At 44.3% G+C, this 144,179-nt stretch overlaps 3 protein-coding genes, 1 long non-coding RNA gene and 1 pseudogene across 7 annotated transcripts; 4 read left to right on the top strand and 1 right to left on the bottom strand.

Annotated features, from left to right (window-relative positions):
• Nucleotides 1-29,042: 29,042 nt before the first annotated feature.
• On the top strand, nt 29,043-45,276 carry LOC129382481 (uncharacterized). 2 transcript variants are annotated; one of them, XM_055066504.1, is made up of 4 exons: nt 29,043-29,678; nt 30,801-30,991; nt 42,800-42,881; nt 45,166-45,276. In XM_055066504.1, exons 1-4 carry the CDS (start codon nt 29,633-29,635, stop codon nt 45,171-45,173), a joined length of 327 nt encoding a protein of 108 aa, XP_054922479.1. In that variant the 5' UTR covers nt 29,043-29,632; the 3' UTR covers nt 45,174-45,276. The 2 variants fall into 2 exon arrangements, with proteins under 2 accessions (XP_054922479.1, XP_054922480.1); XM_055066505.1 differs by lacking the exons at nt 42,800-42,881; nt 45,166-45,276 and adding exons at nt 31,822-31,903; nt 33,428-33,517.
• Nucleotides 45,277-61,343: 16,067 nt separating this feature from the next.
• On the top strand, nt 61,344-64,921 carry LOC126522614 (uncharacterized). 2 transcript variants are annotated; one of them, XR_008610457.2, is made up of 4 exons: nt 61,344-62,333; nt 63,263-63,336; nt 64,057-64,138; nt 64,820-64,921. It is a non-coding gene; the product is annotated as an uncharacterized lncRNA (long non-coding RNA). The 2 variants fall into 2 exon arrangements; XR_007597473.3 differs by lacking the exon at nt 61,344-62,333 and having other exon boundaries at nt 62,343-63,336.
• A 5,710-nt stretch (nt 64,922-70,631) lies between these two features.
• Nucleotides 70,632-75,526, bottom strand: LOC126522613 (hexokinase-1 pseudogene; annotated as a pseudogene).
• A 398-nt stretch (nt 75,527-75,924) lies between these two features.
• Nucleotides 75,925-126,144, top strand: LOC126522612 (uncharacterized). 2 transcript variants are annotated; one of them, XR_008610556.1, is made up of 4 exons: nt 75,925-76,121; nt 118,332-118,600; nt 123,577-123,658; nt 125,612-126,144. XR_008610556.1 is itself a non-coding variant. In XM_050171385.3 (4 exons), the coding sequence occupies exons 1-4, from the start codon at nt 97,134-97,136 to the stop codon at nt 125,620-125,622; spliced, it is 402 nt and encodes a 133-aa protein (XP_050027342.1). In that variant the 5' UTR covers nt 96,975-97,133; the 3' UTR covers nt 125,623-126,144. The 2 variants fall into 2 exon arrangements, 1 of the variants encoding a protein (XP_050027342.1); XM_050171385.3 differs by lacking the exon at nt 75,925-76,121 and adding an exon at nt 96,975-97,173.
• An 8,140-nt stretch (nt 126,145-134,284) lies between these two features.
• Nucleotides 134,285-140,616, top strand: LOC126523067 (uncharacterized). The gene is made up of 4 exons (XM_055066503.1): nt 134,285-134,391; nt 134,963-139,790; nt 140,300-140,366; nt 140,485-140,616. Exons 1-3 carry the CDS (start codon nt 134,346-134,348, stop codon nt 140,319-140,321), a joined length of 4,896 nt encoding a protein of 1,631 aa, XP_054922478.1. The 5' UTR covers nt 134,285-134,345; the 3' UTR covers nt 140,322-140,366; nt 140,485-140,616.
• Nucleotides 140,617-144,179: the final 3,563 nt, after the last annotated feature.

Here is a 144,179-nt window from a genome sequence, read left to right as displayed (position 1 = left end):
TCCTCCTCGATTCTCCTCGCCCGCTGGCTGCGCACGACACGCTTTTTCTCCTGGGCTCGCGCGGACGGGCCGCAGCATTATATGGAGGCGTGTAATTTTAGGCCAATTGCGTGCCCCAGTGGTGTTGAATATCTTGAGAACTGCTGATAACAGCATCAATAATGCAGACGTCAATGTTTATGAAGAGGGTGGTACTTTCCTAAAGCCATATGAACGGGGTATACTGATGTAAAAGGAGCTTTGAGGCGAGTTTTATACTCCAAACAATTCTTCAGCCACATGATGAGATGCTTTACTTAGCCCGTCTGATCTAGTATTGCTTGCGGCACATCCGTTTGTGTGTGGCTTATTAAGCGAAAGCCTTAGATCTCTGTTTCAAGGTCGCGTCATGAGCTACAGACAATATCACGTGACCGAAGAAATGCCGGAAGTGAACGAAAGCATGTGCAACCGTGTAAAGAGATGATTACTGATTAGCAAAGTTAAGTAATGATTGATTGGTGATTGGATTACGATGAATTAAGGAGGATTAAGGAGAATTAGGGTGAATGAAGGTGAATTAGGTGCATTATAGAGGTTTGGTGGATTAGGGAGGATTAAAGTGAATGAAGGGGTGCAGCGGTGGCGTAGAAGTAGAGCATCCGCCTCGCGCGCAAGAGGACCATGGTTCGAATCCCGGTGCCGCGCAATTTTCCACCGGATTTTAACAAATATTTAAAAATCCGGGTGTTGATAAAGATGCATAAACAGGCCTGGAGCGTGGCCTGATCCGGTGACCAGAACCGGTAACGCACTCTCTCAACAGAGCAGGATTGGCCACCCTGGTGCAGCACTTGGCCACAACCTCCAAAATGAATACAACAATTAAACCCCGGCCCTCTGTCGCCATTAAGTGCGAAGCAAATGACCACAGCGGCGGTCAGACCTGCGACGCAGCAGAGGGTGCTAAGAATCCCTAGTTCCGGACAGGCCGCCATTTGAATCTTAACCTGGCACCGTTTAACGCTAGAACGTTATGTATTGAGGTGAGTCCAGCAGGGCTATTGGAGGAATTAGAGGGCAGTAAATGGGATATAATAGGGCTCAGTGAAGTTGGGAGGAGGAAAGAAGCAGATACAGCGCTAAAGAGTGGGCACGTCCTGTGCTACCGGGGCTTAGCGGAGAGAAGAAAACTAGGAGTCGCATTCCTGATTAATAAGAATATAGCTGCTAACATGCAGGAATTCTATAGCATTAACGAGAGGGTGGCAGGTCTTGTTGTGAAACTTAATAAGAGGTACAAATTGAAGGTCGTACAGGTCTGCGCCCCTACATCCAATCATGATGACCAGGAAGTCGAAAGCTTCTGTGAAGACGTGGAATCGGCGATGGCTAAAGTCAAAACAAAATACACTATACTGATGGGCGACTTCAATGCCAGGGTAGGCAAGAAACAGGCTGGAGACAAGTCAGTAGGGGAATATGGCATAGGCTCTAGAAATAGCAGGGGAGAGTTATTAGTAGAGTTTGCAGAACAGAATAATATGCGACTAATTAATACCTTCTTCCGCAAGCGGGATAGCTGCAAATGGACGTGGAGGAGCCCGAATGACGAGACAAGAAATGAAATAGACCTTGTACTTTGGGCTAACCCTGGCTTCATACAAGATGTGGACGTCTTCGACAAGATGCGCTGCAGTGACCATAGGATGGTAAGAACTCCAATTAGCCTAGACTTGAGGAGGGAACGGACGAAACCGGTACATGAGAAGCCGATCAATGAGTTAGCGGTAAGAGGGAAACTAGAGGAATTCCGCATCAAGGTACACAACAGGTATTCGGCTTTAACTCAGGAAGAGGACCTTAGTGCTCAAGATATGAACGACAATCTTATGGGCATCATTAAGAAGTGTGCAGTAGAAGTCAGCGGCAACTCCTTTAGACAGGAAGCCAGTAAGCTATCGCAGGAAACGAAAGATGTCATCAAGAAACGCCAACGTATGCAAGCCTCTAACCCTACAGCTAGAATAGAAGTGGCAGAACTTTCCAAGTTGACCCACAAGCGTAAAACAGTTGACATAAGGAGGTATAATATGGATAGAATTGAACATGCCCCGAGGAAGCCTAAAAGCAGTGAAGAAGAAACTAGGAATAGGGAAGAATCGCATGTATGCGTTAAGAGACAAAGCCGGCAATATCATTACTAATATGGATGACATAGGTCAAGTGGCTGAGGAGTTCTATAGAGATTTATACAGTACCTGTGGCACCCACGACGATAATGGCAGAGAGAATAGTCAAGAGGAATGTGAAATCCAACAAGTAACGCCAGAAGAAGTAAAGAAAGCCTTAGGAGTTACGCAAAAGGGGAAGGCTGCTGGGGAGGATCAGGTAACAAAAAATTTGTTGAAGGATGGTGGGCAGATAGTTCTAGAAAAACTGGCAACCCTGTACACGCAATGCCTGATGTCTTCGAGCGTACCGGAATCTTGGAATAAAACTAACATAATCCTAATCCATAAGAAAGCGGACGCCAAAGACTTGAAAAATTAGAGACCAATCAGCTTACTGCCCGTTGCCTACAAAGTATTTACTAAGCTAATTGCAAATAGAATCAGGAACACCTTGGACTTCTGTCAACCAAAGGACCAGGCAGGATTCCGCAAAGGCTACCCAACTATAGACCATATTCACACTATCAATCAGGTGATAGAGAAATGTGCGGAATATAACCAACCCTTATATATAGCTTTCATTGATTGCGAAAAAGCGTTTGATTCAGTCGAAAGCTCAGCAGTCATAGAGGCATTACGGAATGAAGGTGTAGACGAGCCGTATGTAAAAATACTGAAAGATATCTTTAGCGGCTCCACAGCCTCCGTAGTCCCCCACCAAGAAAGCAGCAAAATCCCAATAAAGAAAGGCGTCAGGCAGGGAGATACGATCTCTACAATGCTATTCACAGCTTGTTTACAGGAGGTATTCAGAGACCTGGATCGGGAAGAATTGGGCAAAAGAGTTAATCGAGAATACCTTAGTCACTTGCGATTCGCTGATGATATTGCCTTGCTTAGTAACTAAGGGAACTAATTGCAATGCATGCTCACTGACCTGGAGAGGCAAAGCAAAAGGGTGGGTCTAAAAATTAATCTACAGAAAACTAAAGTAATGTTTAACAGTCTAGGAAGAGAACAGCCGCTTAAAATAGCTAGCGAGACACTGAAAGTGGTAAGGGAATACCTCTACTTAGGGCAGGTAGTGACGGCGGATCCGGATCATGAGACTGAAATAATTAGAAGAATAAGAATGGGCTGGGGTGCGTTTGGCAGGCACACTGAGATAATGTACAGCAGGTCGCCATTATCCCTCAAGAGAAAACTGTATAACAGCTGTGTCCTACCTGTACTCACGTACGGCGCAGAAACCTGGAGGCTTACGAAAAGGGTTCTACTTAAATTGAGGACGACGCAACGAGCTATGGAAAGCAGAATGATGGGTGTAACTTCAAGGGATAAGAAAAGAGCAGGCTTGGTGAGGGAACAAACGCGAGTTGCTGACATCTTAGTTGAAAAAGAAATGGGGGCATGGGCAGGACATGTTATGAGGAGGGAACATATCTGATGGTCAATTAGGGTTACCGACTGGATTCCAAGGGAAGGGAAGCGTAGCAGGAGGCGGCAGAAAGTTAAGTGTGTGGATGAGATTAAGAAGTTTGCAGGGACAAGATGGCCATAATTAGTACATGACCGGGGTAGTTGGAGAAGTATGGAAGAGGCCTTTTTCTGCAGTGGGCGTAACCAGGCTGATGATGATGAAAGTGAATGAAGCATTCGGGTGGAATAGGGAGAATTAGGGTCATTAAGGAGGATTATGGTAGATTAACGTCGAAGGGGAATTAGGGTGAATGAAGGTGAGTTAAGGTGCATTAAGGATGACTGTGTTGGATTCGGGTGAAATAAAGCGAGTGAAGGAGGATTAGGGCCGATTAGAGAGGAGTAACGCGCATGAAGGGAGATTAGGTAGGGCTAAAGTCGATGAATGTGTATTAGCGCATATTCGAGGAGTATTATTGTGGATTAGTCTGCATTAAAGCGATTGAGAGATGATTAGGGTGGATTAAGGAGGATTAATGTGAATTAGGGAGGATTAGGGTGCTTTAAGATCGATGAAGGAGGATGAATGTGGTTTATGGTGAATTGTGATGGATTAGGGTACGTTAAGCGTTAATGCCGATTAAGGTGGATAGAGGATTAGCAAGGAATAAAATCTATTAAACTAGGCTTTAGAACCTTAATCCTTCTCCATCAACCCCAATCCCCCTGATTCACCCTAATCGGTCTTAATTCTCCTTCGTCAAGCCTATTTTACGTCTACTTTATCCACCTTAATCCTCTTTCATACACCTTAATCCTTATTCATGCATCTTTTTCTACCTTAATTCTGCTTAATACATCCTTATCCACTGTAAAAAACGTTTATCCACATTAATCTACCCTGATCCATCCCAATCAGTCTGAATCCTTCTTTATCAATACTAACAGACCTGAATCCTCCTTCATCAACCCAATCGAATTTATTACTCCTTCATCCACCTTAATAGTCCCTAATCTTTCTTCATGCACCGTAATTTACCCCAGTGGCTCTTAATACACCTTCATCCACCCTAACTCACCCTAATCGATCCTAATCCACCTTAATGCCCCTTCATCCACCTTGATCCTCTTTCATTCACCTTAATCCTTATTCATGCACCTTATTCCGCCTCAATCCCACTTAATACAATCTAATCCAGCTTAATCTTCCCTAATTCACGTTAATTCAATCGCTAATGAATCATTAGTTACTTTGCTAATCATTCTCTTATACAGGGGTGGACATGCTTTGGGTCGCCTCTGGCCTTTCCTTGGTCACGTGATATTTTCTGTTCAGAGCGCCGCCTAGAAACTGAGATCTAAAGGTTTTCGCCTTAAAACTTAAACGCAATGTGGACTAGCTAGCGCCCGTCGCTTGCAATACCACGGTTGAATTGGCACTAATTTTTTTAGGGCTTGCATTCATTGTATCTGACTGACGCACAGATCGACGTAAGGCAGAAATAATAGCTCCTCTACAAGCCGCTGTTTCAATTTTCAATAAAACAGGCAGCGGATCCTAACAATCGCGAAACGTGCGATCGAGATGCCGTATCTTCGCACATAATTGTTCACAGCAGAAAGCAGAATGTATAGTGCTGCGTTTCCCACTGAATAACAGCAGTTGGTGACGTGCCAAGTGATGGAGCCGCGGCAGAATATTAAGCATACTGAGGACAACCGCATTTTTATGGAACGTACAAATTGCCGCAACAAAAACGCTTGTGAGCAGGCCGGAAGAATGAAGAAATGCAGCATTACGGGATGCTTTGCTACGAGCAATAAGAAAGACGCCTCACACGCAAACACCCCTTTTGCTTGCGGGAGCAAAGTTCTTTCGGCTAATGTTATGCAGCCACTGCTTCCTACGCAAGCCGTCACGCTTTCCTTGTGGTATCACAAAAGAAAAGCATAACCACCTTCAGACTTGTTACTGCAGTTATATGCGCAACAGCACGGCGTAGCGCTAGCGCATAGAGCAGGAAACACAGCGTACAACGTTCGCTACGCCGAGCTAAAGCGCCGAGCCAGCCGTGCTCAGGAGGAAAATGGCGCGGACGAAAAAGAAAAACGTACGCAAAACGCAATATCCGCGCGTTTCCAGGTGCAACGGCAGGGAGACAAATCGTCGTGCAGAAAACCGGGGGCAAAACTAGCTGTCGCGTGGGGACGCGCAAGGGGCGAGGAGGAAGTGAGGAGGTCGCGCGGCGGCGGCAGAGTTGAAAGAGTGGCGGTGCTTTCAAATTATCAAGGTACTTTAGCGGCGGCCGCTGTGAACCGCGCCCACGCGTCACCTACGTGCGCTGGCAGTGTGGGCAACATTAGCACAATAGAGGGAGTTTTAATAAGCTGCACCAAATTTTTAAAATTGCCTTTGGCAGATAGCACAATTCTAATCCTTGAGCTCAACTGTTCAATCAAGCTGTCTTCACATCTGTTAAGAAATCAAAATACTTAATTAAATTATTAACATAATTGCGCTAATTACATTCTTAAGTGTTAACAAAACGGCCACTATTTCAATCTACGAATTATAGGCGGTGAGTTCGCAAGGCGTATCCACTTGGAACAATTTTACGGGACAGCACCAGTTCTGCGATAATTTTCAGCGTGTCCGTAGAAAAGCATTTTTATTCCAGCTACTTTAGTGCTTCAATGCGTAAAACAAGCAGTTTCCTCGAAAAGTGACTGGAACATCAGTGCATTTCATCGGACACTTTGAAAATAAACATATTGAAACTGGCGCAGTACTGGCACCTATACTTTTCTGGAAGCAAGAGAGATCCCTTGCAGTGGCTTCATTCGCACTTGGATAAAGTTTGATGTTTTTTGACCGAAATTATGCTTAACTGTTTTTTTTTATTTAGACGCAACATTGAACAAAGCAAGTTTCAATCTTTATAGGCACAAACACACTCCGGTATAGGGTAGCTAACGCGTTGTTTTAGATCATTTTTATTTTTGTTGTTCTTTTTGGGTTTTTTTATTTGCAACCCGTCGCGAGGAGCCTCAGCTGCATGCCTTCGTGAGCGAGCAATGGTGGCGCCCAGCGAAGCATGGACGCAACGGACGGATTAATAGTTTTTCTTGACCTCACTTCTTTCGTTGCTTCCACAGCGTTGACGGCTTTCTATGGAATGGAGTACAGGTTTCTGCGAATATACAAAACTTCGAATACAAATGCAGTAGTCTCGATCCGAAAATACCCTTTTGGAAATTGTCGAATATTCGTTTGTGCTGACAACCGAGTTTCTGAGCAACCATATGGAGGAGGTCACTTGTGCACAATATTTACCAGCCGTATAAAAGCATGTCGCTTCTTCTTCGCCAATCTCCATATGTGTGGATTACATGGAAATGAGGCGCGGCCCGGTAATACTGACCTTTGCTACCCTTTCAATGGGCGCTACACACTCTACCACATACATTTGGGACAAACCGGCATTTTCTTTTCTTTGTTACTTCCAGTGTCATCGCGCACCAGATTGGAGCGTAGCGTATAACGGTGTACACGCATCAAATAACCTAAACAAGCCTTTGTTGCCGAACATGCCTCGTGAAACCTTTTATTTGCCTTCTTTTTTTTAGAAACTGGAAATTCTTGTTATTGTATTCCATACTGGAGGTGCTTTTTCTCAGACACTCGTATTCGCGATCTGATTTTAAAAAAAATTAATATTCTAACACCAATATCAATTCCTATTGTTTTGCCCGGGGGATTATAAATGGAAACGAGGGAAAGAGAGGACACGTCGAAGCAGCGCACCATGTGCCGCGTTCTCCTGCAACTACACTTCGTAAGATAACCACCTTTATCTGCATGCCTGCTCTCGCGATACAGCATTAAACATAATTGATCTCTTTCAAAGATATCTTGATTTCTGTCTCTCGCATGCAAGAAAGACAATGTCTTCCACCTCCTCACAAAACGCGCATGCGCGTGCGCCACGCGAGGGCAACGTAATGTTTACTGTGCTTAACCGGTTCGCGAATCGTCTAAAATTTTTATGTATCGCAACCGGAACTAAGCCGGAATGAAATCGGAACGAGCTGAACCCGAAGCCGTGCCGAACCATTGTTTTCTTGGTGCGACACCCTAGTTATACGACCAGAAATGCATGGCTCTACTAGTTCGTATACCATGTATACCAGAAAAAGAAACCAAAATGGAGTTTACCTCCTACAGTTTAGGTACAAGGTGCACTATTACATAATGCATTTTAACTGATTTACGACGCCCACAACATGGTATGTGTATTTCAAAGGAAGTATAACTTTAAAGACCGTCTAATTTAAACATTGCGCTACGTGATATTGCTCGCTTGTGCAACTGGCTACTATTGTAGACATTTTCGATTTATCTACATAAGTACGATTTGACTTCAGCAGAAAGCAAATACAGCAAGGAAACCTTGCGCGAATAGTCGGCGGCCTTTAATGCACAAGCACATTTATTTAGTAGTGATTACCAACTTATGATTTATTTTACTACAATGTCGAGTGCTCATGACCATTTTTAATGCAATTTCTGAGGCAGCCCAACAGTGGCGCCTTCGTGACTTACGGCCATCAAGTCCAACACCCTTTCAGGCTCTTACGCAACGAGTGAAATCGCCCGACTAAACCGGAACTGCACTGACTGCCCTTCGACAAGACGAAACAACCTCTCCATAAAAATAAAATTTGAAGGTTACTGACTGAATCCCCCTCTTGCGAAAGGTTGAATGCAACATTACGATTACGCAATAGTCAGCTAGCAGAACAATCAATATTTTTTTACATGCGTAAAATGACAGCTAATAAACAAATCAATATATCTTCACGTGTCCTTCAGTACATGAATTGCGCATCAGAATGTCCAGCGAGAGAGAGAAGCACAAGGTTGCGGGCGTTTTTATGTGCTACGCGCCGCGAACGCTCTGGTCGCATCGTAAACGATGCATTTAATGCCACACTACACGTGCGTGCGCATACGCACTTCCCGCCTCCTCGCGAAGCGTGCCTTAGAAGACAGCAGGTTAGACACAGCTTAACGCTCGCGATAGCCTATTTGCGTACAAGGTTAGATAAGACTAGCTGGTCAAAAGACGCCACTTGGCAAGTCGCCTGGAAGCGATCTGAGGTTGTGATAGCGCGCTACAAGTGTCCTGGCATGAATTCCGGCTCGGCCGGAATCACAGCGTCTTGGCCGGAGAGAGCTGATCAACAAATATTTGCAGTTCAATCTTCAATCGCCACTCATCAACAGGCACCAAGAACGCAACTAACGCAACTATGAAGAGAATTAAGGGGACATTGGTCGGTGTTCTCCTCTAAGCAGGTATGTTCCGCAGACATTGCTTGTTAAGGACTGTGGCAGGTCGCATGTTGCTCCTTCTCAGCTTCCTTCTCTTTGTGTGCGCTTTGCAAGTATACAAGTTCAAGATGCCATAACCAGCAGAAATCGCTTATACCCCGCAGCATTGCTAAGGTTCACCGCCTTCTTTGCGAGAAATACCCAACATAGGCACACGCAACAGCACTGCTTGCCATTTGGACCCACATTTATAAAATAAACATTAGCTCCAAATAGTGACACGCTTCAATGAAAATTCTCGATAAAGACTGGCGGCAAAACGCCTGCTTCAGCTGGTGCAATTCTGCCAGTGGAAGCCAGGTTATAAGGATGTGAGCATATACATATGCAGGCCATAACATTAAAACCACCGCTTGAAATACGCGTAGTAGATCGGTCGAGTGAGGTAAAAAAGAAGTTAGATGGTACGGTGATTTTCGTTTTCTTTTTCCGTAACCTTAGTCTGGCGGATTCGTTATAGTAAGTGATGATAAGACATTCGTCTGCCTGTATACATGAAAATCTATAGAAACAGCTGAAGTGATTAGATCACAACGAAATGACCAAGATCTAGGCCCTATAGTTGGTGTAATTCTACAATGCGAAAAACACCGCAAAAGCGTTTTTCGTCTTCTAATTCTCGCGCTACCTTTTCCAAGCTGCTTTTCACATTATGTAACTGCGACGGACAAGCCTACTGGAAGCTGAGCAAATGAAAACACCCGAGCCAACCTTAACTGCAACGAAGAGAGGCGATGCGAATTGGCTGAAAATGACAGACTGATGGACCAGTTACTATTGCACTATGTGACACGCACCAAAAGCGGGGGCAATCAAGCCAACGAAAGACACGAAAACACTGCGCTTGCTTCGTCTGTGTCTGTTTTCTTTGTCGTCTCGAGTGTCCCGCTTTTGTCACACGCACCCTAATGCACCAATTGCTTCGAGAAGGTCTACAGCTGAAGCCTGTACGCATCGGTGCGATGTATAAAGAAAATAACGTTCGGAGCTGCATCCGCAACTGAAGAAACAAAAAGTTGGATTGCCAGCAGCCTTTTCTAAGCGTATGTCCACATTGCAGGTCTCTTGGGTGAATTCCTTGCCCTCGTAGTATACAGCGCGCGCGAAATGGCTTTCAAAGCCAACTCGGCGCTCCTAACAGAGGCTCGGCATTGTCCAGAGAGACCGCTTCCTCCAACGCCGGGCTGCCGACCGGGCACATCTCCAAGTAGACTGGGCAGACACCCACTCCCTGTGGAACGTGTGGCCCAAACTGGAGGAGGTGGCTCATTTCGCCGTCCTGTTCGTGGCGAGTTCTGTGCTGTAAGTGGGCTCTGTCTTGTAAATGAAGGAGAAATAAAGAAGCGTAATATGAAAGCTCCGCTACCGTGTGTACACGTGCTACTAACGCTAATAATGTGATGGGTGACATCAGTGTTCCTGTGCTAGGGTACAAATTACTAAAGTTATTTTGTTCAGCGTAAAGCTTTTCTGTGGAAAGCGTTGGTTACTTCCTGACATTTCCGACATGGACGGCTAGCAGATGGATCAAAGGTACTGACAGATGTCCTGAAAACGCAAAAAATAAGAAAGAGAAAAAAAAACAGCGTAATGTAATCCTCTGTACGCATCAGTGCAGGACAGAAATTGCAATATTCATCTGTTGCTTCTGTGCACGCAAAGTGAGATCAGAAAAAAAATAATGAGGTTTAACGTCCCAAGACCACTTTCTGATTATGAGCACGCCGTAGTGGGGGGACTCCGGAAATTTAGACTACCTGAGCTTCTTTATCGTCCACCTAAATCTAAGTAAGCGGGTGTTTTTGTTGGCGCTCAGGAAAATGCGGCCGCCGAGGCCAGGATTCAAACTCGCGACCTCGTGTTTAGCCGCGCGCGCGCGCGCACACACACACACACACACACACACACACGCACACGCAAACACGCACGCAAACACGCACACGCACGCAAACACGCACACGCACGCGCACACACACGCACGCGCGCACACGCACGTGCGCACACCACACACACACACACACACACACACACACACGCGCACGCAAACACGCACGCAAACACGCACACGCACGCGCACACACACGCACGCGCGCACACGCACGTGCGCACACCACACACACACACACACACACACGCGCACACACGCACACGCACACGCGCACGCGCGCACACACACACACACACACGCACACGCAAACACGCAAACACGCACGCAAACACGCACACGCACGCAAACACGCACACGCACGCGCACACACACGCACGCGCGCACACGCACGTGCGCACACCACACACACACACACGCGCGCACACACGCACACGCACACGCGCACGCGCACACACACACGCACACACACACGCACACGCAAACACGCAAACACGCACGCAAACACGCACACGCACGCAAACAAGCACACGCACGCGCACACACACACGCACACACGCGCACACGCGCACACGCACATGCACACACACGCACACACACGCACACACGCACGCATGCACGCATGCACGCACGCACGTATGCACGCATACATACATACATATTAGACTGCGGCATTCTAATAAATTTTGTATTCTGTCGAATGCTACGGTGTATGCCCACAGACAGCGAAATAAGCCCCTCATCGGAAGTGAGCTTGAGAACTTACTTGGAACACTATCGCTGCGCGCTTCGAGTAATTTAGCGCGGTATATAGCTGGCAGAGTGTTATCTTTGTTCATGCTCACTTTTTAAAAGTGGGATATTATCATACAACATAATCTTCTTGTTTTAGAGCTTAAGGCATTACGCACAGTTTTACTTCACATTAGAAGCACACTGTAACGCACACCTGTGAAACATTTTCGCTGGAACATTGATAATACGGAGCATTCTTTCCCAAATGAGTATTAACAGCTTTTGGTTCAGTAACCATATTTTCGTGCGAACCACGAAAACGCATTTTCGATGAGATTAAAATGATTACTCCAATAGATACTGTTTCCGTACTGATTTGGTTGAATGGGAATGCGAGAAATTAGGACTATAAATATTGGGCCCACAAGAGCAGCCCCACAAGAAAAACCTAGAGGCAGGAAAAAGAATGAGACGCAGGAGTAACATCTGCAGAACCACACGCCCAATTTCACACATGTTGCTCGAACGCGTAGGTCACTGGCACTCCTACGCGCAAAATGTAGTCATTTTTGCTAATCATTCATTTACTATTGCCAAAGGATATTGGCAGTGAGCTATTGTATGCGAAGATTAACATTTCACTATTTGCGCCACAGATAGTATACCTGCCGGGGATAGCATACTTAAGTGATATAGCCTAACCGCTATGTATTATAGCTGATGCCGTGCTTGGCGTATAGAATTTCAATGATACCGTAGAGTAGACGATTATCACTTATACTATGTTTCCCGTACTTCGTGTTGCAGGCGGACACACAGTAAGTTATAGAGGTGTACTCGCTACAACTAATGTCGCTGTAGCGTTATCAGCTCGCATACGTTAAGATACATATATATATATATATATATATATATATATATATATATATATATATATATATATATACACACACACATTCTGGGCTGCTGCCAGCGCTTAGAGGCTAAGCCTATACTGCATTTTGAGGGTAGAAAAGGGTAGCTTTTACCGCGAACTCCTCTGTTATCATGGGCATGTCTATGATGCTCAAATCGCTTTGTCTTTATTAAACTACCAGCATTTTTCTGTAAAGTATGAGTACAAAACGCACTGAAATGTTAGTTTAGCTACTCTACATTGCGCATGACATGAAAAAATTTGGAGTTGTGTTCATTTTCCCATGCGCTGAGCAAACATCACAGCTCCAAGAAACATCTACAGTAATTACTCCCTTTATTCTTTGGCCCTATCATTAGGATATGTAAGACATCATAATAAAATCAGTAAAGATGTATGCAAGCAGCCTGTACATCTCGATGTTGTATATGCATGGTATGCCAAGTCTAAAATGTCAGAGACGGCGCGTTTACATGGAGCCGCTTCCAAATTTAAGAAAACAAATGGAGATTGTGGCACCTCATTCATACCTATTTTATGAGATAGTTTTTCTTTAAATTACATGCAGGGTCGATCGTGTGTATCGTGGTGGTAAGCGCTGCGTATCCCAACAAGCAAAATGCGCCAAGACCTCCTGGCCACGGAACCGACGATGTGAGTACAACGACAAGGAAGAATGCTTGTGCGTTTTCACTCTAAGAGTTCCCTGGTTTCTTCTTACAAGTGTTCTCGTACACAACCGCCGCTAGAAATTCATGATTGATAAAAAAAAGGTTCATTTGAAGAACTGCACTATATCGAAATAGAGTGTATCAATTACTTGTATTTAGCTTATCCGTTTTTATCCGGATAGGACGATTGTCTCAACATTTCCTCGGCATTATACCGACTCGATTTACTTGCGCTACTACTTACCTGTGTTACATGTGTTTAAACAGCTCGTTATTCTTTAGCAGTTCATTCACCCGCAAATAGTGCATGAAGCTCTTCTGCTGTATTTATCATCTACTAAGGCACATCGGCACGACAGCATTCATCATTCGGCTCCTGAGGGCTTTAAAGGAACACTACAGGAAAATATTAAGTCAAGCTAAAGTGAGACATCGGTGCCTGATAACGTCTAAGGCGTCAGTATTTTTTGGGCACTGCGTTTTAGTAATCAACAAATTAAGGTAAATGCAGGAGATGGTTAGGCACTCCCGCGGGACATTCAACCACCAGCCTGATGACGAAGGCAGTCCTCGTCATAGTTCTGCCACTAGCCCTATCAGAGTCAATGACGTAAACGTACACTGTAAACGAAAATAAACCCACCTGGGAGTTTTTAACAGGTGATGTGCCCTAAAACATCCCCTCCTGAAATATTTACTCCGATGTATCGGAGCAAAACAGCGCCATTCTCTCGTTTCACTCCGCTGGCTAGCTGCGGGAGTATTAAGGCGACATGACGCGATTTTACTCCGCTTCAAAATCTCGTTCTCCCGTGAAACTCCGACAGGGAGTTTTAAAAAACTCCCCTCCGCCGAAACTGGTTGGTCACGTGGCGCTTCCCATGAGGCTGTGCGCCTTGCCAGCGACCGGGCGCGTTCGGCGGAGCCGGCAGTGCTTATGGCTGACGGTTTGTTTACATCTGTGATGTGTCGTTCCGTGACAGCGTTTCGTCAATTTGTTTCCAGTATTTCCTTCCAGAAAGTGTTATAGGCATGCCTGAAGCTCACTGTAGCTCAGCTTCAAGTACGTTAGCTCTGATCACTTTGCTGACAACGATGAATGCAAGAGCAACGTTTTCAAGTGCGGAAAAAGGCTTAGGTATACCTCGAAGCTGCTCACTGGCTCGTGATGTCGGCTCAGGTTCTGACTGTGTTTTCGTGCTGCGTGACCCAGGCTTGTGTTCTTCAGTACGTGAAATGCGACTTGGATATCCTTGTGAATACATGGTGACAATGTCCGGTGTAATGTTTGAAAGGACCGCGCAGCAGTGGCAACAGCAGCCACTGTTCGAGCGACGACATCCATGCTAGTCGCGCACGAATGGCGTACCCCAAGTTCGTTGCGGTGCTGTGTTGCCAGTGAGAAAGACCGGAGTGCAAGCAACTGTTTTTATGTATCTGTGAACGGATATCCTCGCCCGAAGAAAAAACGGTAGGACCTAAGTATGCGTACTGTAAATAATGCTTCTTATTGAGCGATGTGAATCGAATTGTTAACGCGCATATAGGTCTTGGTCACGTCGTTGCTTCCGATATTGCATTAACATTACGCTCTATCCGAGACACTTATTTAGACGCATGCCTGCTGGCTCCGAATTTAAGGATTCACTCGACAGATCAGCAATGTTGCTCCTTTTCACAACCGAGAGAGATTGCTTGGACGCAGAGCAAGTAGTGCGGTGTATAAGATGTATGACTGCGCATTTTTTGGTGTTACGTCGGCTGCTGCGGGTCATGCTCACACGTAATAATTTCTTGCTACGCTACCACTATATCGCAAAAATTTAATTTTGCTATGAAGCACACGCACTTACATTTTACTTGCTTACTGTAACTAACGCACTACTTTCTGGCCGCGAACGCCGGCAGTGTGCGAAGTCGCTTCAGCACTCGCAGAATGGCATGATAATTTTGAAAAATTACGCCATTAATTTTTTTTCTCTCACTATTCTGAATTAACAGTTTTGTGTTGATTAAGGTATTCTGTTAATTTCAGCGAGGCAGATCTCGTATGAACGAGCATGTGAGTCGTAATTCTGAAAACAGCACAGCTGCTCCCTAGGCGGTTTCGAGGCACACAGTATCGTGGCTATATATACTGGCACCGTTGCTTCTCGAGTATCGCGTGTACGTAGGATGTCTTTCAAATTTCTGCATTGGGTATTTCTGAAATGTTTATGTATGTCATGATATATGTGCTTTCATTGACTTCTTTCGTCGAATTTGACGCGGTCTCGTGTGCGTATTTCGAAATTTGACCAGCAGCCTCTGCATGTAAAGATGTTCACGCAAACTCACGCGATGCCTCTTTTTATACTCCCGTTGCACCTCGAAAAAACTCCGCCCATTGCAAAGCAAAAAATAAAGAAAAGGCAGAAAAATAAGCTCCTATAATTCCACGCAAAAATTCCGCTCGCACGGAGTAAAAATTCTACTCCGATCAGACGGAGCATAATAAACTCCGAACCGGGGGGTCGCTAGAGGACAAGCGTTCTACTCCCACCTCGGAGTTATTTCCGTTTACAGTGTACGGAGCCGCGAACAAGTCCAAAATGGTCGAAGCCGTATATTTACGGCGCCGTCTGCATACATTTGAAAAGCGCGCCAATTTCCAAACTTTTTATTTCCTGGCATGTGCTACCACTACGCGGGAATAAAGCGAACTTATGTCTCGCGCCTCCTCCTCTCGGTTTTCGTTGCATGGTTTGTTTGCTCCGTCGCGTCTGCATACTACCGCTCGCGCATTGGCGCGCGCGCGCGGGCGGGCAGCGGTTACCTTAAGTTTCGTTCCGCGGGCGGTTTCGGCTTCTTGCGCCCGCAAAACTGATGGCTTTCTCGTTACTTATGGCTCAAAGGGCGACCGCCTGTTTTTCGCTCGTTTGTTGCTCACCGGGGTGCGCATACGCGAGGAATGCCGCCGGTGCATACGTTATCCTCTTTCTTTCTTTCTTTTTTTTTTTTTTTTGAGACTCGTGAGAACTAATTGTGTCTGGTTGGCGATAAGATGAAGATCGGCGGAAGTTTTCACACGTTTTGCTTTTCTGACAGGCACACAAGCACACAGTTTTCTTGAATGCGCTCGGCTGCGCAATTCGGTTCCGCAGTGGAGGTAAATATTAGTGTAAGGGCAGGAACATTTGACTCTTGCGGAACATTCTCGTTTGCGCATTTTCTAAGCCTTTGAAGTGTGTGTATAACAACGCATCAAATCTTTAATTCTTATAAGTGTATTTCCTTTTTTCATTGCTGTTATTCGTGAATAAACAGTACATATGCACCAGCGCAATATATTTCTTTTTCTCACATTACCGTCACCGTAAAAACATTACGCTCAATGTTTTTTCGGAATAGGTCCTTCTGAAGAATTTAAATCTGCGAATAAAAAAAATCGACCCCGGGCGGTCGCTTATGGCGAAAAAAATTCCCCTGCAAGGGCTAGACTAGTAAACCAGTCGTAATAGAAACGTCATTGTATTGCATTGTTGCATGAAAGAAAATGCTACTTGTCCAGCTCTGTGTGCTATTTACAAAAAAAAAAGAAATCTCATTCCCGTTATTTCTTAGCCACGACGTGGGCGGTCGACCGGTTTCGTTTCCTCCATTCTGCTCCGCCCGCGCTTTCGCGTTCCGATAGTTTCGTTATCGCGTAGTGCTGTGCTGGTTTCGCTGCCTGGCGAAACTCGGCACAAACTGCAAATAGCGGAGAATTCCACGTCCACGTGATCCTGCGGGATTCCTGAACAGTTCACGCCACTTGACTAAGAGTGGCGAATGCAACGCTCTGTCTTGGCTCGGTTTCTCGATGGCCACGCGTTTCCGTTTCGCCAAGAAAACCGCAGCGCCATCTGTCGTGCACCGGTTTACGCAGCAATGGCGCTAAAGGGCGTTGATGTCGTATGAAACGCCACCGCTCACCACTAAGAGGCGGGTGATTTGAATTGCGCTAAACGTAAGCGGACCCTTCAGACGCAATGCTCGCGTAAGCTACGCAATTTCTTGGTACGACACAAGCGCCGCGAAGTTTCCGGATGCGTATTTTAGCAGTCCACGTTGACTTAGCATTTTCTTTTAGTGTCCCTCTAAATTTTACTGCATCCTTTCCATTCCTGCCTGGTTACACGACGCTCGAATGTTGTAGATAACCGGAAACAAAAGTTGCCAGCCCCCCTCCCCCTGCCCCCAATTCTAATGTTTCTTATTCTTATTTATTTACCACTTACTACGGACCGAATACGGTCCAAGCAGGAGAGACAGCGTACAAAAAGGACAAAAAGATTGGACCTTGAAAAAAAAAAAAAACGCCTGCCTATTGAAAAAAAGACACTAAATATGGTCGATGCCTGCTCACACAAAACTGAACAAGATATTGCACGCATAAGAAAAAGTCGTAAAAGAAGAGAAGCAACGAGCAACGTTAACAATATAGCACATCACAGGCTGTGCATTCCGACGGTCCAAATCACTCCTCAGGGGCAAGGAGGAGAAAATTAGGCAGCGGTGCATTCCGGTCTGTATTGTATTTGGGAAAAATGAATACTTATAAACATTCGTAAGAAAAAATAGGCTCAATAAAGTGTTGATGCCTAAGACGAGATCCTTCAACTTATTGTTTGGTTTTGTATTTTTGGGGATCAATGCATAGTTTCGAAAAATATACGCGGCTAACTTACTTCTAGCAATGCCTGCTGCGTTCCTTTAGGCATTGCATCTTTGCATCCTGCAACATAGCAGATGGAGAGACCCGGCGTTTAAAGCGGTTATATATCGAACGAGCCGCGAATCTCTGAAAATTTTCTCTTTTTTCTATGTCTACCTTTGTGTGAGGATCCGCCACAATACTTGCGTACTCTAGAGAAGCTCTTACTATGGCTTTGTACGCCTCGTTTCTTAGTTTGTTTGATCTTCTTCATAATTTGTGTTTTAGGAGGCCTAATTTTTTCCGAGTTGAAGAGCATATATATACGTTATGAGTGTGCGTGGTCCATTTAAGCCACGACGTACTCGTAATACAAAAATACTTGTATTCCTCTACTTGTTCGATCATGTTACCATTTATGTTATACGAAAACACCAGTTAGTTTGTTTCTTTTATTAGTTAGACACATCTATCCTGCTTTTTCAAAATTAATAATCCTACCCCACTTAGCACACCATTCTGCCAGTAACTTTAGATTCGCGTTCAACTCATGTTGGTCAGGAAAATAACCGATGGTTTTAAATATGGCACAGTCGTCAGCAAACAATTTAGCTGAAACAGCTGATTTGACAGACTCTACCATATCATTCATATAGATGTTAAACAAGACCGGTCCTATCACAAATCCTTGGGGTAGTCCCGACTAAACATCTAAATTTCCAGAGCACGATCCGTCTATATCTACACATTGTTTTCTATTAGTCCAGTAAGATATAACCCAGTTAATTATTTCAGAAGATATGCCAATTACAAAAACTAAATCAATCTATCAAGCCTCTATCTTTAGTGACCTTACCACTCAGGCATTTCCTGTTAACATAATAGGCGGTGTCCGAATCTACGCTGCAGTGACATCTGCTTCTGGATGACAAAACTGGGCCTCAAAAGATATGCTTTAGCTGACTGCAAGCGCCGGAAGCTATTGTGAGAGTCAGAAACAAGTCGTAGACGCCTTGTTTTCTACACCACGTATACTTTCCGCAACATTATGCGACAACCAGATTTACCAACCGTAAGTTGCGATTTTGGTAAAACATTTTCTTTTTCTTGATGCGCAGGTATCCGAAATTTCCAGCCAGGAAAATCTCACTGGATGAACGCTAGCCTGAGCGTGTCAGTTCGTTCAGAGAGAGAACGTGCGCGCAGGAAGAGTTGGACGACCTGCTACATCAAAAAAGTGGCCTTTTTAATACAGCTCGGTATTGAATTTGCGCTACTAGCCAAATTAAAACGTCTGTTCCAGGTAATTCAAACTCTTTTGCAACTGCAAGTAAACTGTTCAGAAGGTGTGAAAAGAAATCATGCACAAAAGCGAGTGTAAATAACGTTCCTAAGTTACCGATTCAGGCAAAAGAGTGGCATTGAGTCCATAAATTAAAAAGAAAATGTATCTGCGGGTACGTAGACACTTCACTAGCCGCCCCATTTTGCAGGAAACGAAGAAAATAGGCGGTAAAAATCGGAAGGCTCGTCAAGGTGATGACAAAGTGCTGATAAAAGTTATGCAAAGTCATGATAGATGAGAGTAGTCAAGGCAACGAGTTAGTAATTTACCGCATGGAACCCGGAGGTGCTGTCAAATGGATTTATACCACTCTGAGAGATAAAACTAACAACATGAGAAAAAAATGAGCTCTCAAGCTGACTCGAGGAAGGCAGGCACACATGACGCTCGCTAGCGTTCTAACGATAACATTGAGTGCGTTCTCTGATATGCCCGAGTGCGGAGAGGTAACACAATTTAAAGCAACAACAAATAATGCATGAGAGAGCCGTTTTATTGCTGTAGATAAACCATATCGTATTTCAACACTGTCGCTATTTCGTCAGATGCTGATGAGTGAAACAGAAGAGGCGTCTGGTACAAAGCATATGTCTGGTGGTACAAACTTAAAAGAAAACACAACTATGGTGATGCCACAATTTCGGCTGCGGCCATATATTGTTGCGTTTGGTGTAATAGCCGAGATATAGCACTTTAACAATTCAGGACCCTTATTAAAATAATAATAATAATGAAGACTTTAGCGTAGTTGCACCACGCAGGGGCTTCGCTTAGTCGATCGCACTCACATTCCACTGGTGTTATTGGAGCCTGAACGCAGGCCAACGATGATGCTCTTTCTTGTTTCCGTCCGAATGTGTGACTGCGTGCTATCAAGGCATTGAAATTCGAATGTTTTCCGGGAACACTACCCGAATCGAGAAATCGCTTGGGGCCAATTGTCATAATCACAAAACGAACGGATTTCAGATGTCAAGCTTTTAAGTATGGTGCTTTGTATCACTAAAAGAACTGAAACATTTGCGATGCATTGCTTAATATTAGGTTTAAGGCTTAGCAGCACGCCGCTTGAAGTAAATTGGTTAGCCCTGCTCTCCGTAGTAAACGATCATATAAAGCCAACAGTCAACGAAGCCGAGGAAAGCTTATGGGTAATTAGCTGCAGTTAAAACTGAAATGAAGGAAATTGTATAGAAAAAGAGAGAGGAAACTGCACTAAAAATAATTTGTTGGCAGGGGGCCGGACCCACAACGTACGCTTTAAATATTTAATGTTCAACTATTTGTGGTATAGCAACGCTCCTAACTCCATCCACTAACTTGTCTAGCCCTGGGAGCGTCAGCCAGCGCCACTCTGAACCATGGCGGGCGCATGCGGAATAGCTTTTTTATTCTCCAATGGCGTCCCGTAACGCGTAATGTTAACACTACGTGCTCGAATCCCAGCGGTGAGAAGTGACGTTTTCGTTCACCATCATTTCTTTTTTTTTTGTTATTTTCTGCGTTTCCATTTACACCGCAGCTGAATATCCCTACGCTCTGTTTCCCCTCTCATTATCCGTGCTAAGGTGACTTATATGATTGCTTTTTATTAGAAAATGTTTATGTCTTTTTCTCCATGTCCCCATGACTAAGGAAATTGCAAAAACAAGCTGAATTTCTATACGTAGACACTGTGTGCAAAGGAAATAAGACTACATCTGTGAAGATGGATCTTACTAAAAAATAGCCTAAGTGTTCACACGCCACGATTCCGGCGTATCTTTGGTTTCTCATAAGCGCGTTTTTTTGCCGCAAAGTTCCCAGTGCCCACATGTTTACCAGCAAGCAAAGTGATAGCGTTTTCTGAGCTTCAAACAGCGCTGGAAGTTAGGTTATTCGGCAAGTTTGCCTCCATAACACAATGAAACATCTATCAACGACAGTCTTTGATGACGCTATGTGTGTCGCGACCAAAACTAGAAACAATGTGCCCAATTTTGTGCAGAAGAGGATGTTGGGCAGTGTTTTTGTTCATGCCACATCGCGAGATGCCGCTATCGCGGTAGCTGCGTCCAGCCAGGCGATATCACAGAAGCTTCAGCATACGCATGTGTATGTATGCTGTCGTATATTTTTAACGAGTTACCACGAAATGCTTGCACGGAAGGTTGATAGATGCAGAGTCTGATCTTATGGCAGGTTGTGACGTCAAACAGCACTTGAGAAACTGCCATTGTCTCATAGATAAGTATGTAAGCGAAGATATGAGCTATTGCTAGTGTCAAAGATGCGTTGACGTGAACAAAGGAAGTGCTTGCTGAACAGCGCGAAAATAAATAAATAAATAAATAAAGAAAGAAAGAAAGAAAGAAAGAAGGAAAGATAGAAAGAAAGAAAAAAGGAAAGAAAGAAAGTAATTAGAGAGTCAGACATTCGAGGACAAACATGAAAGGATAGTGTACGCAAAGTGTTTAAAATGGTTTCACACCAGGTATGTCTCAAAAACTACCGCAAGGTAAGCCACTTATCTCCAAGCGTACAACATGATTCAGCCATGATGGACACGACTCCGTAACGACGCCTTGAAAGCTGTGGTGAATAACACAGGAAAACAAAAAGAAAAGGACGTGGAGAATATAATGCTCTTTAACTGAAATTGTATAGTTACGCGTTAGCACTGGCTATTGCTCATCAAGACAACGAATGAAAGCTCACTTTAATGTTGTAGAAGAGGTTACAAACGGCTACCGTATCATCATTTTACCTAATTTTAGTTTTCGACCATCACTTGCGGCCACCTCCCAGTCAAGCGATATGAGCAACGGAGTAGCGAAACGTTCGCCATCCGCAAGAAATAAATATCACTTCTTGCAAAAATGCAAGTGTGCATCGCTTTACGTGATCACTGAGCGTAAATGTCATTGTTGGCGGCCTTGATTTTAATGGAGTTTCAAAATGAAAGAAATGTTCTAAACACCTACTTTTATTTTCGTATGCATAAATCAAATATGTACTAACATATGGCAGAAATGTTTGAGCGCTTAAGGACCACGATAGAGGAAGACGTCATGATGAAAATACGCTTACCGACAACTAAGGAAAAATTGGACTAGCATGGAAAGCAGACAATGTAATATTGCGGACGAACGCATAAGAAGGAAATACAACTAAAATTAATTGATACACCAGCTGCACAAGAAAAAACAACAGAACCTTGAAAAAGACAACACTGCAGGTGCACCTGATACTTCAACAGGAAAGCATTGCGGATGAGAAAACTGAAAACTTGAACTCTTGATGTTTATTTCCTTACAACAGGCGCTGCACAAAAGTATTTCTTTATTCGTACATATGCAAGCACTTATGTCTCTGTGTTCAATTTCACCTTGCGTATCTGCAATGGTTACGTTATTATACGCACTCACAACTCCATCAATACAATTGTACCATCAAATTATTTCGAGAAAACCGGTCCTGTCTATATTCTCTCCATCGCAAAATGACGAAAAGTATAAAGTCCTGTCCATGGCCCAGCATTTCTAGCGAGTCTGTTTTGAGCCACTGAAGCACCACAGGACTCCCCGATCAATAATTTGATACGTCGTTCGAATGGACCATACATGCATTATAAACTCCAAGCTTCGATTTTTGCTTCGCCAGTTTCTCCAAACGCCGCTGTGAAGAACTTGGCCTTGGTACTAGGTCTGAAGTTGATGTCGGCAGGCGAGTTTCACCTGAAAGGTTAGGGTGGTCGGCCACTGAAGCAAGTGAAGAATAGACTTGTTTTTTACTTAGTAATCAAAGAGATGTCTTCGTTTTTTAAAGACAGCTAATTATAGAACTGTGCTGAAGAAAGGCTACATTCATCCGCATATTGCAAATGACATTTCAGTCTGCGGGAGTGCTGTTCAAAGAGCTGAGGAGTAGTTTTGGAAGATGTTGCACAGACTGTTTAGTTTGTAGCGTGAAATACAATTATATATATATATATATATATATATATATATATATATATATATATATATATATATTAATGGGTGTGTGTGTGTGTGTGTGTGTGTGTGTGTGCATGCGCGTGTGCGTGTGTGCGTGTGCGTGTGTGCTTGTGTGCGTGTGTGTGTGTGTCTGTGTGCGTGTGTGTGTGTGTGTGTGTGTGTCGCTGTTCGTAAAACCTCGAGATACGGCAAATATATTGGGCACATTACCTCCGATTCGGAAAGGCTTCCGTTGAACTTGCCTATGGAACAGAGGGTCTTAATACGACAATTTACTAACAATGTATTTGTTCAGCAGCGATTCCTGGGAGGAGGAGGAGGATTTTCACGATGCTGTGGCGGGCGCAGGTGTGGCATAAGTTTACAACCGTTCCTTTATACGACAGCAAATGTGGTGTCCCACTCGCATAAGTGTTTGCACATGTAGGAATAGGAAAATTAAACCTAAGCTACAGAATACTTGACTTACACCTTACGACGATTTCCGTTACACACCTTTCAGTAGCACTTTTGAGCCGCTCTGCTACAGAAAAGCGTTGCTAACACTAATAATTTGATGAGCTGTCATTTGGGGATTTATAATACTACGGTACAATTTAGCAATGCACTTTTGTTCAACATATAAGCCTCCTCTTGAAAGCGCAAGTTATTTCATGACTTCAGGCAGTATGGATGGTTAGCATATATAGGGGCTGACTGGTATCCCGAAATTTTGAAAGGCTGCCATGGAACGGCCATTATCTTGACACATAACGAGGGAGTGGGGAGGGGCTAATAATTAAAAGACTCGTCTTGTCCGTCTGGTCGAGGACCTTCGCAGGTTACTTCAGTCTCACGTTCCTTATTCTGTAAGAAAAAAAACCGACTCTTCCTTTTTGGTTTTTTGACAAAAGCATTGCGACAAAAATATTTGTTGTGAAGAATGGTCGACGTTACGCTTATAATCATGAATGCGCTGCATCCCGCAAATGGCACAGACAACTGATTTTGAACACTATAGGTGCGAGCTGGCTGTAGTTCTAGGCAGTGTAAGAGCTATATGGAAATTTATTGCGAATATTCACAATTTGACTAGCTTGTCTATTTGATACTCATTAATTAGTTATGTGAATTTTTGTGTTAGTTTGATGGATTATTCTTAGGTTAACAGTTTTGTTTTCAATGTAAAGGACGCTTTCGCACCATTTGTGAAATATTTTTCCCGCATATTCCAGCTTTTATTGGGATAGCATATATGGACACTCAAGGCACATTTCCGTCGTCGGCGTCGCCGTTATGTTCCACATAAAGTCCAAGTATGATAACACTGTGGCAGGCGCGTACCCAGGATTTTTTTTCTGGGGGGGGGGGGCAACCCAATGTAACTTTTCTATGCAAATGAGGGAGGTTATCTTTACTAATAAAAATGTGAATAATGTCCACCGTTGGCCATAAAGAAGCGCAAACCCGCAAAAGAGAAATGAACTAAGGTGTATCTCACAGGTACGCCTGTGAGATACACCCCTCCGTTACTTGGCAAACAAGGAACCACATCATTGACTCGCGCAGGAAAGAAGCGCAGGAAGAACACTGCCAAGAACAAGAAAACAAGCGAAGGTGTAAAATAAATATCTGTAGTTGCGTTTTTCTGAATTAGCTCTGAAATAATTGTAGAGAAATATACATTTGCGAAACAATTATAGTCCTTTTCGATCCATCCTTTACTGCTCTACCTAGTTACGTGCCAAAAGCGACTCGTATTGTTATTTGGGAAGTTGCGTAAAGATGCGTAGCCGCCAGTCCCACACAACCGCGTTGAGCACAGGACGCTGCGGTTCTAGCCGTACTGCGCCCACTGCGGAAGGTTAGAAAAACACCAAAATAAGCAAAGTAGTTAACTATCTTCGTCAGTCGGCTCAACTTGTAACTGTAAACGCGTCATTCAAAACATACGGAATTATTCTTTACTTCTGGTGGCGTATTCTCTACTTCCTTTTTAAATAAAAGGTGTTGATGCATAAATATTTTCACAAACAACGGTTAAATTTGTTAATTTTAGTTTTTCCTTCCTGTTTGACTGTTTCTTCGTCTTTTTCCCTTAGCAGATCGCTTCATTTCTCAACTCCTTGCGACTCTTGTTTCCAATTGCCATTTTTGCACGAAAAGTGTCGTACACACATACAGATATATATATATATATATATATATATATATATATATATATATATATATATATATATATATATATATATATATATATATATATATAGGAATATAGGAAGGCAGGGATGTTAACCAGTCAAGAGTCTGGTTGGCTACCCGCTGGGAGAAGGGGAAGAGAGAGAAGGGAGAGAGAAGGTGTAGGAGACGTGTACGGACAGTACTTTAGTTAAAGCCGCTCGCGCAAACCACACGTTCTGAGAGAGCACAAAAGTGCCTTCCCTGCCTTCTGAACTGGTGATTGGTGAGGACGATGCTGTAATACTGTCTGTTCACTGAGTGCACGATCTTCTAATTTCCTCAATCTGTTGGTCAAAGATTGTCTTTGTGCTTGAAATTGAGGACAACGGCACAATAAGTGGACAATGTTCTCCTCACATCCTCAAATATCACATGGAGGACTGTCAGCCATTGCAATTAGTGTTGAGTAGGCATTCGTGAAGGCAACTCCAAGCCACTTCGACCCAGAAGAGATGCTCTGCATTGGTAAAGACCAGCCAGAGGTCTGAGTTGCAGTGACGTGTTTAGTCTGTGCAGTCTTCTGCACCTTGTATCTGCGGTATCCCACTCTGCTAAGGAGATCGTACGTGCTAGAATGCGAAGTTGTCTCTCAGCGTCGGTTCTTGAGAGAGGAATGGGTACGCAGCAGTCTAGTTGGTTTGGCGTCCGAGCTGCCTTATCTGCGTCATCATTTCCTATGATACCGCAATGACCTGGTATCCATTGAAAAGAGATATCATGGCCTTTTTTCTCTTACGTGTCGGACAAGTTCCACGATTTCGCACGTGAGCTGATCGTGAGTTTCATGTCGGAAAAATGACTCAGCCCACACTTTACGTTTTTCATAAAGCAAGCCTTTATGATTACGTAGGCAATTAGGAAGTAGTGTTTAATGAAAGCAAAAATGGAGCGTTAGGAACAATTAAGAAGTAATTTCGCATACCCAGGAGTCTTCGGAGAGTGCGCTAGATTGCGATTCAGCTGAAAAAGTGGGTCTTCCTGAGCGACATAGTAAATTTTTGATGTGTTATGCCAATACTATAACCACGGCAATGAAATTTATTGTAATTTTACTCCGACTCTATCTTTATTGAGTACATTTGCCAATTCTGAAATATTTTAGAACTATTCAAAAATACTCATTCCTACGAACAGTCACTTTTCAATGCAATGACCGAACCGACTAGGTGAATATTTGTTTCATTATTGGAATCGGAGCATTCAGACATCCCCGTTAAATATCGGTTAGAAAGAGGGAGATAGAATGCACAAGTGATAAGATAGCTCGACATAAGTAGAGAAATCTCAGCCGCTGATTCTTGCTATGTAACAATGTTAAAATCCAAATCATTATGGCTTATATTGCTGAATACTAGGGGACTGAAGTAGTTACGTTTACCTTTTCTTCGTTCAGCAGCCTTACAAGCTCCTGGCACTCTGTGTTAAACGTGCTATGGCTGACAAATTATTTTTTTAAGGTTACAAGGTGTAATTCATCTTTCCTTGTGACTTGCGTAGCGTAGCTATTAAAACTCCAGTGCAAATATGTGAATATGTGAATATGTGCAAATACTTGACAGGTATAGTGTGCTTATGTTCTTTTTTAAACAGTTCCTATCATTATTTGAACTATTGTTTTGTAAACAAACAGATTGTGATCTGTACCTTTTCCCAAAGAAATAGAGGGAAATTTCATTTTTCAAATTAGTTTTTTTCTCACGCTACTAACCCAGTAAAATATTCCTGTTCAGTGTTCTCTTCAAGCTGTTGCGATATGTAACATATACGTCGTACTTCTTTTGCTAGCAGCGAGCTAGCACCTCATGTCTGCCGTGACCAGCCCACAAGCGACTTGCGCTTATGCGGGAACGATAGGTGTAATAAATTGTGAGCTGCTGAAATAAAGATGTATGTATGTATGTATGTATGTATGTATGTGTGTATGTATGTGTGTGTGTGTGTGTGTGTATGTGTGTGTGTGTGTGTGTGTGTGTGTATGTATGTATGTATGTATGTATGTATGTATGTATGTATGTATGCATGTATGTATGTATGTATGCATGCATGCATGCATGCATGTATGTATGTATGTATGTATGTATGTATGTATGTATGTGTTAAGATAGACGAAAAGGAGTCGCAGCGATTATTTTCTCTTTTATTATATATCTTTGATATTTGTACAGTGCCTAGAAGATATTTTTTTTCTTGATGTGCTGTTCGGTCAGAGTATATGTATCTGCATGTCCACGTAAAGCAATGCAGGCTTATTAGTTGAGGCAGTGAGCATGCAAATACATTTTAGCAGCAAAAGAAGTATTGTTACTACTGATACATACAGACTGTTTTGTTGTATGTGCGAAGTCAGCAGCAGGCAGCGCTTTGTGTCTACTAAAGGCAGAATCAAGTTCCGTTTGCAAATAAGTTGTGTGCATTGGAGATTATGGCCTAGCGCTTCCACAGTAGAACAGATAGCAGAACTCCAAAGAAGTGCCGGATGTCGCACAAACTTTCGTTGTACGTTGCATCGTTAGACAGTGCTAGACATAGAGCACTAACTAAACAGTGAAAGATATATTCAAAAACGGCAGAGATAATGAATGTGGGGCGAGTTGAAAATAAAAAAAAGATTATGCGGTCTTACGGGCCAAAACCACGATCTATTTATGAGGCACGCCATTAGTCGAAGACTCCACAGATTTTGACCACCTGGGATTCTTTAATGTGAACTTAAATCTAAGTACACAGGTGTTCTCGCATTTCGCCTCCATCGAAATGCAGCTGTCGTGGCCGCGATTCGATCACGCGACAGGCGAGATTAAAATAATCTACCCAGCAGTGAAGTAATTCCTAACGACAAGCTAGCAGCAACCCTTCCTTGCGAGAAATGTTAAGTTCAAATATGATGGAATCGTCGAAATGTAAATAAATTCTTCCCTAGATTAGTAGCTTTAAGGAATGCTGCAGCAATAACAAACGAATGTAAGTTTGCTAATTATGATAATTTCTTCATATCCCAGCTATGTTCTCAAAAGGCACGCGTCTGAGGGAAAGTTCATTACTGAAATATGAAACAACAACTTATATTTGGTGGCTCCGAGGAAAAGACTAAGAATGTAGGAACACCAAGTACGATATAACTTCCGTACCGTAATCATGGTTGAAGGAATGGACACCTCAAATAAGTCCGTCGTTATTGAGGCACTCATGTACACAACGTTGTATGCCCACTTCAATGCAAATAAATTTAAAGCACAACAAGATTGACATGTATCTTATTCAAACATTATGCTAAATATTATTCCTCGCGTTCGTAACGAGGTGCCATTTGGACATTTTCGATTTACTTGAGCGATTAGCATTTGACACCGGCAGCAAAGAAACTGTTTCTGCGAATATGACCCATAGACCTTCCTTTCGTCGTGCAATAAAACCAAGTGAACGTCTGGTATTGTTGGGTAATTTACCAGCTTCTTATTTATTCTAGTAAAATATCGAGGGCTGATAGATATTCTCATTGCATTGCCTGCAGCAGTTCAATGGTGCAGCCTTCACGACTTAAGGCGTTCAAATCTTACACCTTTTCACAATGCTACGCTTCGAGAAGATTTGCCGGACTAGACTGCGCTGCGTTTAATGCGCTTTGACCAGACGAAAGGGCTTTTCAAAAAACAAAAAAAAGATCGGTGGTCACTGACTGGAGCTGTCTCTTACCCAGAGTTTAAATGCAACATCACAACTGTGCAATAGCGAGCTAGCAGGCTAATTACCATCTTTAAGCGACTGACAGCCAGATGACTAATCGATACAGCTTCACGTGTCCTTGAGTACGGGATCTGCGGGTCAGTGCGTCCAACGACAGAAACAAGCACAAGGTTGTGGACGTTTCTAGCCGGCACGTGCCGCGCTAACGGTGGTCGAATCGCAAATGATCCGGTCAATGCCACACTGCGTGTGCGCGCATGCTTACTTCCTCCCTCCGTGCGAAGCGCGCCTTAGAAGACCGCCACTTACGCACCACTCCGCGCTCCCGCCTGCCTGCTTACGCACAAGGCTGTAGGTGAGACGAGTTGCTCTAAAGATGCCGCTTAGCAGGGCGCCTGGAGCGGTGCGAGGATGTGATCGCGCGCTGCAAGCGTCCCTGTCTGAATTCCGGCAGCCTCAATAAAAGCGTCTTGGGGAGGACTGACCGCCGCACATTTGCCCTTGTAGTCTTCGATCGCCACTCGCCTGCAGGCACGGAGAACGTAACTAGCGCAACTATGAAAAAAATTACCCTGACACTGGTCGCTGTGCTTCTCTCAGCAGGTACGTTACGCATCCCCTTGAACTGCGGCGCATTGCTTGTTCCTCCTTCTCTGCCTTGCACTGTTTGTTTTGTGCGCGCTTTGCAAGTACGTCTTCCAATGCTGTAACAATAAGTACACTCCACCTTGTGTCCTGCAGCACTGCAAAGGTTCACCACCACCCTTTCGAGGCACACACAACATTGGTGGGACGCTGAGTCACCGCTTTCTATTCCCATTCCCACTTCTAAAGTAAAAAATGCGCTGCAATTAGGAGCATGGTTAAGTGAAAATCCCCTATAACTATAGACAAGAAAAATATAGCTAGCTCAAGTGGTGCAATTCAGCCAGGCTAAGGTTGCCACTACATATGTAAGTGAGCCATAACAATAAAACGGGTGTTGGAAGAATGCGTGGTAGAAAGGCGAGTCAGGTAAAAAAATTACATGGCACAGTGATTTGTTTTTTTTTTGTGTGCCGATGACTTCACAATAGGTGCTTCCGTGTGGCAGGTGGAGACATCCGCCCCTTATATATATGAAAGTCTGTAGAAAAAGCAGAATGGCTTGGATCACAGTGAACATGATGACTGAGAGCTTCACTAGTTGGTGCGATTTCAAATGTTGAAAAACACGGCAAACCTTTTTCTCGTCTTCTCATTTTTCACCGCATTCTTCGTGGTGTTTTCCACATTAGTAATTACGATAGAGAAGCCTAATGAAAGCCGAGAAAATGGAAACACTCGATAAGATTTAACTGCAACGAATAGAAAGATGTGAAATGACTCAAATAGACTCATGGTCTAGTATCTATGGCACTGCGTGACATCTACCACATGCGGCGCGCCACCAAGGCGACAGAACAGCCAGAAAGACTGCGCTTTCTTTCTCTATGCCTGTCTTCTGTGTACCGTTTGCGTTACACATAACGGAGTAAACTATTTGCTATGAGAGGTCTGCACCTTAAGCCCACACGCACGTTCATTATATAAAGAAAATAAAGCTCGGATGTGCCTCTTCCACTTACAGAACATTAAGTTAGATGATGTGTGTCTTTCATAAGTGTTAGCCCACTTTGAAGGCTTTTCTGTTGAATAATTGTCCTCGTAACATAGCGCGGGAATTCACTATAAAGTTCTCCTCAGTGCTGCTAACGGAAGCTCAGCGTCAGCCTGGGAGACCTCTTCCTCCAAATGTGGGCCGACCAGGCCTGCTTCCTGGAAGGCCGGGCACATTTCCAAGTAGACCGGGGGGACAAGGATTCCCTGGCAGACCTGGGGTCCGACCCGGAGGAGGTGGTTCATTTCCACGTCCTGGTGGCGGCCAGAACTGTGGTGTAAGTGCACTCGTCTTGTAACTTCAGGAGAAACAGAGAGCATGATAGGAAACTACCGCTACGCTGTACAAAGGTGGTACCTACACTAATATCGTAATTTTCATAACGGCATATTTGCGTTACGGTGGACATTACCAATGCCATTTTGTGCTTTGTAACACATGTCCTGAGACAGTGAAAGGCAGCAGAATGGTCCTTTTTTATGCATCACTGCGGGAAAGAAAAGACCATCTGGCTCTTCAGTGCCCAATATATGAGATGGAAAAATAAGCGCTTCCATACGCTTCCCAGCCGGCATGCTGTTCTCTTTCTGGAGGAAGGGAATACATTTTTTTTACAGCAACCTTCTGAAAAGCATTGTGGGAATAATCTTGAAGTACATGCCCACAGAGTGTGAGACGAGCCCCTGATTACAAGTGTCATTGACAGCTTCTCTTTGGAACACCACTGCTTTGCGTTTGCCGCATATTGTATACTGCATAAGGCAGTATACAATATGTATACTGGTGTCAAAATGGTGTCATCTGTGCTTGCGTCCATTTTTCCACACACTCGACAAAGATCGACATTCCAAAGAACAGTGACAATAAATACTCCAAATTATAGTTGAACGCTTCCATTGGAGCGATTAAAAGATAATATCCAACTCGATAACGAGGTATCTAATGGGGACCAGCCTGGAGATTGCTATATTTAATTGGTGTTGCAATTTTAGACTGTCAAAGTTGGCGCATTTACGCGGAGCCACTTTCAAACTCAAAGAAAACAAATGTGGATTGCGATGCCTCATTCACGTTCATTCTAAGACTTTATTTTTGTCTCACGTGCAGGGCCGTGTGTGCCGTCCTGGTCAGCGCTGCGTTCCTCAACAAGTACAGTGCGTCAGAGCCCCTTCCCCACCGATCTATCGATGTGAGTATAACGCGAAGCCAAAACTTTGCGCGTTTCGACTATGATAGTTCACTGGGTTCTTTTGATATGTATTGTTGCATGAAACCGCCGCTTCCAATGTATGACTCATAAAAGAGGTCATGCGAGGGAAAGCACGATATTAAAACACCTGATATCAATGTTTGCTTTTGATGCAAGAGTATCAAGTCATCCATAGAAAAAAAAAGTCAGTGTTTGTGGCAGCAAGACGTTACCTAAATTCCTGTTGGCTTCGATCTACGTTTTGTGCGTGCCTCGATGGAGCAGGGAGGGCGAAAGGGCCCACCTGCTGACGTGCTGGTGCTCCAGGTGTTGCGTGAGGGGAGAGGGTATCGCCGCGACGCTACGTTACCCTCACTCTCGGAGGCCTTTGTTATCCACTCGTTCCATGTCGGCGTAATCTCTCGCCTGTGTTCTAACTTCTCCTCGATAATAGGATAAAAACAGTATATATTCCAAAGGAAAAACGTAGGTGGTAGTGAGTTTTGAACTTCCGACCCCACGCTCAGAGGCCGAATGTCTTACCCCTTGGGCTACACCAGCGCCTTCTAGATAGCAGGCCTGTGCGCTCTGCTTTGTGGCATCATGCTACTTGGGCGAAAATTTCGATTGGTAAGCGCGGCGTGACCAACGCGGTGATGTCCGAATCACCGCGACTTACTCGGGAACGTCCCCGTTGGATTGTGTGGCAATTTGGCAAGGTCGTGTGGCATCAGGGATCGAAGTGCGCTGGCCTTGTGCTCTCTAGGAGGCGTTGTCCATGCATCTACGCGCTCGCTTGCCCGCCAGGCCTTAACTCGAAGGACCGCTCCGCGGCGTTCCATTCGACAATAATGCTTTCAGATTCACAATTCTTAAGAAGTGCTTAGGTCTTCTCAGATTTATTTAGCCTATTTGTTTCTGTCCACATTCTGCAATTTTCACATTTTCCCTGTATTTACGATTTGATGCCTGCCTTTACTGCATAATAACGTTTTTGAGCTGCTCGTTATTCTTTATCTGCAGCTTTATGCACAAATTGTGTGAAGTGTCACAATGCTTCTGCTACATTCTATTCTGACACAAGAACATTAGAATGTTCGTTATCATGTTCATGTGTTCTTTAAATTTGCTAGTTTTTTGTCATTCCAGCATAGTTAGAGGACACTCAAACCTTGTAGATAACTGGCAACAATATTTGCCTTCATTTCCAATATCATAATAAGTAAATCACTCTATCAAGTCTGTAAGTTTAGTGAAGCCGGCACTCCGGCATTTTTTTGTAGCATAATAGCTGGCGTGCGAATTCATGCCCCGGCGACTATTGTCTCTGGATAATAGAAATAGATGCCAAATGGCATGGTTCTGCTGGCTGGAACCACTGGAAGCCAACCTGGGAGCCCAAAACACGTCATAGATGCCATGTTATCGACACCACTTGTACGTTCCACTATATTACGTCGACAGCAAGCATGACCAGCTGTAAGTTGTGTTGGTGGTAAAACATATTTCTTTCTATATGCGCAGGTATCTGAAGTAATCTCCCACGAGGTCAAGCAAGCTGGATGAGCGTCACCTTGAGCATGTTAGTTCATTCAATAAAACACATGCGCTCAGGAAGAGTTGGAATACCTTCTACATCGAAAAGGTGCTGTCTCTTAATACAGGTGGATGATGAATTTCCCCAATTTCCCCAATGAAGGACCTGCCCCAGACAGCTAAAAATACTTGGGACTGACTTGCAACTGCAAGCCACCCCCTCAGAAGGTGGTAAAAAAATCACGCACAAAGGACAGTAGAAATCACTTTCGTAAATTACCCGCAGAGACAAAAGAGTGACATAGCCTTCATAAATGAAAAATAGCTGAGCATGCGCACAAACATAACAGCCGCCAAATTCTGCGGAAAACAGCGTTAAAGAGGGTAAGACTGAAAAATTGTGATATAGTACACAGGCACATTATGCAAAAACATGACAGGTGGGCGTAGTTGAGACCACGAGTGAGAATCTAGAGGCACAATACCCGGAGGAAATAACAAGTGGACTTGCATCACTAAATGGGCTCAAAATGACAACCCGAAAAAATATCGTACTGTCAGGGTGACTCGAAGAAGCCAGCAACGCCTGGCACTCATGGCGTTCTAGCGATAACTCCAAATGCGTTGTCGAAGACGCCGGAGAGTGGAGAGGTAACGCAATACATACAAGGACAAATCAAACATGAGAAAGTCGTGTTTTCTTGTAGAAAGACTGTCTTATTTCCACACTGTCGTCATCGTGCCAAATGTTACGAAGGGAAATAAAAGATGACCCTTTTAGGTGGCAAAGCAGATGAAAGTCGCACACATTTAAATGAAAACGCAGCTGCGCTGATATCACAATTTAGCCGCGCACCCCACTCTTGAGTTCGGCGCAATACCTGAAAGACAGCAGTTGGCCATTGAGGATCCTTATTGTGAAAAATTAGAACATACGGGTTGAACGTCATCTCTGAAAATATGTTTGTTTAGTAAAACCACGCGCGCGCAAAAAGAATCGCACAACCTGCTACCTCAACGTTGTCATCTATCGCACTGCTTGATGTTACTTTTTCGTTATCAGCCTAATGAAATATCTACTTAAGTCACTTTAAAAGGCACTGTACTGGCAATTGAGCTCCTCAGAAGCATGGAAAAAAGGTCACGTAAGAATGCGTTCAGGAATCACGTTCAGGAGTGCGTAGAATTTTAATGCGGATTCAGTTTTCCTAATGGTTGCTGTATTTCTTCACCTGAAAGAACACCTCGTTATTTTGCGAGGGTGTTAATGTAGCAGAGGCTCTTGCTTATCCTCTGCGAAATTACGTGTGATGGAGGCTGTTTCGAGATATGGGCCATCAAACTCGCGCGAAGAATGCAGTGCTGTTCCACTTACGCTTTTAATAAAACACTCCTTTGTGCACTAAAGCACGAAAATAACCAGAACGCCCATGTATTTCGTCGCAACTTTGGGGATGGAAATGCCGAAGCTGGTGCCATCGTCAAAATTGATCTGAAATTTAATTTTAGTAGAGGCGCCTTCTAACTCACTGACTACAATTAGTAAATTGCGACATGTGCCAGAAAGTAATCATTGAGATGGCAATTAGTGAATTATTATGAATTAGTTGAATTTGTGTTTCGATTTATCGTGGAAGTAATGTCCACCTATTTCAATATTCCAGCTCAAGGATGGAAATGATGCTATCTGCCAAAATAGATATTTAGAAATTCTGTAAAACATAAAAGTGATAGTCCCATATGATATGATTTGTCTTAATGTACGCTACAACATTAGTCTACAGGTACATGACAGTCGTGAGCACGGCTTTCCAACGTACTCTGCGTCCGCCTTCCGTAAGATGTGCGGGAAACGGTACTATAAGCTCCTGTTCATCTTCTTTGCAATTATTGCCACAGCCGATGTTTCAAAATTCTGTGAAACATAATATTCTGCACCCGGCACATTTTATTGTACCTACACTGCACTGCAAATAGACATTTAGATGTCAATCATTAACAGCTTTTCCAAGGTAGTGAAAGAAAGCTTTTACCACGAGGCCATCTGTCATCAAGTGCATGCGTATGATGCTCCAATCAATATTTTTATTCCACTAGATGAACTGTCAATGAACTTACACTACATGGACTATACTCAATAAAGGTATTTACCATGCAATCTATTTTAATGGAAACAGGAGTTTTAAATATCGGATGTGACCGATACGGTGGTGTTTTCTTCTCTGTTCTTTCAGCAAGACGGACACTAGATGGTGAATCTGCCGCAGCAGGCTATTTGCTAATAAACTAAAATTGGTTGATTAACTTGTTATTTGGTTTTAACGCTATTGTCACATGGGCGGTGTTAGAAGAGGATGTCGCACAAAGCAAGGAAATTACACGGTTTTAAAGGCGGCGTCCGTTGAGACATTCGTCGACAAAAGTTGCGTTTTGTTGCGCTGACACCGAAACCGGGCTCGCGAAGAGCGCCCGAACTTACGCGACTGCTTACGTGAAGCTTCCCGACCTGTTTGCTTTATTTGGGTAAATGGTTGACCGCCTGTGAGCGCCTGCTATCGTCTTACCCCGAGAAGATGATGTCTACCTATTGGCGCTTGCAGATTGGACGGCGGATTGGATCTCTCTGCAGGTAATCGCAGCAAGCTGCTCCACGTCATGATTAACGTGGGCGATGCTTCCAGCGCTGTGTGCCTGTCCACTTCCGGTATGAGCTCAACAAACGAAATGTTTCTTAATGAATATATCAACCGTAGACAGTGCTTTCGAAACCTCGCATATTACTTTTGCTCATGCGTCGTTCTCCAACATGGTCACTTTAACATTGAACTTCGGACCAGTAATTAAAGAGTTAGTTAACCAACCTTAGTTAACTAGCGTGCGAACTGCGGCAGCTACTTGGTCATCTAGTGCCCAGCACGCTGATGGAAAGAATAGTGAAGAAAGCATTGTCTCATCATTTAAATCGGATTTCTTAGAAGTGTGCCTCCCTTAAAATGAATCATGCGGTATAAAACACATTGAAATGCAAGTTTATTGGCTCTAAGGTGACATATAAAATGATACCACCTGCAACTGCGCCCATTTCTCCACACACTCGACAAGCATGAACATTTCGAACGAACATCTACTATAAATTTTGTTAATCCCTCCCATAACGGTGATTAGAAGGTCATAATAAAATCAGTAATGATGTTTCTAAAGAAGAGGCGCTTGCACATATCTATATCCTAATAGAGTCCCAACTCTTGTATGCCAAAAACAGCGAGTTTACTTGGAGTCGCTTCCAAATCCATAAAAACAAATGCAGACAGCGACGCCTCATTCGTGTTAAATCAATGAGCCCGTTTTTTTTTTTTCTTCTTACATGCAGGATCGTATGTCCCCTGTTGTTCAGCACTGTGTTTCTGATCAAGTACAGTGCACCAGAGCCCCCTGTTCTGCCGAGCTTTCGATGTGAGTCAAATCTTTTGTGCTCCCACTTTAAAGAGTTCTCCGGTTTCTTTTCATACATATTGCTACTCGTACATACAACTACACCTAAGCGAGCATGACTCATAGAAAAACATATCAGTGATGATTTAGCGCTAAATGCGAGACATGCGCTGGCCTTTCATCCCACCTCACTAAGGTACCAGATCCATGATTTAAACCTCGTTCATCCCGTTGCAAAACGTTGCTCAGGGGCTCACTCGACACACGTCCTGCTCCTTCGATGAGCGAAGTGCGAGTGATGGTGGTCTGGAGCTGATCACCGTCAGTTGCAACGCTCCTAACGCTGACGCATTAAAAGGAACCACGAAGGATAACACGGTCCTGAAAAGACTTATATCCATGGCTTATCTTTAGCTACCGATTTCTGCCCTGATTGTGCAACTGTCTCAACATTTCCCCTGCGTTTGAGATTCCATTCCTTCGTTTAATGCATATTCCAACATTTCGCTGAACTGAAAATTGTTCCAAGTGCCTTAATGGTTTCGCCTGATTTCACATATATTCAGGCGCACCACACTACAATGCTCATCATTGCCTTTCTGCGTGCTGTAAATTTTGCTAGTTCTCTCTGATTCCTGTCTAGTCATACGACTCAGAAATGTTGTGGAAAGGCGACAACGAAAGTCGCAACGTTTCGAATATCGCAAAAAAAAACATCTTACACGCTTCTAGATTTAGTAAAGTTGGGAGTGAGGCACGCTTTGGTAACATAGTAGCGGCTGCCCAAATCTACACCCCAGCGACGGCTCTCGGTGGATAACCGAAACGTCTTTGTTTTCGCTGGATACAAGCGCCGGAAGCAATTGCGGGAGCCGGAAGCACATCATAGAAGCCATATTTCGGACCACACTTATTCATTCCTGTATATTAGGTCGACAACAAGCGTCGCTGACCGTAAGTTATGCTAGTGGTAAGAAGTATAATCTTACTACTGGCTGAAGCTAGATGGCACGTCTAATTTCTGTTATTGTGGTTTGCAACGCAACGCGTGTCGGAGCCCTGAGTATGCTTTGAAACGTGAAAATAAATTATTCTAATAGAAAAGTTACCTTGCGTTTGTCTCATTGAAATAGACAACCATTTATATGCGTGCTTCTTTTGATCAGCAATCCGTAATTTTTATTATCACGTCGCATTACACCGTCGCCACGCTGGAGGCCGGCTACGAATTTGTGCTGTTGCGGCAGTGAGAGCTTTCAGTCCCGCGTGCAAGACCCAAAGCTGTACACCCTTTTATTCTCACTGAGGCGACAATGCAATGCATTCATATTCCCCAGAAAAATTCCGGTCATGAATTATTTTGTCGCTCACTATGAGGGCACATGCGTTTGATGTGTTCACATATAAAGAACATGTCCCTTGCGTCGAGCTTCTACATTTATATGCCGTTTTCTTGTACAACTTATAGGAGTAACGTTCACTCGTGATACATTCGAACCACAAAGCAAAACTGGCGCCAGCTGGAAAGTAATACTGGGTGTCCCGCGGTGTCAAATTTGCGCAGATATTTAAAGTGTGCAACTGCCCCGTAGACGGACCGAACCAAGGTAATGTTATTGGATGTTGCGTGGACATATACGCCTTTCTTTTTTTTTTTCGCCTAATCGCATAATTAGTTATTAGTACTTAATTAACGGGTCATATAATATATTCACAGCTAATATGTCAATGAGAAAATTGCAGACCATTTGAAGATTCTCGAGCCACCTTTTCTTTGCTTCCGAGCTTGAAAGAAAGCAGGCGAAGTACGAAAAAGTGCCGAAATACGAAAAAAAATATCGAGGAGCTGTAGCACATCACACATGGTATGAGAAGGGAACATGTATTTTTAATCAATTTGTAATGGTAGCAACTATAGCTTTTTGATTACTGTGATACACACTGATTGGTTCGGTTACCATCTTAGACAGAATCTCAGTTAAACTTAAATTTATACACGACCGTTGTTAGGCAGTTGAGTGATTTGGATTAGTGTGAGGCTTCAAAGCAAACTCTTCTAGCACGAACTGAGTGAACCATTTCTTGCCTGGTTTTGAATTCTCCATATTGAAGTCCCCAACGACGTCACACGGTTACTGCCATCCCGGCTAACCCATACAATGTGCGTGGTCATGAAATTCTCGATATCACACTCGGGCATGCCTCGAAGTCTATACACAGTGAATAACACAGTTCCTTCGTTCAATTGTATGACACATACATTGCCACAGTCTCTGGCGTTGTCCTCTTGCGAGTCTACAGTGCATGGTTGTACATCATTTTGTCCTTTGCATATATGGCAATGCCTCCTGCTAGTGAATCCATGTGCTGTTCACAAACGATTCCAGTATAACCATCGAGTTGAAACAATATATCTTACTTTATTTATTATTAATTATTATTATAACTAACATTAAGGGCTGATTAAGTGCTTGAAGCCAGGTTCACCTCCGCTGCGGGTCGGCCAGGTATTGCACAATCTTCGAGCCCCCGCTCACCGTTATATTGTTGACGCAGAAACACGAAAAATACATAATTTTCCATTATTTACTTCATTTATTATTACTCTTATTATTAGGGGCGAGTGCTTGAAGCCCGTTTTATCTCCTCCCGCGAGTCGGCCCAGTATTTTACTACCTCCTAGATCGGCCCACATTTTTGCCCACGGGCAGGACAGATACATTGGAGGGGCGGGGAGAGGTAGCGGTATACATCTTCGCTGTGAAAATACGACACAACTTTTCTTATACAAATGCGCTTAGCGAGAACGTGGAGTGAACTGAAGCATGGGCTAGGGGTGGGGGCCGGAGCGAGGTTGTCCTATCACGGCGGAACGTTTTAGAAAGGCGTACTAAAATCACGCAGGTAGGTGACCAGAAATAAATAAAAACAAAAGCAATAAAACAGTGACTACGGACGCATCTGATAGCTCGAGTTAGCGTTGCCGATACGAAGACTGAAACTTGAACTCTTCTTATCTATTTCCTCGTGACACGTGCCGCAAGAACGTGTTTCAGTTGCTCGGTTCAATGTCACCTTGGGTATCTGCGCTGGCTACACCACTATACGTGCGCACCACTCTTTCAATACAGACGTACCATGTGGATTACTTGGAGGGATCCGGTCCTGCTTTCTCATTTTTTTTCAGAGCAAAATGAGAAAAAACAAAGAACTGGTCATTGCGCCGCATTCCGTGCAAGCCTGTTTTGAGCCAGTGAAGCCCCACAGGACTCCCCAAGCTGTCATTTACTACGGTCATTCGAACGGGTGATACGTTCAGTAGAATCTGCACGCTTCAATTCCTGCTTCGCCAGTTTCTCGGGTGCCAGGAACGCCACTATGAAGCACTTGGCTTTGGTATTAGCTCTGACGCTGCTGTCAGCAGGTGAGTTCTAGTCACACGTTTGTGGCGGGCTGCCGTGAAAACTTTTCAATATGAGACGTATTTTCGTCAATACTGATTCAACATGTGTTAGTTTAATTCAGCTAATTCTAAATCTTCGCAGATGTAAAGTTATAATTGTCACTATATTGGAAATGAGTTTTCAATCCGTGTAGACGCTGTTCAAGCAACTGAGCCTCGTGTTGAACATGCGCCGCCATTTGCATAGTTGCATGTAATGAGCTTTAAGCAAAGCAATGCTTCCCTATACAAGATGTCCCACGTAACTTGAGCCAACATATTAAACATGAAAAGCGCGTCGGAAGCGAGTTAAACCGAACGCATACTATTCGCACTCGCCTACAATGACTCAGGCAATTTTTTGTTTTCCCCATAACTATTTAAGCTTAATTACCCAACTTTTTCGTTATTGGCTGAGGACCCCACGTATGATACGCATATTTATTGAGCACCTTCAGAAACCACCGATCGAGCTGTTCCCTGTACGATACGTCTCACTAGTCCATTTTTTCTAGGTTACAAAGAAAGCCGCGAAATTTGAAAAAAGAAGAAAAGCCACATAACGGAGGGCTTGCGCAGTGGTATCGTGCTGCTCTCAAGCGTGCATTCGGTGAACAAGTTCGGCTTCGCCGTGATTGGCGACCGGGAAGAGGCAGGCCGTTCTTTATCTCCTTGGCAGCGCTCAGCCAGCAGCATGCATTTGCGCCATCATCGGACGGGAGCCGACCTCGTTCACCGAGAGTACGCTGGAGAGCAGCACGATACCACTGCGCAAGAGCTCTGTCACGTGTTCTTTTTTTTTTTTCATATTTCGCGCGCTTGCTTTGCAACCCGAAAAAAAGGAGTACGTGAGACGTATCGTAGAAGAAACAACGCGATCGGTGCTTTCTGAAGGTGCTCTACATATCTGCGTATCGTACTTGGGGTCCTCAGCCAATAATTAAGAAGTTGGGTAATTAAACTTAATTACTGAGTCATGACGAAAACAAAACATTGCCTGAGTTACTATAGGCTATTGCGAATCGTATGCGGTTGGTTCAATTCGCTACCGACACGCCTTTCATATTCAAATTATTGGCTAAAGTTACGTGCGACAGCCTGTATACTACCTGCCTCGTGTGTTTATATGCTGTCACAAGAAATTCGAGGTACGAATTGGCTGGAACAACACCGCTTATTTCAATGCGAACACTCGTTATTGCCACTCTATTTCTGTGTCTCTCCGTCCTGTTTTTCCGCTTCGGTTGAGAAAGCGAGAACAAAAATTGAGGTTACTATTGGGTCAGTACTGCCAAATGACTTCCGCGGTGTGGAAATCTGCGACATTTGTTTTCTCTCCATCTAGAAAAAAAAAAAAAAAAATACGCATTGTGCAACTACATCGCGTGAAGACTAAGAAAGGCTCAATATATTCGTGACGTCGAAGAAGTGAGGCAGTAAATGAGGGGTGAATGTTGAACAAGTAGGTAGGTATATGTCGTGTTTCGTAAAACCTCGAGAGACTGCAAATGTATACTAAGCGTTGTAGGGCAGATCTGGAAAGGCTTTCGGCGCACTTGCACATGGAACAGAGGGTTTTTTAAAACGACGATATCCTAACCATGTGTTTGTTCCAGCCCTGTTCGCGGAGGCGCAGCGATTCCCCGGAGGAGGGGGAGGATTCCCACGGCCCGGTGGCGGGCGCAGATGTGGCGTAAGCGTTTTATCGTTTCTTCACACGACGTGAAGTTTTGATATTTCACTCTCCTAAAGTGTCTGTCTATGCACGACTACGTGCATTACCACAAGTATATTCTTTTACTCGCTGGGGCAGCCACGTGACTTGAGAACTTGAGAATGAAATTAGACATAAACACGTAAAGGCCCTTCACGTGCTGATATGGTAAAAGCGACTGATGGAATGCATTGTCCATGATACATTGTCTATGCTCTTCAGGTTTACGCTCTTCAGTATGAACACGGGCGCCCGTGTTGGTCGTTTCTCTCTTTCTCGTCTACCTTTTTCGCGCACTTTTTCATTAAAATGGCATCATAATCAAACCAGGTAAGGTTTCCTGAAGGGACAGTGGGCTGGAGACCTCTGCGCTCTAACAATATTCTAATTCCAGTGTATCCGTGAGCTCGTATACGTGGAGTCATTTAACAAGCTCTAAATTACAAGAAAGCGTATATAGTAGTGGCGACGTCTGAATGGATGCTTAATCTCCAGGGTAAAATAAATTAAATTGTGGGTTTTTACGCGATGAAACCACTTTCTCATTATGAGGCACGTTGTAGTGGGGGACTCCGGAAATTTGATCCACTGGGACTTATTTAACGTGCACCTAAATCTAAGTACACCGCTGTTTTCGCATTTCGCCTCCACCGAAATGCCGCCGCCGTCGCCAAGATTCGATCCCGCGACTGTGTGCTTAGCATCCCAACACCATAGCCACTAAGCAAACACGACAGGTAATCTCTGAGGTACGTTCTTGTCCTCAATGCAGGGCCGTGTGTGTCGTCCTGGTCAGCGCTGCGTTCCCCAACAAGTACAGTGCTTCAGAGCCCCCTGCCCACCCATCTATCAATGTGAGTAGAAAAGGAAACCGAATGTTTGTGTGTTTCCAATGTAAGAGCTCACATGCCCTCTGAAACATATTAGCTGAGGTAGCAAGCCCTGCATAGAGCAGGGCTCACGTCTTCAGATTCCACTAAGCTCTTTGTGTGTAGAGATCTCTCTCAGGGTTCTTGATTTTTCGTTTTCATGCGCACTGCTGTGCATCATAGCAACTACCGAATCTCGATTAAGAAAACCGCACAGAAAACCATTCAATACAGTTTTCAAGACAGCAAATAGCCGAACGCTTCTAGGAAGTTATTAGCTTTATTAAACCGATAATGCACTTGAAGGCGTACATTTGCCGCAGTGAGAACATTTAGCTACAACTTGTTTAATTGCGTTATTCCGTAGAGAACAGAGCCATTACTTAGGACATTTGTAGTGGCAGGATAGCTGGCTACCAACATAAGCGAATTACTCGTGTCTGCTGTCGCCAGCGGCGCAAGCGCCAGTGTGGGAGGTGGTTCTCCCGCTGCCGGAACTCTCTCCCGCAGATACCGCAAAGGGACAGGACGGCGGGCGCAGAGGAGGGCTCTCCCTCACGAGCTCTCCCACCACCAAAGCGTGTAAACCATCTCAACGAAAGCACTAGCCCGATGGCATGCTCTTCTCAAAGAGCTATTACAGGTGGCGTTCAGCGACGAAAACGTCCCACAACTACGTGGCGCGAGGGCAACTGGCGCCTTTGTATTGGTGGTTGAAGTCCGACTGCCACTGACCACCAATCACCGACCACGAGAAAGGGTCGAAAGAGCTAAAGAAAGCAATTCGTTTCGAAAAGGAAGGACATCACAAGGAAAGCGCCACAGTAAAACGCCTTACAGAGTCGGCGAATACTCGTATCGCCACATGTATCCTTTCCAACGCTCCTTGCCATTATAGTATAACACGGTGCGAGCGAGACAGGTGTCTTCTAGACTAATGAGGAAACATTAAAAAAAGCTTATAGCAGAAACAAGTTGCTAATAACTTACTTCGAAAGTGAGCTTGGATTGTTGTCCTGCTAGCAATTATATTACGAAAATGTGCTCTAATATGGACGGTGGAACGCGCGCATGCGAAGAAATAGTTAATATTAATTTGACGGTATGACTCCTTAGTGAAAACTAGGACTACTATTTCATGTAAGTTTCTAGCTCTTGGGATGAAATTATGGGACATATGTGTTCCCATCAAGTTTAAACGCGATCCCTTTGGGACCTTGGCAATGGAACGTGCGGCGTTCAGATAATAGTGATGGATTAGAATCAATCTGCCTTTTTGCCTGCCTTTTTGTAAAATAGCACCCCAAAACATTGTGGGTTTATGAAGGTTAGAGTTCTGAGCCATGATTTGGTACGGATGCTTTATCCGATGCTATTCCCTTTCGCGCTTCGTAATTTTTGAGAGCGACTTTCCGCTCACGTTGCAAGTGGGATGATCCGGCCATGAACGGCGGATGATAGGAATGGCAAAGAATTGAGTGGAAGGCATCGCTACAATAACGTGGCCTACAAGTTAGATTGGAATGGAACACTACAAGAATAATTTCGTTATAAAATATGAAAGCAGTCATGCACATCTCATTCGAAGATGCCTCATAGCTTCCTAGATCTTCCCTTAGTTTAGAAGAAAATGACCGACTTCTACACCTAAAATTAGAACTCTCTGTGGTGGGAAACTACAAGTGGGAATAATCACTTTCCATTATAGGCGTTCAATCATTGCATTCGTTGAGAGGTATTGTTAAAATTTTTTAGTGTTGTAATCGCGAAATACTTTTCCATGGACTCCGCCAATCATGATCATAAAATACAGCAAGGCTACATTTCATGGCAATAGATGAAAACTAATTTCATGCAATGTGTGTAAGCTGTGAAAAATGGAGACAAAGCTCACTGACCAAATGAGCGTTATTCCGTTCCAATAAAAGAATTTACGTTGTATTAGAATACTTTGTTTTCATTTCATCACTGCCTACTCTACCGTTTCAGATACATCAACATAGCTGCTTAGAAATAATTTCTGGCGCCACATTAAAAGTTCATCGGCACAATGCATCCAGGGTACCAGCATTAAACATTTTCGAGCTACCTAGCTACCATTGCCGACATTTTGAATATGACAAACTAAGCCGATCAATCACGCCTCCAAGTACAGTGAAGTGGGCACTAAATTCCTTCGTAGAACAATTCATATCACAGTATTAAATCGAGAGCAAGTCTTACCGTAACCTGTTTTTGTGCTAAAAGTAATTTATTTTGTTTTTTACAGGTGTCTGAAACCGAGTTTCCAGCAAGGAAAAACACACTGGATGAACGAAACTTTAAAAGATATGTTAGTTCTTTCAATAAAAGCACGTGCGTGCAGAAAGAGTTTGGGTGACCTTATACCGCAATGTTCTCATCTGTCATACAACTTCGTGTTGGTCTTACGCTATTATCCCAATGAAACATCTACTCAAAACATTCTTAAAATGCTATGTAACTGCAATGCAGCTCCACAGAAACTGCGAAAAGAAATCATGCACAAAAGTGTCAAAGAGCCACTTTCTTAATATATTGCGCGAAAAGGCAGAGATAAAGGCCATAAATGAAAATACAGATAGCTGGGCATGTGTATGCTGATCATGCGCAGTCGCTACTTTCTGCAGGAAAGCGAGACAGTAGGAGGAAAGAGTGTTAAGACTAGGCAAGGTGATGATCGAGTACAGCCACGAATTATGCAAGTACACATGACACATGGACGTAGCCAAGGCCACGAGTCAATATTTTGGGACAACACCTGGAGGTATTGGCATGCTCGTTCGTGTTCTGGCGATAAGTGCGAGTCCACTGTCTATATGATGGAGAGCTAACACAATTAGTAGCAAGGACCAATCATATGTGAGAAAATGTTTGAGGTCTCTTGCTGTGGAAAGACCAGGTTATATTTCAACATTGTCGCTGTGGCGACAGCCGTTAAGGAGCGAAATAAAAGATGCGTTTGGTACAAAGCATATACAGCTTGCACAAAATTAATAGAAGAGGCGACTGTGGCAATGTGATAAGTTAGCCTGAGGCTGTTGCTACTTTCGCATTGGGCTTAATAACGGAGAGATAGGAGTTGGCCAATTGAGGACCCCTATTCCCAAAACATCTCTTGCGTAGCGGCCGCCGGCATGGGCAACGCTACGTTGATCGCCTTGCTATCCCGCCAGTCGATCGCTATCACGAGGAACTGGATCCTAAACACAGGCCAATGACGAAATGCTCTTACATCCGCTTCCGTTACTAAATAACCGAGTGCTCTTAAGGCCTATAAATTTGAATATATTTTCTGGAGACACTGCGCGAATACTTATATCGCATTGGAGAAATCGTCATAATTACCACTATAATTGATTACAGCTATTGAGTTCCTAAATATGATGCCAATTATATCCCGAAAAGGGCTGAAATATTTTAAGTTGATGCGATGGCTAATATGAAGTGCAGGGCTGGGTAGTACACCTTTTACTAATATCCCCCCTACTAAACTGGCTTATGTGATCATTTTTCATTATCAAAGAATGACGGTAACATTCAATGCTATGTTTGCGTTTTTTTTCCTTGTAGCGATCACTGAGAACTTGCATATACATGTCAAAGGCAAAATTTCCTGATTAGACAACTTACGAACCGATACGACAGAATTTGCTTAAAATTAGGAGAAAAAGAAGTATCCTGCTGAATGCAGGAAGCCTAATCTTGATTTATGACTTGATGGTTTGTACAAAAGTTGCAGTATATCAGCGGGTTAAAAAAAATTTAAGCACCAGGTTTACAAATATATATCTGTGCACCAAGAACAGGTATTGTAGATCTGTAAACTATATTTGCAAGAGTATCCTAAGTGGACAAATGTGATTAACCAATTTTCAGCTTACCTGAAGTTAGTACAATGATTACGAGAGTTTGAAAAATTCCGACTCACAAAGTAGCGGTATATAACGCAGTATACTGCACCTATTTTGTTCACTTTACATGTGTCATTAGCTGTCTTAGCATGTATCGGGACAAGATTGCTTTAGGAACAGAAGTTGCCGCTTGTGCCGCCGCTGCTCTCAATGAGGATAGAGAAATATTGAAGGATAATACGGAGATGTATACAAAAATACTATAATGGAAAATGTGAACCGTATACCTCATTAAACCAAGCAGACCAGGTAACTATTTGTCACCAGCCCGTTTAAAGGGGAATGCCAGTAAACCTTCATCACCATGAAGACAAGAAACAGCCACCAAGATAAGTTAATAATGAAGGGGAAGTGGAATGCAGCTGTAATAAATAAAGACAATTTTGGGGGTATACTAAATGTGAGGTGGGGCGATAAATTCGGAAATGAGTAATGGTGCCAGTACTAACGTTTCTCAGTAAGTGTTTTGTGCTTAAAAGCAGATATCGTGACGGGGTCGGAAGTTAAACAAAGATTGGTAGTCTGGTTAACATTGTGGGACCATGGTAAGAATACAAATGCGGCAGTGCAGGGTTACATGCGCTTGGTATCTCTTGAAGTCAGAGAAGCGCAGAGCTAAATAAGTTTAGAGAAAAGACCCGGAAATATGGATGAATATAAGTGAGCGGCTGGAAGTACACAAATATTTGTACCTCAAGAGTATGAGCGCACAATGGAAAAAGAGGTGAAGAAAATTTTTCAACCAAACACAGGGTAACAGAAAGTACAAATGGACCGCAAGGCATCATCAAAAGAAAAGGAAGAGAAATAGAGGCAGCAAATTAGATGCAAATTGTGCAAACAAAAAGGCCGCAGTGATTTACTAGAATAGCAGGGGAGAAATTGAAAAAGAAAATCTGAACGATAAAAAGTTGAGGGCCCTTAGGCATGTCTAGGTGGATCAATGCGAAAGTATTGCGACGTGTTTGCGATGACAACTCGTCTTACGTAACTTAATGGTGCTGTTTTCACGTTGCCTTGAATCATTTCTCGCATCCCGTATTTCCGCGTCGTTCGCGCACTTGCGTGGACGTCCAAAGGAACCCGACTCAGCTACTGACTGAGAAGTCCAATTCCTAGTTTCGCACACTAAATCGCACAACCGACCTCACAGAAACACCGCACCGATTCGCAGCGCCGCGATGCGTGGCACTATATATAGACCAGCAACATGCGTAGTGGATCTCTGTGCCCACGTGACTTTTTGTACCGTCGCCGCCGAAGGTTCGTCCATCGGAGCGCACGACTGAATTCGCCGAAATCACCGCATCAACAGGCAGTGGGCCAATGCCATCAGCGCTTTCGAAGAGCGAGGGTTACTATGGGAACGCTGGCATGATGAGCGGCAACGGAGCCGGCTGTGGAAGTAGACGACGGCGATCACTGGACCTCTGACCATGTGACTTTTTGTACCGGCTCCGGTCCCACTGCCGGATTTTCCGCTTCGTGAGCCATATAATGCTTTCGCTTTAACAACAACAAAAAAAGACAGAGCTTTGCTATTTAAGGCTCGTGCTGGTCGCCTAACGTTAAATACATACCGGAGCACATACTCGCACCAGGATAAGACGTGTGTCTGCGGCAGCTAAAATCTAGAGACAACTCAGCCAATCCTGCTGGAGTGAGAAGATGTTAACCCAGCGATATTTGTAGGTAACGGCCACCTTCCAGAGACGCTGACACTCAAAGCGTATAGAAGCATTAACCAGTCAGCAGCCGCGGTGAACAAAAAATTGATAGTATTGGTCGGGAAAAAGCACCGAAGAGATTGATAGGACCGAATTTGTTACAGGCACAGGCAATTGTACAATGTAGGCAAAGAGGTTTTAAGGATGAGATAAAAAATTAGGGCGATGTAGGTAAAATGATAGATGGATAAGCATGTGCAGAATAACTGATGAGCCCAAGTTGGGTAGACGACTGTTTGTCACCACCCCGTTTCAAAGGGAATGTTAATGAATATTCATCATCAAGCTACGGCCGACGCCGGTGTCAGATTGCTTTGGCGGCTTGCATATGCAATGACTAGCTCACGTGGTTTCGCAGCCATTTGTTGGAGTTAATTCACATTCCGGCATACCCCTCACTTGCATCGAACAAATAAATCAGCAAAGCTTTGCCGCGAAATTACACCTTGCAGAGAACTTAAGTAAGGAAAAGATGCTCTCTTGGGACGATGTGAAGGAATCATCGTACTAAGAGTTCGGCTGCGCGGTACATAAAATTATTTGATAGAATTTACTTCACAGGTGTACTTTTTATTGCGGCACGCCCTCTTACAACATCACAGCTAAGCTTGGAGCCCCAACCACCATGCTGGAAGATGCTGTTGGAAGCACCTGTACAGCCCTTGGGATGCCCTCAATGTTTAGCTTCGCTTGAGGGCCTATGGAAGCCATTTAGCTGCTGCCAGCAAGGCGTGGACGACCCAGGTGTCCCTATCTGGGTTTTACAAAAAACGAGCATGCACGCGTAATTAGTCTCGCTATTTTGCATATGCAGTGAAACCTCTTTACTACGAACACCACATTAACGAACTTTTCAGAACTTTTAAATACTACGAACTAATATTCCGAAATCTGGGGAGTCTTAGAATTAAGTGCATACTTCAGGGCAGCCGAACCAGTCGGCCAGCAGACGACAAGGTGCAGAGAGTGGACGCTGAGGTGCATGAGTTCAGAAAACCTGAGATGCCACCCAACAAAAAATGAATGCGGGCGAGCGGAGGCGACGACGCATCAGGTTTCGCGAGCGCACGCTTCCCCAGAAAAGTGTCGCCTAGCAACAGAGGCGCGTCTCTTCCTTCTTTCACCTTTCTTTCTGCGCACGCCTCTTATTTCGCGCTTCTTTCTGTGGCCATACTAGCTACGTGCGCGGTACGTGAAATGTAACCTCCGTACTTGGGGCATGCCACGCGGTCGCACTTCGCACTTTCCAGACGGTGTCGTTTTGGTGCGCTTGCGCTTTGACTTAGTTTTTTTTTTTTTGAGTTTTTTTTTTTTTTCAGGTTATTATGCACAAGTAACAATCACTTGTCGGACCTGTAGCCGAAGGCTAGTTAAAGGTCCGATACAAAAAAATATAAAGGAAATCCTAGCATAGCAGGAATAAAAAACGAACAACAGCAAATATACGTACAAAGGTGTTGGTTGTTGATTCACTCGTCCACTAAAAGGAAGTGAATACAGCAGAGTGCCAAATAACAGTGTAAGGGGCACAGTTCAAATACAAGAGAATACATATCGCAATGTAAAGATGTGTACTACGATGTTAATTTCTTTTACGTATCCCACAAAAAATTGCAGGTAATATCGATTAGTACTGAACTGGTTGATAAGGCATACAATTGATGAAATTCAATACGTACATAATAAGAAAACAAGAGCAATAAGACATTTCAATGCATAACAAAACAACACAATACCGTCATACTAATTACATGGAATAATCAGAAAATAATCTAAAAAAATGTAATAATTCTTGCTTTATACAGATCTATCAAGAAATAGATTATTTACTCTGCCTTCAACAAAGAAAGAAAATATTGTTTTAGGGCACTAGGGAAGTTCGAGGAATTTATGACTCCCGCTGAGAGTCCGTTCCAGGTTTTAATGCCCGTGAACTGTAGCATACGCTCTCCGTATATATTGCTACACGGTGCGAGATTAAAGTGACCTGCAGTTACATTTCTTGTACATCGCGAAGACGAGTAAAATATGGATGACCTGAATGGGTGGTTGAATCTAACAACCCTATAGACACACAATGAAATGCTCTGCTGACGTAAATAGTCAAATGGTAATATGCGATATTCGTGGAATAATGGAGCCGTGTGATCGTAATTCTTAGAATGAGACATAATTCTAATTGCACGTTTTTGGAGCCTAATAATCGGATGTAATATGGTTTTATACGCCCATCCCCACGAGTCAATGCAATACCTTAATTGACTTTCAATAAAAGCAAAATACATAATTCGTAAAAGTGAGGCGTCAAAGTACTCGCGGGCTAGAATTAAGCCGCAGCAACCAGATGACAATCTAGAGCAGACACTGTTTATGTGATCTTCCCATTGCAGGTGCTTATCAAAAATTACCCCAAGGTATTTGTAAGAACTTGTCTGATCCAATGGGATGCTATATATATGTATGTTTAAAGGTGTAGTATCTACAATTTTGAAGCGTGACTGAAAAACAATATATTTTGTTTTCTTTGTGTTAATTGTTAATTTGCTAGCCAAGAACCAGTTGTAAATTCTATTTAACTCTACATTTACTTTATGACTAAGTTCTGCAATATTATCCGCAGTTACTATAATACATGTGTCGTCTGCGTACATCAATATTTCTGCAGAGTCTATAATTTGTTGCAGGTCATTTATATACAAAGAAAAAAGAAGCGGACCTAATACGGAGCCTTGAGGGACTCCAGTAACAATATTTTGTTTTGAAGAAGTTATATTACCGATTTTAACAACCTGAGATCGATCATGCATATAACTGGATAAAAAGTCAAATACTTTGCCTCGAAACCCACAATCTTTAAGTTTGTCCAATAAGATGGAATGATTCACTGTATCGAATGCTTTCTTTAAGTCTAAAAAGACGACAGCTACTAGTTTATTTAATTGTAAAGCCATATTTATCTGTTGCGTTAACGTCAAGACTGCAGTAGCTGTTGAGAAACGAGGTCTGAAGCCGTGTTGCTGATGGCAGAGCACATTGTACTTATCAATGAATATTTTCATCCGATTCGATAAAATTTTTTCAAAAACAGCATTGATTATACTTAAAACAGAGATTAGCCTATAATTTGGAGGGTCAGACGGATCACCTTCTTTATGGATTGGAATGACTTTGGCAATTTTTAGAGAATTTGGATATATTGCTTGAGTAATAGAGTGATTGAACATTCGACACAAAACTGGGCCCAATATATCAATATTTTCCTTTAACACCCTTACAGAAATGCCGTCGGGTCCTGGCGCTTTATTGTTTGGCGTATTTAATACGTTTGAAACGATGTCACTTAGCTCTATCTCTTCTAGAATAAACGAATTTACTACTGGATTAGGAGCGGGAGGAGCGTCACTATTTAGCTGTGGTAGTTGAGCGGCTAGTGCTGGGCTTACAGTAGTAAAATACGTGTTGAAGTCTTCGACAGTGTCTGCATCGACAGTGGGAGGATAAACACACTTTTTTGTCTTTTTACCAGTAACCTCGTTTACTATTTGCCACAGTTGCTTGGAGTCGCCGGCAGCTTGACTGATACGTTTAGAATTAAAATATCTCTTTCGGACTCTCATCATTGACACCGTTTGTTGCGAAATGTCCTGTACTGACCTAAGTAGTAAACATTACTCCTATTATGCCTCCATTTGTCATACCAGTATTCTTTTGTTTTAAGTATTTCCAAAATTTGTGTCGTCATCCATGGACAGATAGGCTGATTATAAGAATTTCTAGTATATGTACTGCTACACTCATTTATCAAATGGCTAATTAAGCTAATAAAATTGGAAAACTCTATGTGTACATTACCATTGTACACTTGTTCTAAGTCGGCCTCTTGGATTTTATTTCTGAGCTTCCTATAGTGTAATCTGGTTATAAGCCTCCCGTCATCCTTATTCTTTACACTTTGGCTCTTAAATGCCGTGAAGATAGGCAAATGGTCTGAAAGAGGTAGACTGTACACTCCACTAAGAATTCCAGACTCGATGTTCGTCAATGCGTGATCTATTAGAATAGCCGTAGTGCTTGTTACACGCGTCGGTTGACATATCAAATTTCGGAAATTAAACGATTTAAGGAGATAAGAATAATCCCTATGTATTGGATTAAGTATATCAATGTTCACGTCACCAACGATTACAACCTGCGTAGCTTGGCAGTTTCGCAAGTAAGATAAAATTGATTCCATTTTATCAAGAAAACTGCCAAGGCTCGCGTTGGGTGGTCGATAGACCACGCCTACGATATAGCCAGTTTCTATTTTCACGAACAGTACTTCAATGTCGCAGGAAGAGAATGTAATCAAAGGCAGTATTGTAAAGTCGAGATTATTTCTCACAAAAAGGGCGACACCACCCCCACGATAACGGGACACACGAGGGCGGGATATTAATCTGTACCCTGGCATATCTACGATTTCATCATTCAAAAGCCAAGTTTCACTAGTTGCAATGACGTCATACAGGAAATTATGCACCGACAAAAATGAGGTCAACAGGTTTACGTTTTTTCTTAAACTGCGCATGTTACAATGAAAAATGGTCGCATTGTTGTTCAAACAAAGGTCATCTATTTGCTTGGATGTGTAAGCCATCTTGATTTAAAGCTTGTATCTGTCAACGAGACACTTGCGGTGTCCACGGCAAGAAATGTGAAAAACAGACAAAAAGCACGAACATTGCGCTTTGAAGGCGACATGGAGCTACCTTTTTGACTGTAGTTTTCTCGGCGTCAGGCTTTGTTTTGCGCGCGTCGCTCTTATGGGCTACCTTTCATTCTGTATGCTTCAATAGTCAGGCGCAACGGGGGCTTAGTGTTCCTGTCATGGAGGAATGTGTTCCTGTATATGCTCTCGCAGGGAGCAGAATTGCGCATAAGTCATCCGGCGCCGCTCACACCGCTATTCGCCGAGTGCGCTCACGTGGTACAAGATGACGTCAAATGATCAACTGCACGCTTCGAAGCCACTTTTACGGAAACGGCGCCGACTCGTTTCTGCCAGTGCCATCAAAATTGCAATCAGCGGACCCTCGAGCGTGCGTAGCAACGATCGGATCCGAGTGGCAGGTACGGTATTCGAGGATATTAGGTTAATGACTTTGGTGAACTGCTACCAAGCAGATAATTTTGAAACTTGTATTCCAGTATGACGGGTTGCCGCGCACCAAACTGCGCAAATCTCACGGACGGTGGCAAAGCTTTTTACGCGGTGCCGTGCAGACGGACGAGACCGGCCGGCTCCGAAAGGGACCAGGATATGCGAGGTCCGTTCGCCTTGTTTACAGAGGTGAGTTCGGCTTGTTTACACTAAAGCGGCATTTCTCTCGAGTAACACGCTGAAATGCGTATGCCTGGCATGAGAGGTTGTTCACTTGTGCAATTTTTGGTGTATATGTGCAGCGCGACACAGACGCGGTACAAATAAAGGACGACACGTCTGTGTCGCACTGCACATATACGCCAAGAATGTTAAAAAAATTAAATTATGGAGTTGTACGTGCCAAAACCACTTCCTGAATATGAGGCACGCCGTAGTGGAGGACTCCGGAAATTTCGACCACCAGGGGTTCTTTAACGTGCACCTAAAGCAAATCACAGACGGGGGTTTTCGCATTTCGCCCCCATCGAAATGCGGCCGCCGTGGCCGGGATTCGATGCCAAGAATGTTAACTTACCAACTCGCTCAATTCGCTTTGTTGCTTGTACGATTGTTGTTACTATGCGGCTCCAGAAAATTGTGTTCAGAACAGGGTAAATACTAGCAGGTACCATTTTCGCGCTGCACCCTAGCTTTTCTCTGCTCCGTTCTTTTGAAATGTTTCGTCGGCGTTCTCATTTTTCATGTAAAGTCGATTGATGTGCGGGTGTTCATTGTATTGTAGTAAGCGAAAACACTGTGCGCTCCCGCTTATGAGACAGCTGCGATAGCTTCAGCATTTACCGCCCGCAATATGTTGCTTGTTCGATCAGCCTTAGTCGACGTGAGGAATTTGAAATTATTTTTGTACGTTGAATAAGCGCTGTGTTATAGTAAATTATCCCGAGTAGTATGAAGAGATAAAGAAAAATGTGCTGTCATATTACAGTCTGCAATGTGAGAATAATTACTTTGCCAGTTTGTCATCTTATGTGATTAGCCCAATAAAAATAACAAATTGTTACTCTTAATAACTTGTTGCCTTTACAGTGGCATTGAATTCTGCCCCCCCCCCCCCCCCCCCCCACGGCTCCAAGAATCAGCACTCATCCCCTGCTGCCACAAGCCAGTGCTCATCCATTCCCTCGTACGAAATAAAGTTGATCTAGAAGCTCGTGCATCTGGAATCTTTTTCCACTTGCAGATTTGCTGCTACGAAGCAGCTGGTAAGTTTGCGGTACGAATCGTAAAAATAAGCTTTGCATAAAATGTGCACATGTGAACATTTGAAATGCGTTTAAATTTACGTGTCTACACCTCATATATCGAAAACATGCAGCTGCTGTGAACGACGTTTAGTGATGAATGACGGTCAACGGTCACTGACATAATTGCAGGCACGATAGTTCTGTTGGCGATATTCATTATTCGTCCAGGTTAGGCAGCCGAAATGTGCTCACGCATTTGCCTACCACATGTGTCTGAAGTTTTCTTTAAACACCCTTTAAAACATTTCTTGCCTTCCACCTGCGCGAGAAAACTTCATATGCATGCTGGAAAACATTGCACCGCTTTTCGTTGCAACTTTTGAGCTGTTCCAGCCATGGGCGTAGTCACGATATTATATCGAGGGATCCAGGGGGACCCTATTCTTAATATGCACATTCGGGCGTGTGTTTGCATGTGTGCGTGTATATATGTAGACACAAACTAAAAATTTCGGGGAATGGCACCTCTCCGGCTGCGCCAATCGTTAGAGCTTAGCCTGCATTAAAAAAGTGTCGGAACATCCACCCAATATATAACGAAGGTCGCAGAAGAGCGCGGGCTAGAGCCATCCTTCGACGAATCGATCCTTACGGGGCAGACGCATTCTTCGTTGACGCCGCCAAATATGGCAGCGAAGACAGGTTTGCAATCACGGTCGTTGACGCGCGCGGAACACTTATCAGCGCCGCATCAATTTACGCTAAACACGAGAACGAGGCGGAGGAAACCGCGATAGCCTTGACTCTTCAAGCCGCAAAAGGCCCGGCGTCCATTTTCTCCGACTCGCGCACGGCGGTCAGGGCTTTCTCGTCCGCTCTAGTTTGTAAACACGCAGCCGACATCGTTAACAGATGCTTTCGTATTAATACGCTAGAAGAAACTGCAGGTCATACCATAGCATGGTTCCCGGCCCACATGGACGATGCAACTAACCGAGCGGGTTGCAACCCTAACGAGCGGGTCAACTGCCTGGCGCGTGAATTCACGAACCGCGCTAGAGCTAGCGGTCCGGCTCTCCCGCAGGATTGCCCCTTCAAAGATAAACTTACAACCTTTCACGAAATTACGTCACATTACAGACACAGGAGGAGAAAATTCCCTCCCCCCAGCCCGAAACTGAACAGGGCTCAGGCTGTTACTTTCAGGCTTTTACAGACGAGATCGTACCTCACCCCGAGAGCGCTTAGTTGGATAGACCCGAACTTTCCGCAATCGTGCTCCAAATGCGGTCACGCGTGCTGCTCATTCGACCACATGCTCTGGGTGTGCCCGTACAACGCGGGCTCCGACTTTCATAAGTCCAAGTGGGACGCCTTGCTGAAGAGCTCGGATTTCCCAAGCCAACTACAGGCCGTCCAGAGGGCCCGCGACGTCGCGGAGAGTCACCATCTCCCTGTCCCGTCGTGGGCGGAGCCACCAACTTGATCGGGGAGCCTTCGGTTCCCCCCAATCAAGTTCCTCAGGACACCCTAATAAAGTTCTTGTCACTGTCACTGTATCTTGCTCAGCGCTTGCGTACAGTTGCCGCATTTAGCTCGCGACCAGCAGACAAAAAAAGCAAATGGAACACCGCGCGGCATTTGCCTCCTGCGCGTGCGAGGAGTGGCTCCACTGCAGAGCTGGATTATAAACCGGACCTATGCGCAACTCTGCTCCCTGCGGGAGCATGTACAAGAACACTACGATGGTTCCGCCGTCAGCGCCACCGTGTCATCTGCAGTTTCGCCAAACACCGAGGCGGCCACTGCTACGGAGGCATGTTTTTGCGGTGCTCATATTAAACGTATCGGTTGCTCGAAATTGTGGTTTTAGGGCAAACGAAGGCATCGCGGTCCATTTTGGGCCAGTGACGCTTCAGAAAGGACGTCAAATTTACGACGACAACCATGTATATTGTGCCAAAGAAGTAAACAAAACGGACATCGCTAGAGGTACTTCAACTAAATTCTGGGGTTCTAGGTGCCACAATGACGATATGATTATGAGGCATACCGCAGTGGGCGACACCGGAATAATTTGGACCACCTGGGGTTCTTTAACATGGACCTAAATCCAAGTACACGGGTGTTTTCGCCTTTCACCCCTTTCTAAGTTCGGCCGCCGTAGCCGGGATATGGTCCCGCGACCTCGTGCTTAGCACCCCAGCACCATAGCTACTCAGCAAGCACCGCAGGTGGCGAAGCGTTTGTCACAACAAAGCAAGCATGCTTACGACGTCAAACTCAAAGTAAGTGAACGAATGATTATTTTATGCCACTTAAGTTAGCAAATACGGCCGTGTGCGTTTCTCAACTGTCATTTGTAGCTTCATTATTTGGAGTGCGCCTTGCACCTCACAAATGTAGACGTTTTGGCGAGTTGGCAGGTAAGTGCTTTTTTGTCGATTGACAAAGTGTTTCGAGCAAATTTTAGTATTGTCATTCGTTCTCGAATGTGAGAGGGCATTACGGCTTAAGCATAATGAGACTAACCAACGTGAAGACTAAACAAATATGATGTGATGTGACAAGGGGAGTGCGGCAGGGCTGTCCTTTTTCACTTATATTGTTTGTGCTTGCGATTGACCCTTTGTTAAGGCGTTTTAGCGAGAGAACGCTCGTAAGAGGTCTTCCTATGCCGTGAACAGGGCGCATAAAGGTATCAGCGTATGCAGATGACATCACTTCATTCTTACGGTATGGGGACAGTCTTGCAGAGGTATTTCGTATTTATAATCTATAGGCTTCAAGGTCATGGGGATGAGGAAATGTGAAGCATTAAATTTAGGTCGCGCTGCGATAACCTTACCGGGAGACTTTAAACAGACCGAGCAAACGCAAATACTAGGCACGAAATTTTGTACAAGTGGTGTTTCACCTCGCACTGGCAAGACAGTGTCAGCTCTGTTGAAGAACAGTCGAAATCACTGACTGCGTCACCGCTACCGGTGGTAGAAAAGGCTTTCTTTATTAAGAAGGTATTGTGCAGTAAACTGGTTTGCTGCAAAGGTAGCTCTCCCACTATTACCAACAATACGCGTAGTAAACTCACTTATTTTCTCATGGTTCTGGCTAAACAAGTCGCAATACGTAGCGCAGCAGTTTTCGCGTCTGCTGAAATCCGGCGGAGAATGGAACTTGCCGTGCATAGTTACATTTCATAGGCTGCTGTGCACTAACAGTACCTGTGATCTACTTGATGATGATGTGTACCCAGGTAGGTCACTGCTCCTTTATTGGCTGGGCCATTACCGTCGAACGCTTATGCCGCAGAGTACAGGCAACTTGCTTCCGAGAGCGGTAACGCCAGCACAGCACTATGCGGCGGCTGTGCGCTTGCAAAGCCAGCTTGTACTACTAAGAATTACAAAGTGGCGTGCGACATCCCTTTCCAGGCTTTGTGAAATGTTGTGTGAGACAGCTGTACCTTGATGGACAGCTACTACACGAACACGGAGAGCCATGCTTTCACCTGATTTGCCGTCTCAAGTGAAGGATTTTCATTGGAAATATCAGTGGGGCATTCTACCGACGAGAGACAGGCTTGAACGCTGGCATATGGTAGCGAATGATAAATGCATGCATTGCGCACAAACAGAGACGAACACGCATGTACTAAAGGAATATGTTGTAGCACGCACCTTCTGGAAGCTGGTTTCAAGGATGTTCGTAATATCCATAGTGCGGTCACCACAGTGCCGAGATCGGTTTGCGAGTCTCGTCTACTATACAGCTTAGCTGCGTTGTCTAGTGCTTCCGCAGCATTGCAGAACAATCTCGGCAGTCAAATAGAGCAACGTATCCCAGAATGCGCAAACTACGGGTGATAGTATGGGGTCATCTTGAAGAACAGTTGTTTAAACTCGGTGAAACCGAGTTTCTTCGCCGCTGATCTACGCAGTGCCTAACCGTCTCCCGAGGCAAAGTCTTCCTACAGCCAGAATGATGCTGCTCAAATTCTGTTTGCCTGAGTTGAGGCTTTGTATTTGTGTGTGCCCCGGATCTCAATCATGAATTCGAGGTTGACAATGATGCTTTTGCATGAACGCTGTAATGATGTTTTGTTGTTGTTGTGCGTGGCAAAGCCAGTGTCAAGCAGACACCATTTACTATTTCATTTGCTGATCTGTTTTGTTTATACCAAGTATGACGTATTACATGGGCTATACTTTATATTGTACTTTACGTTCATACCACAGTTGTCAGCGTGCGTACAAGTGAATAAATTTCCTTGTCAACTTGCCCGGATGTTCTCGCTTGAAGTGTGCGGATAACAATTTGGTCTTTTGGCTGAAGGTCACTTGAAGGTCGATGACAAGGGGGGCTAAAAGCATTTCATGCTTAAAAATCACCGTGTGTATTTCTTCCACTGCAATTCTCAAAATATTAACCTAAAAGATATTCCCGGTTTTCATATTCTCGTTTTCTTGCCCGCGGAAGCAAAACACAATGGAAGTCCTGAAACGGGCAAATTTGATACACAACACACGTCTTAATTGCACATGTGTACATGTATCGGTTGGGGTAATTTCTTTCGACAGCGTGTTAGTTACTAATAAAAGTCCTGTTTTTTTATTCGTGTACTTAAGCAGTTGAACGAAATGTTTGTGTGTAGGTTAAAACGTAGGGTCCAGGCGAAGGCCGCACCGGGTAATGTAGGGTTTTTGAGACATAGGGCGTAGGCGTTTTTAAAGAAAGCAGTTGACAACACTGTATCAGCTACATCCAGCGAGAAGGTGGTACAGAAATCTCAGCATAATCACATATGTATGAGATCCTCAATTTTTAAAGCGTTATCGTGGAACGCTTGCACATAAGCTTGATGGATGCAAAATCTCACGCAATGTCAGATTGCGACGTCGGACAGCACTTGAGAAACTGCAGCGGTGTCATGTACACGCACGTAAACAAAGATATGGAATAGCGTCAGTGCCAAGTAAGCAGTCAACAGGTGTATCTGTGAACTCAAAGTTCACAGATACGTAGCTAGTGCAACAAGGCAAGGTCTTGCTGTAAAGCGTCATTGGCTCCATTAGCTGAAGCGAAGGGCTGAAAGCCTTGGCATATTAGTATCACCTGTGTTTCCTTGTCTTACGAAGTGCGCAGCAATATCCTTGAAGGGTAATGTAAGCTCTGTGTGATTCAACCAGCAAAATAACAAGTGAAAGGCCGAGACATGGGGCTTAAGCCCCATGTCTCGACCTTTCACGCATGATACATAGTGTAGAAAGTCTTTACACGGGTTTTATACCAAGCAGGAAGCGAAAAATTCGCGCTAGGCAGGCCAGTCTTATCCCCACACGTACAAAATACTTCAGCTACGATGGGCACGACTCCTTACGACACCTCGAAAGCTGTTGTGACTCACACACAGGACCAAATGAACGAAAGAGAAAGCGAAATGGAAATGTTATTTTTAGGAGTGTGCGAATAGTGATTTTTTTAGGCAGAATAGAATAGAAATCGAATGGGGCCTCAAACGAATCAAATCGAATATCGAATAATCTTTGTATATATTTCGAATAATGAACAGCCGTTTCTACAAATTCATAAAACGATGTTCACATAATCGAATTCTTGAAGTGAGGAAATATTTGTCGTTACATGGTAGGTTATGAAGCGTTGTTTATTTAAAGCACAAATCGAGCATCAGGAGCAAACAAGCAGTTTCTTCGCATGCATGGGACTCTCCAGAGTGTGCGAATAATCGCTACATTGCCAGTAAAGTATGGCTAACTAAGCGACGTATACTGCTCCGCTTCCCGAAGGTTCTCATGTTTCATGTCTGCGCTATGCCCGTGGGGGTGAAAGTTTACCATACTTTTGCTCCACTTCTGCGTTTAATTGGGCGCTGTTGACGCTTTGAAATATTTGAAAATGATTAGAAAAATATGCGTATTTATAAACAGTGTCTATTCGATTGGAAGACCGAGTCCGATTAGATAGTATTCGATTTGCTATTCGAAATTTTCGAGTAAGTGCACGCCCCCAGCTATTTTCTTTCATTGAGACGATATACTGGCGTTACCCCGTGTCAAGACCAAGAATGAAGACGCGCTTTCTCGTTGTAGAAGTGGTTACAAACGGACGGTTTTTCATTACTTTACCTGGTTTTGGAACAACGTTAACGATCACTCTCTCGGTGATACAACAGAGGAGGAGAAAAGCAGACAGAAAAAGATATCAAATTTTTTGCAAGTGATCAGGTGTGCGTTGCTGTGCGTCATCAGTGAGCGTCAATGTTACTGCAGCTAGCCCTGTTATTAATTGAAACTAACCTGCAAAATATCGAATTGTTCTGACATGCACACTATATCGATTTTATAAAAGCTATAAAAATATACTATCGTACGGCACAAACACGCTCTTCAGCACTTAAGGAGGATGAAAGAGGAAGAGGTTATGCTGATAATACATTCTGCTAGAACGAAAAGAAAGTAGTACGAAGAGGGGAGACGAAAGACGAGAACAATATTTCGGGGTGGGCCAAGTGAATTTTGGGTGGGGGCCAGGTAGGTTTCGAGCATGGATGAACTTAATTTTTGAGTTGGGCAAAGTCAAATTTTTTTTTTTTGGATGTGGGCCATAGCGTCCGTGCGACGGCATGGCTGTTCACCGCAGGATTTTGCAGTGCGAGCTGCAGCAGGTCCAGCGCCGGGAAGGTGACGTCATCACTTGGTCACGTTGGTTTTGGTGCCATCGTATGTTAACGCCGGACGCCGTATTTCTCGCTTCATGAGGAATATAATGCTTTCGCATTAAAACAGTACACTCGCGGGCGAACGTATGAGAAAGGCGCGTAAAATGTACTAATATTTCAGCAGCAATAAAGAAAAAGGACAACAATATAACACTGACACAAACAACCCTGGACGTATTTGATAGCTAGAACGAGACATCGATGCCGACCCGAAGGTTGAAAACTTCGGCTGAGCTGTCGTAGTTTATTTCCTTACGACACGTGCCGCATGAACGTGTTTCAGTCTCTAGGTTCAATGTCACGTTGTGTATCTACGCCAGTACACCCTTACAGGTGCGCACAACTCCTGCAGTAAACGAACACGCCATCGGGAGAACTTCGAGAGATCCGGTCCTGTAATCTTTCTTTCCTACGCAAAATGGCAAAAAGAGAAAGTCCTGGTCGCTGCGCAGCATTTAGTACAAGCCTGTTTTGAGCTACTGAAGCACCACGTGACTGTCCGAGCTTTCATTTGATGCGTAGTTCAAACGGGCGATACGACCAATATAAAGCGAACGCTTCGGTTCCTACTTCGCCAGTTTCTCTGGAGCCACGACCACCGTTATGAAGAACTTGGCTTGGATATTAGCCCTGACGCTGCTGTCGGCAGGTGAGTTTCACCCAAACATTTTCGGTGTACTGGCGTCGAAGCTTTTAAAGATGAGACATATTTGTTCCTGCTAACTTAACAGGTGTCTTTGTCTGATAAACTCAACCGGTTCTACATTTGCGCTGATGACCAGTTACCATTATAACTAGTTTGGAAATGATTTTTCTGTTCACATAATTGCTGTTTGAGCAACTCGGGTGTGCTATGCAAACTATGCCTAGCATAGTTTGCATATAGGATTGTTGCATAGTTTCTTTAGTGGCAAATGTGATGATAGTAACCTTGAAACAAAGAAGGAATTCGCTACACGTCATTATCAGTATACGGTAGCGCATAACACAACAACAAAGAGCAAGTAAACAAGACGGGCGTCCTTGTCGTGTCTTGTACTGCCGTATCTAATATGAGTCCTTAACCGCTTGCCGAATTGTTAGTTTTATTCGCTATGCCTGCTCACTGCATGTATCGGCTCCCCCAAGAAACCTGCGGTAGGAATTTGCTCAAACGCCACCGGTGATTTCGCTGCAAACAGCAGTTATGGCCAAATTCTTCCGGCGTACTCTTCTTTAGTTTCACCCCAGTAGAGACAACGGGAATAATGAGATATAGGGTAATAAATCATAAGTACATCTCCTGACGAATAATGCTCGCCGAATGTAATCCTGCATTACTTATTTTCTTCCCATTTATAAGAAACGTGCTCTAGAACAATCTCATGCGACGCTTAAGAAAGAATCAACGTATTTGTAATATCAAAGAAGGAAACTAGGCGATAACTTGTGAGGGAATCTGTGTCGTGTTTCGGAAACTTCGAGAGGCTGCAGATATATTGAGCAGATCACCAGAGACATGGAATGGCTCCTGCCGCACTTGCATACGGAACAGAGGGATTTGAAAGGGGCAGTTTGCTAACATTATCTATGTTGCAGCCTTGCTCACGGAGGCCCAGCAATACCCGGGACAGGGAGGATTTCCACGGCCTGGTGCAAGGCCGAGATGTGGCGTAAGTGCTTCATTCTTTCGTTATATATCATGTTTTTTTAAAAATTAAGCTCTCATAACTGTTTGTGTATGTGCAAATATGGGTATTAGCATCGATGTATACAAGCGCGGAGTTACATCTTACAACTATTTCGCTTACACGCTTAACGATGTGCGGTGAACCATAGCCTATCGACCACTAAGCCTGAACGCGATTCAAAACTGTACTGCTTTCTCAGAAATCGCAGCTTGCTTTCTTTTTCTCTTTTTTTCCACAGTGACTCCTGGTATTCTTCGTTAAACAACAATGTTTTTCTTCCAACTGAAGCCTCCGCTTCAGACTCACGTGGGCATTAGCGTTAAGCTTGAAGTAAGTGCGCGTGTTGTATTTCAAATTTCATCTTCAGTTGTATAACGGTCCCGTACGCAGCAGTGGCCTGGCCAGCGTATGCGACGTATTGTATCATAATACGCATGTTAGCAGGTGAGGGTGTCACCGGTTTGAGTTGGCGATCATGGTCTGCTCAATCAACCGTGTGCGTTCGCATAGCGTGGCCAAGTATAAAGCAAAGACTATTGTTTTGTTTGTTGAAGCTTTCTGTGAAACAAACAAAAAATCTCTTTAGTGGTCGGAATTTTAATCGTAGGTAAGAAGAAGAAAAAAAGAAAGACAGTCAATCAGTGCTTCTTTAAGCTTATTTTTACTCCTCACTCTCTCTTCCTCTCTTTGTTTTTATCACAGAACGTATTTTGCCGCCCTGGACAACGCTGCATCTATGAAAAAGTTGTTTGCATAAGGTCACCATGCCCAGCAATTCCTCAATGTGAGTGTACCACGTATCGCAGCTACACGTTATTTTGTGACGATCTTAGGCCAAGCTTTCAAACCAGAGTGGAGATGCTCGTTAAGGTAACAAAGGGAAGCAGCGGAGCTTTTTTACGATTTCCTGTACGCGCTCTCCGTTTGCTCCCAAGTTGTATTTCGTTGTTCCCATAGCGATTAACAAAAGTGCCAGTTTTCTCGATGTTTCGACGATGAAAAACACTGCTACAGCCCCTGACCATGCCACTAGCGCTATCGGATAGCGCAGCAAAATAAATAACTAGCTAAATAATTAATTTCGCTGCTTTACGTGCCAAAACCATAGTCTGATTGCGAAGGGGACTTAAATTATTTTTATCACTTGGAGTTTTCTTAATGTGCACCTAAACGTAAGAACACTACCGCTTTTCCTTTTGCCTCCAAAATGAGAATGCCGCTGCCGTCATCGAATCCACGTCCTCAGCCGCGCAATGCCGTAGCCACTGAGCTACCACAGTCGGTGACAGACCAGCAAGATATGTTTTTCAGAAAGAGAAAATGATAGGCGTTCTATTCTTCTACGCTTACATTCTAACGTAGATATGCAACTGATGTAGAATAATCTGCATGAGAATTGGGTTCATGACGGCTCATGCTGATATTTCAGCGAGATGCTGACATTTGGCCGATCGTTTCTTTGCAGGTGTATGAGAAGGCAGCTACAGGAGTTTGCTCTGCACTGTTTACCATCCACGCTACTACATGCAGTGCCATATTTCCATATACAATAAAAAAATGGAACTCACATACGATTATGGACAACTTTTTCAAACCCTTCAGCGCTTCTTTACGCGAGACTGAAAATTTACGGAGGCCTCGAGGAGGTATCATAGAGAGCGGTGCCGTTCTCTGATGAAGGCCGTTCTTTTCTTTCTTTCAGGAATTGTATTCAAAGTAGCGAGAAGTAATAGGCAAAGTAATAACTCTACGCAAATAATATCGAGTGTATCAAAACGCTCGATATAGCAGAATGGTGAGGGAACAAACGCGAGGTAATGACATCTTAGTTCAAATGAAGAAAAAGAAACGGGCATGGGCAGGGCATGTAATGAAGAGCGAAGATAACCGATGGTCATTAATGGTTAAGGACTGGATTCCAAGAGAAGGGAAACATAGCAGGGTGCGGCAGAAAGTTAGGTGGGCGGATTACATTAAGAAGCTTACCTCTTAAATCGCGGTAGTACCAGTTCCCATTATTTACTAGAGTGCGCTAAATAACGCGCACAGTGCAGAAATATGTAAGAGTTATTTTCTCCAAAGTGTAGCATCAGCCATTCAGCACAGCTGCGAAGAAGAAAAGCATACTTTTTTTTCCATCGAAATGAAGCGTTAGAGCTAGAGCAAATGCAATAGCGTTTTGTTTTTCTGCATGCAATGTATGCGAGCTGAATGCTGGTTTTAGTGTAATTAGTAGCATGATGGTGAAGGTTCCTGCAGTTGTTTGGTTGTTCAGGAGAAGCTACTAGACAAGTAAAATGCCATTAGGGACTATACTGCCTCTTTTCATGTATCCGCGTCTGTCATCGCTAGAACATGTTAACCCCTTAATGAACATTACGAAAATTCTATAACAATCATCTGCAGCGAGTTTGTCGCGTGCCTTCTCATTTGAAGTTGCATTCGTGGCATATAGCATGATCCACTGTGAAAAAGGAACGCCAAATTAGCATTTTCGGACTAAAAACAGCTCATGCTAGACACAAAGGCTTAGTATGACCCCCTGTTAAAAGAAACGCCGCATTAGTATTTCAGGCCTAAATACAGCTCACTCTTGATACGAAGGCTTCAGTAATAATTTTTACTGACATAGCATTACCTAATGTGTCAAATCAAGCGCAATTTCACCGACAAATATGCCATACGACTTAGTTACGTATGTTCGAATGCCAAATATGTTGCACTTACTGGGGACGGGAGGTACATTTTACGATGTTCTGGATTTCACTGCACGCAGTCATTAAAGTGAAGCTCGCATTGCTAACCCTCTATAACTCTGGGTGCTGCTGCTGAATCACCGAATAGCAGCTCACTTAAAAAACAATTCAATTACGTTCTTGTTGGTGGGATAGAACATCAGTCCTCCTGCACAGTACCGCAGTGTTTTAACCACTAGCCCCCACTGTACGTATTTATCGTGCAAACACCAGCTAGCTCTATGAGACGACCCCCGTGTATATATATATATATATATATATATATATATATATATATGTACATATATATATATATTCTGCAAGCACTCCATCTGACTGATCGTTGCCTTTGCTTTCATCCTGCTATAGCCAGATGTATAGAGTCCGTAAAATCTTGAGTCAATGTTTCGCAAAAAGTGGTGGCCGCAACATGTTCGCATGCGCGTTCAAAGAAATATGCCTGCTAGAACAAAAGTGGCGTGGCTACAAGTGTTTCAGTCTTCTTTTGAAGATATGGGGTTTGGTGAAGGCCACGTGTGCTGAACGTTAGTGAGACGCTGTCGTATCAATTTATAGCCAAACCTGTCCTTCAAATGGTGCTGTGAAGAAATCAACACAGATTTCAGTGCCACTTTGAGCCCGTTACAAAAAAAAAGCAAAAGATCACCGCCATTCACGAATTCTGCTAGAGCAGCAACGGCGAACACAGCAGTTTGTTGATACGTTGGTTCGTGCTGTTTTGTTGATACGTTGGTTCGTGCTACGGTTTTGTTGTTTCATAGTTGAAGTGCGACTCTGAGCTCAAATCTTGTAAAATAATTATTAAACCTGTGTACATAAATCTTGTTTTGCCATGACATTGTATTGTATAGATGTATTAAAATTGGAATAGCTATTGTTTTCCTTACATACGCTGGCTAGCAGTTCCTTTAATGCTAAGTGTCATTTACTAGTTTTTCGTTTACTGGCAATTCAGCGGCAAAAATGTGTTAACTGCTGTGTAGACTTCGGAAGAATTATTTTCGAAAACAGAAATATTGGAATGAAATCTCTTTGGAACTCCCCATGTCTATAAAAATATTTCCACTGACGCTCATTGTAGACAACCAGATCTTTTTCGCCGCATAAGCTCTCTTGCCGCGGAACTATGTATGGTGTTCTAATTCAGTATAGAGAATCTCTCTAAACAGTTAAATAGCTCTGGCTGAAAAAGGATATGGTCGAGCGTCACGAGTGAAACCCCGTTGTACACCTGCACATTCTCTAGGTCTCTTTTTTCTTACTGTTGAATGACAGAAGTGCGTGCCTAAACAGTCACGACATTAAAGAAAGCTTACTTAGGTCACCTTCTCTTTTTCATGTTCTGCATGCCTAGAAATGCCTTGTTGTTTTGTTGAGAAGCGATCATGCGAGTTTAGCGAAAACTATTTCTTCTTCGACCAGTCTTTCCGAAATTGAAAAAGAAAAAGAAATAACTCAATATAACGGACGTCATGAACGGGCGCGTGGTGGCGACAGCTACGCCTCCTCAGTGCGTAATTCAGACGTAGGGAAAAGAAGGCCTTATAAACACCACAGCGCAATCTAAATATCCGCGCACAATGAGAAAGAATTCGTGAAAATTCAGTGGCAATGCAGCGGCACATTGGAGACAAATGCATTAGCGTCATGTTACACATCTTTGAGGTACCAGGTCCATGATTTAAGTCGTATTGGCAACATTACAAAGGAGCTCACTTTGCACACGTCTTGCCTCTTCGAAGAGCAAAATGTAACTGACGGTGGTCCAGAGCACACCATCGTCAGTTGCACTGTACATGCGCGCGCGCGCGCGCGCACACGCACACACACACACAAACACACACACACAAACACACACACACACACACACACACACACACACACACACACACACACGCACACACACACGCACGCACACGCACACACGCACGCACGCACACACACACACGCACACACACGCACACGCACACACGCACACACGCACGCACACACGCACACACGCACACACACTTCTAAGCTATTCCATCCTCTGTCTACCTTTAACACGTGGCCCGTTTCCCACATTTCACACACTCTTTTTCACTTGAACACTCCTCATGCTGACCCATTAAAATATCGCGCGGCTCCTTGACGCCTATCGTAGCAACAATGTGTTGACAGTAGCACAAGCAAATAGGTACGCAACTCGTAGCGCTTAGTAATTGACAGTATTGACCATAATACTTTATATGGTATACTATACTGTTATACTCTTACTGTGCTACTTATGCTATAATGTTAAGGTATACCATAATACCTTACCATGGGATGGGCTTTGTGCGAGTGTACAAGCTGATTTCACTGATTTTATCTGATTTCATTCTTGCTATTTGCTTTCCGTCATAAGAGCAAGAAATAAGTGGTAAAATGAGCATCGCTTAGTATTATTTCTCGCTGAGGGCAAATCATTGCTGTGCCGTTTTTATTGAGACCATTTGCTAAATTTGGCACAAAGCCTAGAGACACGGCAACTAGCCGAGAAAAGTGTTTTCATTTTTACCTTGCAGATAGCGCTAAAGCAATAGCCTTTAGGATGCGTTGGTGGTGTTGAACAAATTGAAGACCTACTTCTTCACAGCACAATTAACTTAATTCTACACTCTAGCAAGACAAGCCATGATGATATGCGAGATGGTTTGTTCCTCGGCATTTCAACCACGGTTCCACAGAAAGAAAGTTCCCACGACAGAAAGCCTAACGTATCACGTGTCAAAGCAACGTCTCGTGCGCCACGCAAAGCTATAACGCTCGTAATTCTTGAAAACTCAATAGCCAGACAAAAGGAAGGTATCTGCCTACTAAATCTAGTGTAACACCAAGTCGGACCCAAAATAGATATATTGGATTCTAAGTTCATTGTTGGTTTCACACTGCTGGACAGCGCGTCTTGCTTCGCCATAGGTAGTCTACTTTATAAGCAAAGCGTTCTTGAGACGCAGAACTCCCGGTTTCAGCGTGCCCTCGAACCACCTATCATGTAATGTTTCCCGCTGAGGGCCCCAAATGAAAAGAAATTTGTCTGCTGTCTGCTGAAACTTTCAGGTTTCTTGTCGTCTTCAGTCGCGCCAAACTATTTTCTTGAGGAATTTCACTCACCTGCGAGACAGGATGTTCTATATTTCTTTCTTTTTATTGCGGGCTAGTCCGGATACATTTGATTTTCTGTCCTACACCTCCGATCAACACAAAAAAAATTTTTTTTTGCGATTTAAAATGTCCTTCAGAAACTTACTACTCTATGGTGACTGGGTTAGACTAACGCCGGCGACTTAATGTACGAAATGCGTAACTTGAGGTCAAGTGTCGCGGCGCAAGAGGACAGAAAGGCGGAGTGTTTAACACGCCCGTTTCAATAACAGGCATCCAAATAACATTCACATCACCCGACAATATCGTATTATTTGAAACATGTCCAGACCGATCTACCGATTAGAGTGCTTGGTCCCCGTATCTTCTGTCACTCTTGCTGCGCACTCTGGAACACAATAGATGCGTGGAGCCAGAATAAATAGATCAAATGAGGCACATATAGACATCGCGTGACTCGATCAACATTGCTGTTAAGATTACCGCTGCCGAAGGCTAAGGACAGTTTAGATAAACAATACGCGAAAACAGTCTTCTCTCGGCCACTGAATGCGGAATAACACCATAATAAGGGTCACCAAGGTCTTTCCATGTCGCTTGCGAAAGGCTACATATCGTTTCGCTGTGGAAGTTGTTGGACGAGTGCCAGATTCTCCTCGCCCGCTATCTGCCATGCGTCTGTCTGGCCATAATTGCATTTTTTTTTTGTCGGCGCATGCGGGCCTGCGGCACAGAGATAGAAGACGCCGCGATGCGGGCTCGGCTCCAGTAACCGATGTTGCGTATGCATTGGCGCCATCTGGCGTCCGATGTGTGCCGCCGACAGCGCTTGCGCAAAGCGAGGGAAGGCAGGAGAGGCAAAGAGACGCGCCTCCTCCGAAGCGTCTCGCTCGGTTGCATTCCAGGCTTGCCTAGCAATTTGCTCTCGTCGACGTCGGCTGCGTGCCTTAAACCTACAGACGTCCGCACAGGCGTGCTCAAGAGCTCGTTTGCACGCGTTCACTTCTTCGCTTCAATATCCACGAAGTGGGACAGAACACGTACACAAACGGCATTCCCGGGGTGCGGAAAAAGATCACAAGCCACTGTCAGATGTCTTTCAGTCAGATGTAATGTTTAAAAACAAAGCTTATGCCGCTATGCAGACGAGGACGAAATGATAGACAAACGACACATACGGGCGCCCGTATGTGTCGTTTGTGCCTCACTTCGTCTTCGTCTGCTTAGCGTCGTAACCTTTGTTTTTATGTCATGAACCAGTTAGCACAGCAACGAGTTTTGTTATGTTTAAACATTTTTTCTGGTATTACATATCATGGCCTTTAAATTAGGCCACTCAACGATGTACCCTAGAAACGAATCGTAACACATCGCTCAAGCAGAAATAAAGGGCAATGCAGAAATAAACATTTTATTGCTTACCGATGTCCCATACACTGCCTCCATCAGACGTAATATAACTTGAACCGAAGACAACATTTATGCTGGTCATCTGATCAGCTCTTACACGTAAAAACTACGTTTACTGTGCAGGTTATGTTCACTTAGCTATATTACATGGTATATCTTAGGCACACCCAGTAGAAAATAAAACTACGTTCCATATTGATGCTCAAGAGAACCACGTTATGAAACAGAATTTTGCATACGAAGGCCATGAAAGAAGGACACATTTTTTATGGCTGCGTAAATCCCGAAGTGGTGGCGCTGGACAGGGGCAATTGTAGGTCGCAGGGAGAGGCCTTCTTCCTGCAGTGGACATAAAATAAGCTGACGCTGCTGCTGATAATGAAATCCCGAAACAAGGTATATACCGTATTTTCCGGACTTTAATGCGCACCAGCTGAATAGTCCGCAGGGACGAACTTCGACTGAAAATAAGTTTTTTACCTAGTCAGCAACGAGTGAACATTGGGTAAGATAATTTTTTTCGGTCACCCAGTAACAGCTTGTACCTTTTAATAGACTGCATATAGAAGTCAACTGTACAAGTGATCGCGATCCCCTCTCGTCCGTGTTGCCAAAGCAAAACTAGTCAAGCTAGTCGGATTTCGTGAATGGCTCCTGAATTTCTTCATCGCCTTTGGAATCGTTACTTCAAGCGCACGTTCGACTACGCTGAGCTCGAGCTATGCCGTGAAGCCTCTTCGTCCTTTTGATGACATCGCAACTGTTCTTGTCTTTTGCGCATATGTAGAGTCGCGTAAAACGCCTTGCGCATCATGTAGCAAGGTCTCGGGCATTTTTCAATAAGGTTTTGTGAAAGCATTGAAAAGCAGAACACTTTAAGTACCGTGAGCAGCATTCACTTGCATATCGTGAGCTGCCACGGTGAGCGAGAACTATCGTTCGTGCGAAGAAAGCCATTGTTGAGCGGATCTCGTTACATGTTTTTTTTTAACCGGGGGAAAGATTGCAGGCGCAATCTGGCCTCTTTTTTTTTTTTTTTTTTTTGATGAGCACCTCAGACTTTAAATAAAGTTATGTATGGACCTCACCCATAAGTAGCCCACACCCCACGAAATTTCAGCTTTTAAACTTCTACAGTCCACAGACTATAGTCCGGAATATACGGCAGTTAAATAAAAGGTCGTATGACTGCAAACCATTTAAGAAAGAAACCTTGAGGTAACATTTCGATGATTTCCTCAGTCAAATGCTCTGCAGCACATTAACCATTTGAAACTTTCTTTACCCCTGCACTTATATCGAAGCCTGGAAACCCAGCCGCTCCTCCGCAGGTGCGATCTCACCGGTTTGCTACTTCCTTGTTTACAGTCTGCATGAAGAGCTGTTACGCACCATTACGTGCAAGGAGATCTGCACCAAGTGTTCAGCATATGTGGCCCTCGAGACTGATCTCTCGCTTTCTGCGGCTTACTGACATACTCACGAGAATGGGGTCAATAATTAGGAACAAAATAAGATATCGATGACACCATAAAATACAGAAACATTAAGAAATGGCAGGACTACAAATGTCAAGGAAGTGGGCCGGTATACTCTCACAATTCCTTTCACTCGATCCTATCCTTTATCATCCAGCGCTCACGACCTGTCGACCTTGGTGATGTGACCACTGAACAAGTATGAAAAGTAATAAAATTGGAATAAAATGATTAAACTTTCCCAGTTTTGTTATATGGTACAATGACGAAGTCGTACTACACTCGGTCCTTTTGATGTATCGTGCCGTGTTCCCTTTGAATGCTCTTTCTAGCAGGCAAAATGTTACTGAGTCGCGACATATCTTTGTTTAGGTACTCTTGGTGGGCCATTTAGTGTATTTCTGCTAACATAATTATTAGTGCCAGTAAATACACATAGAAAAAGGAAACGCTGACAGGACGATCTTCCTGTTCACGTTTCATAGCGTGGTTTGTCACAATGCAATCCGCCCGTTGCTCACGCAATTCATACTCTATACCTAGTCAAGGGAAGTTCAGTCTTTCATTTCTATCGACCTCGTACATCGGCTGTTCGAGGAACACCGCCTGCAAGTAAAGACTAATTAGGTGTCCGATTTCTCCATATAATGCGCCATGAAACTTTATCATTCTCAAATTCAATGAGTGCGGAGAGGGCTGAAGTAAACAAATTTACGAACGCTGGTTGGTGTACAGGTCGTTTTTTTATATATAGAGGGTGTTTTTCCAGTTGCATCAAGTTCTGAAAAATTGTTTGTGGCAGTTAGCACAATACTAGCCCTGCATCTAAATTGAATTACTCCATGAGGCGGCCATTACTTCTACGAGATATCAAAACGCTTAGTTGAATAATTAACATAGCTACGCTAATTGACGTTTTAAGTAATGACTTTACAGCACATATTTCCATCTACAAATTGCAGCGGGTAAGTTCGCAAATGGAACGGATTCTTAAAACTCCAACAGTTTCCAGATATGACTTTCCAAAGTGTCCGATGAAATGCTTTGGCGTTCCAATAACTTTTGTGTTTCAATGCGTAAAGCAGTTTTCTTAAGAGATGACTGGAAGAACATTGCATTTTTGGCGCAACTTTGACAGTGCATGCCTCGAAACCAGTGCTATTCTGAGAATAATGTGCAACCCTGAAGCCCACCATTGTTAAGCTTACAACATTATCCCAGAGATCACACAACTCTCTCCATCCGGTTCTCAAAGTTTCACAAACTTCAGGCTTCCATCGATAGTAACTTCAACCAAACATCACTAGAGATCGAAACACTTAGGTAGCAATGTATCACGGTACATACCACATATCACGTAAGCGATTGCACGACACATTGTGGTATTCAGTGTGAATTAATGTGATGCATTTATGTAGTACAAGAATGTATGGTGTCATCAACAGTAAAGTACGAAGGCACTACAAGTTTCTGAGCTTGAAAAACAGTGCCAAATTCTTCCAGCCTGAACAGACGACGCACAAACGGCACAATAATCAGCGCAGCGTTATATTTACAAAATATATTGCACACTTCTTGAATATGTGCATAACCTTCATTACATTTCTCACACACATCGTGCCGAACACTGATCGATGCACTGTCATCACTTATGGTAGCCATTTTGCTTCGCACGTCGCAGCCTATCAGCCACAGCGGCTACCAGACCTGCTCCTTTTCCGCTACCGTCTTCTGCAAGCATCAGCTTGAAAGGTCGGTTTGGCGCCAGCACTGTGATGAATTCGGTCATGAGTCGGTGGAATCTAGGGTGGTGCTTGTAGAGTGAACCGTCGATGGCTATTGTCACTGTCGGCTTCTTCATGCGGTTAAGTAGCTCCGCTAGGCAGATTGACACAAGTAGCGCCGCCCTTGCCGAAGCTACGCCGCAGACGTAGCGCACCACGGCGATATCATCGTCGGTTACCCGTATGTAGCCAATTCTGGCTAAAACCTCGCGCGCCCGACCTTCACCGTCATCCCCTTCAAGTTCCGAGACGTCTGCCGTCGTGAACGTACCCTTCGTAAGGATTGTCTCGGAAGCCCTGCCATCGAAGAGCGCTCGTTCTCGAATGAGCTTAACCAGGACATGTCGTACCAACTCGCCAAGGAATTTTCCAGAGAAGAGCTTCTCGAAAGTGAACGAGTTGACCAGCAACGAGTTATCGTCGACGTTCCGGTCGAACTCAGTCTTGATAAAGTTAAGCACACCGTTGTCGCCGAAGGCACCCCACTCAACATCGATGACCACTTCGCGGACACCCGTTTTGTCGCCTTCCCACTTCTCAATATTCTCGATCTTCTCGAGATAGCAGGCATTGCTTCCAGTTCCCAATATGAGACCGATGGCACATTCATGATCCAGGAAAGCTCCTTTGACCAGGGTGCCTGTCGTGTCATTGACGACAGCTACGATATCGATGTCCATGTCGCCTCTCCGGTCGATGGCGTCTTTCAGCATCTGAACAGCGTCTTGACCAACGACTCCGCAGCAGTTGAAGCTCTTGGTCCAAGTGACCAGAATACCCACGTTGAGCGCCTTCTGTACCATGGGAAATGAAAAGCAGAAACCCAAGGGCATCCGCTTTCCCATCAAGTTATTGGTCTCCATGAAGTCGTGAATGCAGTCAGCCAAAAAGTCGAACAACTTCTCGCCATGCCCGAGTCTTACGGGTTCCGGAACGGAGTAGTATTTGACATGAAACTGCTTCTCACCTTCCGGGTCAAGTTGGAGGTGCAACACGCGGAAGTTGGTGCCACCCAAGTCCAAGGCGAGGAACTCACCCTTCTCGGTGCCATCGGGAAGCTCGGGTAGGTAGGTGTTCTCCATCTGCAGAGACGACGGTCGGCGCGGATTCTTCATCAAGCCCAACTCGATCTCGCTGTTAAACACGTCCCGGATCTTGTTGATGGTGTGCACGTTGAGCACGAGAGGGTGCGCGATGTTCTCCACCGTCGCCTGCTTCTTGGGGTCATCCTCGATGTGTAGTTGCGGGTAATGGAAGTTGGCCTCGGTGAGCGCGGAGTACTGCATGGTGGAAGTTTCCGGCGTTGTAAACAGCAAAATGACTGGTGGCCGTCGTGCTCCTCTGCTTTCCCAAGCGCCTGTTTCCTGCGCGCCGACTCCTCTATACGTGGCCAGCTGTAGCACTCGGAGAACCTCACAAACCGGCTTTCCGTTTCGCGCTCGCCACTTGGAGCAGAGGGCTCCGGAAGTTAGACACGAGCGGCCTGCTGCGTTGGCTTGTTGTCGTCCCTCACCGGTGGAAAATGATGGCCCGAGCCAACTGTACAGCCGCAGCTCTGCGTGGCGCGCGATGGTAAACTAGCTAGGGCGTTGGAGCCGGCTCGTATGCGAAGGAGAGGAGAGGATGTATGAGTGACGTAAACGCGCGCGGATCTGTTGCGCGCCTCCACTAACGGCGGAGCGGGTGCCCTGGCGCTATCTGGCGTAAGTGAGAAGCATTGCTCTTTCCCAGAGAAGATAGGTTCGCTTGTCAGACACGACACTAAATATATCCGCCTATAAAAAAAAATTTCGTAGGGCTGAAAAGAGAAACAAATTGTGATAGAAACCATGACACTATGACAGACCTACTACATCAAACTACGCGCGATTTGTGTAACGTTTGCTTTTGCTCAAAAAAGCATCACTGCTTCCTTAGAAGCTGATGACGCGGGCCCAGCGCGTCCGTTACCCTTAACTACACTGATCTCCAACTATATTTTACACCCTTCAGTGCACACTTGGGGACGCCGGAAGACAGCGGAAGAGGCAGGATGTCGAGAGTGTCCAGAAATAATTCATCCGGTTGAGGCGCCTGATAACGAGGCACTATTGATGGCCGTTGCTGGTATCGGCGCCGCGTTGATTGTGCTCGTTCGAGGAAGCATTCGGGAAGCGAACATAGATTAAAGCGTGGCTTCGAGCGTGGCGTGACAGAACATCAAAATGGAAACGGTGAGCCGCAGCGTCGGGTGACTTCCTTCTCTCTCAACTACGCGCTCCAATGTGCAGCGATTGTGATCAAAATCTATGTACCTATAAACGCAAGATACTGACACGGGAAGTAAGATCATTACACATCGGAGAGCAAGAGGCTATCTTTGGAAAGGATAGGCGCACTTTTTTTTACTGTCAGCAGTTATTCTGAAACGCTTTACGCCGTAATAGCAAAATAGTTATTTTGGGGAACTAAAGAGGGAATTGAAAAAAAAAATAAAGGTATCTGAATATGGACACAAATAAAGCCGCCTATATATATTATACGTAACCAAAGGCAATTCTCTTTCCTCACATACACTATGTTTGTCGTGGATGAACTGCAAATCAACTACTTTAACTGCAGACCTAATTCACCCTTATGCAGCCGTTAAGTGACACTTCGCTGGTCCAAAACAACTGACGTCTACGAAAGTATCTGTAGATAACCAACACATTTCCAATCAACCGACAGCGCGAATCTTTACTTTGATTGTTGCTGTTACATGCAAGTCTTGAGGTTTTTAAAGAGGTAGAAGAGATAATGACGGCAGAATATTTTCCTGACACACAAGCCGTCCCTACGTGAAACGAATGCATTCTGGGAAAAGGTGGACCATGTCCTTCACCGAATGGCCAGCGTAACGCTTCGATCGCCAACAAAGTAAATTGCGATGCAATTGTTTTGCCCCATACATTAAACTCTGTTTAAATGTGGCCACCTTGGTGGCTCTAATTAATCATGTTATGTGGCGTAAGCACTGGTATCTCTATGACTAATGATGTCATGAAAGGCACATTTGGTGATCGCTGACTGATATGACCTCAAAGCTCAGTAAAGCCTGCAGCCATACCAACCTGAACTATGAAGCTGTCGAAAAACTAAAAAAAATATAATGTTGATGATGATATGTAGGCTTTATTGGCGCTAGAGGAAGGGACGGCCAAAGAACGCCAAAAGATAGTATTACGAACGCTATAGCCAAAGCTTCGCGTGTCTTTCACCGAGTCACCGCCTACGATATTCGCCGAAACAGAGGTTTGCAGGGCCGCACTGGCGTCATGTACATCCTTTATAACAGATACAACGAAGCCAGCTGAGGCAAGTCATGGACGCGTCACCACGTGATCAAACATGGCAGCGGCCACGGGATCAGCGTGAAAAAGGTCAATAATGTGTTAAGGAAAGTCACCGCTCATTCTGTCGGTTCTCCCTTGTATCCTGGTATTGTTCGCCCTCTCATTTCCAGCGTGCTGAACGTTTATGACCTCGTAGATTTCCCACTTCAGCCTAAATGTACTGCTCTAGCGCTATAACGCCGGGGCCATGTATATTAAACGTTATATTGCTGCGGAGGGAGGCCAATGCCACGCCCCTGTCTGCATCGGGCCACGACGGTGTCGACAAAGACGATCTGCTCGAGAGTATGTGCAGGCTCAACAGAAGACTGGGTTCCCTATTCTCGGGTGTGCCGATAGAGTGTCACAGGATGATTTCTCAGAATTAAAGCTCCCCTTTTCAGTGAACCGCAACACTGTTGGAGGTGCTGGGTATTGCACTCATCGCCTCTTGATCAGGACTCCTTTGAGAAGCCCTACATCAAACCCAGCAAGACATTTCTCGTCTGGCGATGCCTACACACCACGTAAACCGCCACCTGCAAGGTCTAAGCCCCGAATAGGGTCTCCTGCAAGAACCAGCCCGGTCAACGACCACGTGGGCCAAAGAAATGGCGTTGGGAAGCCCAACACAGGTCAAGGTTCAAGGCTTTCGCGAGCTTTGACGGCGGCGCGCATGAAGACACGGCAGACTGGCTGGACCAGTATGAACGCATGCTCAACTCAGATCACTGTTGTCTTGACCAGAAGCTGCCGAACGGGTACTTCGCCCTCGAGAGGAGTGTAAGAACATGGTTCGTTAACCATGAGGGAAACTTCTGATGGGACGAGTTTTGCCGTCGGTTACTTGAGACCTTCTGAAATACGAATCGACGGGATAACGCTTAACGCCTTCTTGAGCCGCGTATCCAAAAGGGTGTCGCGATGTTTGCCCGAGACTTCGTCCGGTTGTTTCGCCGCGCGAATCTCAGCATGACCAAGTCAAATTAGCTGAGTTATCTCATCTGTGGTGTAAAGGAACAGCTCTTTGCTGGCCTTGTATAGGCAACCCACGAACAACACTGGATGAATTTATTGGAAAGGCCAGAGCAATCGAGCGGGTGCTGCAGCAACGTCATCAGCAATACGACGGCACGCTGGCGGAACGTCTGCAGGAGCCACAGTACTGGCGAGCACCGACAAAAATTCTCTGCTCCAATTGATAAGGGTGATTCTGCGCGAGGAGGTTGCAACGCAAACAGTGCAGTCATGCGCCAAGAACTCAGACAAGCCTTTGCACCTCCCGAACCATGACCCGAACCATGCTTCTAGCCGAGCGCATACAGCAATGCCGATGCTATCCGTCGTTATAACCGCAACCTGGAGGAAGGCCAATAATAACCTCTGGAGGTAGGTCAGTGCCGTGCCCCTGTCTGCGTCGAGCTACGATGGTGACGACAAAGACGATTTGCTCGAGGGTGCGCGCAGGCTCAATAGAAATAGGCTGCGTTCCCTATTCTCGGGTGTGCCAATAGAGTGCGACAGGGCAACTTCTCGCAACTGAAGCTGCTGTTCCCAGTGAACCGCGACAATATACGAAAATAATTTTCCTTAACTTTATCAGCATCATAATATTTCGCTCCTTGAAGAATCGATGGCGTGGCACTGCAACTCAACGAGTAGAAAGGATGGCAGGTAGCTGATAAATTAACCTTGCTTTGTACAAATTTTGTGTTCTTGCTGTTGAAGTTATTTTCGAGTGCTTCACTCATCGACAGGCACATTCATTTGAGTATTTACTGCACATAAAGCTTTAGAAAAATTACTATTGGAATATTTGCCTGGTTAAGTAAAGATCGAGCCCGACAATGATGTATTGTAGTTTGTTGGGCACAAGCATTTAACATTTCAACCCTTGCTTGTCGATGCGAACGTCTACATAAGAAACGGCTATCATGTGTGATTCCGGCGCTCGATATGGTGAGAAAGTTGACTGAATTGGCGTCGTTTAATCAAATAGGAGCCCAACGCACCATGTTAGTGGTATTTTCAACAATTGATCTAATTATTATTATTGCAAGCATTATTCCAAAGATATAGTCGAGGTATGCCATATAACTGTATCATTTTTTTTTTCATTTATCGCGTATTGAAAGACACTATATAGGAATACCCCACTGTTGTCGCACTAAGTAAACCACCCAAGTATTATCAACATGCCAGATGTCAACTGCGAAGAGTCGGTGCCAGACACAGCAGAACATCGCAAAGTTATCCCTTTGAGTGTGCAAGGTCACCATAAAAGTGCTATGAGCACATATGCAATACGAAGGAGATGGCAAATCGAAAATGTTTGCGACAACATTCGTACGTTCTTGCCGCAAACAAAGTTGCGATGCCGAATGCATGAGCCAATATGACACTCCGTGGCCAAAGCTGATAACTGCTTTTACACTGCGCAACATATTTCCGACAGACACGTGACCTCTGAAAGTGCTCACGCCCACCTTCTCCAGAACTCTGCCGCCATAAGGGGTGCTGATCAGAAAACCTCCTTGTGCGCACATTGTGGCGCAAGAACTAGAAACACCTAGCAGTATTTGGAAGAGGCATTTCAATGTCAATGTAGCCCTTTTCTTTTAGGGCTACCATCTTTACTAATACAGCTTCATTGTAGATGGAGTGACTGATGGCCGGAAAAACGTGAAAACAATTTACCTGTTAATGCTGTTCACGTTATTTCTAGCAAACCTAGCCTGTGCGGAAGGTACTCATACAGGTAAGCAAAGATCCAACTTATTCGCCGAATTTGATGTGCTTCCACGGCCTTATAAAGCGCAATGGCTGTTTTCTTTGATCTCTTGTACATTGTTCTGTACTCCTGCGAAGGCTCGTAGTTTTCTTTGTGTACTTTTATAGGAAAAGCGCTAGATTTGAAACCCTTTTTGACACTATCTACACAAATGACGAGCACAGTTCTGGTATAGAGCACTCACGGCTTCTACATGTTCGGAAATCTTTGGATGTACAATAACAAATTGTATTCCATCGGTTTCAGAAATAATTCTAAGCACAATTGCGTAGATAAGCTGAAGAAAAAAAAGCGTGTGATGTTCATGACGTCAGAATAATTGGTTGGTCCCTCACACTAGACATGATTGCGATTCTGAAAAGCAATTTCTGCAATGGAGCATGAATACACTTGAATGTCCTAAAGAAAAGGACAGATAGAGGGAGAGACAGAGAGAGAGAAGGAGAGAGAGATATATATGTATACACTGCAATGCTGCAAAAATGCTATGCTACAATGCTGCACGGGCATGAAACGGCGTAACGTTTTGACGAGGTAGCAAAACATAATTGGTTTGACGGGCGCAACAGTGCTGGATGAAACGAAAAAAAGAAGACGAAAGCCAAGGTTTGCGCTTCGTTGATGCCAAGAACGGAAGAAGGAAACGTATGATACATAAGCTGCTAACTGGTTCGGAGAACTGTACAGTGACCTCACATGTATCACTCCGCTATCAGCCAGCCAGACACTGTCATAAGGGTGTCGCCGACCTCTGATGTTAAAACCAGACTTCTCCGTTGAGCCTCTCTGAAGGGGTGTGTAGCGCTATGAAGTCAGCCACGTGCGCACTGAGAAAGAAAAAAATACAAATCAGAGAGATGCAAAGGTCAAGTGCCCTTTGTAGCTGACGCAAGTGTGGCAGACGCTTTGCAGGACGAGTTAATGGCACCCGAGAGATACTTGCCCAAGAGCGCCCGATAAACTACTGCTGCTGTATGAAAAGAAGCTCATTTATCTCAAGTATCGCCCATACTTACGACACGTCCTTTCTGGCTCGCACAATTTCATCATGCGGCCGTCGGCGACACATTTTTTTGTGTGTGTGCTTCGAATCATTCGCCTTGTGAGCTAGGTCACTTCGGTCCTCACCACTTCGCAGGACAAGGCATGGCAACCGTCGAAAACTCACATTCGTTGGTTTGAGTAACTCGACTTTCATACGGCCCCACTTTATAGTGGAACCTTTTCTTCCAAGTTTTAATAAAGCGTGATCAAGGTACATCGCAAGCGGAGGATGCAGAAGACTTGTGAATAAAGAATGTTCAAAAAGTGGCGACAATTTGGAAATGAAGGTAGCGAAGTGTTGGAGTCATCTTAAAAGGAAAAGCGAGCTCTAAAACACATGGAGAGTTTTTGTACACAAGGCTTCAGTTTTGGCTCCTTCATGAAAAAAGAACATAGAACTAAAGCTACCGGTGTATGAAGCTGAAAATTTAGCTTTGTTTATTAACGTCTAGAAACACGCACATACAAAAAAAATGTGACCTAAGAAACGGCACTTCGAGCTCCATTGACAACACATGTCTCAATCCGCATGCCAGAATTGTGCTAGACTTTATTATCTTTTGCAATAATCATATTCTGTACGCCTGCAAATTTTTTGTGCAACAGATTAGGAAATACAAACTTTTCTGGCCAAAAATTTGTCATCGTCAGTTAGTGGTGTCATTTCAAATGCAGATTTATGTGCAAAATGCACGTTAACTGTACTAAAATTATTTGCGTTGTCTAAAAGGTTATTTTATCCCTATGTCGCGACGAACAATGCATGTAATTAAATCACATTTAAGTTGAATTGAGGTGCGTACATAAAGAATAAAGTATGTCGTTTCCACCATATTCACGGAAGTGGTTAAGAACCTGCAAGACAAAGAGTCCACGATAAATACAGTCATCTGCTCCAGACATTAGCGCCCGCTTTTTAAAATACGTGAGTGACATGAAGAAGTTATCGAATACAGTCTTCCCCTAAATTTCTAAAAAGAAAGAAAAAAGCGCTAGATTCAGTCCTACCATATTTGTAACATTTCTTATGCATCTCTACAGCCGTTGACAAAGCTTACGATAAATTCCGCCAGAACTTACCCGCGTGACTACCCAAGCATATGTGATAGCGAAAAGAGGAGAGAGGAAAAAACAGAGGGAAAGACAAGTAGGTTGGTCTGTGTAAGTGCCAGCTGCCTACTCTGTGCTACGGAAAGGGGTAAAGGTGATAAAACGATTATAGAAAGAGATAAGGGATGGAAAATAGAGAAAAAAATAGACAGCACCAATCGCACGATGACTCTCGACGGTAAAGCGCTTATCAGTGAATCAATGTAGCGACACAACATATTGCCACCGCCGAAACGATTATGCATGAGGTGCGCACTGCACCGGGGCTGCTCTTCCCCGCTCGCCTTAGAACACTCGATGCCATCTAGCGGCACCGCCACGAAATCTGAGCGTGGCCTCCGAAATGCTTGGCACGCCGGTGCGTGCCACTAGTGGCGCTGCCGATAAGTCAATGTGTGGCTTCCGAGACGACAAGCATGGCGAGCCGGTGCCTGCGAACGCTGAGAATTGTTCCCTCGCTTGCCACACACTCAGTGGCCCATAATCAGTCACCCAAGTTGGCGAGAGCTTCATTGAAGAGCGGCACATACGCAACGAATTCATGGGGCAGCTTGCTAAAACGCTCACGTGAAGGACGTTCATTGAAAGCGGAACATGTCCAGTGCGTTTATAGCGTAGCCTGTTAACGAATCAGAAACTCTTGCTACCTGGATTCACTTTTGCCCAGCATCGGAGAAATTTAAGAGATCCTTTTTACGCGTTAGCACCCTTAGGGTACTTCAGGCACTTCCCAGGGGCTAACTACATATGTCTGTATTATGTTTCTATGTAAGCATTTCCCACTCTACCTGGATCACTGGATAGTCAATGGTCGATTTGGTAGCACATCGGGCTGCTGTAGCGAGAGAATTAACAGGGTTCAAAACCAACCAACGAACAAAAAGCCGCCGTGTAGTTTTGAAGTGTCGCCAGTTATGTGAACACAACCTGTCCTGATTTTATATTCATATTCAATTTCTTAAACTACTTTCAATTGAAGTTACTGATAGATCTCACTAACTTGCATCTTTATTGAACGTTTCACTTCAGTCACCTTTTTGCGCGCATAGAATAATACATGCTGCCCCTATTATGAATTATGGCTTACGTTTAGCATGCTTTTCTATTGGTTCACATTCGAGCGAGCAATTTGGGCACGTGATGGATATCATAGTGCTTTCCAATTCTCTTAAATCACGAAGGCAGGAGAGCGTATTTCTCGAGCTTGTTTATTGTTTATTTCTGTAGCTTTTAACAGCTGAAAGTCTTGGTGACAAGTCACTAGTACACACAAGAGCATGAGCGTAGTAAAATATGAAAACACAACCGCATGTGCGGCACTATTGCATGTTGAAGTAAACATACACAGCATCAGTTGTCTAAGAAACTTGAAAGACTTGCTTGCTGAACTCAGTTACGTCACCATCCTGAGCGCAGCTTAACACAGTCACTAATTTTAATATATCTATATCATATGAACTGGCATTGTACGCCTTGCGCAGCTGTTTTATGGGGTAGGTTAGAGAAATTTTAGGGTAAAACACGTCAAAGCACCAGCTGGTTTTCAGTCGCGCAACCCAAAACTGTCACGATGTTAGTTATAATCCACATAAGGCGCTTTCATTTAGCATGAATGTATATTTGCACGCCCCACATCGCAACGCATGTATTTGTCAACCATTACAGTTTGAACGTGTGGTTAAGTATTTAGGAATTTTTTTCATCAGCATCTAACTTGGAATAACCATGTCATACACGTTTGTGGAAAGCTTAGAGCTGTCGCGGCCATGCTGTATAGCCTGCGCGGGAAAACGCCTATCAACCTCAGAGTTACTATATATGAGGCATTAGCAGAATCGGTAATTACATATGGTATAACGTTATATGCTATATGTTCTGACTTTCTGACTATACAAAGCAAGGTATTGATCACGTAGTCAAAATAATTATCAATAGAATAACTAGAACAATCAGACAGAAAAAAAAGTATAATATTCTAGGAATACTTCCAGTACAGGAGCTATTTAAGTATGTGGCTGTGACATGCTATTATTATTCAAATTCTTTTAAAGTATTGGTAAAAAAAGATATTCCGTTACAAAAAACAAATGTATTTTAAGCCAAGGGTCTTATTAAACTATGGAAAGAAAACAAGAAAGTATTAAATCCCTGATATTTTTAATGAATTTGAACCAACACTATATGATATAAATTCATAAGGTAAAATGATGAAAAATGTGAGGAAGTGGTATTCAACTGTTTATTGTATTATGTGATTTTTTATTGGGATTCTTACGTGACTGGAAAACGTAGTATTTATCTTTGTGTGTTACAGTATTTTGTTTTGAACTTGTATAACTTTGAATGGTAATTGTATGTTTCATATCTTTATTGAAAGCTGTACCACCTGCTGCTTGGTCTTCTAACAAGCACGATGTGCCTAGATTGACCAGCAAACAAGATCTGTCAAAACATGTATTTGAAATAAACTCTGATTCGATTTAACACATGAGAACCAATCAGCCCACGTGCCCCTCCTCGTAAGAACTTTATGTCATGCGTGAGTCTTATTGTCACGCAAAGAAAGCGTCCTTAAGTTAACTAAAAGGCTTGAGTAGTGACAGTATAGGCATCGACGAATATATCTGTCGTAGTAAACGCGAATGATCTTTCACTCGAAGGCTCGCACTAGTTTATTTGATGGGTACTAATAGGATTCCACACAATAGAAGGAAACTGTAATCGTGGTCTGACTAGTGCGCAGAACAATGTCTTGAAACAACCAGGACGTCGAGACTTCTCTCTAAGTCTAGATATGCATAAATTCCTCATGGCATGACTCACAATAGAAGATACATGAAGGCGAAAACTTATCCTTGAATCTCCATAAACCCCAAGGTCAAAGAACTCAAGCATATCACAAATACTGTCACCCGAAAAGTGTAATTGATGTTCGTCTGCACATGCTTCCTGGTAAAAGACACCCCACTCTCTTTCTTCCCGTTAATGTCAAGTCTGTTAGTAAAACACCACTAATAAATAAATCGAATCGCCTCCTGAAATTTATAGCAGTCCTTTAAGCACCATTTTCTTCGACAAAATCTTAAATCATCAGCAAACATCAAAATGGGTGGCTCAGTTTAAGAACAGAGCAAATCATTAACAAACACCAAAAGCAAAAGTGGTCATAAGTTTAGGTTTCAAGGTACTGGCGACAAAGCTGTAAATGAGTAATTATGAGAAATTTATTCAATTTATTAAACATTATTGTAAAAACTGATCACGTTTACTTGATTAGAAAGGTAGATTTCTAACCACTTACAGTAGAAATCGCACATAGCATTTTGTGCAGTTTAAGCAGCACTAGCTGATGACAGACTGTAAAAACCTTTCGTCAAATCAAAGTTCATTGTGTCCACATGACTGCGGTTAAATACGGCCGGTGCCGTATAACAGAGGAAAGTGCTAATGTTGGTTTCTATCAATATGCCTTGCACAAACCCCTGTTGAAGCAGAGAAATATTGGCGAGGAAGTCGCCCAATCTCATGATAAATAAATGTTTTCTCTCTCTCTCGCCTCAAAAACGCGTGCAATCGTCCGCGTATTATCATTTTAAAATCCTGTAAACACTATCAAAATAGACAAACATGCTGGAAGTTCTTTACGTTACAAGGAACGTGAGAATTGCTGTAGTTCATAGAACATACAGACTACAACTTTTGCTGTCCATTCGGACGGAAGAAGCCCCTTTCGTACACAACAGTTAAACATGTATATCAATATAGGATCAAAGATTTTTGTGCAACTTTCGATTATAAAGCAAGGAATGCAGGTCATACACTGTCGAAAATTATGCCTTCAGCCTTCTTAGGCAACGGAGAACCTAAATCTCAGTGACAAAAAAGACGATGAAAACTCTGAATCGTCTGCAAGCGTGACGTCATCTATCGGGCCTAAAAAACAGCCAGGGAATTTCCTATTTCCCCTGCAACATTTTCGTAGACATTCTTTCATAGCACTTTGTACAGTTGGTGTAATCTGGTCCACCCATGAACAAACGACCTTGTTATCTAATAAGTTAGACCGATCCCAGCTGCGAAGGCGAGTGTAGAGACCACAGTAGTCACCGCGACGGCACGCGTGTATAAGGATTGCACGATCTCGACTCTGAATAAAAGATAAATAAAAGGAAAGCGTGAATGAAGGATGAAATATGTCAACCGGAAGAAGAACGTCAAACGTGTCACACATGCGGAAGATTGGAACGTTTGATAAAAAAACAACTATAAAACATTTGCAGCGCAATTAGGCGTCACATTGTGTTGATAGAACACGTGGTAGTTTACAAAGTCGATAACGAAGTAGGACACACTTGCTTTCAAATAAACCTGCACACCAGTCAACATTTGCAGAATAATATCTCCATAAATATGTACTTCGTATTTTGGAAAGTCAATCCGATCTTGTAGCTTTCTAAAGTGCCTTAGAAAGACATTGGTAATAGAGCTAAGAAAATCAAAACTAAGCAAATAGCTTGGAGTATCAGACGATGGTACTTCCAGCCACGCACATTCGTCATATGTTTCAAGGTATGAACAGACAGATTAACGCGATAAAAGACACAGGCACAAGAAAGGGAGACAAAAGCTTAACTGATGAAGCTCTGACTTGCACGCTATTAAAACACCGTCACCAAGTCTAACCGTATCAACGTACTTTCTGCCTGCTTTGAATACAGTGCAGTCATTCGTGAAGTAAGACTCGCTTTTGCTTGACTCGTTTAACCATCTCTCCGTTATGCAAAAGTGATAACTAGAACGAAGTATATCTGGAAAAAAAACACACTTTTGTTCTGAAGCCGCTCGTATTTTGGTAATAAAGATTTAGGACTCATCAGAGTATTCGAACATTGGAAGAAATTGCCGAAAGGGAAACAGCCTTCCAATGAAAGGGCGAAACGTGCAACCATTTGGTAAGACATCGGGTTTGTTGACAAGCTTGAGAGATTCCTCGTCGAAACATATATGAAATGAATTGTACGTGGGTTACCTGGTTTTCATCCGCGTGCACTAAACTGTATTGTCACCGACGAGACCTGCAAAAGTCCCTCGATGTCGGATGCCGTTGTTGTGGGAGCCAAACTGGACACAAAAAGGCCCGTTGCTTTGAAAGTTCGGGCGCGACGTTGAGAGAGCAGTGTTTAGCACTATCGAACGCGGCTGGACGACGTGTCCACCCGTTTGCTGCTGCAGTCTTTCGTCGCACGGCTGAGCGCGGTTGACCAAAGGAACTGTCGCTGCTGCCAGTGTCTCAATGACCGTGACACCTGCCAGCAACGTTAGCGAAAGACTGTTTTGGCAAGGGTGGCCTCTTGCAGCGCGCGCCCGCGTAGCGGCGGGAGAGCAGTACCGGTCGAGACGCTGCCATGTAGGGCAACCGCCACTTGACGAAGGGATACATATTCAGCACGAAGCTCGCGAACTTTGGACACCAAAGTAATAAGTTGAGCAGTCATCAATTCAAGCCACTGCACAATCTTCTCCGGGAACATCAGGAACATCAGACGCCGTGACGAATACAGTCGGTCTGCTGGGGGCGTGTCGCTGTCAACGACGATGCTCGCTGCCGACTTAATCGGCCGCTTCACGCAGGTGGCAAACTTGTACCTGCCTACACCGTTTTCCATCAAAATGCTGTACTCCTGTGCCTGCATATCAAGACATTTGTCGTATATCGCTGCTTGCAAGACGCACATGGTAAAAAAAAAATCTGTCTTCGCTAAATCCACAGAGAGCAGCACGCACACCCTGCGCCTCGAAAACCACGTGGCCCATCATGACCTGATAACATATGTTGCAACAATATATCAAAAAACATTAATACAAACACAACGAAATGTATTGACAAGTGTACATGTAATTAGGCATTGGATAGGAGCAGCAGTTGTTTTGTCTCAAGATTTCTTTTTTTTTTGCATCAGGGTATGAAAAATAAGGTTATTGCCTATTTTTGTCCAAGTGTTCACAATTACTGCCCAACTGCACAATACAGCTTAGATAAAATAGATACTGTAGCTTGCTTCGTGCTTGTGATGGGGCCAACTATACTGTGGGAAAAACACTCATATAAAAAAGAAACAAATATAAACAGCAATGCAAAAATATTTTTTTTCGTTTTTTTACCACCACGCTGAGTAATGTATCATCTTAAGGGGTTGTTATCTCTTTAGGGCCCTTTATTTAGGCTACGATGCGTACTGCTTGGTGGTTACGTGCATTATGCAAGCTTGAGTCCTGAGTCGCTGTCTGCGGCTTTGCCTGGGTTCGGGCATGGTTCAAGTCAGCAGATAGGGTCGCTTGAGTTGCGCTGGCAGGAGCAGGCGATGAGTGGTGCACGGCGCCTCAGTGGTTGTATACACAGATACCGATGCGGTCGCCACGCGAGACGTGACATCCTTCCATCCTGTAAGTCGAGAACTTCATAAGTCTTCATAGGGCACCGTTGCCTGCCGGGACATGTGCGTCATTCTGTTGTAGTAATAGAACTCGGGATGGGGTGCAGCTGCTGCTCTGGTTAGAGTCTCGGTGCGTGAGAACGTCTCCGTGAGCTTTGGTGCTCATCATAATCGTCAAGGGTGCTCTGGGCGACGATGGTGGCTCGTATTTCGTGGCGGATCTATGCCGGAAGTGATTCACGTGACATCTTATCTCCCCGAGTCTCGTTTGTATGAGCCGAGAGCGGGGTCTCGTCACTTTTAGACTGTTGGGTCGCTCTTACGTTAGCGACTTTCAAATTCTGTCGAGCTTCTTGTTGGGAAAGGACGGTGTGAAGACGTAAATAGTGTTCCTCCTGGTTAGCTCCGCTGACTATTATGTCGTGCAGATAGGCACATACGCCTGTGATGCCACCAAGAGTTGTTTTCATGCAGCTTTGAAAGATTGCTGGTGCTGGGGAAATTCTGAATGTGAGCCTGCAAACACGACAGAGGCGTTTATACGTGTTAATTGTTATACCTCTGTCGTCTGATCAGTCACCTTCAGATGCTGAAAAGTCGGAGCCAGGTGCACTTTTGAGAACATTCTTTTACCTTGCAGATAAGTGAGGACCTCGGCCAATGTCGGCAACGGATGGAAAAGCTTCATAGAGGTTGCATTTGCAGTGCTGCGGTAGTCACGGCTAAATCAGATTCTGCCGTCGCTTTTATGACAATAACTACTGGGGTTACCCAAGTAGCATGTTGCGTGTGCTGGACCATGTTTTGGCGTGTCAGACGTTCGAGATCTTCTTTTAATGCTTCTCTCAGGGCATATGGAAGCATGAGTGAAAACAGCGCTAAATAAACATGGACAAGGGAGGGACACAGGACGACCACTGTCCTGCACTGTCCTGTCTTTGTCCGTTGCGCTGTTTTCACCCATAGATTGGTACCAACTAGCTAGCATTCATACCCTTTTAAGTCAAATGAAAGTGTTCGCACACATAAAAATTTAGAAAAAGCTTAATCGTACAACTCGAGCTTCATAGGCAGGTCCTTGTACCTGTTAACTGTTGCCATCAAAAACGGCAGCATACAGATGAGTACAGTAATGACACTCCTGTCACAGCGTATGTGATTAGTGCCATTTAGTGCGATTCCAGGCAAGTGGTACCAATGGGAAACCAGCACCCGAGTTTCATGATGCTGATGATGCTGCTGATGATGATGATGCTGATGATTTACAGGCATCCCCTTAGAAATGGCGCGGTGACAAATAGCCCCGTCAGTCACGAATCATGATCGATTGTCGATACCTGCATGAAACATAATTTTATGCCAGGGTGCATGAGACTCCACTGAAAGCAAGTCAACCTGGTAGAATGACTCATTGTGCATTTTATTTTGAGGCCTCACAGTTGTAGAGTAACTAAATATTTAATTGTTGTAAAGTCAGTCATGATAAATTTCTTCCTAAAAAATTTGAATCAACCGCTTGAATTCCGTGCAGAATTTATTTATTGGCGGCAAGAATTTCAAGAAAAACATATTTCGACATTGCTGCCGACGTCCCACACGTCAAAGGTCACGTAAAACAAGGTAGTGTTTTCACCAAAGCGGTACTCTGTAATTGTACACATCATTCAGAAGTGTTATCGACGTAATTTAGGTTAGTAAAGTTAGGTTAGGCAACCGGCAAATTAGGTTAGGCAAACGACACGCTGTATTAACGTTTACGTGAGCATGCGCACAGTGTCAAGAATAAGACTGCTAGTAGTCTAGCTCTTCATTCTGCATAGTTTTGCTATGCACCCCACCTAGAAGACACATGTGTGTTGAGAAGGTACAGCGACCAGATGGCCGGGGTAATCTTTGAGACCTTTTCAATTTGTCAATTAGGAGCCATTTGCGTAAGCACCCTTTCTGTAGCTCTTTGCGATAAGGAACTTAAGTTCCTTAGAAGTTAATGAGTTTCGATTGTGCTCATATTCTGTAATTTACATTTGTATCGTTTTATGTTTGTGACCTATGCGCAACAAGAGTTGACTGAAGATGACCCGCCCACCTTTTCTTGTTTTCCCTCTTGCAGCCCTTTGAGAATAGTATATATTTGTGCTCGCTTCAATAAACCTGTTGTTTGCAGTCAGCGCTGGTCCTGTGCTCTTCCTTGTTCATGTGTTTTTGGCGCTGTTAAAATAAGTAATCCGTACCAACTAGCTCGCTCCCACACGGTTCTAAGGTAGCAAAATGTTCAATTTACCCTAATCATAATGTTTGTGCTCTATTTCTTGCTGCCACTGCACAGAAATGGGAAAACTAGGTGGTGTCCCCAAATGTGGACGCCGTGACTAAAGGGGATAGTCCCCTAGCGTACTCGATTTAATCAGGAATGCTATATAAGTTTTTCATTCTCGCATTTTTGCATGGATCTCCATAATTTTCTTTTTTTCTTCCTCAAAACCTCTCTATCTACCTTGTACCGCTACCTATGCCTGCAACAGATGCGGTCTTATCAATCTGTTCATTGCATTTTTTTCCCACCAATACTCATACGTATCTTGCTTATCTAGAGTGTTGACCGGTTGATGTTTCCGTCCACTTTAAATCCAAGCGTTCTGGAGGGTGTGCCTTGCGTACTGATATCGCTGTTTGGATCCCTTCGCATTCCATTAGGATGTGCTTAGTGGTCTCGGGACTTTTGCTGCAACATCCATATGGCTCATCTTGTGGCGAATACGTGCTCCTCTATGTTTTTCTTCTTGGGCAGCCAGCTCGAGCTTCAGACAGGATGGCATTGCCTTTGTGTTATCGTATAGATTTTCCCTTCTAATATTCCTTCTTCCCACCTTTGCAATTCTCCACTGTCCTTCGCGTTTATATTGCTACACGCGTGTGGTATTTGATTGTTTGAAGAAGGCGCGTGGGCGCCATCACTCGAGAAAGGAGGAGGAACTGGTCTCGCGCCGTGAATCTAACCGGTCAGCGCTGCAATCGCCGCTGTAAATATAATCTGTAAATAGTTGCTCGTCTTACTGACTCGTCCTTCGCGTGACAATATTTTTTCGCATTCAATTCGCTGTGTCTGCTTCCCTCACTTTCTTTGTGATGACTCCTGGTTGTCTATTTGCACTTTAAATTGCCGTGCACTTCCTTGTCAGCTTTCTTGACCTCTTCCTGCATTCTGTGCGCATGCTCTTCAGGCACAGATACTTTTGCACTTTAGCTGCCAATTTATTTTCTTCCATGTTTCTGAGTATTTCTTCAAAACCAATTTCTCTCTGCGCTTCTCTGACTTGACAAGAGGCCCAACCCATGTCCCCCTGCAATACCTCATTTGTGGGGTTTTGTTACCGTGGGCTCCCAAACTCAACCGGCCTAACGATGTTTCATTAACTTCCAACCGCGACAAGATATGGCATTTGCGAACGTTAGCGTTAGCATCATTATTCCTTCCCACATTCCACGCACCATCTCATACTTACTTTGGCCCCACAGTGCTCTGTGTTTCGTTATTGCTGTATTCCGCTTCACCTTCATTTACAGATTATCTTGGTGGGTGCTTTCGTAATCCTTTCCTTCGGTTATGCATGAGCTGAGGTATCTATATTGCTTGACTATACGTATGACTTGCTGTTAAATTGACACTGCGTAATTACTAGTTTCTTCATTAAAGATCATATTTTCTGATTTCTCTGTGCTAAACTTAAGCCCTGATTTGTCGCTGCGTTGCCACGGATATTCGCAATTGTCCATAAATCTCTTGAATTCACCGCTAGTAGCACTATGTCATCCGCGTACAGCAGTCCCGGAACCTTATGTTGCACCATTTGTCCATTACGCATGTAAGATAGATCAAACCCTCATTCACTCTTTTCCAGTCGCCATTCTATAAACTTAAGATAAATCGTGAAGAACAATGCAGACAGAAGACATCCTTGCTACAATTCTTGCTGAATTTCCAAAACTTGATCAGATTTTCGACCTTCCGATACAATGTGTAGCCGGTTGCCTGTAAATGTCTCCTTCAGCAGCTCCCCTAAATCGTCATTCAAGCCTTAGGGCTTAAAGATGTCTGATAACAATTCCCAGTCTACGTTGGCGTTGTCTCCTTCAATATCAGGCAATGCTACCCATAAAGGCATATTCTGAGCTACAGATGTCTCCACGCAGGGAGTAGGTACAAAACATCATATTCTATGCATCTACCTACTCCTAACCACTTTTGAAGTTCGCGCAGTACATCATTTTTCTCCACCCTTTCGACAGCTTTAATTTCATGGCTTGCATTGCCATTCTACAGGGCGTCCCAGCAAACTTTAGCCAGTGTTTAAAAATATGTGAATGCCACGTAGCTGGGCAGAAACAAGGTAATGTTGTTCGTCGTCGCTTGGACCTACTGAAATTATTATTTTTTCATACCGGCCAATTAAACAATTAGTATTAATTAATTATTCAACTTTTCAAATATTATAACTATAGGAGAAGTGTCAATGAGAAAATTGTAGAGCGGCATGACAAAGTCCCGATACAGCTTTATGTTGCTCAATACGTGCTACATAACTATTTTTCCGGGCGTGAAAGAATCGCGTAAATCCACGCAAAATTACCGCGCGACTGGCCGCTCGAGGCACTTTGCGAGGAAGCAGCCCTGCAAACGAACTTGACAAGGGGCATGCATCCTTGTCAAGTTGTCCATACGATAGTCTTTCTGCTGCCGAAATGAGGTAGATGAAGTTTCAGCTTCCGAACACGTGCGCTGACGTCACAAATATCCCAGTCTGCGTGTCGCGCAGGCTACAAGCCCCATGGGAAGTGACAGGTGCGGCAGCAGCAAGACAGTTGTTGTTGAAGGGGGCATGTGCTACACAATGAGAAATTACACGTAAATTTGAAATATTGCCCAGACTTGCAAAATGGACATGAAAAACAATACATAACGGAAAAAAGGGGCTGACAGATGGAATAGCACAATGTGGTATAAAGGTTATAAACAGGGATAAGGTGCTTCAGAAAGGCTGGCCAACGTTTCGATAGGAGGACCTATCTTCGTCAAAGGCGGCCTCGTCATCCTCGGCATGTTAGTTTTACAGGGTTAGTACAGTGACGTCACGTGTGGTTGTTGTCAGTGGCGGCTGGTTGTGAAGGGAGAGGCTTCAAAAAGAATGAGCGCCGTCGCCTGAAGTCTGTGAGCGTAGTTCCTAAGACGAGGAAACAAGAGTGGGGAGTCGGAAGGCGGGGAGAAAGAAAAGAAAGAAAAGGAGAAAAAAAAACATCAAGAGGAAAAAAAAGAAAAAGAAAAGAAAAAGAAGGGCTGACGTCTGGTCTGGGACCGTGGTTCCTCGTCTTAGGAACCACGCTCACAGACGTCAGGCGACAGCGCTTATTCTTTTTGAAGTCTCTCCCTGTAACACCAGCCGCCACCGACAACAACCGCACGTGACGTCACTGTACTAACCCTTTAAAACTAACATGCTGAGGATGACGAGGCCACCTTTGACGAAGATAGGTCCTCCTATCGAAACGTTGGCCAGCCTTTCTAGGCCACCGTATCCCTGTTTATAACATTTATACCACAGAATACATAAGGGAGAAGGCTTGGCATACATTAACAAGAAAATTAGAAGAATACGACACAGAAATAATTTTAAAAAAGACGCACTGCCACAGAGACAGCACAGCTTGCAACGCAGTCTACTGAAAGGTTCAGATAAAGCGCGGAGCGCAGAGCGCTACCTTGTGAATACAGCGAAACTGAACAGCCACAAACGATGATAAAGTGCAGACTTAGAAAATGCAAGGCTGCCTAGACAGGAAATACGAGAGAAAATTTGCCCACGGAGGTGGAGTGGGGGCAAGAAAGAAAAAAATATATCATCAGTAGCTCCTTCGTTACTGAAGCAAATTTCAGAAATGGCGAAAACGGATTGTTCAGTTAAAGAAAATTGGGGAACAGATTCCACCCCTCAAACCGCTGAACCTCCCTTCCCAGTGGCGAAAGAAGTCATTTATCCACGTAATACACAAATTATAAAACCTGGAAACTTGGGGTTGAGATGGTGGTAGGCGGATGATGAAGAGTACTTTAACGAGTGGTTAATGCGTCCGGCTTCAAGCTGTCCGTGGGCGCGATGGCGCGATCTTATTCTGTAGTACCTAAAATGGGAAATCGTAAGTTTTTATTCATCTTCAAATAATGGTAGGACGGATGTTGAGTTGGTGGCATGGCGACATATGTGTAATGGTAAGGATAGACGGATGGGTAAAGCAAAGCCAGTTTCCAACAGTTAGCTTCTTCTGCGATGACACATAAAAAAATATGGCCGCGGACTTAAGAAGCACATGACCACTATTTGATTGTATCCAGAAAAAAAAAAGAAATAAAGAAGCACACTCACGCACACGCACACCTAGAATCACGTAGTCGCAAAAGATTCTGATGCACAGAGAGGGACAGGAATAAAGGGAAAGGCAGGCACGATAACAAAATGGGAACATTCGATTTGCTACCCTTCACTGGGGAAGCTGAAAAAATGGGAGGCTAAAAGCTAAGGGAAGAGAAAACGTGCATCATCAGGTCGAGCAGAATACAAGCGCCAAATAAAAGACATAATGAAACATTGTGTTGAGAACGTTTATCTCTGCCGTTAAAAACCAAATGTGCGTTGATCGTTCCTATGCTGTGCGTGCTTGCACGCAATATCTTTGGGTTTATGTTTGAGTTAAGGGGGTGGAAGGTAAGAGGGGCGACACAGACAAGCACAAAAACGTGTTGTCCTTCAACTCGAGCACTACTGCAAACTTGAAGACCGACTGAAGGGCAGACGGTGGAAAAAAACAAGTCTCGATTGCCGGATGTTATGTCACCCCAAGCTAGCATTCAGCCTGATAACAGGGCCCACCAGTACACTGCTCGTCGTTCCTCGGACAAATGAAATGTGGTTCTGAATGTGGAGCCAAATGGCCCTCTGAATTGCTACTTTATAAAACTAGACGTAATTCAACCAAATAGTCAACGTCACGAGATGCAAAGATATCTTTCATTTGCATATTCCTCACAGGCGGCTATATGTAGCATTTGGTGAGAAGGAACATTACATTGTTAAAATGTACAGCATATAAAAAAAAACAACGAAGCAAGAACAATAACAAAACACGCGTTAACCAAAGATTAAATGCAATAACCAAGGACTTAAGTTAGATACTACACAACTTGTACCGACGTAGAAAAGGTAATACGATGATCAACATGTGACATGACCCAATGAAATTGTTATTACCAATCCCTAAATAGTATTGCGGTGGTTGATTTGATTGATTCTGGGCTTTTAAGTGCCAAAACCACGATATGATTATGAGGCACACTGTAGTCGAGGACTCCTGATTAATTTTTGCACCCTGGAGTTTTTTCACGGCCCAATGCACCGCACAGAGGCGTTCTTGCATTCCGACCCCATACAAACACGGCTGCCGCGATCGGGATTTGATCCCGTGACCTCGTGCTTAGCAGCGCAATGCCATAGCCACTAAGTCGCCATAGCGTGTTTATGGGGTTTAATATGGCGTTTTCATACCGAACCTGATAGCCTATGTTGGTAAGACTGTCGGGAAGATGATTGCACTGAGTGCAAGTGGCTGCGCTGACAAATAGAATGCTTGGATTTCACAAAGGCTCACAAAGCTGCTACTACTCATGCAGCCCGCTTGAGCAATGCTGAGGCTGCGCTCATGGCAAAGCATTTTTATATGTATTGCAACCATATTTGTCGTTGTAAACAAGCGAGGGCTGTCTCGCTTTAACTGCTCAGCGGTTACAGTGAACGCAGTTTCAGTCGCTCATCCACGAATTTTGTGGTGCTTGCGATTAAATAACGTGAGTTGATTGTCTGGCAAGGTGAGCAAGCCATTAACACGTAAGGCTCAGCAAGCAATGTATGGGACGAACGAACAAGGCATTATTTGTAGTACTTCCAGGCGTGGACGTCAGACATCCTATTAACATTCTACAGCCGCCCATCCGCTTTCTCCCCCCCTCCCTCTCCCCGAAAAAAAAAGAAGAGAACTTCAGTGCAGCTAAAAGCGTAATGACCGACGGAAGACCTCTGCCAACTCCTTAATTTAGCGCTACGGCAACACGGAAAATAGTGCCAAGAAGCAAAGGAAAATGATACCGATTGCATTCGGCGTCGGACAGCTTACACACTATATGCCAGGCAGCGGCAGTTTCGCACGGACGGGGTCTCCAATTCAGTATTTGCCTTTATTGTTCTGCATTTTTTTTTCGAACTGGTTGCAACAAGGCGATGCCAACACCGGCATTGAGCTACCGTTGCCGGAGATGGTGCAGCTTCCGGGAAGCTGAGTGTTTTCCCGTGGCGGCCGCGTGTGTTGCCGGTACCTGCAGCGATACACGATTCCGCCCTTAAAAGCGTGCGCTCCTGCAAAGTTTCAAGCAAGCGCCTAGAAGACTCCGACATGGACGCTAAGGCGGTGGCTTTCGCGTTGCTGTGCACAGGTGAGTTCAATGCCGTACCTATCTAGTAATGCTCAATGCGAGTAGGCTTTCTGAATCGACAAAAGTTTATCTCGTAGCTGCGCTTTAATTAGCCGGTATAAGTATGACAGAAGGTGAAAAGAAACCACTGCAATTTCTCGCACTTATATAATATGCAACTACAACAATTTGACGACCTTATAGCACACGAATTGACAAACGTAGAACAATGGAGATTGGAACCGAATCGGCAGCAGTATTCACAGGCCCAACCAGCTTGTAAAAGTTTTAGGTAATGTCGCGACACCAAGTTCAACGTAAATGTACCTGGTGTGCCGCATCACTGGCTTCGAAAATTGGTCTGTAAAATAGATCTCGCTGCGATACCTACTTGGCCTTACCTCACGTGTCACGAGTGCGAAAATGTTAGCAACTTATTTCACATTTTCACAGTCCTTCAGGGGGCCAAGAGGCTGTTACGTGATATCTTCAGCAGATCTAGGAAATAATGACACTGCTAGACTATTACACTGTTCTACACTGTCAACATCATCGTACAAGAACAGCTGCCGGTGTCTCGTAGGTATAGAATGTTTCTCATGTTGCTTAACCATTTCTCATTGACACGTTTCATCTGATGACAGTATTTGAGAAACTGATTATTTAATTAATAATAATGATGTAATTAGGCGGAAAGCAATACATAATCTGAGTATCTCCAAGCGACGGCAAACAGCATTACCTTGGTTCGCTCCACCTTCGTGGCATTAGCATGCTTTCTTTGAATCTTGGTGCATGATAGCTGGGACACCCTGTATATGTGATCCCCTTATCAACGCCGACACGAACACGAACGCCTATTCAAGACAAGGTTTAAGTTTCATTGCGGTACGCACTTCTGAAGAACTCGATTACTGCGGAAGGTCAAGGGAAATGTAGTATCTTGTATCGCAACAAAGTAATAACAAAACGAAAATGAACCCGTTTTTCCGGAGAGAAAAAGTAGTTGTCGAATAGGCCGTACTGACGCAATCGACGGGTACCCTGTTAGGCGCGGTTGGAAGAAACCTTCGGTGCAAGTCGGTCGTAGAAATGATTGTCATCTTGTGGATCACAAGTGGTTACTGACTGATAGTGAACCGCAGAGAGAAAAACAAGGAACAGCGAGGCCGCAGCACCCAGGGTCACGAAGCCCAGCTATGTTCGCAAAGAAAACCGTCGCTTTTTATAGCTGCCACTGTGTCTGTAGCGGAAAGTACTTCGTCTGTACCGAGGTTAGCAAGCGCGTCTTAGAGATCTACGTAAGAGAAGCTGAGGATATGATATTGTTTAACTATTAGAGAGCTTTATTATTAGAGAGCTTAATTAGAGATCTTATTAGAAAGCACGTTAGAAATTCAGTGTTTGAAACGGTTAAACTATCTGGCGAGACCAGAGGGTGCTTCCCATAATGAAGTTAGCCCTGAAGTAGCTTATTTCTTCAGCGAGTGATGGTGTGAACCTATGAAAGTTTCTAATAGTGTTATTCCTTAATAGTGTAAGCGGCGTGAACAGGTTGTTTGGTCGCCGATCACAAGCTTGTATTGAAATACAAAGGAAAGTAATAAATATAAATTATTCAAAACAACTATAGACACCACCGGCCCACAGCTACGGTCACGGAGCGGCATTCTTGCCTTAGCCACTCAGAGCTTATATATAATAGAGCGAGCAGTCAGCCATGTCCGGTACCTGACCATTCGGTGGAATAGCTCCATGGTTTACAAGAATTTGAATGCATATAAGTCTGGAGAGATGAAATAAATTATATCCAAGATTACGTCTTAAAAGAGAGAGAGAGAGAGAACGGAAGACGGAAAGGCAGGGAGGTTAACCAGACTGAGTCCAGTTTGCTACCCTACACGTGGGGAGGGGAATGGGGAGTGAAAGAGGGAGAGAGAGAACTTAGGTTAGGATGTCTACAGTCGGGCACTCAAGTCTGTTGCCCTCAGGTAGCGAAAAAGCGCTCGAACTGCTTTCTGGGCCAATGAACTGTGAGGCCAGGCTCCCAAGATCTTCGCTTCCGTAAATGGCCTGTCATCCAGTCTATTTAAGGCACACTGGAGAGTCTCGCGTTGATTATCGAAGCGAGAACAGTGGCACAGAAGGTGACTGATGGTCTCTTCACACTTGCACTTAGCGCACATTGGTGAATCCGCCATTCCAATACGATAGCTGTAGGAGTTGGTGAATGCTACTCCTACCCACAGCCGACACAGCAGTGTTGCGTCACGTCGTGGAAGGTTCGCTGGTAATGTAAGTTTCAGTGATGGGTCGAGGCTGTGTAAACGACACTTAGAGTTCTGACGTGTATGCCAGCAACCTAACGTGGTTGTACGAGCGAGATTGCGAAGCTCTCTTGCAGCATCGACTCTGGATAAAGGTATAAGGAGTGTCGGTGAGCCAGCCTGGGCGCGTCGGGCAGCGTCATCAGCGAGGTGATTACCAACGATGCCACAACGTCCCGGCAGCCACTGAAATATGATATCATGTCCTCTTTCAGAAGCGCAATGGCAGGTTTCGTTGATTTGTGACACCAGCTGTTCATAATTGCCACGTCGTAAACTTCGCAAGCTCTGGAGGGCTGCTTTCGAGTCACAAAATATTGCCCATTTGTTGGGCGGTTCTTTTTCGATGTATTCGACAGCAGCGCGAAGAGCGGCCAGTTCAGAGCCTGTAGATGTCGTTACGTGTGATGTCTTAAACTTGATGACGACCGATTGAGATGGTAGAACAACGGCGCCCGTAGAATTTTCCGAAACGGAACCATCCGTGTAAACATGAATTCGGTTAGCGTATGAACAATGCAGAAGTTCCAATGTGATCTGCTTGAGAGCCGAGGTGGTCAGGCTAGCTTTCTTCACTATTCCTGGAACAGCAAGGTACACTGGAGGCTTCTTCAAGCACCACATAGGGGACGGCGTTCTTGTTGCGGGTGAGTGCCTCAAAGACAAAGAGTGCCGGTTAGCCGCAATTGATCTGGAGAACGCTGCCCTGGGTCTTTTCTCAGACAAGCGAGCGAGATGGTGGTCAGGGACTCTGGATATATGGCGAACATGCACCCGGAGTGCGTCGATATCTATATAGGTCCTTATTGGGTGGTCTCTCGCGGTGGCAATTGTTGCCACGGTTGAAGCATTTCGAGGTAGCCCCAGACATGTTCGAAGGGCTTGGCCTTGAATGCTCTGTAGGACATGGATGTTAGTTTTGTTAGCATTGGACAGCACTGGTGTGCTGTATCGCAAGTATCCCAGGAAGAGTGTCCTGTATAGTTGAAGCATAGATGTCACGGATGTGCCCCACGTTTTACCGGCAAGAAACCTTAGTATATGGGAGATAGGAGTAAGCCTCTTCTTCAAATATGTGATGTGGGGGCTCCATGAAAGGTCTCTGTCTATAATAACGCCTAGGAATCGGTGAGTTTTTGCGTAGGAAATTGGTTGGTGGTCAATAGAAATGGGGTACCAGGTCATGGGCTTGTGGGTAAAGGCGACTAAGGCGCACTTCTCGGTCGAAATGCTGAGGCCTTGCGCACGCAGGTACGATGATGTTAGGGTGACAGCTTTTTGGAGCCTTGCACGCACCTGGAGACGTGTAACTGCCGAGGCCCATATGCATATGTCGTCAGCATATATGGAAAGGTTTACTGTATGTGGTAGAACGTCGACAAGGCCAAGGATTGCAAGGTTGAACAAAGTGGGGCTAAGAACCCCACCCTGAGGGACGCCACGGTAAGTGTAATGGTCAGCAGTTCGGCCATCTGCACTGTGCACAAAGAAGGATATTTTGAATAGATAGCTCCGAATCCACCGAAACATGCGTCCACCTATTCCATTATTTTCCAGGGCATCAAGGATGGCTTCATGCGTTACATTATCATAGGCGCTTTTCACGTCGAGGAATAGGGCAACCGATATACGCTTGTGGTGTTTTTCCTGTTGTACAGACGAGACTAGGTCGATGACGTTGTCAATTGAGGAACGGCCTCTTCTAAAACCAGCCATGGCATCGGGGTATACATTGTGGCGCTCAAGATACCATTCTAGGCGGGTGAGAATCATTCTTTCCATGACCTTCCCAACACAGCTGGACAGCGCAATGGGTCGGTAGGACGCTAGGTCAAGTGGCGACTTTCCAGGCTTCAGGAGTGGTATCAAGCGGCTGGACTTCCACCGCTCAGGAACGACGCCATCATTCCATGACTGGTTATAACATTCCAGCAGTCTGCTTCGGCCATCTTCACCTAGGTGGCATAAAGCAGCGTAGGTGATGCCGTCTGGTCCTGGCGACGATGAGCGCCTGCATGAGGCCAGAGCAGCGTCCAATTCCTCAAGTGAGAAGGACACATTCAATTCTGTGAAGCGTGTCGCAGGAACCTCACCCAGAATTTCACTATTGATGGTGACCACACTGCCCGCAATCTTCACACAGAAATCTTCGGCTATACCGACCTGTGAGCGGCCTTGATGGAGGGCTAGGGCTGAAAATGGGTTTCGTTGCTGTGGAGACGAGCCAAGGCCGCGCACCGTCCTCCATATGATAGACAGTGGCTTGCGGGGGTCAAGTGATCCGCAGAACGTCTTCCACCGTTGTTCCTCCAGCCTGTCCATACGACGTTGGATTTTCTTCTGTATACGTCGAGCGACTCTAAGGTCATGAATTGACTTCGTGCGCCTGTATCGCCTCTCGGCTCTTCTGCGAATCGTTCGTAGTCGCTCAAGTTCCATGTCAAAATCCGTACGTTTTTTAGCGGATGTAAATGTGTACTTAGACGATTCCAGTACACTTGTAATAAGGTTTTCAATGGTGCCGGTAAATCGTTCTTTGCATGCCTCTTCCACCTTTGTCTTATACGTTGACCACCTTATATATGCTTGTCGGGAAGTACAAGAGGAGAAGCTTCCAAATCCAGTGATACTTAAGTAGGTGGGAATATGGTCACTACCATGAGTCTCGATGTCAGAGAACCATCGAACATTTTGACCAAGTTGCCGTGACACCAAGGTCAAGTCTAAGCAACTGCTATAGTTCGAACCACGCAAGTACGTTGGACTGCCATCGTTCATAATGTTAAGTTCGTGGTCGGAAGCAAATTCCACAAGTTTCCGACCCCTGGAATCTATTCTGGAGCTTCCCCAAGCCAAGTGATGAGCATTAAAGTGTCCCGTGATAATCCAGGGTCCAGTAGTCGCCGTCAGGATGTCTCGCAATCGGTCGCCGTCGAACCGACTATATGGGGATATGTAGGCGCCGATAAGGGTGAAGGCCACTTTATTCTTTGTAATGCGGAGACATACGTATTGGTTTCCATCAGGAGGCTGCACTGAGTGGGGGATGTAAGTAAGTTCTGTACGGATGTAAACAATTACTTTGCTGGATTGCCCGCACGTCGACGCCATAAAGGCTTCGTATCCAGAGTCTTAGCGCTTTTGACACGTTCGGTTCACATATTACCACTACAGGAAATCGGTTCGTGAAAACGTATTGGCGGAAACATGAAATCCGTGATTTAAGTCCTCTGGCATTCCACTGGAAAATCGTCGCGCTACGCACTTCATCACGGAGTGAAGGCAGTGGAAGAGCTATTGTGATTATGCAAGATTTGCAAGCACTGGGCTCAGGGCATCCAACACTTGCACTGCGTAAACACTGGGCTTAAGAGGAAGCTTCAGCTCGAGACCAACTCTGCTTTTCAAATCAAACACATGTAAGGCACAGAAATTATTTCATTAGGCAACCGCTCAAGTGATTTTAAGGGTATTGATTGCATTCAAGAGAGAAAGCTAAATTCTAAAAACTATTTGACTAGAAATACGACTTGGGAAGTCAATAGTTGTATAAAAAATTTGGAAAATTGGTATGTAAAAGTAAGCCGTAACTCTGCACTAAAGGCAGATATCGTGGTTCTGTACTGTAACCTGTGTCTGTTCGGACATATAGAGCGGTCAAATTTGATATATAAGTAACCTGGCTGCCCATAGTTCTTACAATCAGTGCAACAGATTGCAGTGCCCTTACTCACATTTTAGTGTATAATTTACAGCGGTGTATAAAACGTGAATTTGCACGCTTTAAAGGCATTATTAGGGGCAGGCTTACAGAACTGTAGAATCGCTCCTTATTGCTAAGTTGCACAGTTGCAAACTGGATAGCTAAGCCTATAAAAATAAAAAAAAAGATCATTTATGTGGAATTCAACAAACTTATTCAAAATTGGTGTAGCGGCTGCTGAGAAAAATATTTGTCTGTTTTGATCCATTACTATACGTTGCATTCCCCTCGGTGACTCAGGCACAAGTCTTGGTAGAACAGGGCGGTTTAATAGAAGAATAATACGTTACTTAGTCACACAGGCAGAGTACGCCATACAGGAGAACTCACACGAGCATTGACAAACGTCCCCTTCCTCCAACGACCAGCCAACAACTACAACGCGTGTCCCAGGCTTCAGTTTAGGCCCACTAGCGCAGTACATAAAGAGCGCTTCCCGTGAAAGGGCACTAGTGATATGTTAACAGATAGGAGCTTCAAAGCTGAAGGTTCCCCTCAGTGGCATTGACATTTTGGGAGCTAAATTGTCACGTCTGCAAAGAAGTAGTACATAGCTCTTTTTGGTTCCTCACATCTAAAATCCATGAAATAAATCACCTGCCATGAGTAGGTTCATACTGATGTTCCATGTAGTGTGCACTCGGGCTTTCCTGTATGACAAAAAGAAGATTGTCTGGCACACCACCATGTTTGCATATTGTTTCGGGAAGGAAGGGAAGAAGCGTACAGATGGCTTTTAATGACGGAGCCAACATGCATAGAGCAGCGAAAAAAAGAACCTAAACTCTTTTTAAAACTTTTTGTGCGCAAACAAACAGGGACGAAGAATAGGGGCAACACAAGGACGAGCGCTTGTCCTTGTGTTGCCCCTATTCTTCGTCCCTGTTTGGTTGCGCACAAAAAGTTTTAGGATGAATCTGTTCCAACTAGGCCGACTCGCACTTATGCTAAACTCTTTTTTGTCGTCTCCAAGGCCGCCTTGAGCCTCCGCTTAATTCTTCCCACATTACAGACTGTGACAATATTAAAGCTTGTCTTCCAAGTACTGGCGCATACACACTATGGAGCATTGGCCAAGAAGCAGGCGATTCGCAGTATGTTTAGAATTTGAACAAATGTTTCGGTACGGGCCTGCTTCGTCTTGCGTTCCATGGCCCTCAGGAAATTAAGCCTGTAGGCCTCCTGTATAATGGTTCTGACAGAAAAAAATACCGCCAATGTTCGTTAGCTGCAATCCAGAAGAAAAATGAATATAAGAGGAATGTGAGAATATCTCATATGCTAGTTTTGGTGCGAAGAAGTTTATAATCCCTTTCTTAAAAAATGTTTGACCGAATGTAGAATTCCAGTTAATCTTTAATAAACCTGCTGGAGCTCAGATTGTATTGAAAAATGGTGTCTAAGCCAAGAAAAAGTCATTCTAATGTTTCCGAATACATTTAACTTCTTACCAGCCTTTTGATTACCTGGAATTGTGGCTTAGCTACGACTAGCGATGTTCACTTCTTATTGCACATACATGCCTGAACTAGAAGTCATGTAAACAGAATACCGCATGTTCCGGCAGCACAACACTCGCAGTTGTAAATTACGCAATGTCGCATATACATAGCGCCGAATTCGCAAACCTTTTTGTTCTTGACGTCCGTTCGCCACGGGTAAGCCTCCTTCGCTAACAAGTCCAATATCACGTTTACGTGGTGCCGACTCTTAAAAACAATATCAGCACGACGACATTACTGTGAATACGAGCCTTGGTTATTCTTTCTGTGACTGTGTGCTGGAAGATTCCGTATTTTTAATGCATTGAGGTGGTCTAAATAAAACTGAATACAAAATAAAGCGCTGGATTGAAAGAAGCAGCTGAGCAACCAAGCCAACGTTCACGCAAGCCGAATAATTGCACCCACGTCACAGTCAGAGAATAGCAAATCAGGCAGTTAAAAAAAAAACCTAGCACCTGGAAAATTTTGTTGGGGTTTGGTAACGGTGTATCAAGGCGCATCGTCTCTTTGCGTGCGACTGAAGATGGCATGTTGCTAAGGTGTGGTAGTGTAATTGTGGTTCTTGTAAATGTAGGCTAGGCCTTCCATCGTGTACTGCCATCGTTTACCAACACCATGAAATGGCAAAAGAGGCAATGTGAAATGGAGCATTTTACCAAGCAAATTCGAGTACCTGCGATTTCGGTTTCGTAAAATTGAAATGCTTTTCTCTGTCTGTTTGACGACGAGGCCTGCGCGAGCGCCGACAGGAACAATGTAGAAAAGGCGACCGCACGAAGGGCACTCTTGTTTTGCCGTTTGATGCCAGATGGCAGCACGAGTAGCGCAAACTAGGCACGGCTACTACATTGTGCTCTGACAAAGTGCACTGCACAGCCAATTTCAGCTCTCATAGGGAAGTCTGGCGCGAAATTACTTACGTCAAGACTTACGCGAAAACATACACAGAGCTTACGTCAATTCTTACACCACGAGCGACCGTGAAGATAAACCTGAAGACAAACGAAAAATATACCTCAGGATATACATCAAGATATACATGAAGGTATACGTCACTGCATTGCAAATATTTTAAAACTGATACAGCGCAACAGCGAAAAAAAAAAAATAAGCCAAGCCAGCCTTGTTCTTCTGGGCGACTAGCTTGTTTCTTCCTTTCCATGTTGCGCTGTACCAGTTTTAGATTGCAATACCAACTCGCGCAATCCTCAACCCTACTTGCAAATATTTCTTCAGAAAAGTTTGAAAAACATGGCCGAAGTAGGTCGGTTGCCCTCAACCTTGGTGGATAGAAGAGGAGCGTTGCGATACAACCAGACCACTTTAGCACCGCCACACAGCGCGGAATGCAATAAAACAGCTTGGCCATGCACGCTCACATAACATCACTATAGCCTAGGAGTAATATTGGCTAAGGCTGCGGTGTTATGTACTATGTTGCTTAAAACTCAATTAGTTAAGGAGCGTAAAGCTCGAAGCACATCTTACCAATGCGCTGCAACGCAACACAAGCTTCATTTATAATGTGCTCTAGTGCCAGGAAATTTGTAAAAGGGGGTGGCAATCATGGTCTACACCTGTGATACCTTGGCGCCGTCTTGGTTAAAGCGCCTAAATATTTGAAGAATCACAGCGAAGAGCCTATTTTGGTCGACATGATCACAGTGTTGCAATCAACACCCCTTCCCACACATCCTCTATCCTTGATAAATTTAGTGAGTCTCTATGTTGGTTTGCGACAAAGGGACATAGCAAGAAATGGGCACGAAGGTTAACAAGCTGGGTATCCTGTTGACTGCCCTGCACGCGGGAAAGGGGAAGAGAGATTGAAAAAAAAAGAAGCAAAAGGCAAAAGCAAAAAGTAGCAGAAACGCGCTATCTATAATCGTCTTCTAAGGTGCATTGATCTTAAACAATGTCCTTAAATTCAATAAAGCCCGCGTAGGTTTGCGGATTAGGAATGGAAGAGGACGCGTGACCCCGTTACTTGACTCTGTAAAAGGTTGACCATACCGTCGGCTGAGCGCCCTGAGAAGTCACTGACGTTGGAAGACAAGCGGGCGCAGTAGCAGAGGAGGCGCTCGGTGGTCTCATCATAGTTGCAGTGATCGCACATGGTGGAGCCAAGTCATCCCGATGAGCAAGCAGCATCAATCTTGAAGGCCACACTTAGCCTTTCGCTGCGCAGCATTTTAGTGTGCTCTTGGAAAGGTTCCGTCGCAACTACAGTGACGAATGAAAGATGAATAAGCGATTTTCGGAATTCTTCAGAGCCCTCCAAAGAGCCAGCATAATGTCACAAGCAATTCAGATAAACTCCTTAGCTTCGTCCGCCCTGGATTGTAGGATGAGCATGGACTGGTTATTCTCACTTCTTTTTTTTTCTCTTAAGCTATTTTTTGTAGTTTCACCTTTTGTTGTCTAATCCAAAGCTTTGTTATTGCTTAATACATTCATCTGCTGCTTTTCTGTTCATTAATGCCTTGTCTCCTAAAACCTTTATTATCGGAAATTTCCCATGTTGCCATTGTTGTTTTATTCATTCTAGTTATCATGCACAGGAGGTCCCATTTCAGTTTCTAAATAAATTAAAAAGTTAAATTATGGGGTTTTACGTGCCAAAACCACTTTCTGATTATGAGGCACGCCGTAGTGGAGGACTCCGGAAATTTAGACTACCTGGGGTTCTTTGACGTGCACCTAAATCTAAGTACACGGGTGTTTTCGCATTTCGCCCCCATCGATATGCGGCCGCCGTGGCCGGGATGCGAGCCCACGACCTTGTGCTCTGCGGCCTAACACCATAGCCACTGAGCAACCACGGCGGGTAGTTTCTAACTACGAGACCTACTTCTGTATATACTAATCAAATAATTATCCCCATTTTTGTCTTGAATAAAACTGATTCTGATTCTGATAGGCGGATCCAGCAGTTTCATCAGCGATATGGTTGCCAAAAATACTACCGTGAGCAGGCAGCCACCGATAAACAATGCCGTGTTCCACGATGACAGAGCAGTGTTAGATTTCCGTTATGTTTGAACTCAACTGCGAATAATTAATTCTTATATGGCACAGTGCCGGTTGCAGGCCTTGAAGGGCTACTTGGGAATCACCGAACACAGGCATTTTACGCCGTGATTTCTGCTAACATTCTCAAGAGCGGCACGAAGTACGAATAGTTCTGATTATGCGGACGTGGTCATATATGCGGCGTTCGCAACCTGCTTGTGACCAGAGATGCCGCAATGGCGATGATGGCGGTAGAACTAGTAGAAGATATCGAACCACCCATGTAAGTATGAGCGCGCCCGGCGGACACGTTGTGCAAGAAATTTAAAACTGCTTCAGAACCGCGTTGTTGGCATCTGGGCCTTCTTTGTAGTCTCTCAGATATTGAAGAGCATTTAAGGTTTCTGCGTGCCCCGCAAGGGAGATGGTGATCTTGCAGCGGGTTGGGAGTTCTTAGGAAGGGAAGATGAAGGTTTTTGAAAATGTGTCCTATTAGGCTGCGCGCTAGCCCGGGTAGGTTAGGCTGTTACAGGAAACCAACAGGGCAGGTTCTTCCACAGAGGAACGCGTTGGCTCCGTGTGGCCTTTCACGTTGCCGATATAACGATATATCCAATTGAACAGAAATAACTTTTACTTTCTTGGAAGTATATAAGTTTCAAGGAGAGGCATAAATTAAAGGCACTGACCGATGACCCTTCACGTGCATACAAGTACGGCATCACAGCTCATAAAAACAGATTACATTTCGTTAGGCATCAAATATAGGTATACAGTCGAATCTCGTCAATTAGGCTCTTGCGGGACCGAAAAGTTTGGTCGAATTATCAAAAAGTTCGAATTGAGAAACCACATCAACATCTTCAATTAGGGACCAGCCCGCACACGTGTGGTTGTTATGTACCTCTTCTTCGTCCTCGTCTTTAGCGCTTTACCGTAATTCAATATGTTCGACCAACTAGCCGGCACTTTCACTTTATTAGGCGTAAATATAAAGGAATTGAAATATTTTTTATTCGTTGAAGCAGTCTGCAATGTCTTTTTGGTTCTTGCTCTCGAAGCGCGACTCAACCATAACGCGGAGAGGAGGGCTGACATGTTTAAACGCTGCCACAGCGCGACCGCACACAAAGCCTGTGGATACGTAGGGCTGGACAGGCTTAGAAGAATAGATGGTCACTAAAACGTAAAAATACAACATCTTCATACCTCACGGAAGCCGCAGTACAGTATGATTAATTAATTGTGTTTTGAAGCTTCTGGTAACCGCCGAGCGCTCGACGAGGCGCTGACGGAGGTTGAATTAACCAATGGGATATGCTTTAGTGTTCGATTTAAATGACTTTTTTCTTCCATAGCGACGCATAGTTCCTGGCGTGGAGTATCCATTGCGTTCTAAAAAAGTCTAAAGGAAGAATCAATCGAGGACAAGTTAACGGGAATCAACCGTACAAACGTTCTGCATATGCAAAAACCTTCATCAAATCAACTACAACCATGGCTTTTGTGGCAGTTGCAACCCTGGTCATTAAATCTTCAGTTTAATGAGCTAAGAAAGTCTAAAGGTGCAGCTGAGACGTCACTTTATTAGACCTTGCGTGAGTAGGCGTTACAGCAACTTCATTCGCCCCTCCCATTTTATCCATCGTCGGCGTTTATGAACTTCTTATAGAAATACCAGAACCCTCGCTCATCACTGTAGCAATTTTCTTTGAGGGCACTAATCATTATGCCCGACGCGGCGAGAAAAGCTTCGAGGAATTCCCTTTTTCACTGACCTATGGAGGAAGCATTAATTTATGTGTCGTTGAAAGCTGTCTACTGGCAGTTTGCAGAATCTTCTAAATGTCTGCAATGCCGCGCATAGCTGCAATGCTGTGAGGTGCTGCCACGATCTAGCTTTCGCGCAATACTTGTCTACTTTGGTGACGCAGGTTTTTCGATGACCGAGCACAGCATTGTGCACCACTCCCGTTCTGCGCTGAACAAACAACGTGCCCCGCGATTCTTTTCACATTGCTTTTTACTGACCACACCGCTTATTCCTGTGCGCAAGTCCATGCCGGGACTATGCTGCCGCAGAAGAACCGCAGCTGTGACCCGCACGCAGGAGAGGAAAATTTCGCACAATGGCTCTCGGGGAAAAAAGCACTGCAGTGCGACGCATCTGGAACAGCTTAAGAGAGGCTAAGAACACGTTCGCCAAGCGGCCACTCTTCTTTATTGGCTTATTTGCATTTATACTTATTTTATATTCGTTTTCTTTGCAGTTGCTTCTTTTCTCGAAGTATGCAATTCCCCGTATTACGCCATTTTAGTTTCCTTATTTGTTTACTTGCAGTTTTCATTTTCATTCCGTTGCCGAATATTTTCTGACCGAAATCGCCCTGACATAAAACGCTAACATTTCGTGTAAACTGCGTGTCTTTCTGCTGTTGGTCGTACTAGTTGCTCTAGTAGGCCAGTCAGGCGTATGCTATTTCATGTTTTGCTCCAGGCCCATGAAAATCATGTATCGTGCATGGTCAAAACTGCAAATGTACGTTATCAGCAGTCACCACAGCAAGCGCACTGGGTTACGCTTGTGAATAGTATCGAGGATAACGAGGTCTTCCTACTTTTCACATCTATTGCTTCGCATAATGGACTAACAGCGCACGCAATTAAATTGAATTGAGAAGGGCTAGCAGTGTCGTTTTTTCATTGGTTTTACTCTACGTTGCTTGGCGATCACACAACCAGTTCCCCTTGTGTGGCGTAGCGAATGGAAGCGATGAAGCCTTAGAAAGTCTATGTTATAATGGCTCCTGGTGGCTGCAAGAACCTTGGCAGCGCAAAACTCTGGAAACTAAGAGTTGTGACGTCACTTAGGCAAACCTTATGCTTACGCGAACTTATGACCTTCTAACCTTCTTTCCTCTTGCCAAAGTTACCCACAAGCATAAGTCAATCATTTGTGACGTTGTAATTCGAGGAGCCAGCGATTTGTGCAATATAGAAAGTGCTCGCCGACAGCGTCCTGTATACTTTACTGCCGATTCATGGGCGCAAACAGTGCAGACCTCAGAGCGCCGGCTGTCACGCCTGGTTCCGGCGCTCGCCACCAGTCAGTGGCATCAGCCCAGAATACAGCAAACTATGCTGTAGCGTGGCGCCCACAAAAGCACGCATTTTTTTTACGCAGCTAATGTAACGTTTCTGAACCCACAAGCACTGGTAACACATACACTGGTACGAACAGACACCCGCATGGATATGAGCATAAGAAACGCGCGCGCCTACGAGAACAACCTCATTAAGTGTAAGATGCTTTTTCGCGCTTACTTATTGAAGGTATATTGCAAGCTAGCCACGCCAAAGAGCAATATAAAGTTAGAAAAGTGCACCACAAACACAAGTAATGCTGTTATCTTCAGGTACAGCTTGTAAGCCATCTGCGAGAGTGGGTTTAATGCACATGCTAGCGATCTCGGTCTTGTCCGTTACCTTCACCGGAAAGTTGTTTATCGAAGGGCCAACACTCTTAGTCACGATTGTATCGCAAAACTTCTCTGGATGACTTGAGCCTGATTACTTGAAGACCGCACGATGGCGGAGCATTTGAGTACTGTTTTTGGCGAGGTCACGCACGAAAGAGCGATCTGGCGTTCATGATGAAATGACACTGATTGAGTGCAAAGAATAACTAGACGTCTGACCTTTCAGGATACCGTGTACAGCTGACGATGCTTCCACTACACGGAAAAGGCGGCATAATTACGCTTGCCAATGTAGGGGACGATGAGCAGAAGCCGACCGAATCAATTTCTTTCAACACCCCGCGCATGACGGTATAAACCCTCGGCAAATGACGGTATAAACTCTCGACCGCACCGCTGTGGACGATCAGGGCGGGGTCATCTGCAAAGTCCGATGCGGGGATTTTGACGCGAATTATATTGGCGAAACGGGCAGAACAAGGGCAACGAGATTGAATGAACACAGAGGAGACGTTGCCAAGGCACCCATGCCTTGGCAACGTCTAAAACTGAACTGAACAGCTTCTAAAACTGAACTTGTCAGACACTACTGGACGACCTGGCATAGCTTCGACTTTGACAATGAGACGACGCTAGCCCGAGAGCCAAACTGAGGTAAAGCTCCTGAAATCCTGGCTCTTCCGTCGTGACAAATCGGCGTGCAGCACTAACCGTGGCCCCTTGCCGGAGGTTTACAAGTGCGTGTGGGACGAGTAGACTAGACCTCCCCTCATATGTGTCATTTCATACTGTAGATGACACCTGCGTTGGTGGCGAACCATCTATACCCTTTTATTCTTAATTTGTTAAGTCAGAGTAAACGTCTTTTCAATCAGCTCTTTTTATGAAAGGTACTAAAGTTGTAAAGCTAAGTTAAAGTCCGCTTAGTATGAAACACCATAACGAATACCCTTCCCCTGGAAGGATGTGGATATATATATATATATATATATATATATATATATATATATATATATATATGTATATATATATATAACATCGTTGCCCGTCACCACGTAGTCGCTCGCTTTCTCCCTGATGTCGTCAGCAGTTACCTAGCCCGGGAAACTAGTTGCTGCAGGTCGGCAGGCACGAACTTTTCGCGATTTCTACAAGGTCTGCACAGTCGCTAAACAATTATTTTAACGCTATCATCGAAAAAACTGCCGCAATATCTTTTTATTGATACTGGGCTGCAGTTTCTGTCATGGACTAGACTTGTCGTAAACTTCACAAGGTCTAAACGCCACGGTCTGGTATTCTATAGCGCACCACAAGTACGCGATACATAGCACCGCTGGCTGCACACACAGCCAGGGTTGTCATCGACGCCGTCGTCTGTCACATCTAATTCTGTCATCGATAGGGTTATCGCAAGGCGCACAGTACTTATCTTCCGTGTACCTTGGCTCCGGCCACTAGCAAGCACAGATAGCTGAACATATCATCGAGAAAACAGCTTTCGTCACGCCCGATGGATTGGCGCAATTTGCCGCAATGCCATTCGTGCTATGTAAGGTGTCCGCTACTTTCCAGTGCATGATGCACATAATTCTTCATTCCTGCAAAGGGAGGTCCTGTCTGTGCAACCTTGAGGACATTGTCGTATGTTCTAATCTGCCAACACACCTCGTTCGCTTGCGCGATCATACGACCTGCCTCACCTGGGCCAGCCTTCAGCTAAACATTAATACGCAATGGTTTGTTGCACACAAGTTAGGAATATAAAGGCACGCTGTATCGAAGGACGCTGTGCTTCGTAGTCCCGCCAAGCTTCGTGCGGTAGCAGAGTTTCCATAGCCCACATTTCTTAACGCTCTGTGCAGCTTCATTGACCCCTGCTGTCATTTGCGCCCTCTTGTACGTAATTTTGAACGTTTACCGCACTACTGACCAACTTGCTTACCGCAAGCAGCGGCATCTCCACCTGGTGGTCCGCGTGAGAAGAAGCGCTCGCGCAACTGAGGCGCCTACTGACTTCCCCGCCGATGCTTCTTCATTTCAACTCCACTGTGCGAGCAGTGCGGCACAAGGCGCTTTAGCGGTATCGTACTTGGTGCTGCTCTGGTATAAAGCCGGTTACGATGAATACGCCGTCGTGTATGCGAGTCGTACCGTGATTAAGGCAGAGGCATACTATTCCCCCACAAAGCAATAGTGTTTCGCCATTATTTGGGTCCTTGACAAGTTTCGTCCTACCCCTATGTCCTCCCTTTCGATGTTGTCATGAACCACCATGTCCTTTGCTGAGTGTCTCCGTTGAAAGATCCGTGAAGTGACCTCGGCCGTTGAGCGATTCGCTTAAAAGAAAACGACATATACGTTATCTATCGATCGGCCGCAGGTACTGACACCGATGCGCTTTCCCGATCGCCGATGCCTCCCGCCGTAACTTACCTGTCGACGCTCTCCACCATCACGTCACCTATTAGAATTGCCTATATGCCGGCGAGCACCATAAGGATGCCTCACTTTCAACCATGAATTTCCTCGACGATATATCCGTCACTGCCTCTTCTCAAACACTTCGCCGTGAAGCCGCCCACTTCGCTGTGCGCTGCCACATGCTTTACCATAGGAAATATATGCCCGGCGGACATAACGGGCTCCTTCTGAAACCACGTCACATGCGTTCTGACATCTACACATATTTTAGCACAGCTCCTCAAAGATTTCATGGCGTCATGCTGAAAACGTATACCCACCTACGCCAGCATTTCTGCTGACACGGAATGTATCCCTTCGTCCGCCCGTACGCCCGTGCTTGCACTGGCATGCCAACGACACAAAAGTCGTTACCGTCCTGCTGGCGAATTGCAGCAGCTGTCCGGCCCTACTTGTCCCTTTGATCGCGTCAGCGCTGGCCTCTTCGGAGAGCTTCCCTGCCGCTCCACGGGTAACTGAAGGACAATTGTTCTTGTCTGTCGCTTCGCGCCATACGCCGAGACTGCAGAACTTCCAGCCACCACAGCGTGCGAAGTCACACTTTTCATTTCGCCGAACTTCGTTCTTCGACATGGTCCACCACGCGAATTACTTAGTGACAGGAGTCATGTGTTCCTTTCCGAGGTGATTCGTCATACTTGAAGCGCAAAAACAAAAAAAAAAACAAAAAAAAAACACGGGGGCAGATGAAAGGCAGGCCTGACAGGAGGAGCGCCAGCTTCAAGCTAAAGATTATTATCAGAAAATCCCGCGTATTTATTTGTCGACACTGATCATAAGCACAATACAGCACTGCGCAAGCACGCTCCAAACACTTTCCTTTGGTGCGCACTGCCCTCCTACCTTGATGGCCTTGAGGCACTTCAAGCTGGCTGATAACATCCTCACGCTACCCTCAGGCTGTTATCACAACAGCTAGCTTGAAGTGCCTCAAGGCCATCAAGGTAGGAGCGGAGTGCGCACCAGAGTCGAGAATTAAAATAAGTATGCGGTAATACCGTATATTCAAGGGCTTTCGCATCACGTAAAAAAGTTGACTCCAGATATAATTTTGGTGCTGTTGCAACTGCCACACAAACTAGGCGCTATTTGTCTAGCTCTTCAGGAACGCATGCAAAGGAAGCGGAAGCCAGAACAAGCGCAGTGTACCACACGACACGGAAAATTCATCGTTTCTTGTGCATGTAATGTTTGTGTGTAATGTGTAATGTAACCCACGCCATGCGCCGCCAGGATGTCTCAGCTTCTATCCCGGGCTGTTGCAGCAGCGAAGAACAAGCGCGTTGGGTCTGCAGCTGTCCGCGAGATCAGTACTCGTAGATTACCATTGTTTCTCCGTTGCAGGAATAAACCACCCAGCGCAATTTTATTAAGTAAACACCAACCGAATTCATGTATGACATGTGAATTGTTGGCCTATACGTGGATGTCAAGAGCAATCCGTTCCTGGTTCCTTAGAGATTCCGTTTTATCGTCATCTTGCTTCACAGGAATGCGCAGTCTAAGACAGCTGAAAACTAGATGTTGCGATGAAGTCAGATAAGTCCCCGTGCATATGGGAGGGTGCCTGCCGGCACCAGAAATGGGTAATTGGAGAGGGTGAGAAGGGAGGCCTTCATTCAACAGTCGGTATAAAATATGACGATGGTGATGATGGCTCGCATTTTTTAACTCTCCTCGTAATTTTTGTGGATGAATACCATGAACTTATAGTGCGGTAATGACAAACTTAGAAGAAAATGAGTATTTTGAGAGTATTATACACGATTTCACAGTTAGTGTATCCTGCATGACACGACTAATCAAGTTTATAAATGACCTTTTACATGTTTTGAACATTAGTAAACAAGCTTACGGAGTACTTCTTGAGTTGAAAAAAAAATCACTATGTTCACGCCAACAGTTCACTGCACAAGACAGATTTTCCTGGAACACGCTCCACAGTAGTAGGCTGTATAAGACTACCTCCCGGGATGACCACAACCCATGTTATAAATGGTGCTAGATATTATAGCGTCAACGTATATTCCTATATTCCACAGGGGTCATCTCTTTGCAATTCGTTGTTCTTAAGTTACAACAATGGTATTCAAGAGCGCAGGTGACTGCGTCGTGATAAGCGCCACTTTGTCAAAGATGTATTTTATTTCTCCTCCCTGCAACAATGACCTTGAGGTATACATAGTTCGTGTTCAAAGTGAAAAATGTGTCCGCATTGGAACAAGCGTCCGCTTCTTTCGTACACACAGATTCTTTAGTTCATCCGGCAGCGCGCCCACGTAATTTAGTAAAGATTTTCCTCTAAAGAAAGCCTACCCACCCAAAGTAGCTTGGTATATGTGTTTCCCATATAGAATATCACATTCTATAAGCATATGGATTATGAAACTTCCATATCACCTAGAACTCTACGCTTCGACGAGGCGCAATTTCAACAACACGCCAAGAGAAGACTTAGAAAGCTTTCATATCTTACAAATCATAGACCAGTACTTGAGTACGTTTTTGGAGTGTAGGATCCTCCGTTCGAGTACCCTATCTGTCGCTTTACAGCACAAGTAGAGCCACTTCGTGCACTTCTGTAGCAGATGACAAGAATTAGCTATAAGAGGGTTTGACTTTAGGAAACAAGAGCAAATGTATAAATACGATCACTCTATTGAATTCTCTGTAGTCTAGAATTACGAAAACGAGCCATTTCTTAGCTCCGTCTTTACACGAACGTGTCGAGCAAAGATTTAAAATTGCGGAGATCCAATAAAGGATGCAACTAGCTGCCCGATGACGTTGAAACGTGTGACCCTTTACCCTTTACTATTACCCTTTACGTTTTGTTTCATTCAACTTTCTCAGCCTATTTCAGCATAATTCTGCATGTTTATTCTGCCATTCCCACAATTATTTTGTCCACATACGCATATGCACATAGTGTCTAGTACTATATTCTCTGCTGCACACCTCATCATGATGTCCATCATTAAGGGATTCAGGGTATTTGCTTAAACAAATAAAAATAAATAAGTCACTCGTTAGGGCCTACGAGTCCCTGAACCTGGGAATACGGACACAGGCAGGGATATTATGTTTGTTATTTTTCAGCCTACTAGAGATTTTACCTGAAGCACAAGTGATTTGGTGTGAATTCGGCTGAATACAGAAGCACGTGATCTGTAGCTCCCAACTCCCGGAAAATGGAGGATATTTAATCGAAAAAGAAATACTAACTATAGAGCTTGCCATCATTCCAATGCATTCCCTTCAATAGGTACACACACTGGTAAAAGGTTCTGTGCTAGTAGTCTTCAAGCCTTGTTCGGAAAATCTGCATGAAAACATATTTTTCAATGGTGTTTCTCCTGTCACCACAAGTTCTAAACAACTAAAAATCTAAAGTTTCCTATTTTGGAAAATAATAAAAAAGGTTGCTGTTTTGTGCCACGCATTTAGGTACTTGTTTGCATTCGTGCATTGTCGCTGCTTTAATGTTGCCACTCATTAGTATTTCTGTACTATACTGTCTGTTCTAAAGCTAAATAAGAGTTAGTTTAGTAGAAAGCGCAACAATAATAGTTTGTTGTTTACTTTAAATTCAGTTACATTGTTTGATGCAAGCTATTTGTTGGTGGTTTCGTGGCGCAACTCAAGCGACAGGAAGATGGCCGATGGGGATGAAGAGAGAAAACGTTGTAACTAATTTCTGTAGTTGGGTAATTCAGAGAAATAAATGTTGCTGGAGAGGTTTTATGACCCGAATGTATTTTTCCTTTGTGTATTGGCTAATCCTTTGGAATTAAAGAAAGTAAAAATAACGAATGATGTATTAGAGCTAGAGAAATGGTGCCACTAAAAGACAGAAAATGACGTCAAAGAGAGCGAACGAAAAGGCGGTTTACTAGATTAGAAATTTTGCCAGCATATCTTAAGGCCATTTTATTGCAAATATGATAATTGCGAATTAGTGCAATGTGCGTTTTTCCTGCAGTCCTGTAGTGCACATAAGATGGACAATTGACGATGATGATAAGAGTGGTTCAGCAGAGGCTGCGCTGATTGTCATACGTCTGCAGGTGGACAACGCCACAGGATAGTGAGCCACCTCACCTTTGTCCTTCTTTTCCAGAGCTTCTCTGATTAATGGGCCCGAAAGGAATGCAAAGACCTTTTATAATTACCTCAATAATATAGCAAGTAAAAATTGGACAAGGCTAATTTAAAGAGGCATTATGGTATACATTTTTGTAGCAGTAATTAAGCATGCTGCGGTAGTGTAAATATATGACGAGCTCTCGATGCTTTTCTTTCGCACATTATGGCACGTCTTACTGTTGCCTTAATGAAAGGAGGAACTGAATATCGTGCCTGACACGGATTCTTTATATTTGCCGTTCTCTGTTTTCGCCGTTTCTTACTGACTCGCATAGAGCAGTGCACCCATTATCGTCATGATCCACTAGTCGGCGAGAGGAATGACGAATGAATAAAAGGGTAGAGGCAGAAAAGAAGCCTTAAGAAATGCTTCCCAGGGTTTCTGCTCTAGGCTGGCTTCAATGCAACAAAATGTGCACTTAGTAGCCGTCTGCGCCTGCTCACTTGCCTGCTGTCTGCGCAGCGTTCGCAGTCAACGCCCAGTCGTACGGAGGGGGCATTCGACGGGTACCCGGAGACTTCTCGGAGGGTCGGCCGGGTGGACTGGTACCTGGAGGCGGCTTCGGCGGAGAGGTAGCCGGTGGCTTTCCGGGCGGCTATCCCGAGCGAGGTCCTGAAAGGTTTCCAGAAGCCGTGTCGGGAAGCTATCCCGGCAGGAGGCCGGAAAGATTTCCAGGTCGGGATGTCTACCCAGGAGGCTTCCCGGGTGGAACTAACCCGACACTTTGCGGAGTGAGTGATCGAATAATCTAAAGGGAAAGCATGTAAAGATAGAGAAGGTGTGCAATAGAGCCAACGAAGTTTAGAGCAACGCGTGCTAGTGCTTTATTGCCTACATACACGAATTATGAATGCACTAGCACCGCTGGTGTTTGAACGACTGTCAGTAATTCGCCTTCGATGGTTTTGAGGATAAGGCGCGGCTACCTAAAGTAACGTGTAGCCTTGTGTCGACGTCGATTCAACATTTCTACATTTCATCGCCCATGAATTCAACGACGTACTGGAAAAATTCCCTTTACGTTAAAGAGGGTTGCTATTCTCTTACGCCTCCGTTTAAGTTCCTTACTAACGTCCGTTTCAAATTTGATTTTTTTTATGTAGATGGCATTTGTCAATTACCAGTATCTGAAGTATCGAGCCCTGCCTGTAGCAGCGCAGATGTTTTTTGTTTTCTATTATATTCTCTCTCCTTCAATAAAGTGCAGTCTCTTTCCCTAATTTTAACACACGTGCTTCGATGAGAACCGCAGATGAATGAATATAAAGCCGTGACTGAGACCACCTTTTCACAACGCTCTGCAACCCACTTCAGCCCCAGCACAAGCAGAGGCCGAGTTGATCTTTTAAAAAGGCTTTGGCCGTCACCGCTATCACCTGCGCTGCAAATCCACACCTATACAAAGCTATGGCTTTAATATTCAGATTTGCACTGGCTGAACATTATGGATTCTCTTGAACAAACGACGCTTTTCTAGCTTCTTGCATCAGCGGCGGAGCGCCCGAATGATTATCCGCATATCTTCACTAAAAATTATTTCACGTGTGGCTAAAGACATGCTGCCTATATTTAGGCAGATGCTGTGTTGCATTACTGTGTATTCTTTGCTCTCATTTAAGCACCTAAGACCTCATGTTCATCCAGACGGATTGCTGTTTAATTTTTCGAAACTGAGCCTTAAGTGTTACTTTAAAAATTGAGGTCAAACTTCATGCTAAACACATGCATGTGACACCTTATATCAATGATTTAATCCGCTATTTGTTGACTGCTCAGATTTTCTTTCGGAACCAGATATCAATCAACAATTGATGCCTCAGTTATGGCAGAGAAGCATGATGGAAGGCTTATGCGATAATTAGTGATCTCATAAGCCATTGCAGCAAAGAGCGACGAACGCACTGCTACAGTGCGTTCGTCGCCCACTGAATCAACAGAATGAAACGTGATGGAATTAGCCTTGCCAATTTCTTGAACTCAACAAGTTTTTTTTTCTCATCTACAAATTTGAGATGCGGTCACTTTACTCACACATATGGAGGTGTGTATGCATTTATGTGCCGGTACCATTTCATCGTACAATAGGCATTTTATGTTCCTTAGTGATCCCTTGACAGTAAGAACAGACTTTAATAGACATTGTGTCGCTAAGTTTTTTTTTCATCTCAGGAGGTTATAATAATCGGCTATCTCTCTTCAAACAAAAACATAGAGAAGTATAACATCGAGCATGCCATTTCGCTACGCACTTTGGAAGGCGAACAGAAATTTCAAGAGCTTCTTTCTTTTTACAGTGCTCAACCGCTTCTTGTATGTCACGCACGCAGCAGTGCCAGTCATGATTTTCTTTTTGATAGTTCAACATAATGAAAAAAACAGGTGTTCCTTCACACACGGCAGCGTGTGAACGCGCCATATTAAGTAGCAGTCGAAAGCGTCTAGGCAAGCACATGAGTAGCTGCGCTAAACAGATCACCTAAGAGATAGAGGGGAAAAAACAACAAACAAAAATAGTCATAAAGCAGTGACCACAAATCATGATGTAAAAGCACCAATGTTTGTTGATCAGCGCAGCTGAGCTGCGCATGCGAAACAAAGAATACTGTTCAGGTTGCCGATTGGCTCAATAGGTAACTCTTGCCTGTAGCGGCAGCCTCAGAATTACTGATTACTGGAGAAACATGCAACTCAGCCCGTCACCTCAGCGCTCATTTTGCCTTACCCCATTACATCTGCAGTGCTACGGTGCCCTAGAAAGATATCTGGACGCCTGCACACTTACTTCGCAAAACATGGAACCTGCTTTATCTTCTTTTCTGTGTTAGTCTTAATCATGTCTTCGCATATAAGCGCAGCACGAGGAAGTCATCCTTCTCTTGTTTCATATAGTGAGCCTTCGTTCATGAACTACCTCACTGGTTTGATAGCCGACCACGACAGCCGCTTTTTTCCGCTGAAGAATGATACTTGACAAAAGCCCTTCTTTGAGTGCCTTCTGTCGCTTGCAGCGTGAGCGTGTTGCATATGCAGCTCTTTGAAGCTGAAATGTTATTGCCAGTGCTAGGCATAAGCTGTTGAAGAAATGTGTTTCGTCTAGCGCTCCCCGCGCCCCCAAAAAATGACGTATTCAAGCCAAAGTTGGCGAAATATAATAGAGTTTCCAATATTTTGAGGAAACAACTGTACAACCCAGACAAAGAAAAACCACGAAATTAAGTTAGTCGCACATATACGCTTGTTTCGCGAAAGGGATTGCTCTAGAAATGATAGCCTTTTGCGGTTGTTCGGATTCACTCATTAAGAACAATGAAAAAGAAAGCAAAACAATGAGAAAGTTGAGCAGCTACGAAACTTGAAGTGATCATTATTGTGAGAACACGCGAAGCCACATACATTAGCGTACGTTTCGGCAAGGCGACTTCTACCGGACGAAGACCAGTTCATTTGTCGAAGCGTAGGCTACGGCCTGAGGTTTTCCTCGATCGCCAACATTTTATGGCGGAGGATTTTCTTTCCAAACCAATACTGAAAAAAAGAACACTGCATTATGACACAGTGCTCACCACGCACTCTGCAAGTGTGCGTCGATTTGGGCTACTTCGTTCGACTTCTACGCTGTAATGAAAGTGCGAAAAAATAAAATAGGCACTGATAGATCTGGTATTGCTTGGTCTCGTCATTTGCGATGTTATTGCAACACTCACATCATTCTGCAAGGATATTTCGTCACATGCAAAATGAAACCTCTCCCTTACCTTGAGAAAGCCAGCACCCTGTCGGGGACCATACCCAACGCACGTGGTGAAATATACGTGAATCAAAACTTGAGTAGAACGGTTAATTAAACGTTCTTGAACTAATGGGGCAAAATGCAAAAAAAAAAAACGTCAATGTACTGAGTTTTTTCTGCACGTTAGAGAAACTTAACTGGCGTAACAAGTTCCATACCCCGGCTTTTTTTTACGGCCCTTGAGTGATATTGCGACGTTGTGCACCATTATAAAAATATATGCCGATTCCACGACGATGGTGGATTCTACGTAATTAAACGTTTCAAAACTAATGGTCATGCATACAATTTTGTTTACCTTCGTCTTATGCAACGTGTAATTTCATCGAACGTCTATGTTTATCCCCGACAAAGGTCACAACTTTATTGTCACGTATGTTTAAGTCTATGCACTGCATCTTTCACAAGCTATGCCATAATGCAAATTCCAAATCAGCTGGATGCATATAGTGATATGTATACGCAGCAATGTCCCAAGGACGAAACCGATGCATGATGCTTGTCAAGCGAGGAATGGTGATTACAGGTGTATGCACATATAAGTACGACACATACCAACCAACTCTTAGGGATTATGTACCTTTTGTGTCGCAATGTGACATGCCACTTGGGCAAGAACGGACATACCTTCGGTGGCACATGCCGAATGGCTAAATCAAAGAAAGTGAAGTAAATCCATAAGTCTGTGTACTAAAATTTCCCATTATATTACCAGATTGGATGGATTTGTAGATATCTGGGAGGCGACATTAGGTGTGCAAGTTTCAAGTAGGAAGTTACTTTCTTTTACGAAGAGCAGAGGGGGTGCATACTTGGTCAGAATACAAGGGTTATACTATCCACTTAATCATAAAAATCTATAATCCGCAGTCATGCCACATAACCTTTGTACTTATATCCAAAAATATACCTGCCAAGATAGTGACCGACCTAAGGCGCAGCCACGCCAAAGGCGAAATAGTTGCAAAACAATGTTTAATTTTAAAGCCAGAAGAACTCACGAATGTAAAAAGAAAGTAGGGTCATAATATTTTTTTGAGTAGCTGCCGCATTTGAGCAGTAAGCGCGACGAAGTGTTGTTATTTGTAAGGCCTAAGCTAACTGAAGCCGAAGTTAGGCATGCTAAAGTACGAACAGTGCAGAACAACCACAATAGGAGGGAATAGGCACTTCGAATACATAGCTCATTAATCTGAAAGAAAAGGGACAACCTTTGAGGGTAACAGACATAGGTTAAGGTGTCTGAATTGGCAAGCAATACTCTTTGCGTATATACATTATGTTATTGATTGCTGGAGTAGGAATGGTTGGCACATTGCTGGCGACAAATTGCTTCTGCTGCTATCACAGTCTGCTTTCAGAGGTTGTTTATGCGCTTTGGTTTACAAACTTTTCGCGACCACTATCAGAGTCATCAAACACAAGATTAACAAAAACATTAAATACCTTTGCACGCCTGTGAAAGCGAAACTAGCTAGCTGATTGAGTGTTAAATTTCCTAATAACCCGTAAAGAAGCACTACAATAGAATCGAATTGAAGCTGCCTTCAAATACAGTTGTCATTACATTCAAGATATGAACAATATCTAATCTTGCGAATTAAAGATATCAAAATGTTTTCGGTAATGATGTATTTAGTGAAACAAATTTTTCGCGAAACTTGTGTCCACCAAAGCGCCCAAACTGTTTGTGCAAGAAGATATTTTATCACTGGTTTATATGGTTTGATAAAATTAATGTCAGAATATCCTAACTTTGAATAGTCTGTATAATGTGTTAGCTGAGTTTCCTTGCATGTGGAAATTACGAAACGAGATTTGACGCTGCCACATGTAACTTATAGGGCATATTAAAATGCCTCAGTGCCCTCTTGATGGCAAGGCCAAACAATTTACTTTTGTTACGTTGCCTTTCAGGATCGCATCTGCCCCATTGGAACTCGTTGTGTGGTGCACCAGGCTCGTTGTGTGCGACAGCCGTGCAAGCCTATCCGAACTTGTGAGGGGATGCTCTATTTATTGTTACTTCTGCTTATACTGAAAACACAAGAGAGCTATACCAACACAGCTTCTACGCAGTAGATAGAAAAAGACACAACTGTATTTTCTTACGGTGAAAAAAAATTCAATTAACAAAAGTAGTCACTCCTCCTTGAATTGAGTTTCGCGAAGGACAACAAGCGAATAATTTACATAAATTTACTTGTAGGGGTGGTTGAATATTCGAAGTTTCCAATACGAATCGAATATTACACAACTATTCGTATTTGCATTAGAAATTAATCATTCGGTATTGTCAAACATCGAAACTAACCAATTATTTGACAGCAACCGCCAGGTAAAGTCGGGTAGTGTTCTTCGTTAGTTACACAAGGTTAAACAAATCGAAAATTATCCGAAGTAAAACGAGGACAAAGTTTTTGAAACAATTCAGAAACAAAATTGCTAATCAAATCTTTGTTTTCGGTTTCGCGGTGGACGCTTACATGAAAACCTCCGATTTTCTTGCTTGTAGTACGTAATTCAGTGGTTCATGCAGTGCTGTCGTGTAGCAGTTTTCTCATTTACGTTACAACCTCTGATATATGCGTCTAAATTTGACTATTCGATTCGATATTCAGTACATACCTTCGTATTTCATTCGTATCCGAGAAACTTTATGTACGAGCGCCTCTAGTTATTTGGGCCAGAATTATGTTTTGTCCTCCTACATGTGTCTACGGCAGCTTCGGAAGCTTTTTATTGCTTTTCTTTTCAAACAACTTATGATATTTTAACAGCCATTAGTTTGCGTTTTTGCAAAACTCGTCATACAGCATCCACTCATTCTTTGTTTGCAAAGCTTGTTTTGCAATCAGCCTCCATAGATGTTAAGAGGCTATTCCTGCAGTTGTTTTATTGATAATTAGTGATCGTGTGTTTAAAACTGATTCTAACATAGCATGATATTTGGCTTGCTTTCTTTTTCACCAGTCAGTAAAAGCATGGTACCTAATCAAAGCAACATAAGTATTTATGCAACGAATATATGCGTCTAAATCTGACTATTTGATTCAATATTTAATACATACCTTCGTATTTCATTCGTATTCGATTCATATTCGGGAATTTAGGTACGAGCGCCTCTAGTTATTCGGGCTAGAAGTTTGTTTTGTCTTTCTGCCGAAGAAATACAACTAAGAAAAAACTTCCTAACGATCAGACTTGTGGTATTTCGCTGTCCAAGTAATTCTTTCCGTGTTTATCAACGAAATAGCGTCCTTCTGATTCCATTTTTTGTCTAGCACAATATTGAAATCAGGAACCCTGGCTTCCTTGCACTGAAAGTTTTGTGTTATCAAGAGCGCACTGACTTTTTTTGTCATACAAAAAATGTAATTAGTTATAGGCTGTTTCGCGCTTTCTAAGGCATTTTGATTATTTAATGAATGTAAAATTGCTGCTGTAGACAATGTAGAAGTCGTGGGATTGCTCTGATGCTCTCATGAAAGATACGCGAAATAATTTCTATTAGAGATCTCACTGAGTCGAACCGAAGCCGCGTCAAGCGCTGGAGTGTAGCTTCATGATGATTGCAGTAAGGGGTATGTTTTATGCGGCGTTATAGGCATGCAATTCGTAACACGTTGTTAATGTGGACTGTCCCTCATAGCGATGAAAATAAGAAACCGTCATCATCACGGAATTTCGAAAGTCGCAAAGCAACTAGTTTTTATAAGCATCACCTGTAAGTATAGCGATCATTTGTTACTTACAGGTACGACTGTGAATTTTGTACCAAGTATAGCGTGCTGAAGTGTTTGTCATCTATCATTTGTATGACAGAAGAAAACAGGAATGCAGTCGCGAGCACCGTACTGAGTAGAATTAATTTTTTTCCGAATTTCTATGTGATAATTCTTGAACAGTGCACCATGACCCCCACAAGTAACTCGTCGTCATTCCTTTTCAGGTGTCTCCTAGGAGATGCACCATTATGCACGTCAAGACTCCAGAAACCTGATATCTACAAGCAATTCTCAAAACATGTTAAATAAAAGGAAGTTCTGGCTACGGTTCGACTCGTAATTACACCTTATGCTTAACTGTTCATTTGACTTCCGACGACGTCAGGTTGGCATGCAGTAAACGGCTGAAGTTAACGTTTCTTTGTTCACCTGAAGTGTGGTTTATTCTGACTGTTGGCCATATAACGCTAGGTGAATAGAGTAGCCGCTGGCAGACTTCTGGTAGCGAATCCGGAGTTGATCGAGCTCTGATTGGTGCCGCAAGCGCCTGAATATGTACTCTAAGACCACAAGCCTGATTGAGTGTCATAGGCTAATTGGTATATAGGTGCAAGTTGACACAGTTATTGCCAATAATCGATTTGTTCTTCAAGGCATATGCATCTGCTTTTCGTAAGGATGTCCCTCCAAAGTAGCTCTAGAAAGAATGGAATTTTGGGCTGGCCGAAGAAAGCACAATAAATTTGTTCTCGTTGCGCTTTCGGTTTTCTTTCATGTATTTACGCGAGTACCTTTAACAGCGGAATCAGTTTCACTTGACATTGCCGATGTAACAAGGGACTTCGCACGTCCCCCCCCCCCCCCCCCCGGGGATCCAAGTTATCATCTCTCAATTTTTTTTTCTTGAAGAATTCTCATTGTTTGCAGGCATGCATTCATTGCGAATAGGAGTTTTGACGTATCGCAGTTGAAGAAAAATCAATGATCTGCATAGTGTCAGCTCCAAGCGTTGCCTCCCACGACAATAACGGCCGTGAAGGTGCCTGTTAAAAAGTGCATTTAGTGCATGAAACTAGAACTGTGTCCGAACACTAGGTGCCTAGTGCAAGCTCACAGCGGGTATACCGCCTTTTATTTCAAGATTATAAAAATTTGTCAAGAAAGAAAGCTTCCGCCTTGCTTTTTGCTAGAATAAGTGCTAAATTGCACCACACAGTCGCGCCGTCACATTAGGATGCTGTAGTAAAATGCCTTACAGGAACATTAGATCGTGAAATTTCTGTCACTAAAAACAAAAAATAGCTACTTGCTAGGAAGTACAAATATCAGGAGACTGGGAGGTCGAAAGTGTAAATTCTTGAGGTGGCGTCGCTACGCTAGTGTCTCAGCACGAAGACCTTCGCAAACTAAAGATGACACTTTTAAGTCTTGAAGCAGGGTGTTCTTCGTTACAGCAGGTTACAGCAATAATCACCGAAAAAACTATCGTTCAGCACTATCTGAAAATAGCTAACTTACTAGTACTAAGGTCACAAGCAAAACAATGTTAGGAGAGGAAAAAGCTGCCCGTGCGTTGTTTTCGAAAAGCGCAGCTGCGAGGCTGACAAAAAAAGCACCAAGAAAAGCGGTTAGCTTCCAGGTGTCGTTAGTTGACTGCATATTCAGCGGTTGTCGACAGCTCCATTGATTTTCTAGGAGACTTGTATTTTTTTAATACTAACCACATTTAACTACCCTTCCAGTGCGAGCTTCATAGGGAGCGCATTGAATTTTTTGCAGTCATTGTGCTCATAGCCAGACAAAAAAAAAAACAAAGTTCTAGCCCAATTTTTTTAGATTTCAGACGTTCTAAAAAATCGATTACAAGTATACCTTAGCCTAAATCGTGTCGTACGAAGAACACAATGATGCCATTTACTTTACTTCGTGAAAAAAAAAAGGAAATGACGGCGGCACAGACTTCAGACATTCTGTGCGTTATAATATCAACATATTTTCGAGGCTCCTTAAAAGAAACTATGAGCATATCCAAGAAATTACGTTCATTGTACATACTTCAAGGGACACGGGGCCCAGTTATTTCGCGGCGTCAATTGAACGGAGTGTATAGGAAAAAAATGAAACAAAACGAGATTCCACAGTGCACAAAATTCCGTCGAAAGCGCACTTTACTTAGGTATCACTTTTCGTACTTCCACGATTTTAGCAGAGATAGGTGCCGACCTCGATGGTATCCTGCAGCAAAGAATGAAGAACGCTAAAGGCTTAAGCACACTGCAAACTTAGTTTGACATGAGGCACAAATGCCCCCATCTGCAGAAATTTAGTACAACACCCCCAAATAGTGTGTGCGATTGTTCATGGCCTAAATCCCCATAGAGGGGTCCCAAATATCATGCACCTAGATTTAAGAATGTGCAAATGCGACGTAGCTGGACAGAACCAACTTAATGTTGTTTCCCGCCGCTTCAAAATACTCAGAATAATTCTTTTCAGTTCGTCTAATTAGATAATTAGTATTAGTTAATTAATCAACTTCTAAAATATTATAGTTACTTGAATAGTGTAGATAAGAAAATAGTGGAGCCACATGAAAAACTCACGGCTTTGCGTGTATGGCGTTTTTTTTTTCTTGCGCTCGGAAATACTCTTTCATTTGGCAGGTGTTGAACAACAGAAAGCTACATAGGCAGTTTCAACAATTTAGACGAATTACTTAATCAGGCGAAATGCACAAAATTATCGGATCCTCTCCAAGTGACGGCAAATAACATTACCTTGGTTCTGTTCAGCTACGTGGCATGTGCATATTAACGTGGTAGCGTTAAGGGTCGCGCGTTGCAAAAAATCCGGTGTAGGCGTCCCCCATCGGCAGCCGGCGTCCAGCGACGCATGTCATTTCGGCAAAAAGATATCTTGAATTACCCATGCCCACGCCTTCCATGTGGCACAAGCATGTTAGTAGACTAATTGAATTCCTGAAGGTAAAATACGTAGAGAAATCGTAAAGTACAACTTGTAGACGACCTACAGACATGATAGCGTCGGGCTGTAGTTTGACTATACGAGAAAACATTATTTTGTTAAGCGAAAACTCAAAGAAGCCGTTTTCCAGCGTTTCTACCATCCATAGACCAGCCACGGCGTCCGTCATTTGCGTGCCAGCATCCAGAGATCTTGGCGGACACGGAGCGGCGCGCCTGGTTCCTTGCAATGCCGCCAGATGGCGCTCGCCTCCACCGCATCGCGGCCAATGCAAGAGGCCGCGTTTCTACCAGAAAGCCCGTCTTCGTGCATAGCAGTCGCGGCCAGCGTTTCCCGGTAAACATTACGGTTACATAGGCGCCAATTGCCGGGAAGCGTGAGAAGCAGTCACGGATCTTTGAATGCTATCACGTTCCACTCTTGAAGGAGAAGCTTAAGCGTCTTCCAATTTATTTAAACCTTGGTGCATGATAGGACACACATTCGACTATATACAAAAAAGTAAACTTAATGAACATTTTCAGAAAAGAAAACCCGAACGAAAACTTCTGTTCACAAAAAGTCGTAGGCCTGTGCGGCACACGCAGCAGTGACAGCGCAAGCTGGAGGAGCAGCTACATAGGAGCTCCATTTTCGGCACCACGCACTACAGGTCTCCGCGGCGAAGTATCTTCGCGTCGTTTTTGGCAAGAACGATCTTAACTGTCCACCCGAAGTCAACGGCGAGCTGCGGCTTTTCCTGTTCTCAGCACAGCGGCCGGCTGAACGCAACGTTGGCTGGTTGCAACGGCGCATGTAGCTCTACAAATCACTTCGTCAGGTTTGTCTCTTGCGAGGAGGTGCCATAACGTGTACCGTAGAGTAAACACAGGTATCCAGACTACGTGGCGCACATGTGACATGATTTGACCCCTAGGACACCACGTTCTTCTTGAGGATGGTGATGATAGTGATGGAATCCCTTTCGAAACGGGATGGTGACAAATTGTTACATAGCCTGCTACATCCATGGTCAGCTACATGCAGCATGCAGCGGCTATATGCAGCTGTTACATGTCAGGACGCGTTGTGGAATATAACGGAACTGCAATGATGCAAAGTTTTTACGTATTGTCGCTACGCAGCGCGCATGTAAAATGGCACATTACAATGGTAATGATGATGATGGTGAGTTAATTACATTTCATATGAAACGGGACGGTGATAAACCGTCACCTAGCGTGCTTGAAATTATCAAGTATACCATATATGTCTTTCATTACGTCAATGTTAATACATCTCCATAATCTTCTTTTCCCTCCTCAAGACCTTTCTATCTCCCTTGCACGGCTACCTATGCAGCTGCTACGTGGCGTGCCACCTGGTGCAATAATATGCAACTACAATACCAAGGGCGCATGTACAGACGCTAAGCGGCGCAAATCTCACATTGCAAGGCAAGTGGCACGGTACGATGCTAAAGATGATCAAGATTTGAAACGCGGCCGTGACATAGTCACCTAGCTAGTTTGATTTTATCAACGACACAATGCACATTTTCTAGCGTTCTTGTATACGTCTCCCTAAACGTCTTTTTCCTCTACCCTTCGTTAATTGCCTTGTACCGCTACATGTGTATCATGCTGCATGGCATTCTACCTGCTGTAATAACATGCAAGTGCAATGCAATATGTGCACGTGTCGACGCTACGCGGCGCGCATGTGACATTGCGTGTCTCGTCGCACACTAGGACGCGTTTCTAGGGCATTTTTCTGCTACATGCTAGCAAGCGCTGAAGTGGATCAGTGAACAAATAAACCCCTATCTTCTAAGCACATTTTAACAGGTACTTATTGTTTATTTTGCAAAAGAAAAGAGACACAGCTGAGCACGTGTTCTTAGATTGTTGGGGCGGAATGTTTTCTACGATATCTTACTGAGAACTTTGGAAAAAAAAGCTGCCATTAAGTCCGCGTGAAATCCGTCATCTCACGGTCGAAAGCGACGATGGTGTGCGTTTTGATTTTAATATGCTCCTAGGCATGCGCAGTATATGGCGAACTCGGAGTGTCATAGACAACGCAGACCCGTTCGCGAATATCTTTGCGAATCTGTGCCCGATTTTGTCGAAGTGCAGAATGTACAGACGTATGTACCGGAGTTCGTTCCAAGATTGTAAATGTCGTTGCACATGCCGAAATACTATAGACATGTAGTCAGCAAACAGCTGACGCTTCTCCATACTATGATATTGTTATTCTGTTCTTATGAGCTCATAAACTCTGTGTCAAGCGAGCCAATAACGAAAAAAAGAAATCTGGCGTGGCTCAGTGGTAGACTACCTGACTTTCACCCAGCGCACACGGGTACAATGCCCGCGGGAACTGGGTCTTTTCTTTTCCTCATTCCCGGCGATAGCTGCTATTGGCACCGGATACCGGCGGGGGACATCATCGCCATCTGAAACGGCTGTTGAAATGAGCCCATAACAGCTTACACTGTGACACAATAGCTAAACGGCTTTCTAGAACATGGCTGACGGTAACGAAGATTGAATTTGGCTGTAAACACCACCTTTATCATTAACATAAGAATAATTAGGTCCGCCGCGAGACGAAGTTGGCTTTCCAGGAAATCTTCAAATGCCCTAGTTCTTCATAAAAGGAGCCCACTCCATGGTGATAGGTTTGTGGAAGTCATCATCCCAATACATTACTTTAAGTTGCCTCTGAATCGCCACCTAATCTAATAATATAACAAACTCGCCCTTATATACCCACAGGTTACGGGGCCTGAGTAGCGCGGATCTTGTTAATGACTAAAACAAGCCATGTCTTGTCAAAAAGCCATGTATTGTCCCGTTAAATGTATCATTGTCTCATTCGGGCTTTGTTACGTGCTCCTTAGTTTCCGCTCAAATTTCATTGAATACAGTTCTACACGTTGGAGAAGATCCGACGAGTACCAGGTAAGGTGTACAGAAGAGGTTTAGTGCACATATACCAGTTTATGGGTGTAAAAATGAACAACAAATACAAACACAAAATAAACACACTACAAAAAGTTATGTGCACGTACGAACTTTCAGTACAATTCCAGAAGGATACCAAACCTGTAGCTTGGCAATGAAAAATGAGAAGCCCGAAACATATATTTCATTTATTTCATTTATTCAATTTCAATTTCAATATATATATACGCTTGTGCATGTCCCTTACATCCGGGCCGAATCTGGAATCCGGGCCGCGGCGGCCGTATTTCGATGGGGGCGAAATGCAAAAACGTCAGTGGTACCGTGTATCGGGCTCATGTTAAACCCAGGTGGTCCGAATTAACCCGGAGTCCCCCCTCACCACGTGCCTCGTAATAACATGGTGGTTTTCGAACGTAAAACCCAGAACTAAATTAATTCTGTTCAATACCACATGTAACATAGGCAGAAAACTGAGGAACTGTCTTTAAAATTTCATTTCACACTACTTAAGGAGGTTACGGGACAAAAGAATGGCGCCGTAAAAACATTTTCGAAAAAAAAAAGAAACTATGTCCGCACATGTGAAGTTAGCATCGTCTTCCCCGACTAAGTTAGGGAGCATGTTTTCATCAGCTGCTAACTTCAGTTGACTTTTTTTTGCGTTTATTTTTGGCGAGTATGAAATAGTGCATCATATAACTGCTTATAGAATGAAATTGAGGTTGATCTTCTTATCTTGTCTGCGCAATAGAAGAACTACAAGACAATGGACCTAATAAACCGGTATTGAACAGTAAACGAAGCCACAAGACTGTGTTGTACGTTTATTTTTCGGGTTCATGTCGTGGTCGCTTCATTTTGTAGTTCCGACACAATTCGGCTACCTCAATAAAAATATTTATTACACCACAGTCACCAATTAGGCCATCGAATTGCGTTGAACAACGTATGCGGAAATGCTGAGCTGGTTAGAAACACTTAACTCCCACGCCTACGTAGGTTCCCGAATAATAACAGCCCTTAGTTAATAATTTTTTATACGCAGTGACTGGCTACAGTCACTGCTGCTTTAGAAATTTATTTGTTAAATAAAGTTCACCTCACCAGAGTAATGCGTGCCTTGTGTACATTCGATTAGAACAAATAAACGTGCTATGCCTACAACATAATAAGGGAAAACAGGAATAATAGGGGCTACAATAATGACGCTACAAAGCGTGTGCCAGTCGACAGCGTTTCGCGCAAGCGGTGGCTTGAACGGTTCCGACTATTCCGCCGATCATGCACAGGTCTCTTATTAAACTGTGATAACAGCTAAGCAATCGAAACTCGGTTCGCTGTGTCAGTCGTTCCGTGCTTTCTGTTACGCTGACGATGGCCATCGTGGCCATTGTAAGGTAGCCGCAGTTATCGTGCCGTCGTCGTCCTCATCCCAACTTGCATGCTCGACACAGGACGAAAAAAATAAAACGAAACTTTGCCGCGCTGCTGAGATTCCTGCTGATGTTCCTGCGGCCATGTGCGTTCTCTGATCGGGGTGTGCCAACCCGTGCCTCGGCGCCTGGCACTTTCTCCAAGGTTTGATGGATTTATTGAGTGGACGATTGAATAATGGGGCTAAGTAACTCGGGGTTTGAGAAACGCCGTGGCAAGGCATCCAGATTTATTCTTGACCACTTGGCGATCTGTCGCCTCACCTAAATCCGCCTACACGAGCGTTTTTTTGCGTTTCGCCTCCACCGACATACGTCCACAGCGGCCATAAGTCAAGCCCTCGAGCGCACAAGCAGAATGCTATAGCCGCTGAGATACCATGGCGGGTAATTGCGCCGACTTTTGCGTAGCACAAAGACGGTGAAAGCAGTGGCATATTCACATGTATTTCGGAGTCTACGATGCGTAACGCTATAGAGAATGAGAATGACATTGGGTGTATCGTGATAAGTGTATTATTTGTTGAGAAGATAGCGGTCCTTGTCACGAGAGCTTACTGTTGCCGAAGTAAACAAGTTCAGGGCCATAGCAACAACGCGAGATTGCATTTTTTGTCTAAACATCTCGCTTTCTTTCACGGAGGAGAATAGGATGCTCAGAGACGCAAGTCATAAGTGTTCAGTAAGAGGAGAAGTATTTACCGTCTGATCATTCGGATGTGGGTGAGAGGTACACCGACTTTCAGCACGGCCACACTGTTGTCACTCATCAGTGACCCGCTGTAGCAGTTTATTTGGTTATGCAACTAACCTCCCACGAAAACAATAAAAAGGAACTGTTCCAGTATAGAACAAATATCCGTTGGTCTCACCGAGCCTGAATTTTTCACACAGCACCCTTCTGAGATCGGTCTGCACGTAGACAAGTGCAGAAGTTTCAGCAGCGCGAACGGAAACAATGGTCTATTGTACAAAATAAAACTCGACATATTCTATCAGACAACGACAAGAAAACTAACAGCGTCACTATGTTCGCTCTTGCGTCGAATCGAATCTCAGCCTGTCACATGCTTCGCTTAAACAACAAAATTTGCCGACCTATTTCAAAACGCACTCTTTCTCAAGCGTGGAGGGGCGGGCTGAAATTGTCGCATACGTGAAAGAAAAAAAAGGAGAACGAAAAGCTCCAATGAATTGGCTAAAATTTTCTTTAGAATTGATGCTTGCTTCCATGGTGAGACACTTCTCGCTTTTAGTTTTTTCTGAATCACCGAGTTCATAATGTGGGAAACAAAAACAAAGCGCATAATAGACAATGCCTATCTGCGGAATGACTGTTACTAGGCTGCAGAGCAATGTCAGATCTCAAAAGATAAGAGAGATTTTTTCTTTATTTTACCAGCAGAAAAAAAAGCACTTCGTAAGCGCACGCACGAACAATGAGAACTCCTACGGAAAGCGTCACGTGACCAGAAAGGAGCTCTGCGTTAGCAGCCAAGAGTAGGATATATATTGCGAGAAATGACCACTTACGCACTGCGCTCAGCTGGTTAGCGTTGAGAAGGGGCTGAACAGGCTTTTCCACCATGCGGGGAAAAGTTCTGGCCATCGTCTTCTGCATCCTAGGCTCTGGTGAGTGTTCCACGCTTGGAAAATATCTCTCAAGATGAACCGCCCTCTCATTTTTCTCTATGTTGTCACTACGAGGAGGCTCATAAATGGCCCAAAACTCAAATTCGACTGCCGAATACGCACTATTGAGCATAGTATACTTTACAGCCTGAATACCCTCATATGGCTGCATATGGCTTTGAAAAATGTATCGTCATAGAATACGACGCTTTTTAACAAAGTTATACCTTACTCAGCGCTCAGTGCGGCAAACACTGAACATTCTTGCAAAAGTTAGTTCGAAGATAGATGGCTACCTCAAGAGAAGTTCGTGCCATGTCTAGCAATAATGTTGCCACTAGGAGCATCAAATAACCGTTCTCAGTGAAATATGCAAGCAATTGCATTTATGCATGAATTACATTTATTATTTGTAGAACTCAGTTTACAATATGATCATGAGTTTAAGGTAATGAGATAACAGCACCGGCCATGCGTTTTCGGTGTGTACAAAATTGCAATTCAAATTTAAGATACAAATGAGAAGCTTCAACAAGACGACTTATGAATATTTTCGTTTTTCTATTTACAGCCATTTCAGCCAGAGCTGTTGAATTAGGGCAGCAACAAGAGCATGTCAGTCTCACCTTGGAACCAGCAACAGTCGCAGGGGTTACGGCAAATGATGTCACTAGCCTTTCAGGCGGAGCATTAGGCGGCGTCACCAGCGCCACATCAAGCGTTGCTCCTGGTGTGGCTGGAGGTTACGTCACCACTGGTGCTATAGGAACACCATGGGGAGCTGCTGGCTTCCCGTATAGTTCTTGGAGTGGCTATCCAGGTTTTGGTGGTTTTTCAAACCTTCATGGGGGCTACTACGCCGGCTACCCTGCCCATGGAAGTTATCTGTCTCGTTCATCCGGGCTTTTTGGTCCTTCCAACCCATGGGGATACCCGTATGGTAGCAGTTATAGTTCTCTAGGCTACCCTGGTGCTCTAAAAGGACTTCTCGGAGGATATCGTGGAAATCTTGGACTTCTAGGAGGTTATCCAGGCCTTTCGGGAGTGTATGGAAGCCCACTCGGTCTTTCAGTTCTGTACGGAACATACCCAGGATTCGGACGCCTGCCTGGAGTTCTGGGAAGTTACCCAGGTCTGACGGGACTTTCAAGTTTGTATGCCGGATACCCAGGTTACTTGGGAAGCCTGAGCGGGTTTTCCGGACCATTAGGCCTACTCGGACGTTATCCAGGGCTTTCAGGATTGTTAGGAAGCTATCCTGGTCTTAATGGTCTCTCGGGCTTGTATGGAGGATACCCAGGTCTCACAGGTCTTTCCGGAGTGCTTGCCGGTTACCCCGGCTACTCGGGTCTTTCGACACTGTACGGAAGCTATCCCGGTTACAGCAGTTACTTGTCCCGCTCATCGGGTGTTCTTGGAGCTTCTAGCCCATGGGGATATTCATATGGAAGCAGTTACGGTTCACACGGCTACCCAGGATCTCTAGGAGGTGTTCTCGGAGGACTTGGAGGACCCCTAGGCCTTCTTGGACGTTACCCAGGACTTTCCGGCCTTTATGGAAGCTCACTTGCTCTTTCAGGTCTCCCTGGAAGTTACTCAGGACTCGGACGCTTGTCTGGACTTCTGGGAGCATACCCTGGTTTGACAGGACTTTCGGGCTTGTATAGTGGATACCCAGGTTCCTTGGGAAGCCTGAGTGGGCTTTCCGGACCTCTAGGACTACTTGGGCGTTACCCAGGGCTTTCAGGATTGTATCCTGGACTTAGTGGCTTGTCCGGATTGTATGGAGGATACCCAGGTCTTACCGGCCTCTCAGGTGTGCTTGGAGGTTTCCCTGGTTACTCCGCCCTTTCCGCAGTATATGGAAGCTATCCAGGCTCCAGCAGTTACTTTTCCCGCTCGGGTCTTCTTGGCCTTTCTAGCCCATGGGGATACTCCCACACAAGTGGTTTTGGTTCACTAGGCTACCCAGGTTCTGTAGGAGTTCTCGGAGGACTTGGAGGACCCCTAGGTCTTCTTGGACGTTACCCAGGACTTTCTGGCCTTTACGGAAGCTCACTTGCTCTTTCAGGTCTCTCTGGAAGTTATCCAGGCCTCGGACGCTTGTCTGGACTTCTGGGAGCATACCCTGGTTTGACAGGACTTTCGGGCTTGTATAGTGGATACCCAGGTTCCTTGGGAAGCCTGAGTGGGCTTTCCGGACCTCTAGGACTACTTGGGCGTTACCCAGGGCTTTCAGGATTGTATCCTGGACTTAGTGGCTTGTCCGGATTGTATGGAGGATACCCAGGTCTTACCGGCCTCTCAGGTGTGCTTGGAGGTTTCCCTGGTTACTCCGCCCTTTCCGCAGTATATGGAAGCTATCCAGGCTCCAGCAGTTACTTTTCCCGCTCGGGTCTTCTTGGCCTTTCTAGCCCATGGGGATACTCCCACACAAGTGGTTTTGGTTCACTAGGCTACCCAGGTTCTGTAGGAGTTCTCGGAGGACTTGGAGGACCCCTAGGTCTTCTTGGACGTTACCCAGGACTTTCTGGCCTTTACGGAAGCTCACTTGCTCTTTCAGGTCTCTCTGGAAGTTATCCAGGCCTCGGACGCTTGTCTGGACTTCTGGGAGGATACCCTGGTTTGACAGGACTTTCTGGCTTGTATAGTGGATACCCAGGTTCCTTGGGAAGCCTGAGTGGGCTTTCCGGACCTCTAGGACTACTTGGTCGTTACCCAGGGCTTTCAGGATTGTATCCTGGACTTAGTGGCTTGTCCGGATTGTATGGAGGATACCCAGGTCTTACCGGCCTCTCAGGTGTGCTTGGAGGTTTGCCTGGTTACTCCGCCCTTTCGGCAGCATACGGAAGCTATCCCGGCTCCAGCAGTTACTTTTCCCGCTCCTCGGGTCTTCTTGGCCTTTCTAGCCCATGGGGATACTCCCACATAAGTGGTTTTGGCTCACTAGGCTACCCAGGTTCTGTAGGAGCTCTCGGGGGACTTGGAGGACCCCTAGGACTTCTTGGACGTTATCCAGGACTTTCCGGCCTTTACGGAAGCTCACTTGCTCTTTCAGGTCTCTCTGGAAGTTACCCAGGCCTCGGACGCCTGTCTGGACTTCTCGCAGGATACCCTGGTTTGACAGGACTTTCTGGCTTGTATAGTGGATACCCAGGTTCCTTGGGAAGCCTGAGTGGGCTTTCCGGACCTCTAGGACTACTTGGGCGTTACCCAGGGCTTTCAGGATTGTATCCTGGCTTGTCCGGATTTTATGGAGGATACCCAGGACTTACCGGCCTCTCAGGTGTGCTTAGAGATTTCCCTGGTTACTCCGCCCTTTCCGCAGTATACGGAAGCTATCCAGGCTCCAGTAGTTACTTTTCCCGCTCGGGTCTTCTTGGCCTTTCTAGCCCATGGGGATACTCCCACACAAGTGGTTTTGGTTCACAAGGCTACCCAGGGTCTGTAGGAGTTCTCGGAGGACTTGGAGGGCCCCTAGGTCTTCTTGGACGTTACCCAGGACTTTCCGGCCTTTACGGAAGCTCACTTGCTCTTTCAGGTCTCTCTGGCAGTTACCCAGGCCTCGGACGCCTGTCTGGACTTCTGGGCGGATACCCTGGTTTGACAGGACTTTCTGGCTTGTATAGTGGATACCCAGGTTCTTTGGGAAGCCTAAGTGGTCTTTCCGGACCTCTAGGACTTCTTGCGCGTTACCCAGGGCTTTCAGGATTGTATCCTGGACTTAGTGGCTTGTCCGGACTGTATGGAGGATACCCAGGTCTTACTGGCCTCTCAGGTGTGCTTGGAGGTTTCCCTGGTTACTCCGCCCTTTCGGCAGCATACGGAAGCTATCCCGGCTCCAGCAGTTACTTTTCCCGCTCCTCGGGTCTTCTTGGCCTTTCTAGCCCATGGGGATATTCTCACGCAAGCGGTTTTGGTTCCCTAGGCTACCCAGGATCTGTAGGAGGAGTTCTTGGAGGAGCACTAGGTCGTCTTGGACATTACCCAGGACTCTCAGGATTTCTCGGAGGCTTCTCAGGTCTTAATGGTCTATCTGGATTGTACGGAGGATATTCGAGTCTCACTGGTCTACCAGGTTTGCTCGGGGGCTATTCAGGTCACTCCGGCCTTTCTAGATTGTATGGAGGCTACCCAGGTTATGGCAGCTATTTGAGCCACTCATCCGGACTTTTTGGACTTGACAGCCCATGGGGAACTTTATATGGCAGCACCCTTGGATCTTATGGGTACCCAAGTTATCTGACAGGACGTTATGGGGGGCTTCTTGGACGTTATCCAGGGCTCTCCGGGCTGCACGGTAGTTCTCTTGGTCTGTCAGGACTTCTTGGTTACCCTGGCTTGACAGGACTATCGGGTTTATACGGTCGATACCCAAGCGCTCTGGGAGGTCTTAGTGGCCTTACAGGACCACTGGGACTCTTCGGACGTTACCCTGGTCTTTCTGGTTTGCTCGGAGGCTACTCAGGTCTAAACGGACTTTCTGGGTTGTATGGAGGATATTCACGCCTCACAGGTCTTTCAGGCTTGCTTGGAGGCGATTCGGGATACTACGGCCTCTCTAGTTCATACGGAGGCTACCCAAGCTACGGTAGCTATTTGAGCCGTTCATCTGGACTTCTTGGACTTACCAGCCCATGGGGAACCTCATATGGGAGAACCCTTGGATCTTATGGCTACCCAAGTTATTTGGGAGGACCTTATGGTGGATTTAGAGGCCCTCTAGGAGTTCTTGGACGTTATCCCGGTCTGTCTGGATTGTACGGAAGCTACCCTGGTCTGTCAGGCCTCTACGGAAGTTACCCAGGCCTCGGAAGTTTGTCTGCACTCCTTAGTGGCTACCCTGCCTGGAGGTACCCATCTGCCTATGGAGGTGCGAACGGCGTGTGGGGATATCCATACGGTAGCGGCCTAAGCCCATACGGCTATGGAAGTTCAGTTGGCCCATTCGGATACCCTGGCCTTTATGCACGAGGCGTTGGTGCATTCGGGAACTATGGTCCATATGGGTCTTGGGGCTACCCTGGTTTCTACGGTAACGGAGTGGGTCCTTTAGGTGCATACGGTTATGGTCCATTCGGAGGATATGGTCCTTTCGGCAGCTCCCTTGGGTACCCTGGAGCATACAGTAGTGGATTCGGTCCCTTTGGTCCATTCGGTTATGGTGGACCCTTCGGCGGCTACTACGGCCCGTATGGTCCCTCCGGAAAAACGTTTGGTCCCTTAGGCCAAACGTTTCCCGGCCCCTTAGGAACGACCACTTCAACTGTCGTCCCTACTTCCCAAGGACCATCTGTCACCAACACTGTTGTGCCTGAGGTTGTCAAACCAGCTACAACCCTAGTCACTCCTGAAGGCCTGCCTACACTGCCCGTTAGTGTTGCAACTGGTTCAAAGGGGTATGTACTGCAGTTCCCGCGCTTTTATGTAGCCTTGAAAATGCACACTTGGTGTATCAAGTGAACTGACAGAAAAAATTATGCAGAAATGCCACTGCAGTTGTTTAGGTATGCGTGAGCGTAGCCATAAATTTTAGTTTATTATCAAAATACCTCAGTGGTCTCTAAGCTACGAAACTTAACGGCATACTACGTCGCTATTTTTCCAGCCACTATTGTTAAAGTTGTTGAAATTGAATCAGCACAAAGACCTCATACGGTGCTCTTGATGACAACAAGCTGATTTCAAGGCCCGTATTGGGATGAAGGCCGATGTGCCCGATAGGCTTCTTCACAAGAGCATCTTATTTGTGTCCAAAATGCAAGAACTGCTTGCTCTCTTGCCCCTTTGTATACTTGCGGAATCTACTGTGGGGATTAAGACTAGAATTGCCAGGTATGGGGTCGAGAATATCAAAATAATTAATTCAATTAAATGTGGCATTTGAACGTCTTTATTTTCTTCACAGCATCAAGACCCTAGTAGGCTGAAATCTCGGCAAGCGCAACAAAAACTGTTGGCGATGTCGCAATCACGTACGTTGCATATATTCATTCATAGCAATTTACTATATTTGTTCTGTTTCCTTAAGAACATGACACCGTAAATAACATACTCAAACGCTACACAAATCTTTCTTTTTTACTTTTTCAGATCCCAAGCTACACTTCGCGCAATTATCAAATACAATGGACGCTTTCGAATATATACGGGCGCCTCCAGCGCAGCAGTGATGGTGTAAAGACTTCCTAGGTTGTTTTTAAAAAATAAACAGCTCATATCGCACATCGTCGTCTAATGATTCCTATTACTGCATTTGTATCTCTTTTTGGCGTAGTCATATTGATTAGGATTGGTTGCGGACGGATGAATGATAATGTTCATCCCATCCCACCTGTTAAAAGCAGGTGTGGAACTCGAAACGATAATCTGGTCTCGCTGGTTTTCGGTCTGCGTGTGAATTGTACGTAGGTACGCTTAAATAAAGTAAATTGTAGGTATGCTTAAATAGGTGCGCAACAGAATCATCATGAGCTCAAGACTTTCCCAACGCTATCCGCAGTCATTTTCATGATGCTCACAGACGTCAATCGTGTCTGAATAATGTCTTCGGAACATGTGCTTATTAGAAAATTCATTAAACCTGTCGAATTTATTCTTCTCCTTCTTCTTCTTCTTTTTCTTCTTCTTCATCATCATCATCAGCCCAGTTTAGGTAATCTGCAGGACGAAACTCTCCCGCTATCTCTGCAGGACGAAACTCTCCCGCTATCTCTAAATACATATGTCTTGTGCTAGCTGATTCCAACTCGCAGCTAAAAATTCCCTAATTTCATCAGCCCACCTCATTTTCTGCTCTCAAAGATTGCGCTTCCGTTCCCATGGCACCCTTTCGGTAACCCTAACCATCTAACCTACGCATTATATGAGCGACCCAGCTGCAGTTTTTTTTTTCTCTCAATATCCACTAGAATGTCGGCTGCCCCAGTTTGTGCTCAAATCCACAACGCTCTCTTCCTATCTCTTAACGTTCTGTCTAACAATTTTCGTTCCATCGCTCTTTACGCGGTCCTTAAGTTGGTCTCGAGCTTCTTTGTTAACCTCCAAGTTTATGCCCGGTATGGTATCACTGGTAGAATGGTATGATTGTACGATTTTCTTTTCAACAGTAGTAAGCTCCCAGTCAGGATTTCTTCATGCCTGCTGTATGCACTCCGACCCCTTTTTCTTATTCAGGAAATTTCCTCCTCATCATCAGGGTACCCTTTCAGTAAGTGACTAAGATAATGTTACTCCTTTACACACTCTAGAGGCTGACTGGCGATCCTGAATTCTTGTTCTCTTGCCAGGCTGTTATACATCATGTTTGGCTTCCGCATATTAATCTTTAATTTAACTCTTACACATTCGCGGTTAAGGTCCTCTATGGTTTGTTTTAATTCGGCCCCAGTGTTGCTGACCAGGACACTGTCATCTGCAAACCGAAGGTTGCTGAGGTATTTGCCGTTGATCGTCACTCCTAAGCCTTCCCAGTATAATAGCATGAGTACTTCTTGTAAGCAAGCTAGAGATGATTGCATAATTTTTTATTCGATTCACGATTAATCATTCATCGTTTTAGCCTTTATTAGATTAATCGCTTTCGATGCAGGGTTTCTCATCAAATAATTGATTAATCAAGATTTTTGCCGGGCACATTAAAAAGGTTGAAACATGGTTATGTACATTTGTAAGAACCAACTTTAATGTTTCAGAGGTGGAACCAAATTAGGAATACACGTGTATAAAGCTTGATAAAGAACATTTAATTTCTTAAAGACTAAATGGAGTTGGCACAAGTGCCGTTTCAGAAGAGAAACAATATATTTGATAGACTGGAATTTAGAGCAGAATTAAACAAGAGATGGCAATAGTGCGTCCCTGTAGTGTACAGTTAAACAAAAAATAAGAAAAATAGCAAAAGTGAAAGGTGAACTCCACCTAAACCATGCAAGAAATTGCGATGTTCACAGGGTGAAAACAATATTGCTGATTTAGAATTTTAAGCCGCACGCTCTTTTCAATAGAGCGAAGGAATGCCAATTGTCTGCGCATATTGGGTGAAATCGACACCTTCTTTGAATGACCACAGAATCAGCATGCGAGAATAGACGCTCAGAATTGACATGAACTCTACCGTTATGTCAGACACATGCTCCAAACGGGAGCGAATGCTGCACCACATTTCGATTTCGACTTCTATAGTATGCCATGAATTGCGAGGACTTTTCAAGCTTCCGGCTTCAGGCGGCGTGGTGGCGTGTAAGGGAAGAGAGAGGAAGCGCTCGACTAGGCATCACTAGAAACTCGGAAAAACAGTCGACAGTCGGTGTGCCACAGCGGCACATTCACTGCTTATGATCCGCCATTCAAGTGCAATTTCAATATTTTCACGCCACTCCTGTTAAACTCTAGGAAACGATTATTCGAACATGCCTAATAGAATAAGTCGATTAAATGAAAGGTGGACAACGATGACGTATCATCGTTTTGCTGGATACTTTTATTCCCATTAATCGTGCATCTATATTACCAACCCTAAAGCATGCAGTAAATAGCATTGGAGTGATTGTGTCTCCTTGCATGAGCCCTTTCTGGATTGAAATTTTTCCGCTTTTCTTGTGTATAATTAAGGTAGCTGTGGAGTCTTAGTAGATATATAGCGGGATGGGCTATTCACGCATGCCTCCTGTACTCCTTGATTATGCACTGCCTCTATGAGTGCTGACATCTGTATACTGATCAATTGCCTTTTCCTCTTCTGTGGATGCCACATAGAGAGTGTGATTGTACTCGGCAGATTTCTTAATTACCTGTTTGATGACATGAATGTGGTCCATTGTACGATATCGCCTCCTTAAGCCTACGTTCACACTTGGGAAACGGCAAGCGGGCGGAAAAGCCGAAGTGGCCGGAAAATCTTTTCCGCGCATGTACAAGACGTTCCCATTTGTTTTGCCACTGCAGCGGAAACCACTGCCGCTTTCACCCACACCCATCTACTTTGCGTACGTTTGTCCACGTGGTGGCGCTATTCATCCCACTATTTCAAGACATACGTTCATTCATTGACCCATCAGGTACTAAAAGCTACCATTTCGCGCAACTGCGCGTGTCGTTTTTAACTTTCGTCTACCATGGAAGATAAACAAGACATAGTTTCGATAGTTTTGGCTAGTTGCTTCTCCTAAATATAGGCAATGAACAACGGAAAATGCTAAATTTTACGACCGGATGTTTACATGCTAGTGCAGCTTCCGGTGAAGCGGGACTGCTTTCCGCTTCGCCGTGGCGAAAACATCGGTGCGAGACCGATTTTTTGCCGCCTGGTTTTCCGCCCGTTTTCCGCCTATGCGGACAGATTTTGTCAAGTTTTTTTCCGCTTCCGCCAGCTCCGAGAGCAAGTGTGAACGTAACCTAAGGCAGCCTGTTCTATTGCTTGAACGAAGTGTTGCCCTCATTCTATTGGAGATTATAATGGTAAATACTTAATATAATACTTAAAGAAAGCTAATGGGCTCGTAATTCCCGAATTCTTCATCCTATCCCTTATTACTGACTAGCATAATATTGACATTTTCTCATTTTTCTGATACACTTAAAGTCCTGATGCATTACGTATAACGTGCCATAACATTTCGAGAATAATATATTTCCCATCTTTGATCAAATCTACTTTTATTACATCTTGTCCTGCCGCTTTTTCCGGGGTCATTTCTTGCAAGACCCTTCTAACCTATCGGCTAGCTATAGAAGGAACCTCTCTATCCTGTTCATAGCAACTTCTAATGAAGGTTGCGTGGTTTATC

The sequence above is a fragment of the Dermacentor andersoni genome, chromosome 6 (assembly GCF_023375885.2).
Source record: "Dermacentor andersoni chromosome 6, qqDerAnde1_hic_scaffold, whole genome shotgun sequence".
Classification (NCBI taxonomy): Eukaryota; Metazoa; Arthropoda; class Arachnida; order Ixodida; family Ixodidae; genus Dermacentor; species Dermacentor andersoni.
Note: the sequence above shows the minus strand (reverse complement) of the source record. Positions and strands in the feature narration are given on the sequence as shown.

What these genes read in the sequence shown, in the direction of transcription:
- LOC129382481 (XM_055066504.1), top strand. Translation starts at nt 29,633, where the DNA reads ATGAAAAAAATTACCCTGACACTGGTCGCTGTGCTTCTCTCAGCAG. An exon ending in CGCTGTGCTTCTCTCAGCAG is followed by an intron (nt 29,679 to 30,800) that starts GTACGTTACGCA and finishes AGTTCTCCTCAG; the next exon opens with TGCTGCTAACGGAAGCTCAG. An exon ending in GTGGCGGCCAGAACTGTGGT is followed by an intron (nt 30,992 to 42,799) that starts GTAAGTGCACTC and finishes TCCTCAATGCAG; the next exon opens with GGCCGTGTGTGTCGTCCTGG.
- LOC126522612 (XM_050171385.3), top strand. Translation starts at nt 97,134, where the DNA reads ATGGACGCTAAGGCGGTGGCTTTCGCGTTGCTGTGCACAG. An exon ending in TTTCGCGTTGCTGTGCACAG is followed by an intron (nt 97,174 to 118,331) that starts GTGAGTTCAATG and finishes CTGTCTGCGCAG; the next exon opens with CGTTCGCAGTCAACGCCCAG. An exon ending in CTAACCCGACACTTTGCGGA is followed by an intron (nt 118,601 to 123,576) that starts GTGAGTGATCGA and finishes GTTGCCTTTCAG; the next exon opens with GATCGCATCTGCCCCATTGG.
- LOC126523067 (XM_055066503.1), top strand. Translation starts at nt 134,346, where the DNA reads ATGCGGGGAAAAGTTCTGGCCATCGTCTTCTGCATCCTAGGCTCTG. An exon ending in CTTCTGCATCCTAGGCTCTG is followed by an intron (nt 134,392 to 134,962) that starts GTGAGTGTTCCA and finishes TTCTATTTACAG; the next exon opens with CCATTTCAGCCAGAGCTGTT. An exon ending in GTTGCAACTGGTTCAAAGGG is followed by an intron (nt 139,791 to 140,299) that starts GTATGTACTGCA and finishes TTTTCTTCACAG; the next exon opens with CATCAAGACCCTAGTAGGCT.